Here is a 131,372-nt window from a genome sequence, read left to right on the forward strand (position 1 = left end):
AAAGTTAAACAGAATTACCATATAACCTAGCAATTCCACTCCTAGGTACATGCCCCCTAAGAAATGAAAACAGGTGCTCTAAATTTATCTAAAATTAATGATAATTGCAAACCTCTGTGATTATACTAAATACCACTGAATCATTCATCTAAAATGTGTGAATTGTATTTTATATGACTCATGTCTCAATATAGCTGTTATGTGTATGTACCCACACATGCACATACTGTCACTCACATACATGCATGTGGAGTGAGGTACTAATATATGCTACTACATGAATTAACCTTAAAACATTAAGCTAAGTAAAAGAAGCTAGTCACAAAGGACCACATATATGATTCCATTTATATGAAATGTCCAGAATGGGCAGGGACAAAATATACATTAGTGGTTGCCCAGGACTTGAGGGAATAGGGAATTGGGGTGATTATAGATAAAGGTTATAGGGTTTCTCTTTTGAGGTGACAAAAATATTCTAAAATTGACTGTGGTGATGATTCTAGAACTCTGCAAATATACTCAAAACTACTGAGTTGTACACTGTAAGTGTGAATTATAGCTCAATAAAGCTGTTTTTTTTTTTCTAAAAAAAAAATTAAAACATATCACTGGGAGACAAGGGGTTACAGCTTGAATAGAACTAATAAGGGAATCAGCTATGGAAGCTCACTCACACACAGAACCCTGTGCCCCAGGATTCATCTCCTCTAGTCAATTAGAAGGCATAGAGGACACAGCTGCTGGTTTATATCCTGGACTATGTGATCCACATGGGCAGCATAGGATTTTACTCGCTAAATATGCAAGATGTGTGTCTTCCACATTTTGCTATGCACTTGTTGGTAGAGACTGGCACCATGAGTTTCTACAGGTTTAGCCCACCTTTGCCTCTGTGGTCTGGTGGCTACAACCAGCATTTCCCTCACAGGAACTCCAGTAGCTTTATATTTCTACTTGTCATTGATAATTTGCTGAGGATTCTAACAGTGCTGCTTCTCTTTTATGTCCCTACTTCCAGAAAGCTAGATTCTTCCCCAGGAAAGATTCCACATTTCAGTGGACATGCAAAATACCTCCAGCATTCTGGTGTAACATGTGGCAGGCAATTAACTGGCCAGAGGTATGGGCTAGCCCAAGACCTAACCTGTCAGCAATGGGCAACAGTTTCAGCTACAAGAGATGTAAATAAATGAGCAACAGCAGCAGTATTATAAAATGGGATATAGCCACAGAATAGCAAGAGGGAAAATGACTATGAAGATTTTCCCAATCTTCTTTTCCAGTTGTGTATTTTGAAAAGAAGGAAAAACAAATAAATTCTTTTCCTCTTTATTTTGTAGGAAATAAGGATGACTCATTTTTTATGAGTTTTCACTCCAACTTAACATTTCTCCCCTCACCTTCCTCTCTAGTTTCTTTTAGAGCAGGCACTCCATATCTTTAAGCAGCTTTAAAAATCCTAAGTCTCATAGTTTTACTTCAACCACTTGATTATCTTCCTGTACTAGTTCCAGACCTTGGCTGCTTACCCAATCAATCCCCTCCTCTACCCAATTTTAACTATCTACATGTAACACTCAAATTCTTTGAATAAAATCATTCTATGTAAGAACAGTACTTCGTACAGTGAGATGATAAAAGGTGAACAGTACAGTTGGTCTTATTTTGTTTTTGAACAAAAGGATATTTTCTGAAAGTCATTGCCTGGGAGTATATGTGGAAAGTCATTCTGAGTTGTCAAAAGATGTATTTCCCCTGCACTCACCTTCCCATTATCCTCCAAGTATAGCTGACACCAATCTGCTACTCCATTTATCTCTAGATTTTTCCCTCAGAGCAACTACAGTATGAGGATTCCAATCACAGTCATGGACAAAGGCATCATCAGCATAAACTAAGAATGGTAATGTAAAATAGTCAATCTCTACAGAAAGATTAGACACTGGTTGATATTAATATTATAGGTCCCAAATGGCCAACCATAAATAAAGGTTTCAAGCTCTAAGATTCAGAAATTGCAATCTCCTTGAGGGAACACCCAGTTGTGGACAGAGTTGGGAGTTAATTTCCTATAATCATGGGGCTTCCCTGGCGGCTCAGATGGTAAAGAATCTGCCTGCAATGCAGGAGACTCAGGTTCGATCCCTGGGAAGGGAAGATCCCCTGGAGAAGAGAATGCATGCCCACTTGACTATTCTTGCCTGGAGAATCCTATGGACTGAGGAGCCTAGCAGGCTATGTCCACAGGGTTACAAAGAGTCAGACACCACTGAGTAGCTAACACTTTCACTTTTTATATTCAAGACCTATCTTTATCTTCCTCCTCATTATCTCAATAAGCAGATACTTAGTACTATATTGACTGGGGAACTTACAAACATGCTCCTTAGGGCTAAGATAGTATTATTAACAATACAAATATTTAGAAGATATATAGAAACACCATAAAACTTTGAATACTTTAACATACCAAAGGGCAGTGCATTTTAGGTAATAACCACACAGTAGTGTTCAAAAGATAGTAGATAGGAAGGCATTTGCTATGCTGTGCTCAGCCAAGTCCAACTCTGTGATCCTTTGGACTCTAGCCTTTGGGCTTCTCTGTCCATAGAATTCTCCAGGCAAGAATACTGGAGTGGGTTGCCTTTTCCTCCTCTGGGGGATCTTCCTGACCCAGGGATTGAATCTGCATCTCCTGCAGCTCTTGCATTGTAGGCTAATAGATTCTTTACTGCTGAGCCATCAGGAAGCATTAGCACTCCTTAAATTACTCTGGGCAGAGTTTATTTATTTATTTATTTTTTATTAAAAATTCTATTTTTTTTGCGAGCCCCTGACTCGCGCACGTGTTAGACTCCTTGGTCCGTGTTTCAAGACGGGTCGGGTGGGTGGCCGACATCGCCGCTGACCCTGTGCGCTCGCTTCGCCGACTGGCGTGACAGAGAAACCCCTCCGGGCCCGAAGGCGCGACCCGCCTGGGGCGCACTGGGGACAGTCCGCCCCGCCCCCAAGGGACAGTCCGCCCCGCCCCGACCCACCCGGTTGGAGGCGGGCCGGGGTGGGAGAGCGGTCGCGCCGTGGGAGGGGCGGCCCGGTCCCCCCACACTCCCCGACCCCGGCCGAGGCCGGGGCGGGTGGACACCGGCGCGCCCCCGCGGGGAACGCCCCCTCGCGGGAGTGCCCTCGCGGGGGAGAGCGCCGGGAGGGGGGAGAGCGCGGCGACAGGTCTGGCTCCCTCGGCCCCGGGATTCGGCGAGCGCTGCTGCCGGGGGGGCTGTAACACTCGGGGAGGGTGGACCCGCCGCCGCGGGGACGACGACGGGCCCCCCCCCCCCAGCCACCTTCCCCGCCGGCCGGGGGGGCGGTCCCCCGCCGAGCCCACCCCCGCGACCCCCCCGCCGCCCACCTCCGCCCGGAGACGGAGGGACGAGCGGCGAGGGGCGGAGGGAGGGCGGGTGGAGGGGTCGGGAGGAACGGGGAGCGGGAAAGATCCGCCGGGCCGCCGGCATGGCCGGACCCGCCGCCGGGTTGAATCCTCCGGGCGGACTGCGCGGACCCCACCCGTTTACCTCTTAACGGTTTCACGCTCTGGGCAGAGTTTAAAAAGTTATTTGAATGACAGTCTAGTGAAGGAAGTTATGAGAAAACATGTCAGGCATCAGATTCGTGGGAGAAGGCTCACGGGTATAAAAAAGGTGGCAGTCTATTAGGGGGTGCTGACATTCAGTAGGAGGACTTTAGACTTCATCCACAATGAAACAGGAAGAGTCTTCAGGAACAGAATTGCATGATCAAAAGGAAGACAATTTCTTCCTACATTTTAAAGAGCTCACCTGACAAGGGGACATTAAATTTCCTAGGAAGGTGATAAAGAATTTGTATTCTATTAACAAAAAGAGATTTGGAGTTCATTGCACTTTAATACAAATATATCACATTTGAACAACATAATTTTCTCATGGCCTTGAAGACTAACACAAATAAAGACTCAAGAGTGGACCAAACCTGAGTAGGGGTCTGGGGAAGAGGCTGCTACTTCAAACTCATGGTCCCTAGAATCATCACCTGCATAGAGAACTCCCAACCAGTGCTTCTCCAGTTCAGGGCAGCGACATCACTCATAGCCTCTCTGCGGGGGTTCAGCCTCAGCATGATCCAGGGGGTACCCTCAGGATGAACGGAGTCGGTGAGAGAGAGAGAGAAGACACGTGAAACCAGCCTTGATAGGGCCAAGTCTGCAAGGGAGAGAGAGAGAGAAAAAAAGAGAGAGAGAGAGAGTGACCAGACGGGGGGTGCAACAGAGTCTGGCAGAGTCTGGCAATCCTTTATTTTTTACCATAGCTTTTATACCCTAAGTTAGTACATTTCTAAGGGGAAGATAGTTTAACATTAAGTCAGCTTGTCCTTCACGAAACCAGGGTGTTTTCTGCATACTTCTTTGTTTATGAGGGTCTTGTACATTATCTTCTGGCCTTGGGGCCTATTAACATTTTAGGCAAGTCAGGTGAATGTAAACCTATTTTCTGTTTCTATGGTGACCTTAACTGAAAGGTAGCAGTCTCATAGGGCAACAGTACAGAGTAGAAGCATAACCTTGTTAACATAAAAATTAATCCTTCTGCAGAAGTTGTCAGTTGAGTTTATCTAAGAAGTTTATCCCACATTGACTCTGCGACTTTGGTGAGGCAGCTTTTTACCTAGCACTCCTGGCTGACAATTAACAACCATCTCATTGTTACCACACTAGGGCTAAGCTCTTATTTTTCTAAATCTTTAACTATATTAACAATGGTTTCCATAACACAACCTTAGCACATTAAGAGCAAAAACACAGCAAGCAAATGTTAACCCAATAACCACCTTTAGAATAATTTTTCTTATGTTTTCTAATAGGACTCCTTCACCCCCCAAAAAGGCTCTATGTCTATTAGGGCCTTTATATGATCAGGTTCTTTATGCTGTTTTATGATTAGGGTATTATGAGCAGTCATGCATATTAGTACCAGCGGCATAAATGCATTTGGCTAACAAACTACCAGCAAAGGAGTTTAAATTAAAACACTCCTTTCACCCTGGATAATCTGGTAAAATACCACCACCTGGGAAACTTATTGATTAAAGTTCTAAATTGATTCTTATTTGGGAAGAGATTGGGGAAGGTCTTCTGCCTGTGTCACAGAAATTAGGGAGCAGTCTATTGAGGCAGGCATCAGAAAGACAGATATCATCTTTAAGGTGAGCGCCAGGGGCAGCTTTTCGAAATCCCTGAAAACCTGATCTGCCTTGCCTGTCAGGCTTTCTCCTCGTGACCTTGTCATGGGTGGGATCTCGTGAGCTGGACTTTTCGAAACCCCTGAAAACCTGATCCACCTTGCCTGTCAGGTTTTCTCCCTCATGACCTTGTCATGGGTGGGATCTTGTGTGCCGGCTCCCGGCACCTCTCGGTGAAGATCTCCAAGGAGAAGATGTACTGGATCCCATCAAAATCATTCCTAAGGAAAGAAATATAGTAAGTGGAAAGCTGAATAACAAAGGCATAAAATTTAAAAAGTGAGAGCTCACAGCTGTTCATGACATTATAGTTGCTGGTTCAGACAAGAATTGAAACTAAGAACAATAGCGAAGATGTAAATGCTTACTATGTGTGAGGCACTATGCAAATACAGTGTTCCAAATCTCTTAATCATCATCCCAACAATCTCATAGGTTATTACAACCACATTTACAGATGAGGAAACTGAGATTCACAGACACACAGCTAGAAAGTGATAGAGCTAGCATTCGAACCTAAGGTGTCTCTTAGTTTGCGCTCTTAAATAGCCTCCAAGTTTCCAGTAAACTATCACTCGAGAGAATTGGCTTATGACCCTTCCAGCTTTCCCTTTTTCTTTTGCTCTTGTTAACCACCTCCCATACATACATACCTCTCCAAATGGATTTCCACTGGTTCTACTACAGTCATCTAGAACTTTCATATTCTGGAAGACAATTTAATTTACTAAAAGGAACTGGCTCTCCTTGGTGAAATGGCTGGTTCTCCCATGGCTGTGGCAGGAAACATACAAAACGAGTAAACTATAGCGCCAGAAAGGCAGGAAGTGCTCAAAAAAAAATGGGGACATGCCTAAGGGACATAGGGACCAATGTGAAAGAGTTTCTAATGATCAAAGCTGGAACAAGTTGAGAAATGAAATAAATAATTCTTCCTTATAGAAGAATGCAAAATAATTTATGTAGATTCTCACCCTCCAGGAAGTGAAGTTTAATCTTCCCCAACCTTTCTTGAAGTGAGTTGGATTTAGTGACTAACTTCCAAAGAATAAAGTATAGAAAGGGAGGGAAATAACTTTACAGAGGATAAACCTGGCAAAGGTTGGTCAACTGATAAAGGCTTTGATATGGTATGAGGAAAATGACATTTTACCTTTGTGGTCTTCCTCCCAAATACCCATAACTCCAGTCTAATCATGAGGAAAACATCAGACAAACCCCAATTGAGGTACAGTCTACAAAATACCTGAGTAGTACTCTTAAATACTGTCAAGGTCATCAAAACAAAGAAATTCTGAGAAACTGTCACAGTCAACAGGAACCAAAGGAGATACGGGAACAATGTAATGTGGTGTCCTGGAATGAATCCTAGAACAGAAAAAGGCAATAAGTAAAAACTGAAGAAAACACTAAAGTATGGATTTTAGCTCATCAATAGAGGTTCATTGACTATAGCAAGTGTACCATACTAATGCAACATGTTGATAAAAGGGGTAACTGTGTGCAGTGTAGGGAGTGGGTGGATATGGAAACTCTCTGTACTATTTTTGTAACTCTTTGATAAATATGAAATTATCCTAAAATATAAAGTTTATTTTTAAAAAACTCAAAACTGTAGAAAAGAAATAGAATCAAAGCCCACTTTTGTTCTCATTAATTGTGAATTTTGTATAAGCCACTGTCTAAACATTGGTATCCCTGTTTACAAAACAGAATTTTTTTTTAGTGACATCTACAAGTTGGCAAACTAGGAAGCTCCAGGCTCTCCTTCTCCCACCCTCATTAACATTTTTTTAAAAACCAACTAGAAATTGGATAAAATAACTTTGTTGGAAGTCTGGAAAACAGCCTATAGCAACCAAGCAAAAGATTAATCAAGATAAAGCCACATAGGGAATGTTAAGAAATTCCATAGTATTTTCACTTACTTGTACACCACCTCCCCTTCCCCTGTAGTGCACTGAAGCACAGTCTGGGGGACGCAGTGACCCGGTGTCAATTCCTTCCTTCTAACTGGAAAAAGGAAGGCAGACCTTTTTGGCAATGTTCTAATCTGTCTAGGGGCTGCTTGAGGTACTAGTCTTAAGAGTTTAGAAAGAGAAAAGCAGTATAGCTCAGATATTAGACTAGGAAAAGCCATAGGAAATCCCTCAAGAAAGCTGAAGAGGTACTACAGTCTGGGGTAAGAGACTAGAGGTAGAAGAACACAACAGAACATCAATGGTCCCCAGAAGAAGCAGTAATGAGAGTCTTTGGGAATTAAAACACTTAAAAACAGATGTGTATTTAAGGGAACTGGAAAAAGCACACACAAATAAAAACAAAAGAAAAAGAACACAAAGTTGCCAAAGCAAGAGTATACCTAGAAAAGGTCCAAGAAGACTTTAAGCTTTCACATGAGGCTGATTCCAAGGCTTAGTGCATTCATACATGCTCAGTCGCTAAGTCGTGCCCAACTCTTTGCAACCTTATGGACTACCAGACTCCTCTGCCCATGGGATTTTCTAGGCAAAAATACTGGAGTGGGTTGCCATCTCCTTCTCTACGGAATCTTCTTGAACCAGGGATCAAACCCATGACTCCTGCATTTCCTGCATTGATGGGCAGGTTCTTTATTGCTGAACCACCTGGGAAGCCCTCCAAGGCTCAGAGCCTTGTTAGTTAGCAAATGTCTTCCCCAGCACAAAGCCTATCTGCAAGGCTGCTTTAAAAAAAAAAAAACTAATTTTCCATTTAAAAAATCACAAAGCATACAAAGAAATAGGAAAAAATGCCACATTCAAAGAAAAAAAGTAAAGTGGCAGAAACTGTCCCTGAAAAAACACAGGCACAGAAGTACCAAAGACTAAAACAATTATCCTAAATATGCCCAAAGAATTAAGGGAAATACAAAGAACCAAAGGAATCAGGAAAGGGATATATTTTCAAATGAGAATATCAACAAAGAGATTAAAATTATAAAAAGGAACAAAAAAGAAATTCTAGAGTTGAAAATACAGGAGTTCAACAAAAATATCCACTAAAGGGGCTCAACAGTAGACTGAAACAGGAAGAAAGAATCAGTGACACTGAAGATATCATGTGAAATTATTAAGTCTGAGGGGCAAAAATGAATGAAGAAAAGTCAACAGAGATTAAAAGACTTATGGGACATCATCAAGTAACATAAGCATTATGACAGTCCCAGAGACTGAAAGAAAAAAGGAGTAGAGAGGTTATTTGAAGAAATAATGGCTGAAACCTTCCAAAATTTGAGGAAAAATATGGATTCACAAGTCCAAGAATCTCAGTGAACTCTGAGTAAGATTAACTGAAGAGGCTTACACCAGGATACATTATAATCAAACTGCCAACAGCTAAAGTGAGAATCCTGAAAGGAGCAAGAAAAAGTGATTCATGTGCAAGTGATTCTCAATAAGATGATCAGCAAATTTCTAAGTGAAAACCTCAGAGTCCAGAAGTGGCATAACATATTTATAGGGCTGAAAGAATAAATGTTAACTGAGACTTCTATATTATAGAAGGACTAAACTGTCCTTCAGAAATGAGGGAAGAATTAAAACATTCTCAGATAAACAATGTTCATTATCAAAAAGGAAGTTTTAGCCACAGAAATTAGGCAAGAAAATTAAATAAAAGGCATCCAAATTGGAAAGGAAGAAGTAAAATTATCTGTATGCAGATCACATGATCTTGTATGTAAAACATTCTAAATATTCCTCCCCAAAAAAAAGCTCATTAGAATACACAAATTCAGTAAATTTGCAGAGTACAAAATAACATACAAAAACCAGTTGCATTTCTATATACCAATAATGAACAATCTGTAAAAGGAATTAAGAAAATAGTTCCATTTATAATAGTATCAAAAAGACTAAGTATAGGCAACAAAACAAAAAATAAACAAGTGGGACTACATCTAACCAAAAAGCTTGTACAGCAAAGGAAAGCATCAACAAAAGAAAAAGGCAACCTACCACATGGGAAAAATGTCTGATAATATTTTAATATTTAATTTAATATTTGCAGATAATATGTCTGATAAGGGGTTAGTATCCAAAATATATAAAGAGCTCATAATACTCAAAGGGGAAAAAGCAAACAATCTGATTTAAAAACGGGCAGAGGATCTGAATAGACTTTTTTCTGAAGGCATACACATGGTCAACAGATACACGAAAAGGTGCTCAACACCACTAATCTTCCGGGAAATGCAAATTAAAACCACAATGAAATATCACCTCACATCTGTCAGAATGGCTATTTCCAAAAAGGCAAGAGGTAACATGTATTGGTGAGGGAGTGAAGAAAAGGGAATTGTTGTGCACAGTTGGTGGAAATGTAAATTGGTATGGCCACTATGGGGAACAGTATACAGGGACTTCAAAAAATTAAAAATAGAACTACCACATGATCTAGCAATTCCAATTCTGGGTATTTATCTGAAGGAAACAGAAACACTAAGTTGAAAATAATTATGTGACCCAATGTGGACTGCAGCATTATTTACAATAGCCAAGATACGGAAACAACCTAAGTGCCCATGTATGGATGACTAGAAAGAAAATGTAATATAATACACATATACAATGGAATGTTTCTGTTGTTTAGTCACTAAGTTGTACCCAACTCTTTGTGACCCAATGGACTATAGCCTGCCAGGCTCCTCTGCCCATGGGATTTTCCAGGCAAGAATACTGGAGTGGGTTGCAATTTCCTTCTCCAGGGTATCTTCCAAACCCAGGGATCAAATCCACATCTCCTGCATTGACAGGTGAATTCTTTTACCTTTGAGCCACCATTCAGTCACAAAAAGAAGGAAATATTACCATTTGTGACTACATAGATTGATGTTGAGGGCACTATGTTAAGTGAATTAAGTCAGAGAAATACCATGTGAGGTCTCTTACATGTGAAGTCTTATTAAAAAAAAAATTCCTCACAGTTAGAATAGACTGGTTATTGCCAGAGGCCAGGATTGGGGAGTGGGTGAAAAGGATGAAGGTGGTCAAAAGATACAAACTTTCAGGTATAAAATAAATAAGACCTGGGATGTAATGTACAGCATGGTGAATATAGTTAGCAATACTTCACTGTGTACTTGAAAGGTGCTAAGAGAGTAGATCTTAAAAGTTCCAGAAGACAAAAAGAAAGGCCATGAGAAAATACTTGAGGGGATAATAGTTGAAAATTTCCCTAAAAGGGGGAAGGAAATAGCCACTCAAGTCCAAGAAACCCAGAGTCCTAAACAGATTAAACCCAAGGCAAAACACCCCAAGACACATATTAATCAAATTAACAAAGATCAAACACAAAGAACAAATATTAAAAGCAGCAATGGAAAAACAACAAAAAACACACAAGGGGATTCCCATAAGGATAACAGCTGATCTTTCAGTAGAAACTCTTCAGGCCAAAAGGGAATGGCAGGACATACTTAAAATGATGAAAGAGGAAAACCTACAACCCATATTAGTGTACCCAGCAAGGATTTCATTCAAATATGAAGGAGAAATCAAAAGCTTTACAGACAAGCAAAAGCTGAGAGAATTCAGCACCACTAAACCAGCTCTTCAACAAATGCTAAAGGATCTTCTCTAGACAGGAAACACAGAAAAGGTGTATAAACTCGAAACTAAAACAACAAAGTAAATGGCAACGGGATCATACCTATCAATAACTACCTTAAATGTAAATGGGTTGAATGCCCCAACCAAAAGACAAAGACTTGCTGAATGGATACAAAAACAAGACCCCTAAATATGCTGTCTACAAGAGACCCACCTCAAAACACGGCACACATACCGACTGAAAGTGAAGGGCTGGAAAAAGATATTTCACGCAAACGGGGACCAAAAGAAAGCAGGAGTTGCAATACTCATATCAGATAAAATAGACTTTGAAATAAAGGCTGTGAAAAGGGACAAAGAAGGACACTACATAATGATCAAAGGATCAATCCCAGAAGAAGATATAACAATTATAAATATATATATATGCACCCAACATAGGAGTACCACAATATGTCAAGCAAATGCTAATAAGTATGAAAGGGGAAATTAACAGTAACACAATAATAGTGGGAGACTTTAATACCGCACTCACACCTATGGATAGATCAACTAAACAGAAAATTATCAAGGAAATACAAACGTTAAATGACACAATGGACCAGTTAGATCTAATTGATATCTATAGGACATTTCACCCCAAAACAAGGAATTTCACCTTTTTCTCAAGTGCACATGGAATATTCTGGAGAATGTTCACATTCTCCCAGGATAGATCACATCCTGGGCCATAAATCTGGCCTTGGTAAATTCAAAAACACTGAAATCATTCCAGTCATCTTTTCTGACCACAATGTAGTAAGATTAGATGTCAGTTACAGGAAAAAAAAACTATTAAAAATTCCAACATATGGAGGCTAAACAATGTGCTTCTGAATACCAACAAATCACAGAAGAAATCAAAAAAAGAAGTCAAAATATGCATAGAAATGAATGAAAATGAAAACACAACAACCCAAAACCTATGGGACTCAGTAAGAGCAGTGCTAAGGGGAAGGTTCATAGCAAAACAAGCTTACCTCAAGAAACAAGAAAAAAATCAAATAACCTAACTCTACACCTAAAGCAACTAGAAAAGGAAGAAATGAAGAACCCCAGGGTTAGTAGAAGGAAAGAAATCACAAAAATTAGGGCAGAAATAAATGCAAAAGAAACAAAAGAGTCCATAGCAAAAATCAACAAAGCTAAAAGCTGGTTCTTTGAGAATATAAATGGACAAACCATTAGCCAGACTCATCAAGACTCAAAGGGAGAAGAATCAAATCAATAAAATTAGAAATGAAAATGGAGAAATCACAACAGGCAACACTGAAATACAAAGGATCATAAGAGGCTACTATCAGCAACTGTATGCCAATAAAATGGACAACTTGGAAGAAATGGACAAATTCTTAGAAAAGTATAACTTTCCAAAACTGAACCAGGAAGAAATAGAAAATCTTAACAGACCCATCACAAGCATGGAAATTAAAACTGTAACCAGAAATCTTCCAGCAAACAAAAGCCCAGGACCAGATGGCTTCACAGCTGAATTCTACCAAAAATTTAGAGAAGAGCTAACACCTATCTTACTCAAACTCTTCCAGAAAATTGCAGACGAAGGTAAACTTCCAAATTCATTCTATGAGGCCACCATCACCCTAATACCAAAACCAGACAAAGATGCCACAAAAAAAGAAAACTACAGGCCAATATCACTGATGAACATAGATGCAAAAATCCTTAACAAAATTCTAGCAAACAGAATCCAACAACATATTAAATAGATCATACATCATGACCAAGTGAGCTTTATCCCAGGAATGCAAGGATTCTTTAATATCTGCAAATCAATCAATGTAATACACCACATTAACAAATTGAAAGATAAAAATCATATGATTATCTCAATAGATGCAGAGAAAGCCTTTGACAAAATTCAACATCCATATATGATAAAACCCTCAAGAAAGCTGGAATAGAAGGAACATACCTCAACATAATAAAAGCTATGTATGTTAAACCCACAGCAAACATTATCCTCAATGGTGAAAAATTGAAAGCATTTCCCCTAGAGTCAGGAACAAGACAAGGGCACCCACTCTCACCACTACTATTCAACATAGTTTTGGAAGTGTTGGCCACAGCAATCAGAGCAGAAAAAGAAATAAAAGGAATCCAGATAGGAAAAGAAGAAGTGAAACTCTCACTGTTTGCAGATGACATGATCCTTTTCATAGAAAACCCTAAAGACTCTACCAGAAAATTACTAGAGCTAATCAATGAATATAGTAAAGTTGCAGGATAAATCCACACACCTATGAACACCTTACCTTTGACAAAGGAGACAAGAATATACAATGGAGAAAAGACAATCTCTTTAACAAGTGGTGCTGGGAAAACTGGTCAACCACTTGTAAAAGAATGAAACTAGAACACTTTCTAACAGCATACACAAAAATAAACTCAAAATAGATTAAAGATCCATTAAAGACCAGAAACCATAAAACTCCTAAAGGAGAACATAGGCAAAACACTCTCTGACAGAAACCACAGCAGGATCCTCTATGATCCAACTCCCAGAGTAATGGAAATAAAAGCAAAAATAAAACAAAAGGGACCTAATTAAACTTAAAAGCTTTTGCACAATGAAGGAAACTATAAGCAAGTTAAAAAGGCAGCCTTCAGAATAGGGGAAAATAATAGCAAACGAAGCAACAGACAAAGGATTAATCTCACAAGCAGCTCTTGCAGCTCAATTCCAGAAAAATAAACGACCCAATCAAAAAATGGGCCAAAGAACTGAACAGACATTTCTCCAAAGATGACAGACAAACACATGGAAAGATGCTCAACATCACTCATTACCAGAGAACTGCAAATCAAAACCACAATGACATACCATCTCACGCCAGTCAGAATGGCTGCTATCCAAAAGTCTGCAAACAATAAACGCTGCAGAGGGTGTGGAGAAAAGGGAACCCTCTTACACTGTTGGTGGGAATGCAAACTAGTACAGCCACTATGGAGAACAGTGTGGAGATTCCTTAAAAAACTAGAAAGAGAACTTCCATATGACCCAGCAATCCCATTCCTAGGCATACACACCAAGGAAACCAGAATTGAAAGAGACACGTGTACCCCAATGTTCATCACAGCACTGTTTACAACAGCTAGGACATGGAAGCAACCTAGATGTCCATCGGCAGATGAATAGATAAGAAAGCTGTGGTATATATACACAATGGAATATTACTCAGCCATTAAAAATAATACATTTGAATCAGTTCTAATGAGGTGGATGAAACTGGAGCCTATTATACACAGTAAAGTAGGTCAGAAAAAAAAACACCAATACAGTATACTATCGCATGTATATGGAATTTAGAAAGATGGTAATGATGACCCTATATGCAAGATAGCAAAAGAGACACAGATGTATAGAACAGACTTTTGGACTCTGTGGGAGGCTAGGGTGGGATGATTTGATAGAATAGCATTGAAACATGTATATTATCATATGTGAAATGAATCACCAGTCCAGGTTCGATGCATGAGACATGGTGCTCAGTACTGGTGCACTCGGATGACCCTGAGGGATGGGATGGGGAGGGAGGTGGGAGCGGGGTTCAGGATGGGGAACAGATGTACACCCATGGCTGATTCATATCAATGTATGGCAAAAACCTCTACAATACTGTAAAGTAATTAGCTTCCAATTAAAATAAATACATTTTAAAAAACAGTTCTCATCACAAGTGTAATTATGTGGGGTGATGTATGTTAATTAGACTTATTGTGGTGATCATTTTGCAATATATACAAATAGGGAAACATTGTGATGTACATGCAAAATTAATACAATGCTATATGTCAAATATATATATACACATGCATATGTATCAAAAAATAAAATACTCAGGAATAAACTTGGAGAAGGCAACAGCACCCCACTCCAGTACTCTTGCCTGGAAAATCCCATGGACGGAGGAACCTGGTGGGCTGCAGTCCATGGAGTCGCTAAGAGTCGGACACAACTGAGTGACTTCACTTTCACTTTTAATGAATTGGAGAAGGAAATGGCAACCCACTCCAGTGTTCTTGCCTGGAGAATCCCAGGGACCGGGGAGCCTGGTGGGCTGCCATCTATGGGGTCACACAGAGTCAGACACAACTGAAGCAACTTAGCAGCAGCAGAAGGAATAAACTTAACCAAAAGGTGAAAGACTTTTATGCTGAAAATTATAAAATGTTACTGAAAGAAATTAAGGAATACACAAATAAATAGAAAGCCATCCATGTTTATGAATTGGAAAATTCAATATTGTTATGATGCCACCAAAAGCAATCCCTATTAAAATCCCAATGACATTTTGGCAGAAATTTTTTAAAATATCCATCCTAAAACTTCTATGGTATCTTGAGGGATTTTGAATAGTTACAAAAATCTTGAAAAAAAAAGTTGGTGGCCTCATACTTCCTGATTTTGAAATTACTACAAAGTTACAATAAACAAAACAGTGTGGTACTAGCAAAAACAGACATATAGATCAATGGAATAGAATTGGGAGTCCAGAAATAAACCTTCACATATATGGTCAATAGCCACATGATTTTCAACAAGGGTGTCAGGACCATTCAGTGGGGTAAGGGAAGTCTTGAACAAATGGCACTGGGAATACTGGATACCACATGCTAAAGGATGAAGTTGGATCCTTACCTTAAACCAGATACAAAAATTAATTTGAACTGGACCAAAGACTTAAATGTAAGAGATAAATCTATAAAATTCTTAGAAAAAGCATAGAAGAAAGGGTTCATGACACTTGATTTGGCAAAGTTTTCTTGGAAATGATACCAAATGTACAGGCAACAAATAAAAAAAAAAAAAAGATAAGTTGACCTGCATCAAAATGTAAAACTTATGTGCATCAAAGGACACTATCAAACACAGTAAAAAGGCACCCCACAGTATGGGGGAAATATTTGCAAGCCATATACCTGATAAAGGATTAGGGTCCAAAATATATTTTTTAAAACCCCTACAACTCAACAACAACAAAAAACCAAACAACCAGATAAAAAAATGGGGAAAGGAATTAAATAGATATTTCTCCAAAGATATACAAACAGCCAAAAAGCTCGTTAATTCTTAGGTGTGAGATAACAGAAAACATATGTATTTGGTTACATCCTTGGTTTCTAGCACAGAGCTCCTAAACCCTTTCCTAAGAGCACTAGGAGCACCTCTTATGCTAATATTTGGTCTTTCACCCCAGTGGTAAGAGCACTAGGAGTATCTTTTGTTCTAATGAGGCAACTCCGGGTGAGCTCCTAGATGGGGGCTGGTTATCAGAATGACCAAGCTAGCATCAGAAGCTTGGACTTTTTGGCTCCACTCCCTCCCTATCCTCCAGAGAGGGGAGAGAGACTAATAGGGCAATAATTGATCATACCTATGTGATGAAGCCTCCATAAAAATCCCCAAAGTAGGGGTTCAAAGAGCTTCCCAGTGGGTGAACACATCCAAGTACGAGGAGGGTGATGCACCCCAGCTCTTCAGAGACAGAAGCTCTTGCACTCAGGACCCTCACAGAACTCATCTTATGTATCTCTTCATATGGATGTTCAACTGTATCCTTTGTCATATCCTTTAATAAACCAGTAAATGTAAGTAACTGTTCTCTGGAGTTCTATGAGCCACTCTAGTTAATAAGTTGAACCCAAGGAGGGAGTCATTGGAACCTCTCATTTATATAGCCAGTTAGTCAGAAGCACAGGTGATAACCTGAACTTACAATTGGCATCTTAAGTGGACGTGGAAGGCAGTCTTGTGGGACTGAGCCTTCAACCTATGAATTTGAGGCTATCTCCAGGTAGATAGTGTCAGAATTGAGTTAAATTGTAGGACACCCACCTGGTATCGCAGAGAATTGCTTCATGTGGGGTAAAACATGGAAGTAATAAAAGTGTTCTATGTTAAAGTAAAAGAGACACACAGGAGAGGAGAATGGTAGGTTTTTCCAATATAATAGGGAAATGCAAATCAAAACCACAATGGAATATCACTTCATACTCATTAGGGTTGACTATATTTAAAAAAAAATAGGGGGTCTGCGACCAGGGTTGTGGAATGGGAAGTCTTAAGTGTGATTCCAAACCTCCTTAGAATCTGATCCCTCACTTGGGCAGTTCCGATCTGCCCAGTCCCATCTGGTCCCAGGTCCTAAGTTGCTCCTGGGTGGTGTACCCTAGGTGCCAAGGTTAAATTCCCGCCGCCGCCTGGCATCCACAGAAGGCATGACAGAGATTGCTGGTGGGAGCTGAGAGGGAAAACAGTGTGAACACAGGCTGAGACTTGAGGGTGGGGAAGTGCGCTGAGTAGGCAGCATGTTTGCAGTTAACTCTAGAGGATTAATTGGGCTACCCTGGTGGCTCAGATGGTAAAGAATCTGCAGGCAATGAGAGAGACCTGGGTTCGATCCCTGAGTTGGGAAGATCCCGTGAAGAAGGAAACAGCAACCCACTCCACTCCAGTATTCTTGCCTGGTGAATCCCATGGACAGAGGAGCCTGGAAGGCTACAGTCAATGGAGATAGCAAAGAGGCAGACACAACTGAGCGACTAACACACACATACAATGCTGGGGAGGTGGCTGTCCAGTTTTCCCAGCACCTTTTGTTGAAGAGGCTGTCTTTCCAACATTGTGTAGTCTTACCTCCTTTATCATAGATTAATTGACCATAGGTGCTTGTGCTTATTTCTGGGGTTTCTATACTGTTCCATTGATGTATGTTTCTATTTTTGTGCCAGTACTATACTGTTTTGATGACCGTAGCTTTGTAATATAGTCTGAAATCAGAGAGCCTGATTCCTCCAGCTCTGTTTTTCTTTTTAAAGATTGCTTTGGCTATTTGGAGTCTTGGGTCTCCATACATTTTAAATATTGAGATTTTTAATTCCAATTCTGCAAAAAATGCCATTGGTAATTTGATAGGTGTTGCACTGAATCTGTAGATTGTCTATCTTTCTGAAACTATTCCAAAAAGTTACAGAGGAAGGAAGCTTCTAAACTCATTTTATGAGGCCACCGTCACTCTAATACCAAAACCAGACAAAGATATCACACACACAAAAAAGAAAATTACAGGCTAATATCACTGATGAATATAGATGCAAATATATCTCAGCAAAACACCAGCAATCCATATCCAACAATACATTAAATAAATCACACAAAGTGTCAGCTTTCTGAGTCATAAGACAATGAAATGCCAAGAATAAATCTGTCATTAGTAAACCTCTCTGATGATCAAGAGGGATTCATCCCAGGGATGCAAGGACTTCAACATCTGCAAATCAATGTGATACACCACATCAACATATTGAAGAATATAAACCATATGATCATCTAAATAGATGCAGAAAAACCTTTTGACAAAATTCAAAATTCAGCACCTATTTATGATTAAAAAAAAAAAAGAAACTCTCCAGAATGTGGGCATAGAGGGTACATATCTCAGCATAATAAAGGCCATATATGACAAACCTACAGCTGGCATCATACGGTGAAAAGTTGAAAGCATTCCCTCTCAGATCAAGGATAAGACAAGGATGTCCATTCTCACCACTTTATTCAACATAGTTTTGAAAGTCCTAGCTACAGCAATCAGAGAAAAAGAAATAAAGGGAATCCAAATTGGAAAAGAAGAAATTAAACTGTCACTGTTTGCAGATGACATGATACTACACATAAAAGATCCTAAAGATACTACCAGAAAAATACTAGGACTCAGCAATGAATTTGGCAAAGTCACAGGTTAGAAAATTAATACATGGAAATCTGTTGCATTTCTATACACTTAACAATAAAAGATCAGAAAGAGAAATTCAAGAAGCAACTCCATTTACCATCACATAAAAAAAGAACCTAGGAATGAGCCTACGTAAGGAGACAAAAGACCTGTACTCTGAACACTACAAGCTGCTGAAGAAAGAAATCAAGACATAAACAGATGGAACGGTGTACCATGTTTGTGGATTGAAAGAATCAATATTAAAAAAATGACTATACTATCCCAAAACAAGTAGTTTTTTGAAACTTAATATTTTATTTTATTTATTTTATTTTTTATTAGTTGGAGGCTAATTACTTCACAACATTTCAGTGGGTTTTGTCATAGATTGATATGAATCAGCCATAGAGTTACACGCATTTCCCATCCCGATCCCCCCTCCCACCTCCCTCTCCACCCGATTCCTCTGGGTCTTTCCAGTGCACCAGGCCCGAGCACTTGTCTCATGCATCCCACCTGGGCTGGTGATCTGTGAAACAGTATTTTAATAGGAAAAGTAGGATGTAATCCATTCCAACCTTAGACCCCAAATAATTTCACAAATAGAAAAATATATCAATTGAGCAATGAGAATGGTTATGTAAGCAATAAAATATAATTTGAAAATAAAGTTTGTATGCAAAATGTAATAAAAAATTGATCTTTCAAAAAAAAAATAACAATGTTGCTGAGAATGAAACAGTAACCCTTGTGTACTGCTGGCAGGAATGTAAAATGATGCAGCCACTGTGGAAAATAGTAGGATGGTTCCTCAAAGAGTTAAACATAGGGGCTTCCCTGGTGGCTCAGTGGTAAAGAATTTGCCCTCCAATGCAGGAGATATGGGTTCGATCCCTGACACAGGAAGATCCCACATCCATTGGAGCAGCTAAGCCTGTGTGCCAAAACTGTTGAGCCTCTGCCCTAGAGCCTGTGAGTGTTTGTTTTTCAGTCATATCCAACTCTTTGCGATCCCATCGACTGTAGCCTGCCAAGCTCCTCTGTCCATGGAATTTTCCAGGCAAGGATACTGGAGTGGTTTGCCATTCCCTTCTCCAGGGGATCTTCCTGACCCAGGGATCAAACCCAGTCTCCTGCATTGCAGGCAGATTCTTTACTGTCCAGTCCACATGGACTGTAGCCCACCAAGCTCTTCTATCCATGGGATTCTCCAGGCAAGGATACTGGAGTGGGCTGCCATGCCCTTCTCCAGGGGATCTTCCTGATCCAGGGATCAAACCCATGACTCTTATGCCTGTGCATTGGCAGGCAGGTTCTTTACCACTAGTGCCACATGGAAGGCCCCACCCTAGAGCCCATACTCCACAAGAGAAGCCACTGCAATGAGAAGCCTACACACCACAACTAGAGAGTAGCCCCTGCTCCCCACAACTAGAGAAAAGGCCACACTGCAAAAGACCCAGCACAGCCAAAAATAAATAAATAAAATTATTTTTAAGAATTAAACATAGAACTACCACACAATCCAGCAATTCAACTTCTGCGTATATATCCAAAGAACTGAAAGCAGGGACTCAGACAGATATTTGCACACCCATGTTGACAGCAGCATTATTCACAATAGTCAAAAGGTTAGAAGCAACTCGGGTGTTCAACAACGCAAGAAGGAATAAACAAAATGTGGTATATACACACAATGGACTATTATTTAGCCTTAAAAAGGAAGGAAATGCTGATACATGCTACAACATAAATGAACCTTGAAGACATTATGCTAAGTTAAATAAACCATAACCAAAAAAAAAAAAAAAAAAACAATGTTATGATTTCACTTATGTGAGGTATGTATTCAAATTCATAGAGACAGAATGGTGGTTAACAGAGGCTGGGGAGGGGGGAATTAGTGTTTGCTGAGTACAGAGTTTCAGTTTGTGAAAATATGAAAGTTCTGGAGATGGCAGTGATGATGGTTGCACAAAGTGACTATTCATAATGCCACTGAATTAAATACACCTTAAAATGGTTAAAATTATAAATTTTGTTATGCATGTTTTATCACAATAAGAAAAAAGACAGCACACTAAAACTTTCTCCCAGGTTTTGTGAGAATCAAGTGAGATCTATGTAAAGAAGCTCTGTAACCTATTGGATTGGCCCAAAAGTTTGTTTCGGTTTTTCTAACAGCTCGCGGAAAAACTCAAACTTTCGGGCCAACCCAACATACGGCCCTTCACAAATAGTAACTTTTTAATCATCACCCTGTTTATCCCAACCTGTTACCATTATCCACATGCTCAATCAAGCCCTGCTCACCTAGCAGCATACTGTTGGAGTTTAAGTGCTATCCAGTGATATCCACCTTCATTTCGCTAGGCCCTGGATTCCACGTGCCAAGGCAAGTCTCCCAGATTCTGGTTCTGAAACAGAACAAGACCCCAAATTGACAAAAGTTTTAGACAAGCCTGGTGGTTTCTATAGAAGAAAACTCAAAAGACTTCCTCCTTTTAATCAGTTTTCCCCAATGCTTAGTTTGGAAGCAGGCCTCAATCAGCAACAAGAGGTCAGCATGCCACCGCCAAGAACAAATGAAATCTTCCAATTCAGCTGACCACCCAACTCCCTGGGCTGCTACCAAGCAAAAAATCTCATAAGGTAGCCTTTGGACAGGTGAAGAATCCCAAACCTCCTTTGAAGGAACAGGATTCTGGGAAAGGAATACAGAAAATATATTCATTGAGCATGAATTGAGAAAAGTAGTTAGATAAGAAATAAAAAATGAAAATGTTAAAATCGAAAGACTGAATAGCCAGCTTTGAAGGATCAGACAATTATCTATAGAGTAGCCTCAGAGCTGAACCCTCAAACATTCTCATAAAGCATAAACACTGGTGCAGAACCAGTGTGATAATGCAGTAGCGCAAAACCTAGGAATGATGTTTCTTTCTGGAAAGCAAGTCAATTGGTACCCATGGCCAGATACTGACCAGGATCTGTGTCAACATTCAGGTGCTCTCTGAGGGTCCCGAGTTACCTTATGTCTGCAGGCCCCCTAGAGGATTTTTCTTAACTTAGGTAATGCTACAAGGGCTATTTTGAATCTTTTCCATGAAAAGACGTCTATCCAGAAGTTGCTGCCTTTCACAGGGGGATGTTATTCCATGACTCTCTGAGGTGTTATACTTACAACAGCATCAGACAACACTTTCTGTCTTCATTTTGCTACAAACTGGAGGCAAAACAAATGTGCCTCTCTGGGAGTGAAGCAATGAAGGGAAAAGACGATCATGGATAATAGCAATGAGACGCAGGGTCATAGGTATCTAGCCTGTATCTGAAACCCAAATATATATTTTTAAAAAAGGCTTAGGAAATATCCCTTGTACACATCTCTTCCTTTTTAACCAGTAGGAGTGGTTGATGAAGTGACAGAACCAACAGTCCATTCTCCACAAATGGCTGAAGGCAGAACAAGCCATGGTGCCTCAACCTGTTCTTCATTGGTTCATTATTATGAGCCATTGATCCACCATCACCGGGCCCTATGCTCTAAGTTCTTTCCCAAAAATGATTTTTTTTTAAGTTACGCCATTAAAAATTCTGAGTTATACTTGAAAGCAGTAGATACAGCACATAAACATTCATCCTCTGGAGCCAAAGCAACCCGAGTTAAAATCATACCTTAGCTGCTTGCTGTGTACCAGGGATCAAAGATACTTCCAGTTCCGATGTTTTCTGATACCCTGCCTGCCAACATCCTCCGTCGCCCCGCCCCCTCACCACCAAGCACATGGAGCCCACAGGCTACATGAAAGCAGGCGGATTTGTTCTGCTTTTACTTCCCCATATCCTCAGCTATGTTGACACCTTGACACTGAGCAACCCTCATTCTCTAGGATGCCTCGACTCTCTTTTCTTCTCTCAGTCCGAACATTCACAGCTTTTGCAAAAGAATAAAACTCACGCCGCTGGGGCGGGGCCACGCGTTTCCCTTCCCTAACAGGGCGCAACTAAAGTTAAAGTGCCAGGGTTGTGTATCAAATGACTTCCCTGTTACTATGGTAAAGCCGCCGCCGCCGTCATTTTTGTGGTCGACAATTACTTGCGTTAGCCTAAGGAAAAAATGAATAATAAGAAATTCTATATACTAAAAGCCTTCAAATTAGCCAAGCTCTAGCTCAGAACGGAGTTATTCTCAAGCGGGGTACGGGGAGAGAGGGGCGGGGGCAGGGGCAATGGCAAGTGCTCTAGTGGAAGTAATACGTGCCGACTGTGACGGAATAACGCCGGGGGAGGGACCCTGCGTCCATCCGGCCCAAGCGCCTCCGGCTCAGGCGCTTCCGGCTTCACGGGCCGTATGTTCCTCGCTGGGCTCATGCGCCGTACCGAAGTGTTCTTTGGCGCACCGGAAGCCGCAGGAAAAGAGCGATGGCGGGTTTGACTGTGAGAGACCCTGCGGTGGATCGTTCTCTACGTTCCGTGTTCGGTGAGAGGAATTCGGTGGAACCAAGCATCGGGGAGGGACAGAAAAAGACAGGGAGCGGCGGGGAATCCCCTCCCTGCACCTCGGGAATCGCCATGGGAGCCATAGGTCGGGCTTACAGCTCGACCTGCCTATCCTGTGGGGCCCCCAGCCTGATAGACTCTTGAGCAAAGTGATGCACCCCTTCCCCCAAGGTCTTTCAGTAAAATCTACCGTGTTGCAAAAAACTACTGTTCGGCTTCTAAGCGTTTCTCTTTTCATGAGCTTCAATTATTAGCCAGAAGCGAGGGATCATGGCAACTGTCCTGTGCTACTTCTCACCCTCTAGCCTAGAATACAGGTTGTGTGCTGAGGGTATAGAGCCTTGTGTTCACTTCCCGCCCTCCCATAAGGGCTTTCATCATCTGCTTTTTACCAGCTACATTTTAGTTCATGTTTAGTAGTGGTGGCTACCTGGCATCTTAAGGTGGATTTTAAATGAATGAATGAATGAACAAACGATTAAAACCCCGTTGAAGAAATTTTAAAGAAGGTCGAGTCCATTCTGAGTAATCTGTTCAGCCAAAATAAGTTTGTTTTTTTTTAAGTACGCGTGGTGATTTTAAAGCATCTTTTGGAAGAAACGTGAGGAAACAGTTCCCAATATTTTTTGTTATAGTTGTTTTACAACAGATTAATTTTTAAACATCCTCTAGTACACTCATGGTCATTCTCCTTTGAGTGCATGTGTATGTGAAAATAAAGACATATGCGCCAGCTTTAAAAATTATAATATTGACATTTTTAGTAGTTAACGGTAAAACTTAAACAACTTCAGATAAATACCAATGCCTAAGTATTTATTTTCACCATAGTTAACGGAAATCTACTACTTGTCAGTCTAGTCTGAGAACTGATACTTAAAGAGTGCCTACTCCTTTTGTATCCAGTCTCAGTGGTTTATTTCTCTTGTAATTAAAATTAGCAGCCAGAGTTAAAATCTTGTCTAAGAGACTACCAGGGAACTGGGATTGAAGGAACATTGTATTTGAACCAGTTGTTACATTGCCAGTGATACATACAGATACTTTATCACTAAAGATCTAGGTTACAAAAATCAGAATTTTGATATGTTATCTATTTTCTTCTTTAGTGGGGAACATTCCTTATGAGGCTACTGAAGAGCAGTTAAAGGACATCTTTTCTGAGGTTGGACCTGTTGTTAGTTTCAGGTGAGATCCCCTTTTACTACTTGCTGGAAGTTTCTTAAAAATCACCACAGGTTTGGCCCTTGGTAATAATGGCAAGGTTTTTACTGATGAGTTTTCACATGCGGTTCTTCTTCTTTGTTAGTTTGTAACAGCTTCATTGAGATTCACATACCATAGGATTCACATTCATGTTTACTAAGATACATTTTTTTCACTTAGAAAGATGTGTAAAAAGTATTTCAGTAGGACAGAGCAATGGGGTTATTTGTCTTACCTAGATCAAATTACAAGGCAGTGGTAGTGGGAGGGGCTTCCCAGGTGGCTCAGTGCTAAAGAATCCTGCCAATGCAGGAGACTTGAGTTCAGTCCCCGGGTTGGGAAGATCCACTGAAGAAGGGAATAGCAACTCACTCCAGTATTCTTGTCTGGAAAATCCCATGGACAGAGGAGCCTGGTGAGTTACAGTCCATGGGGTCACAAAAGAGTTGGACACAACTTAGCGACTAAAACAACAGTAATGGTAGTAGGAACCCTGTGTGTATGTAACATTTGCACCTGACGCTTGCTTCTGCTTTCCAGGTTGGTTTATGATAGGGAGACAGGAAAGCCAAAAGGTTATGGCTTCTGTGAATACCAAGACCAGGAGACAGCACTTAGTGCTATGCGAAACCTAAATGGGCGTGAATTTAGTGGGAGAGCACTTCGAGTGGACAATGCTGCCAGTGAAAAGAACAAAGAAGAGCTGAAGAGTGAGTATAAATCCAAGCTATATATAACATGAGTTAGTAAAGATGCAACAATGAAGATTTCTCACTTAATGATATGTTTTAGTGTCTGTTGAAATAGTTATCAGCCTTTTTACTTGACCCACCTAAAGTGCCTGCATTAGGGAAGTATGTGTGTATCTTTGAGAAATAAGGTAAAACTGGCTTAAGCTCTTCCATCTCCAAGGAGTTGATTTCCAGTTGAAGATGAATTTCAGGCTTACCAAGCCATAAGTCATGTTAACTGTCATTAGTGTTTGCCGTTCCTGTAATTATGTTGCCAGATCTGTAACTGGTGGGGATACCAAGGCATTCTCATTGCTTTTTTCACAAGGTAATAGATCCAGAAATTTCATTTTGAAATTAGATTTTTTTTCTGTTTGAACCTTTTGCTTCTGAAACAACTTGTGAAAGGAAATGGATATGCCTAGTCCCTAATTTAGGTTAACAGTGTTCACCTGTATGATCTTGGTCTCAACTTTCATCTGAGAACAGAAAATATACTCTGTGACTTGACTTCACAGAAATAAAATATTTGCAAATCACTTATTTCTAGGCTCCAGAAAATTTAAAGTTACCAACAGGTTCTTACAGCAGCCTTGGAAAGTAGATACATGAAATGATTTAGCTCTTTATTTTACCTCCTTAACGTTTTTGTACCTTCTTCCCAATCAGGCCTTGGAACTGGTGCCCCTGTCATTGAGTCACCTTATGGAGAGACCATCAGTCCTGAGGATGCCCCTGAGTCCATTAGCAAAGCAGTTGCCAGCCTTCCACCAGAGCAGATGTTTGAGCTGATGAAACAGATGAAGGTGGGAGGAGGGATTAGGTTATGATTAAATCATATTTTATCATATCAACTCTTCAAGGAGTCATTGATAAATTAATAGAAATGATATCCTGAGCTCAAATAGTAGATGTGCCTGTTGACCAACATTTCTTACACCTTCAATATTCCACATATACACAGTGTATTATATATTTCATACAAAGAGTTTTCTATTTTTTGTGCACAGACACAACTACACAATCTGGCTGGGTTTTTGTGGCCCATAGATATCATTTGTAGATGTTAAAATGTGGCTTTTTTCCCTAAATGGTGGTATTATGGTATTTGAAATACCTCCTCCTGTTCTGGCCTGCCATGCCCAAGATTTTCAGTGCTATGTAAAAACTGATAATTGCTTCTTTCTTAAAAAGTAATTAATTATTTTTGGCTGTGCTGGGTCTTCGTTGCTGTGTGGGTTTTTTCTAGTTGCGACAAGCGGGGGCTATTCTAGTTGCACTGTGCCAGCTTCTGATGTTGCAGAGCATGGGCTTTAGAGCATGCAGGCTCAGGAGTTGTGGCACATAGGCTTAGTTGCCCTGCGGCATGTAGAATCTTCCCAGACCAGGGGTGGAACCAATGTTTCCTGCATTGGCAGGTGGATTCTTAACCAGGAGACCCCCAGGAAAGTCCCAGTAATAGCTTTAAAAGCCTCTTGCATATTACATTTCTCAGATGGGAATAGTTCTAAATCACTGTCAATTTCTGAGTAATAGTATTGAACCTAATGATGAATCTGTTTATCTTCACAGCTCTGTGTCCAGAATAGTCCTCAAGAAGCACGGAACATGCTGCTTCAGAACCCTCAACTGGCTTACGCTTTGCTACAAGCACAGGTAGTCATGAGAATTGTGGATCCAGAAATTGCCTTGGTAAGTGCTTCTGGTTCTTTTATGGAAATGCTAAGGTAAACCATGAGTAGGAAAGAAACAGACAGCACATAGATTTGTCTTCTCACTTTTTAGAAAATTCTGCATCGCCAGACAAATATCCCTACGCTGATTGCAGGCAACCCTCAGACAGTCCACAGTGCTGGACCTGGCTCAGGATCCAGTGTGTCGATGAACCAGCAGAATCCTCAGGCACCTCAGGCCCAGACTTTGGTAAGACTATCCCTTAACATTTTTTTAAATCTGCCTTGAGAATGTAATTTTCATTTTAGAAGGGTATATTGAAAGAAGAATGTTCAGCAGCCAGAGATGATAATTTCAATTTCCAGACATAAAAACAGTTAACAAGGTTGCATAGTACATGACATCTGAATGAAGACATATTTGGTGCCAAGTTTGTAAAACAAAGATCCTTGCTTTATGCCCTTTTTTATAAGCTAATTTTGTATGTATGCATGCATGGCACTGTGGTTGGCACTTTGTTCTTCCATAGATATTATCTCATTTAATACTTAGAGCATTGTATGATGTTGGCACTCTTATCTCCATTCTTACCGATGAAAAAAGTGGAGCTAATTTTCCAAGTGTGACACAAAACCTTGAAGCCATGAAAATCAATATATTTGAAAACTGAAAAATTCTGTATGGAGAAAAAGAAGTAAATACCAGAGACAAACAACAAATTGGAAAAAAGTATTTGCCACACACATGATTCACTTCAGGCTGACTACTTAAGTTAGTCATCTTCTAGAACGTTTATCACTGCTTTATAATAGTGAAAAATTGAAAACATTCTAAATGTATAACAATGGAAGAACAGAGAAAAGTGTATTTATTTAATGAAATACTTTATGACAGTTCAATAAAATACATGTGTCACCATGAATAACTTTCAGAATGTAGTTTCATGTAACAGTTAAGGTGAACTAGGATACATGCTATCAACACAGATAACTCAAAAATGTAATGCCATACAGAAGTGAAAATAAGTAAATGTGGAAATATTTCCAAAATATGGGATGTATGTGTCTGTACATATCCCAAAAGCATGTTGAGTGAGTTGCAAAGAATATGTTCAGTATGTAATGGTTTACATAAAATTTCAAAACATCCATCAGAATTGTTTAGTGGTTGTCTTAAGAGAGAGATACAGGATGCAACTGGGGAAAACCTATGGGCGATTTCAATTCTATATGTGTATATATGTATCTATATATATGTGTATCTGTATATATATGTGTGTATACACATATATGTATATGTGTATCTGTATATATATGTGTGTATATATATAATATGTTTCCTTGGGCTGGATGAAGCAGAAGCTGAAATTAAGATTTCAGGGAGAAATGTCAATAATCTCAGATATGCAGATGACACCACCCTTAAGGCAGAAAGCAAAGAGGAACTAAAGAACCTCTTGATGAAAGTGAAAGAGGAGAGAGGAAAAAGCTGGCTTAAAATTCATTGTTCAAAAAACTAAGATCATGGCATCCAGTCCCATCACTTCACGGCAAATAGATGGGGGGAAAAATGGAAACAGTGATGGATTTTATTTTCTTGGGCTGTAGAATCACTGCAGATGGTGACTGCAGCCATGAAATTAAAAGATGCTTGCGCCTTGGAAGGAAAGCTGTGACAAACTTAGACAGCATTTTGAAAAGCAGAGATGTTAGTTTCCTTACAAAGGTCCTTCTAGTCAAAGCTATGGTTTTCCCAGTAGTCATGTATGAGTGTGAGAGTGGGACCCTAAAGAAAGCTGAGGGCCAAAGAAATGATGCTTTTGAACTGTGATGTTGGAGAAGACTCTTGAGAGTCCCTTGGACAGCAAGGATATCAAACCAGTCAATCCTAAAGGAAATCATTCCTGAATGTCTGTTGGAAGGACTGATGCTGAAGCTAAGGCTCCAATATTTTGGCCATCTGATGTGAAGAACTGACTCGTTGGAAAAGACCCTGATGCTGGGAAAGATTGAAGGTGGGAGGAAAAGGGGATGACAGAGGATGAGATGGTGGGATGGCATCACTGATTCAATGGTCATGAGTTTGAGCAAGCTCCCAGAGCTGGTAATGGGCAGGGAATCCTGGCTTGCTGCAGTCCATTGGGTCGCAAAGAGTCAGACATGACTGAGCAACTGAACTGAACTGACTGAATATGTTTCCTAAGATGTATGGTTATTTTACTCTCTCTATAACATATATCTGGAATTTTTTACAATAAACAACAACAAAGACCTCGAATAAATTAGTAAGAAACTTGCCTGTAACCCAGTAGAAAACTATGTAGTAGACATGAACTGTTCATAAGGATAGAAATGCAGATATATATTAAATGTGTGAAAACTGTTCAACTTCAAAACAAGACAAATGTGAATGAAGTACAATAAGCTACCATTTTTCACCTGTTAGATTGGCAGAGGTAAACAACTTGGATGACTCATACAAAGGTTTATAGTAAGGGTCAGCAAACATCTTCTAAATGGCCAGATAGTAAATTGGGGGCAGCTTTACAGGCCATGGGATCTGTCTTGATTACCCAACTCTGCCATTGAAGCATAAAATGAGCCACAGGCAATATGTAAACAAATGTGCATGATTGTGTTCTGGTAAAACTTTATTTATGAAACCAAGCAGTGAGCCAAATTTGGCCCCATGGGTCATAATTTGCCAATCCATGCTCTGATTCAGTAAATGCGGAAGTAAATTAAGATCCAGATAGGTTAATTGCTCCAAAAATAACAATCTGAGTGGCAAATTCAGGATCTGAATCTGGTTCTATCTGTCCTCCTAGCCTGTTTTCTCTTAACCACCTCACTATACAGTTTTCTTTTTTCTGTTCTGGAGTTTCATGTGTGTTCTTTGAGACCATGTGATTTTTAAAATACTTATATATCTTAGTTTTATTCTGTTATTTATTGAGCTCTTTCTATTCCAAGGGATTCCTCAGTTCTCTTGGAAATACACAGATGAAAACATAACATTCCCTTTCCCTACAGGAGCTTTAATGTAGCATTAAATTTTTTTGTTTTTTACATTCCCCTCGAACAAGAATTGTATCTAAGGAAAATGATGAGAAAAGAATGGTCAAAAAAAGCTTTTTCACCTTAAAAATATAGACTGCCAACATTTCCATTTTTAAAAGGAAAAAAAGTCCTAAATTCTTTCCTCTTGGCTTCAAGGCACTTTAAAAAAAAAACTCTTACTGCCAGGCCCTGGTCTTGAAGTTGACAATAGGTGCTGTATATGGCCTCGGAAGAAAAGTTATGACAAACCTAGGCAGCATATTAAAAAGCAGAGATATTACTTTGCCAACAAAGTCTAGTCAAAGTTATGGTTTTTCCAGTAGTCACATATGGATGCGAGAGTTGGACCCTAAAGAAAACTGAACACCGAAGAATTGAAGCTTTGGAACTGTGGTGTTGGAAAAGACTTCTTGAGAGTCCCTTGGACTCCAGAAATCAAACTAGTCAATCATAAAGAAAATCAATCCTGAATATTCATTGAAAGGACTGATCCTAAAGCTCCAATACTTTGGCCATCTGATGCAAAGAGCTGACTCATTAGAAAAGACCCTGATGCTGGGAAAGATTGAAGGCGGGAGAAGGGGATGACAGAGAATGAGATGGTTGGATGGCATCACCAACTCAATGGACATGAGTTTGAGCACACTCTGGGAAATGATGAAGGACAGGGAAGCCTGGTGTGCTATAATCCATGGGGTCACAAAGAGTTGAACACAGCTGAGCCACTGAACAACAAAATGACCTCACTGCACAGACAAGACTTGTGTATCTTTACTTTTAGAATATGGTCTCTCTTAGTCGTATTCTATGTAACCAGGCTCATTGTATGTATTGCAACTTCTGTTCAAAGTGTTATAAATCTAACGTTGCATTAGACATGCTGTAAGAAAAGGGTATTTGGTAGAATACTTGGTGGTGTCCATTTGAAGACTTTGCATGTTGAGTCTCCACAGAGGCATATACGTACTCTGGTTTTTCTCTTGGTCAGAGTGGAATGCATGTCAATGGCGCACCTCCTCTGATGCAAGCTTCCCTGCAGGCTGGAGTTGCAGCACCAGGGCAGATACCAGCCACTGTAACAGGACCTGGCCCTGGTTCCTTAGCTCCTGGAGGTATGTTTTCATTTAGAGTCTTTGCCAGTTTGGTGTTTTGCTAGAGTTTTGTTATAGCAAATGGCATAGTATATAGCAAAATTAATGATGTGGCACGGAGATCTTGATACTAATGTATAGCTAGGCAGTATATATCCTAGGTGGAAGAAATAGTTGATTTATTGTATACAAATTTACATGTCTGATTATGAGAGCAAGGCAAAGAATGATAAAATTCCAAGTTAATGAGGGGAAAAATAAAACGAATGGAAACTAGACCAGATCAACAAATACAGAGAAAAGGAAACGACATTGTGAAGTTAGTAATAATAAACATAGAGATAAGGTGGAAGGAATAAAGTCTCATGTAGTCATTCTGCTAAACATGAATGGACTGAATTCTCCCACTAAAAGCCAGAGACTGTTAGGTTAGGTTAAAAAGTACATGGGCTGGGTGGGGGGGCGGGAAAACTAATATGTTCACTAAAATTGTGTATAAATAGGAATTAATATTACACTTACAGCTTTTCATCATTCAGCAACCATAACTAAAAATGTTATGGGTGGAATAGTGATTCCTCATATGAAACACCTCTATGAACATATGACATGTATTTAAAGTTTTTTATGCAACAAACTCACTTGTTATTTTATCTAATCTGGGTTAGATTGACTGCAACACAAATAATAGGTGATAATTTGAATTTAAATTTTTCTGCCTTATAGAGAAACCAGTCTAAAGAGCAAAGTTGACAGGGAATGGGAGAAGGGATTTTTTTTAATTTATTTATTTTAATTGGAGACTAATTACTTTACAATATTGTAGTGGTTTTTGCCATACACTGACATGAATCAGCCACAGGTACACATGTATTTCTCATCCAGAAGCCCCTCCCACCTCCCATCCCATCCCATCCCCCAGGGTCATCCCAGTGCACCAGTCCTGAGCACCCTGTCACATGCATCGAACCTGGACGGGCAATCCACTTCACATATGATAATATGTACGTTTCAACACTACCCTCTCAAATCATCCCACCCTTGCCTTCTCCCACAAAGTCCAAAAGACTGTTCTTTACATCTGTATCTGTTTCGCTGTCTCACATACAGAGTCATCGTTACCATCTTTCTAAATTCCATATATATGTGTCAGTATACTGTATTGGTGTTTTTCTTTCTGACCTACTTCACTCTGTATAATAGACTCCAGATTCATCCACCTCATTAGGACTGATTCAAACGCATTCTTTTTAATGGCCGAGTAATATTCCATTGTGTATATGTACCACAGCTTTCTTATTCATTCATCTGCCGATGGACATCTAGGTTGCTTCCATGTCCTGGCTATTGTAAACAGTGCTGTGATGAACATTGGGGTACATTGGGTTCCCTTTTCTCCACACCCTCTCCAGCGTTTATTGTTTGTAGACTTTTGGATAGCATCTATTCTGACCAGTGTGAGATGGTACCTCTTTGTGGTTTTGATTTGCAGTTCTCTGGTAATGAGTGGTGGTGACCATCTTTTCATGTGTTTGTTAGCCATCTGTATGTCTTCTTTGGAGAAATGTCTGTTTAGTTCTTTAGCCCATTTTTTGATTGGGTCATTTATTTTTCTGGAATTGAGCTGCAGGAGCTGCTTATATAATTTTGAGATTCTTTGTCATTGCTTCATTTGCTATTATTTTCTCCTATTCTGGAGGCTGCCTTTTCACCTTGCTCATAGTTTCCTTCGTTGTGAAAAAGCTTTTAAGTTTAATTAGGTCCCATTTGTTTATTTTTGCTTTTATTTCCATTACTCTGGGAGGTGGGTCATAGAGGATCCTGCTGTGATTTCTGTCAGAGAGTGTTTTGCCTATGTTTTCCTCTAGGAGTTTTATAGTTTCTGGTCTTACATTTAGATCTTTAATCCATTTTGAGTTTATTTTTGTGTATGCTGTTAGAAAGTGTTCTAGTTTTATTCTTTTACAAGTGCTTGACCAGTTTACCCAGCATCACTGGTTAAAGAGATTATCTTTTCTCCATTGTATATTCTTTCCTCCTTTGTCAAAGATAAGGTGTCCATAGGTGCGTGGATTTATCTCTGGGCTCTCTATTTTGTTCCATTGATCTATATTTCTGTCTTTGTGCCAGTACCCTACTGTCTTGATGACTGTAGCTTTGTAGTATAGTCTGAAGTCAGGCCGGTTGAGTCCTCCAGTTTCATTCTCCTTTATTCAAGATTGCTTTGGCTATTCAAAGTTTTTCATATTTCCATACAAATTGTGAAATTATTTGTTCTAGTTCTGTGAAAAATACCGTTGGTAGCTTGATAGCAATTGCATTGAATCTATAGATTGCTTTGGGTAGTATACTCATTTTTGCTATATTGATTCTTCCAAGCCATGAACATGGTGTATTTCTCCATTTATTTGTGTCCTCTTTGATTTCTTTCATCAGTGTTTTATATTTTTCTAAAAATAGATCTTTTGTTTCTTTAGGTAGATATATTCCTAAGTACTTTATTCTTTTAGTTGCAATGGTGAATGGTATTGTTTCCTTAATTTCTCTTTCTGTTTTCTCATTGTTAGTGTATAGGAATGCAAGGGATTTTTGTGTGTTAATTTTATATCCTGCAGCTTTACTGTATTCATTGATTAGCCTAGTAATTTTCTGGTGGAGTCCTTAGGGTTTTCTATGTAGAGGATCATGTCAGACAGTGAGAGTTTTACTTCTTCTTTTCCAATCTGGATTCTTTTTATTTCTTTTTTCTTCTCTGATTACTGTGGCTAAAACTTCCTAAATTATGTTAAATAGTAGTGGTGAGAGTGGGTGCCCTTGTCTTGTTCCTGACTTTAGGGGAAATGCTTTCAATTTCTCATCATTTTTCATCAACAGGATAATGTTTGCTTGGGTTTATCATATATGGCTTTTATTATGTTGAGGTATGTTCCTGGGAGAAGGGATTTTTAAATAAGTTTCTGCAAACTCAACAGTTTTCCCTTATCCTATAGAGTTACCATTGAACTTAAATTACTTTTCACTGAAAGAGATTCCATGTTTTATATATTTTCTTGTGTTATGGGTGCCTAGCTTACCTTACGGAGAAGGAAATGGCAACCCACTCCAGTATTCTTGCCTGGAGAATCCCATGGACAGAGGAGCCTGGTGGGCTACAGTCCATGGAGTCGCAAAGAGTCGGACACGACTGAGCAACTTCACTTTCACTTAGCTTACCTTAAAATATCACAAGTTGTATGTAATGTGGTCCTACTACACATGGCAAGTGTGCAACTTGTGACATGCAACTTATTACATGAATTGAGAAACACCTAATCTGGTCTATGCCCTGTTCAAGGAGCCTAGTGCACATCATGCATTTGTATGTCACAGCAGTGTCAAGTTGCTATTAAAATGTCTCTCCATTTCTGTACTTAACATTGTCACGAACTGTTAACATACAGTGTATAAATCATTGTCATCTGTAGACAAAACATAAGTAAGGATGTTTAGAAATAAAATAATGGAACCAGTAAGCTTGATTTAATATAGAGAGGGAGCCTTACATATTTTGACTAGAAAATATAGTCACCCCATTAAAAAGTGACTACTTAGCCATAAAAAGTATAAAGTTTTAATATGTAGAGATTTTACATGCTGCATTCTTTGCTTATAAGCCAATAAAGATAGGAATAAATAATTAAAAGGCAACTGAAAAAAACCTTTTAAAGTTAAGGAGCATATTCTTGGTAATCCTTGAATTAAAGAGGAAATAAAAAGAAATTTATAAATTATCAAAAATACAACAAAAAGTAATACACTCCATTAAAAAGCGTGTGGGGAAATAGTGAAAGCAGTATTTAAAGGAAAGTGAATATCCTTAGCACCTTATTAAAGAATAAAGGAACTTTGCTAGTTCTAGTATTAGAAACATAAAGTAAGTGTAAAAGGAATTTAAGTAATTGAATTTTCAAGTTTTTTTAATGAGTTTGTAGCATTTATAGTTCTAAAGTTATTAAAACTTCACTACAAGTTTTGGGATACCCTGTATGAAGCTCTTTGGCAGTTGCTGAGAAGGGGAAACAAACTAGTAGAAAAGTAAGCAAAGAAAATGAGTAGGCACTTCATAGAAGAGCAAATCCAGATGGCAATAAAAACATTCATTTCTTTTCAGGGGATTGCAAATTAAATAACCAGATTTCACTACACTTGAGCCTAGCAGACAAGGAAAAGTTTTCAGAGATGACACTTGGTGGAGGGAGTGATGCTATACATTGCTAGTGGAAATGTGAAGTTTTTCATCCTTTTAATAGTCTCACATTAAAAATTCATGCATACTTTGACCCACCAATTCCACTTCTGGGAAGCTAGCCCATACAAATGAAGGTGCCATTATGTGATAGTGTAATATGAGAAATTAGGCCCATGATGCCTTCTGCCACTGCTTACCTCAGATCCTGAATCTTTGTATTGTTTTGGTGAGTAGTCTGAATAAATCATAGCATGTTATGGCTAAAAGAGAACTTTGAGATTATTTAGACCTCAGATGTTAATGTGCATTAGATTCACCTGAAGGGCTTATTAAAACACAGATTACTGGTCTCCACACCCAGACTTTCTAAATCAGCAGGTCTGAGGTAGGGCTCTGAGCTTTGCAGTTCTGACACATTCCTGGTGATGCTGATGCTGCTCATCTGGGGACCACATTCTGAGAAGATACTCGTTCCCTGTACAGATGAGCAAGCCTGGAGGCAGTATTAATTTTATCAAATCAGTTGTCTAAAATGACAATTACTTAGTAACATTTTTAGGGCTAGCACAGATTCAGGTTCTCAATTCATGGCTCTTTGGTGCCTGACATGTTAAATTGGATAAGAGAATGTGACATGTACTTGGGTATTTTAGATAAGTATTAAAGAACTGCAAATAGTTCAGCCTGTCTTTTCTCCCCTTTCGTGGCAAATATTATTGTTTTGGGGAAAAGAAAATTGCTGCTGTGTGGGAAGGACCAGACAAGTGCTTGTGGTACATGTTTAGTCTTTGTATAGCAATCATACCCCTGCTGGTTAGAGTAGAACTGTCATTCTCAACACTATTAGACCCAGTGACTCCTTTTTGTAACAGATATCTTACAGTGATGCTTTACTATCGTAAAATGAAACGTACAGATGACATAGCATACTTAACATGGTTTCCAAGAAAATGCGGTATAGTTACCCTAACTATAATATAAGGGGGAAGTGAAAGGAAATTAACTTATAATAAAAAGTATTATAAATATGCAAGTATTTGAGCACAAGTACACTAGAAAACAAAAAATAACAGATGTTTGCACCTATACTGTAAAAGATAGATCCAGGTATGTTTTGGCAATTCAGATACCACAAGGACCATTGACATTGATGATGTGATTTTCTGAATGGTGAAAATGAAAACTCTTGGTAAAGTTATTAACAAGAGACAGTACCCATAATGCTCAGTAATTGCGTTTTTGGAAAATTCAGTGTGTGTATGTGTTGGTGTAAAAACAGGGCAAAGAAGCTCTTTGCTTACAAATAAAACAGACAAGTTCTAAGTTCAGACGATTGTAAAAAGATTTTCATTTATGTGAATATTCAGCAAGACATTTGAAAGTTTTGCAGGATAGAGTAATTCTCAATTTGATAGAACTGTCTCACACTTTGCAGGACATCTATTAATAGTTTACCTGTTGGCTTCTCATAAAATGCCAGCAGTGCCCCCACAAATCTTTGTCACCACTGAAACAGTATACTCACACATTTATAATACAAAGTATCCTGGGAACAGTACTAACTCTTGTGGGGGGGGGGAAGTATGTGCCATTATGCTGTATTACAGAACCCCCTGCCAAGGTTTTGGTAATGAGTGAGATTAAGAATCTTAATCTTAACTCGCTTAATCTTACTTAATCTCACATAACTCACTTTTCTGTCACTGAAGCTGAAGTAACAAACTTAAACAAACTCTCATCTTCTGTATAAATCCATTGTTTAGTTGTAGTTCATGATCCTCCTTTGTAGGTTTCTGCTTATGGGGTAGAAAAGGGAAATTTGTTAACAGCCATTGTCCAAATTTTTCCACTACTGTCTTTATGTTTTTCTTTCCTGCCCTTTATCTTCTAGGAGGAATGCAGGCCCAGGTTGGAATGCCAGGAAGTGGACCAGTGTCCATGGAGCGGGGACAAGGTAAATAAATACTAATATCCAATTAATGTGGACTAGACTTGGAAATGTTCTATATCTGCACTGGTATGGCAGCCAGAAACCACACTTGGCTATTCAAATATGAAATTAATTAAATTGGATTAAAGGGAAATTAGGTAAAATCTAAAACTCAGTTCCTCATGTATACTAGCTGCATTCTAAGTGCTCAGTAGCTGCATATGGCTAGGATACCATACTGGATATTGCAGATATAGAACATTCCTATCATTGCAGAAAATTCTGTTGGACAGCACTGTCAAGTGATTTAGAGCCCAACTCTACAAGAATTAATGATGAAGCAAATGAATTCTTTGTTTCTGTTTAACTTATATCACATTTTCCTGGTAGTTTAATGCTTCTACTCACATGTTCCCTCTCCCTCTATGGAGATCTGAGTAAGGAATTTTAGTAATGAGCATGTAACATGTGGCTAGATATGTGGAAGACTAAATTTAAACCCCAGAGAAAACTAGGGGGTGGGGAATCAAAGGTCTGTGATGCCTACTTGGTAAGTGTATGTTATACTGTGGTAGTAACACTGGATACCACCACAGCGACAGCTACTCCAAAATCACCACATTATTTCTCTCTGTTACTGAAGTTTGAAGAAAAAGACTACAGTGGTTTGTTTGAAACCAACATCGGGAAGAGAGAGAGGAAAAACAAAAAGAACTAACAATAAAACTGAGTGCATCCTATAGGCCACACACTTTAGTTTTCATAAACAACCTTGCAAGATAGGTGGGGATGGCAGCACTTCAGTTTTCAGGTGAAGAGCCGGAAGCTCAGAGTTCTGAGTTACTTTCTGAAGGGGACAAGGTAAGTAAATACTGGTATCTGAATAATGTAAACTGGGCTTGGTGCACTCATCTTCTCTTCCAGCTAATAAGTTGCAGAACTAAGATTCCAAAATCTCTGACTCTAAAATCTCTCCTCTTTCTGTCAGTCCACATTGCTTCTATTAACTTCCAAAAATGCTTTTTAATGTCTTCTATTCTAATTCATGGGCTTCCCTGGTGGCTCAGATGGTAAAGAATCTGCCTACAATGCGAGAGAGAGAGAGAGAGAGAGAGAGAGAGAGCTGGGTTCAATTCCTGGATCAGAAAGATCCCCTGGAGGAGGAAATGACAACCCACTCCAGTATTCTTGCCTGGGAAACCCCATGGACTGAGGAGGCTGGTGGGCTGCAGTCCATGGGGTCTGCAAAGAGTTGAACACAGTTGAGTGACTAAGCACATATTCTTGCTTGTGATTAGAAAGAACTGCTTTGGATGAGTATAAGGAAGCTTAAATTACTTATTAGCATGTGGTCTATAAGTAAAACCCATTTTTGAATTATTTTTTAATTTTTTTTTAGCTATGCCCAATGGCTCGGGGGATCTTAATTCCCCAACCAGGGATTGAACCCAGGCCACCTCAGTAAAAGCACTGAGTCCTAATCACTGGACTGCCAGGGAATTCCCCCAAACACCCCCTTTTTTTTAAGCAAAATACTAAGATAAAGGTCTATGCACTGTACTCCTTGTCTGTGGTTTATATACTGATATTGGTGGCTGAAGTGACAACGCATAATCTTGTCAGGCTGTTGACAGTGGAACAAGCTTTCGTCCAAACACCTCATCTGAGCAGCCCATGCTCTTGTGCTGTTGTGCCCTACCCAGCTCTGCCACTATCAGTAGTATGTGTCACAAAGTATTTCTGCTTTGAATACTTAGAAAGAAGGAATTAGAGTTCCAGTCATACCTTTGCCTCTCCCCCAGCCATGAATAAACCAAACTTTGTTTAATACACACTTCCATAAGACATCTTCCCTCTTGATGTAGTTATCTTCACCCTTCTGGTCAAAAGTTAACAAAGGGAAATGAGTTGAATTTTGAAGGTATATGAAAGATGTCTTCATGAAGAGATAAAATGAGACTTTCCTTCCTAGTTTTCCTTTAGTACCCAGCAGAAGAAGCAAGAATCTTTCATTTGTACCCAGTTTGTCATTCTTTTCCTGCAGTCCATACTTCTTTTGAACATTTGTAAAGGTGAAAAGAGACAGTGAGATGTTTAAGAAGAGACTTCTTGCCTTCTGCTGCCTTAGTTTAGCATTGGTGCCCTTGTCATCTTATTAGTCTTTACCGGTGTCATGGTGTTTATCAAAAACTTACAGTGGCTGAGTACTTCTTGAGGAGTGATATTCTCTTTCTTTATCTAAAGTTCATTCACTGTATTTCCCCGTTTGATAGCAGGAATTTTTGTGCCTTAAAGTATGACAGAAGTAATACTGTTCCACTTTTGTTATGGGCTTTTCCAGAATAAATCTTGCCCTCCAGATTCACTGCAATTTCTTCCATTTTTTGCTTATGAAAATATGTTTGCCTCCTTTGCCTAACTAGAGATTCAGAAGCATCTGTTTTATATTTTGTTTCTTTTTTTTTCATAGTATCATAAGATTTAAGGGGAATCCTAGTAACAGAGGTGAAAATTACAAATGGCTGGTTATTCCTGCCCAGATAAAATCAGTGGCCCACAGGTTTTACCTTAGGAAGCAGTCTCATCAAAGCAGGACAGTTTCAGGTCATATAGTTTAGGAAGATTTTGTGGCCCTTTTTAACTGGTATTATGTATAAATCTCCAGTGTCTGTATGCTTCTGCATGTATGTGTGCAAGCTATTTTAAGTGTCTGCTCTTTCTCCTTTTGAACTTACTGCTCACTTAGGAACTGTACAGCACTCGCCCGTGGGACCCACCGGGCCTGCATCAATTGAGCGAGTTCAAGGTACCCATTGTATCTGCGGGCTTCCTTTTGCTTGTGATGTTCAGGGTGGGACATTGAGAGGATAAGGACTGCTCGGCAGTCATCTTCACGTTTGGAACCCAAAAGGGTAGTGTTTGGGGTTGGTTTTTTTTTTTTCCCCCTCTTGGGGCCACAGGCCTAAGATTGATGTCTTCACACAGGGCAGAGAACATGGAGGATATGGGCATCTGTCTGAGGCTGTACTCCCTCCCTACTGGTGTCAGGAGGCTTGGATGGAATAGCAGTCTGTAAGGAGACAGCCGGTTCTCACAGAGCCATGGCAGTGTTCACATATGCCAAGACCCTAACTCTTTTGTGGCTCTGATCCTTGAACTAAGATTGATTCTAAGCAAAACCAAGGGCCCAAGTTTCTTCTTCAGATTGCAGTGCTAGGCCTTGGCAGGTTGCTCCCCAGTTTGCTCTTTATATAATTCCATCCATACCTCTGACCTGGCACAGATTCTGCCTATACCCTGCTTCTGTTCTTGAGCTGCAAGAGGACTCTGCTGTGGTGAGATTTCATCCACTCTACGGTGTCTGAACTACGTTGTCAGTGGTAGAGTCATTCCTTGTTGCCATATGTGTCCTTCACAGCAGTTAACTCCCCGTTTGTTTCCCTGTCAGTGCCAATGCAAGACCCCAGAGCAGCTATGCAGCGTGGGCCCTTGCCTGCCAACGTCCCAACGCCTCGAGGTCTGTTGGGAGATGCTCCAAATGACCCACGCGGAGGCACTTTACTTTCTGTAACTGGAGAGGTAGAACCTAGGTAAGCCCTGACACAGAAGAAAAAGATTGGAAGAATTAGAATATTCCCTTGCTTTGAGAACAAAGTCTTCTTATACCATTTGTGCCTGTTTGCCTATTTCAAAAGATAAATAAATATTCATGACCACTGTCCAAAACAAAGCACTTGCTGGGCAGAATTTGTAGTTGAAGTATGTAATTTTGAACTAACCATTGCTACTTCATCCTCAGGAATTAGAAATTCTAGCAGACATATTGGACTGGGGAAAAACTACTAGTAATAGCAATAATAATAACAATGGATATTAATGGGGTTTATGCCTCTGAATCTGCTTTGAATACTTCATTGAGATTATTCCATTAAATCTACACAACAACCCTGTTGTTGATACTAACCCTGAGGTTGATACTAATATCAGTCCCATGTTACAGATGAAGAGACCAAGGCATCAAGAAGTTAAGCAAATGTGCTGAAGATCACACAACTAATACGTGATAAAGCCCAGATTTGAACCCATACAATAACCCATGTTCTTAAGCACCATGCTGTATATTCATTATATATAATGGATATCCATTAATTCCTCCTTAATTTGAGTTCCCTGACCAAATATGAAATTCTGAAATACATGGGTTTACATCTCTATAGTTTGTCTTTGACCTGTTTTGTGTTATTCTCTTAGAATTTGTAGACTGATGTTTGTATCAGTTCTTTATCTAATTTTTACTTACTGATCTTCTGGTTGACACTTTTCATGTTGTTTTGTTCTCTTTTAAAATATAACATTTTTTTCTCCATCTCTAGAGGTTACCTGGGACCACCTCATCAGGGTCCGCCCATGCACCATGTCCCTGGCCATGACAGCCGTGGCCCACCCCCACATGAGATGAGGGGAGGGCCATTAACTGAGCCCAGACCTCTAATGGCAGAGCCAAGAGGACCCATGATAGATCAGAGGGGTCCACCCTTGGATGGCAGAGGTGAGGGGAAACCATGTCACAAAGCTGACTGGTAGTTGTGGACTCATGATGAATGCTCTGTCTTAGGCTCCAATCTGGGATTCAGAATGCTGGGGCAGTAGAGTTGGCAAACATTTTTCAAGTTTATCTGAAAATTTGAGAAATTGAAAAGGAGAAAGCAGTCTCATGTAGCTGGGGGAGATGTGACTGGAGAAAATAGATTTCTGTCTTTCTTTGATTATTGGTTCTTCTTACAGTAAATGTGGGTAGCTACCGAATAGTTTTTCAACTTTTTTTTTTATAGGTGGAAGAGATCCCCGAGGCATAGATGCACGAGGGATGGAGGCACGAGCCATGGAGGCTAGAGGATTAGATGCTAGAGGATTAGAAGCCCGTGCAATGGAGGCCCGTGCAATGGAGGCCCGTGCAATGGAGGCCCGCGCTATGGAGGCTCGTGCAATGGAAGTCAGAGGAATGGAGGCCAGAAGCATGGATACAAGGGGCCCAGTGCCAGGCCCAAGAGGCCCTATACCTAGTGGAATCCAAGGTCCCAGTCCAATTAACATGGGGGCCGTTGGACCCCAGGGATCCAGACAGGTATGTGTAGTACTCTCACTTCCATGTGAGGTCTTGATCTATTTAGGAATTGGTTATTGAGGCTGATTATTACTGCTTTCTGGTTTCTGAGCTTGTTGGGGAAGATTAGGATCTCCCTTCCTTTTGTTTCTCTGTTCCTTAGGTTGTGGTGGTTTTCTGACTGCCAGGAGTATAGTCCATAAGTATAACCTTGTCCCACCATTTCAAATTCCATTCAGAACAGAGCCCCTGATTTTAATTTTTTTTCATTTATTTTTATTAGTTGGAGGCTAATTACAATATTGAAGTGGGTTTTGTCATACATTGACATGAATCAGCCATGGATTTACATGTGTTCCCCATCCCGATCCCCCCTCCCACCTCCCTCCCCATCCCATCCCTCTGGGTCTTCCCAGTGTACCAGCCCTGAGCACTTGTCTCATGCATCCAACCTGGGCTGGAGATCTGTTTCACCCTTGATAGTATACTTGTTTCAGTGCTGTTCTCTCAGAACATCCCACCCTCGCCTTCTCCCACAGAGTCCAGAAGTCTGTTCTGTACATCTGTGTCTCTTTTTCTGTTTTGCATATAGGGTTATTGTTACCATCTTTTTAAATTCCATATATATGCGTTAGTATACTGTATTGGTCTTTATCTTTCTGGCTTACTTCACTCTGTATAATGGGCTCCAGTTTCATCCATCTCACTAGAACTGATTCAAATGTATTATTTTTAATGTCTGAGTAATATTCCATTGTGTATATGTACCATAGCTTCCTTATCCATTCGTCTGCTGATGGGCACCTAGGTTGCTTCCATGTCCTGGCAATTGTAAACAGTGCTGCAATGAACATTGGGGTACACGTGTCTCTTTCAGATCTAGTTTCCTCGGTGTGTATGCCCAGAAGTGGGATTGCTGGGTCATATGGCAGTTCCATTTCCAGTTTTTTAAGGAATCTCCACACTGTTCTCCATAGAAATGAAGAACCCCAGAGTTAGTAGAAGGAAAGAAATCTTAAAAATTAGGGCAGAAATAAATGCAAAAGAAACAAAAGAGACCGTAGCAAAAATCAACAAAGCCAAAAGGTGGTTTTTTGAAAAGGTAAATAAAATTGACAAACCATTAGCCAGACTCATCAAGAAACAAAGGGAGAAGAACCAAATCAACAAAATTAGAAATGAAAATGGAGAGATCACAACAGACAACTCTGAAATACAAAGGATCATAAGAGACTACTACCAGCAGCTCTATGCCAATAAAATGGACGACTTGGAAGAAATGGACAAATTCTTAGAAAAGTATAACTTTCCAAAACTGAACCAGGAAGAAATAGAAGATCTTAACAGACCTATCTTAAAACTTTTAAAAATTGTTCAATGTGTTTTCTTATAAACAAATAATATAAAGTACATTCACTCATGTATAAAAGATAGACAGTAAGAACCTCCCTTCCTCCCCATACCTGTCTTCCTGTGACCCCCATATTCTGTAGATAATCACATTTTGTTACAATGTATCATTCTAGCAAATCAGAATACATACTATTTTTGCAAATATGAATATACATGTATTCTTATTTTTTCCTCCTTGCACTGTTCTGCACCTTGTTTTTTAACCTAATAGTATATCCTTAATTCATAATTTTAAATCAAATTTTGAAATTAACTTCCATCCACCTAGTTGGAAACTTGTTGATAAAGGCTTCTTTTTACTAGGGTAATTATATAACTTATTGTCTATACAGAGACACATTTGAGGGTGCTGTCAGTAATTACTGTGAGGCAAAAGCATTAAACTGGGACTGTCTTAGTAAACCTAGATTCACACTTACCTGTATTATTACTTGTCTGCCTAGAACAGGTTCTTCTAGAAACTTTAAATGGCCATTATTAAATGGTTAGATAACATTACAGTACCTTAAATTAATATTAACTGAAGCCTCAAAAATGTTATTCTCATAGATATTTCAGGTCCATAACAGGTCATTAAGGTTCAGACTGGTCTCTGGATTCAGTATTGATAAAGAACTGAAAGTGATAGTATGTTAACAATCTGTACAAAGCTGTTCTAATGCTTCATGTCTCTAGTGTCTTTGGGAACTGAGTTAATGCATGCAAATGAATGTTCCAGATAATAGAATTATTCAACCAAGGTTTTAAACTATTTTAATGAAAAATCATTTATAAAATATACTATGTTTTCTTCTTTTCTTAAACAGGATGCAAAAAATGATTTTGATCATTTTTGATTACTCAAGGTCATCATCAAATGTACCCATTCATTATTATATATGCTATAATAGAAATCATAGTTATTTCCTGCTTTGCTTTCTGGTGTCCTTCACTGTCAGACTGTCACCTGGTTCTTCACAATGCTATTATGATATGTGCTCCTAATGGTTTATTCACATTTCTTTTATGCTTTGCTGCTTTTCATCTGCTGGGGAAGCAGGTGTCATGTTTATTAACAGTTTGTGTTTAATAAGAGCAGAGATCAAATTGCCAACATCCATTGGATTATAGAAAAAGCAAGGGAATTAAAAAAAAATGTACTTTTGCTACAGTGACTATGCTAAAGCCTTTGACTTTGTGGATCACAACAAACTGGAAAATTCTTAGAGGTGGGAATACCAGGCCACCTTACATGTCCCCTGAGAAACCTGTATGCAGGACAAGAAACAATAGTTGGAACCAGACATGGAACAACAGACTCGTTCCAAATTGGAAAAGGAATACGTCAAGGCTGTTTATTGTCACCCTACTTATTTAACAGGGTACATCATGTGAAATGCCAGGCTTGATGAAGCACAAGCTGGAATCAAGATTGCCAGGAGAAGTATCAGCTATCTCAGATATGCAGCTGATACTACTCTAATGGCAGAAAGTGAAAAGGAACTAAAGAGCCTCTTGATGAGGTTGAAAGAGGAGAGTGAAAAAGCTGGCATAAAACTCAACATTAAAAAAACTAAGGTCATGGCATCCACTGCCATCACTTCATGGCAAATAGATGGGGAAACAGTGGAAACAATGGCAGACTTTATTTTCTTGGGCTCCAAAATCACTGCAGATGGTGACTACAGCCATGGAATTAAAAGACGCTTGCTTCTTGGAAGAAAAGATATGACAAACCTAGACAGCATATCAAAAAGCAGAAACATCACTTTGCCAGCAAAGGTCCATATAGTCAAATCTATGGTTTTTCTGGTAGTCCTGTATGGACGTGAGAGTTGGGCCATAAAAAAGGCTGGGCACTGAAGAATTGATGCTTTCAAGTTGTGCTCAAGAAGACTGTTGAGAGTCGCTTGGAGAACAGAGATCGAACCAGTTAGTCCTCAAGGAAATCAACCCTGAATATTCATTAGAGGGACTTATGCTGAAGCTGAAGTTCCAATTCTTTGGCCACCTGATTGCAAACAGCCAATTCATTGGAAAAAAAACCCTGATGACAGGAAAGATTGAGGACAAGAGGAGAAGGGGTGGCAGAGGATGAGATGGTTAGGTGGAATCACTGACTCAATAGACATGAGTTTGACCAAACTCCAGGAGATAGTGAAGGACAGGGAAGCCTGGCATGCTGCAGGTCGTGGGTTCACAGCGTCACAAAGAGACGACTTAGCAACTGATCAACAACCACCACCTAAGCTCTGGGTGAATGCTTTGAGTGTGGACATAATTCCAGCATAGGGACCTTTTAACAAGTATTCTAGGTGCTCTGAGGCCTTTTCCTTGGGTTCTGGTTGTTTTCCAAAAGATTGAACCCATTGAAGATCTTAAGTACCAGTAAGAATGATATAACTGAACCTGGTTAACTCAGGTCAGTCATGTTTCTTGATCTGTATTTAGCAGAAGCATCTGCTGTGTATTCTCTGAGGGAAGTTATAAAAAACAAATGTTGGGCTGATAGTAGTCTTTTCCCCAGAGACCTTCCTGTCTCCTGTCTGCCTCTCCCATTATGATGGTTTCTCTCTTACTTATGGGATAGGGCCCTTTGGGATGAACCGCGTTTGATTAAATTAGAAGTAGACAGTATCCCTGTGAATGTAGCTCCCCAGTGAGCCAGCATACATTATTCTACAATACGTCAGCTTTCATTTCTGTTTCCACTGAGTGATAGTTTCTCGGATGCTGTCAGTTTTCCCTGTGCTTATGTGGATGAATTTTGCTTGATTTAATAGTATCCAATTGTGCTTTGTGGAGAAGGAAATGGCAACCGACTCCAGTATTCTTGCCTAGAGAATCCTTTGGACCAAGAAACCTGGTGGGCTGCCGTCTGTGGGATCACACAGAGTCAGACACGACTGAAGCGACTTAGCATGCATGCATGCATTGGAGAAGGAAATGGCAGCCCACTCCAGTATTCTTGCCTGGAGAATCCCAGGGACAGAGGAGCCTGGTGGGCTGCTGTCTATGGGGTCGCACAGAGTCGGATACGACTGAAGTGACTTAGCAGCAGCAGTTATGCTTTGTGGTATTTGCTGATGATGCTGGTGCTGTCATAAGCAAATGTGTCAACTTACCAGTTGATCTCTGGCTAAACCCTACCTTCTGCGGTTGCTAACAGTAGGAACTGATCTTCAGAGTCATTTATTTGGCTTTTTTACTCATCTCCACAATCTGATCCTTTTTTTTTTTTTTTTCATTTATTTATATTAGTTGGATGCTAATTACTTTACATATTGTAGTGTTTTTGCCATACATTGATATGAATATACAATGGATTTACATATGTTCCCCATCCTGAACCCCCTCCTCCCACCTCCCTCCCCACCCCATCCCTCTGGGTCATCCTAGTGCACCAGCCCTGACCACTTGTCTCATGCATCAAACCTGGACTGGCAATCTGTTTCACAATTGATAATATACATGTTTCAGTGCTATTCTCTCGGGTCATCCCACCCTGGCCTTCTCCCTCAGAGTCCAAAAGTCTGTTCTATACATCTGTGACTCTTTTTCTGTCTTGCATATAGGGTTATCATTACCATCTTTCTAAATTCCATATATATGCATTAGTATACTGTATTGATGTTTATCTTTCTGGCTTACTTCACTCTGTATAATGGGCTCCAGTTTCATCCATCACATTAGAACTGATTCTAATGTATTATTTTTAATGGCTGAGTAATATTCCATTGTGTATATGTACCACAGCTTTCTTAGATGCTGATGGGCATCTAGGTTGCTTTCATGTCCTGGCAATTGTAAACAGTGCTGCAATGAACATTGGGGTATGCATGCCTCTTTCAGTTCTGGTTTCCTTTGTGTGTATGCCCAGGAGTGGGATTGCTGGGTCATATGGCAGTTCTGTTTCCAGCTTTTAAAGGAATCTGCACAATGTTCTCCGTAGTGGCTGTACTAGTTTGCATTCCCACCAACAGTGTAAGAGGGTTCCCTTTTCTCCACACCCTCTCTAGCATTTATTGCTTGTAGACTTTTGGATAGCAGCCATTCTGACTGGCGTGAAATGGTACCTCACTGTGGTTTTGATTTGCATTTCTCTGATAATGAGTGATGTTGGGCATCTTTTCATGTGTTTGTTAGCCATCTGTATGTCTTCTTTGGAGAAATGTCTGTTTAGTTCTTTGGCTCATTTTTTGACTGGATCGTTTATTTTTCTGGAATTGAGCTGCAGGAGTTGCTTGTATATTTTTGAGATTAATTCTTTGTCAGTTGCTTTGTTTGCTATTATTTTCTCCCATTCTGAAGGCTGTCTTTTCACCTTGCTTATAGTTTCCTTTGTTGTGCAAAAGCTTTTAAGTTTAATTAGGTCCCATTTGTTTATTTTTGCTTTTATTTCCAATATTCTGGGAGGTGGGTCATAGAGGATCTTGCTGTGATTTATGTCAGAGAGTGTTTTGCCTATGTTTTCCTCTAGGAATTTCATAGTTTCTGGTCTTACACTTAGATCTTTAATCCATTTTGAGTTTATTTTTGTGTATGGTGTTAGAAAGTGTTCTACTTTCATTCTTTTACAAGTGGTTGACCAGTTTTCCCAGCACCACTTGTTAAAGAAGTTGTCTATTCTCTATTTTATATTCTTGCCTCCTTTGTCAAAGATAAGGTGTCCAGAGGTATGTGGATTAATCTCTGGGCTCTATTTTGTTCCATTGATCTATATTTGTATCTTTGTGCCAGTACCATACTGTCTTGATGACTGTGGCTTTGTAGTAGAGCCTGAAGTCAGGCAGGTGGATTCCTCCAGTTCCATTCTTCTTTCTCAAGATTGCTTTGGCTATTTGAGGTTTTTTGTATTTCCATACAAATGGTGAAATTATTTGTTCTAGTTCTGTGAAAAATACCATTGGTAGCTTGATAGGGATTGCATTGAATCTATAGGTTGCTTTGGGTAGTATACTCATTTTCACTATATTGATTCTTCCAGTCCATGAACACGGTGTATTTCTCCAAATAGGTCTTTTGTTTCTTTAGGTAGATATATTCATAAGTATTTTATTCTTTTCGTTGCAGTGGTGAATGGTATTGTTTCCTTAATTTCCCTTTCTGTTTTCTCATTGTTAGTGTATAGGAATGCAAGGGATTTCTGTGTGTTAATTTTATATCCTGCAACTTTACTGTATTCATTGATTAGCTCTAGTAATTTTCTGGTAGAGTATTTGGGGTTTTCTGTGAAAAGGATCATGTCATCTGCAAACAGTGAGAGTTTCACTCCTTCTTTTCCTATCTGGATTCCTTTTATTTCTTTTTCTGCTCTGATTGCTGTGGCCAACACTTCCAAAACTATGTTGAATAGTAGTGGTGAGAGTGGGCACCCTTGTCTTGTTCCTGACTTTGGGGGAAATGCTTTCAATTTTTCACCATTGAGGATAATGTTTGCTGTGGGTTTGTCATATATAGTTTCTATTATGTTGAGGTATGTTCCTTCTATTCCTGCTTTCTGGAGAATTTTTATCATAAATGGGTGTTGAATTTTGTCAAAGGCTTTTTCTGCATCTATTGAGATAATCATATGGTTTTTATCTTTCAATTTGTTAATGTGGTGTATTACATTGATTGATTTGCGGATATTAAAGAATCCTTGCATTCCTGGGATAAAGCCCACTTGGTCATGATGTATGACCTTTTTAATATGTTGCTGGATTCTGTTTGCTAGAATTTTGTTAAGGATTTTTGCACCTATGTTCATCAATGATATTGGCCTGTAGTTTTCTTTTTTTGTGGCATCTTTGTCTGGTTTTGGTATTAGGGTGATGGTGGCCTCATAGAATGAATTTGGAAGTTTACCTTCGTCTGCAATTTTCTGGAAGAGTTGGAATAAGGTAGGTGTTAGCTCTTCTCTAAATTTTTGGTAGAATTCAGCTCTGAAGCCATCAGAGAATTCAAAGGCTTTACAGACAAGCAAAAGCTGAGAGAATTCAGCACCACCAAACCAGCTCTTCAACAAATGCTAAAGGATCTTCTCTAGACAGGAAACACAGAAGGTTGTATAAACGCGAACGCAAAACAACAAAGTAAATGGCAACGAGACCATACTTATCAATAATTACCTTAAATGTAAATTGGCTGAATGCCCCAACCAAAAGACAAAGACTGGCTGAATGGATACAAAAGCAAAACCCCTATATATGATGTCTACAAGAGACCCACCTCAAAACGAGAGACACATACAGACTGAAAGTGAAGGGCTGGAAAAAAATATTTCACGCAAACGGAGACCAAAAGAAAGAAGGAGTCGCAATACTCATATCAGATAAAATAGACTTTAAAATAAAGGCTGTGAAAAGAGACAAAGGACACTACATAATGATCAAAGGATCAATCCAAGAAGAAGATATAGCAATTATAAATATATATGCACCCAACATAGGAGCACCACAATATGTAAGGCAAATACTAACAAGTATGAAAGGGGAAATTAACAATAACACAGTAATAGTGGGAGACTTTAATACCCCACTCACACCTATGGATAGATCAACTTAACAGAAAATTAACAAGGAAACACAGACTTTAAATGACACAATGGACCAGCTAGACCTAATTGATATCTATAGGACATTGCACCCCAAAACAATCAATTTCACCTTTTTCTCAAGTGCACACGGAACCTTCTCCAGAATAGATCACATCCTGGGCCATAAATCTAGCCTTGGGTAAATTCAAAACAATTGAAATCATTCCAGTCATCTTTTCTGACCACAGTGCAGTAAGGTTAGATCTCAATTACAGGAAAAAAAACTATTAAAATTTCCAACATATGGAGGCTAAATAACACACTTCTGGATAACCAACAAATCATAGAAGAAATCAAAAAAGAAACCAAAATATGCATAGAAGTGAATGAAAATGAAAACACAACAACCCAAAACCTATGGGACATTGTAAAAGCAGTGCTAAGTTCATAGCAATACAGGCTTACCTCAAGAAACAAGAAAAAAGTCAAATAAATAACCTAACACTATACCTAAAGCAACTAGAGAAGGAAGAAATGAAGAACCCCAGGGTTAGTAGAAGGAAAGAAGTCTTAAAAATTAGGACAGATATAAATGCAAAAGAAACAAAAGAGACCATAGCAAAAATCAGTAAAACCAAAAGCTGGTTCTTTGAGAAATTAAATAAAATTGACAAACCGTTCACTAGACTCATCAAGAACCAAAGGGAGAAAAATCAAATCAACAAAATTAGAAATGAAAATGGAGAGATCACAACAGACAACACAGAAGTACAAAGGATCATAAGAGACTACTACCAGTAGCTCTATGCCAATAAAATGGACAACTTGGAAGAAATGGACAAATTCTTAGAAAAGTATAACTTTCTAAAACTGAACCAGGAAGAAATAGAAGATCTTAACAGACCCATCACAAGCATGGAAATTGAAGCTATAATCAGAAATCTCCCAGCAAACAAAAGCCCAGGACCAGATGGCTTCACAGCTGATCCTATTTTTTCACGTTGCTAATATTACTGGATTCTGGTAACCTAAATGAGAAGTACCAAAAATCTCTCCTTGTCTCTGTGCACATAGGTCCCAGTCATGCAGGGAGCAGGCATGCAAGGAGGAAGCATTCAGGGTGGAGGCCAGCCTGGTGGCTTTAGTCCTGGCCAGAACCAAGTCACTCCACAGGACCATGAGAAGGTAAGTAATGTTGTCCAGCTGCCTCCATTTGCACAAATCTTTTGGAGTCCTCTTTTCATAGTCACCATGTGGAGGCCCTGGGTCTTCAGAGTCCCTTTGGAAGTGATGCTTATATTCTTAGAATGCCTTATGATCTTGTTACCTGAAAATCTGTGGGCCAGGTGATAAAATTCTTCAATGGCTATACATCAGTGGTAGCTTGTCTTAATTTTTCAGACTCATGTGCCAATAGATATTTTGTTTGCAGGCTTGATTGACCTGGAAATCCAAATCTCTTTTTTCCTCCCTTTTATACTTTATCCCTAAAGGTGATAGCAGATTCCCCACAAGCGTATCTTTCTGTTTCTATATTTGACCATTGTAGCGAGCTCAAAGCTTGTGAAAAGGAGCAACTTTCAAAGCTCCTTTCAAAGGATTTAATCCTTTCAAAGGATTAAAAACTGTAGACTTCCCAAGGGTTACCAATACCATCTTCATCTGTAAGAATTTGGGGTTCATGAAGGTGTCTGCTTTGGATCTTCTAATCTTAGGCATTGTACCTGTGCTTTTCATTTTGACTCTTCTCACCAGCTGGTTTTGGTTTTTTCTTTGATTTGACTTTTTAATTTTTTTTTGGCTTTCTGTTTTCCATATGTGAACTGTCCTTCCATCTTGGACAGAAGCTGGTGGTATTTTTTTAGCCACCATTGTTAAAACTCATTATGTTTTTTTTTTCCTCTGCACAGGCTGCTTTGATCATGCAGGTTCTTCAACTAACTGCAGACCAGATCGCCATGCTGCCTCCTGAGCAGAGGCAGAGTATCCTGATCTTAAAGGAACAAATACAGAAATCTACTGGAGCTCCTTAAAGGTGAGCAGATTTACTGTGCCTGAGTCAGACAAGCTCCTTGTGCATTTGGGGTATGTACTTTTCAAGCTTAACCAACAAGAGTCTCTTGATCTAAAGACTACCCGAGTCCTGTACCCCTCTTGACTAGACCCTTCACTCTTCAGTAACTCAGTCCCTGTCATGGTAGGGGAAGGTGATAGGCATTTGTTCAATTGTTGATTGTAACCTCATGTAACCTTTTTTTCCCTAAAATTGGCAACAGTGACATATGATCAATTTAACCAAATTAATCAAATACAGAAATGTAGAAAGTTCAGGGTAAAAGCTCTGGTTTCTCAGTCTCATTCCAAAGACATAACTGCTAAATATAGTTTGGTATGTATTCTTCCAGAATCAATTATTATTTTATTCCCAACTATCCCATCAAAATGAAAATACAAACAATTTCAATAAAATATATAAACATTTTAGTTTCAAGTATTTATTTTGCATTGAATATTTTGAGGTTAAACTGTTATAGCACATAATTTAAGGTAGTGAATGTCCACCATCACCGTCAGTCCCCGTACATTTTAGAGGTTGCTGTACGCTACTGCCCTTGGTTTTCTTGCTCATCAGTCAAATAGAAAGGAACATAATCATGTGACCTAACCTGATGACATGTATAGGGTTTTTAAAAAAAATTTTCCCCAACATCTTGTATTTCATAAACAATTTTGCTTTTTAAAAACAGTTTAAAATTTACATTGTCCCAATATCAATTGGAATTTCACATTTTGAATTTCTTTTTATTCCCTCTTTGTAGTAATTTCTGTCCATATATTATCATTTAATAGTGGTCTCTTTACACTAACTAGCAGTCTTTACTAAAATATATTGTATTTTAATCCATATTTGTAATATTAAAACTTTCTAACTGTAAATATGCATTATATCTGTATCTAGACATTAAATTGACTGAACTTTAATGGGAAGCTGTCATAGATGGATGGCACTAGACTTACAGTGCGACTAGAACTTTTAGTCTAGATACCCAAGGCATTCTATTTTCTTTAGTGAAAGTATAGACTGCCTATTATAGTTAGAGGAATAGATTTTTAAAAACTATTCCTCTCTTTTACTTTTTCTAATCTATTTATGCCAGAAAAGGTATCCCCTAGAATGTGAGAAAATTATGTTTTGGGATAGTAGATGTAAACAATGTTTCTGGAATTTCTCTCCTTGTGTATTCTTGCTTATAAGGTACCTCATTTCAAAGCCTTGCACATAAACCCCAGAGCAGGGTTTTTTGTTTGTTTTATCTTTTATTTTGAAATAATTAGAAATTCACAGGAAGTTGGGAAAATAGTACAGAGAGACTCATGCACCTTTCCCTTAGCTTCCCACAATGATAAAATTTTGGGAATCTATTGTACACAATACCTTTTTGGTTTATAGCGCAAAAGGAAGAAATGTACATTGGTACATTACTCTTAACTAGACTACAGACCTTATTCACCTTTTATTTCTTTTAAACCTCCACTATTATGTACTTGTGGTACATGTAGTTCTTTGCAATTTTCCACTGGGAAGGTTTTAATGTGTATTTGCTGGTATTGGTGCATACTGTAGCCAAGGTTGGCTCTCCCTCCATCCTATACCTTACTGGTTGTGATCCAGCTCTGCTATCACTGACAGGCTTATGTACCATTACCATTAGGTCAGTGGTTCTCAGCCAGAGGTGGTTTTGCCACCTACACGTTACTTAGAAATGTCTGGAGATGTTTTTGGTTATCACAGCTTTAGTGGGTATGGTGTGCTACTGGCTTTCAGTGGGTAGGGACCAGAGATACTGCTAAACCTCCTGTAATGCTCAGGACACCCTCTGATAACAAACAGTTATCTGGCCCCAGATGTCAGTAGTGCTGAGGTTGAGAAACTCCACTATAAGAGATGATTATTTTGGGGAAGCAAGAGGCAGACGCCTTAGGAATCTGTCCCTGGTGATTTGTTCTTATGCATAGCCTCCTTCCCCTACCTTTATTTTTTTTTTTCATTTTTTTTTTCTATTTCTCCTTTATTTTTTTTTTCAGTGGGTTTTGTCATACATTGATATGAATCAGCCATATTTACACGTATTCCCCATCCCAATCCCCCCTCCCACCTCCCTTTCCACCCGATTCCTCTGGGTCTTCCCCTACCTTTAAATTCTTTTCTTCCTGATGTTTGGGGAAGAGAACTTTGTCTCCACTTGTAATGGCTTTCTCCTAACTTTTCCTTACAGGTTTTCAAAAATACCTGGCAACAGATACGGAAATTAATTCTATAACTTTGTTGAAATGTTGCAAAAAGATGATTTCTGCATCCTAACCCTTGAATGATTCAAATTGGTGCCAGGTGGAGGACTCCTATCACCTTCTCTCAGAACAAAATCAGATCATTCTGTTGTCTTAGTTTGTATATTTTCTGTGACTTGAAATAAACTTTGAACACAATTTTAGTATACTGCAAATTGATATGCATAACCTTTTTGCTTTTAAAAGGCTGAACTCCAAGGGTGAAACCTCACATGTGTTTTCTACCCTTACTGCAATATTGTACTTTAATGTTGCATAGCTGTTTTTCCTTTTAAGTTAACCATTTATTCTTCTTAATGATATTTGAGAATTTCTCAGAAGCAGGGTTTTCTGGAACTTAGTTTTTGCTTAGTTTGCTTCCAACAAGAATAATAATATTTGACCTTTGAGAACTTGCTAGAGCTTCTGAGTCTACTCAGAAAATAGCATGTGCTTAGAGCTGTAAAATGGTCAGAAGGCCAGCAAAGCAAAGAGCCTACATAGAAGAGCAGCATATTTAGTTTAGAAAAATCCAAATATCAAAATGCATTTTTTGGTCAGTACCAGGAAGGGGACAACAGAGGATGAGATAGTTGGATGGCATCACCAACTCAGTGGGCATGAAATTGAGTAAACTCCTGGAGTTGGTGATGGACAGGGAGGCCTGGCATGCTGCAGTCCATGGGGTCACAAACTCGGACAAGACTGAGTGACTGAACTGAAATGAACTAAAGTCTATTCACATACATAGTTCAGAGTTAAGACAAGAACGATGTATGATCACTGGTTTTAATGTGTCAGCAACACAAGAGACTGTTGACATTTTCTTGTTCTAAAACTCTTCAGTCTAGGTAGTTAACTTTAAAAGTTTAGAAAGCCACTAATTTTTCCCATGTCCAAGATGAAATAAACACTGAACAGAAATCAAACAATTCATTTCATCTTGCCTTCTAAATAATTACTAATCTGCAGCCCTACCCAGTAACCAAATTTATTCTGGGAAATTAAAGCATAGAAATTCTAAAATTTTTACATTTACATTTTTCTCATTTATTTCAAAAGGACCAAATGTATAAGCAGTCAGATTGCCCATTAGGTCTGACCCTGCCTGCTTCCTTTCAGATGGGTGTGAACACAATCAGTGCCACTGGCTATAACCTACAGCTCTTTCGGCCTAGTATTCTCTCTCCTAGTGGCATTAAGGAGAAACATGATTTATCTCCATTAGGCCAACCTCAAGAGGTTAAGAGGTGCCTTAATAATTAGTAAAGTTCCACTGGAACTACTCCTAAGTCTATTTATATTCTCAAAGTCCTAGCCTCTGCGTTAGGATTATGGTCAAGTGAATTAAAAGCCTGCCATAGGTGTGGAGAATGTAATAGCATATTGCTTACATGTCAAGCAAAAGAATGCAAAGATAATCAAAATTATGAGGGACATTAAAATTGAGAAATTTTCTACTCATATATAAGCATTTACTACAACAAAAGTTTGCTGAGAAAGATACTTGATAATTGCAACCTGGGAAGAAAAACTTGCTCAAAACAGCTGAGAAGCTTTCTAGGTAGCCTGTTCATCCCTAATTTGGGCTTAGCTGTTGATGTATGTAGGATTTATTATTATCATTACCTTTTCTGCCAGCTTCCATGAACATTCTAGGCCTTGATATGTTTATTTTAGCAGCAGTCATGTCTTGAAGTGTCAACATATTGAGACATCAAGACCGAAAGTACAGCCTTTCTCCTTAGGAACTCATTATAATAAGTTTTAAGGAACACTAAGATTCCAAACCAGACTCATTGGAGATCAAATTATAATTTGGTCAGCAGTTGTCTAATAGGAACCAAATCATCAAGGCAGCAGTGTGCATGTTCCTGAACCCTTATTAAATTTAAATTAGCTAAAATCCGGGAAATTGGTAACAGCAGGGGTATCCCAATCTATTCTCTAGGAAACGTCCATTAGTATTTTTTCTTGATGTCCAGTTAATATATGAAACACAGTTAGCTACCATGAGTTCATGACCTTCCTTTATTTTGTTCAGACTAGTGACTGAAAAAAATCGGTTTTTCTAATCCTTCAAGTCTTGTAGGTTTCTGGACAGTTAGAAGCAATCATTCATTTTTGGTCACAGTGGTAGAGAGATAGGTGCGCTAATGTTAATTCAGTAGAAACATTCTTGTAAATCTTATGATTTGAATTGTCTTTGAGCACAACAAAATGTGTGTTATTTTTCCTCTTTTAAGAGCCCCAGTCTTCTTTCCTTCTACTGGTTCACTGTGACTACTGACACCCCAGAGCCAGGTGGATGGACGAAATAAAAGAGCATTTTGATAGGAGAAAGAAAAGGCATTTTGCTTATATTACTGAACGATTCCTTAATAGGTACATAGGAGCCAAAGAAATGTTGTCAAAATTTTAAATTATCTTTTTAAGACATTAATAACTCCCCTTGATTAAAATGGTAATAAAGAGTCCCTGTTGACTAAATAATCATCCTAAGATGGAGTTCAGGTTTTCACAATTATTTCCAACAGAACAAGGCAAGTTAATGACAACATAGCTGGCTTTCAATTATGATACAATTTCAGTTACAATTTGCATACTTTAAAGATTATCTTTCCTAAATGGAGAGCCTAGATAAAGTAACAAAAGATTTATTCATTAAACAGAGGAAAATCTTTCATTTTTTGATAAGCAAAAATAAGGAAAGCATAAGTTGCCGTTCACACTGGATAAGACCATGTTTAACAGAATGTACATACTGTTATATAGGGATTGAGTTCTTGATAATTTTATATTTGTTTTACTATTTATGTTTATTATATTTTGTCATTAATTCTTTAATAAATTTTTATTTGAAAAAAAAAATCACCTTACTTAGAAATTTTCTTGGTGGGTAGGAGGACTAGAATGACCCAGAGTCCAGGATATGGTTAACACTTGGAATCAACAAAATCACCCAAGGTTAAATTATGTAACTGTCAACTGCATCTGCTATCAGGCCTTGCTGCAATTAAGGCATTCCAGAAGGATTTACAGTGATTTTCAAAGAAAGAATCCATGGGCTTTACAATTATGATAACTTCTGAAGTTCTTAGGTCCATGAAGCTCAGTGATGACTAAGTTGAATCCAATCAAAAAAGAGTGCCAGGGACTCGAGGCTTGAAAGAAACATGTTACTGTCTTTAAGTGGTTGCCTCAACCTGACCAAATCAAGTAAATTGTTGAAGATGAAGAGATTTAAATGCAGATTACTATCCTTATTCCTATAACTCAGAAATTTTCTTTGTTGAAGTAGAATTGAACCTTCCTAGGATCCAGGCTGGAGTACTGGTGACAGCATTTGCTCAGGCTCTTTGCCAAAGTCTGAGGACCACATAGGAAGACTCCCACCGCCGACCTGCAAGAATAGAATGGTAGCCAGAACTAGAAGTCAGCAAAGGCTGCTGGTGGTTTGTGGGAATTTTTTCTACCTCTGCTATGCCTCTCCTCCCAACAACCTTACTTAGAAATTAAGTTATTGACGGTCTCACGTTCTTCATGTTCATCTCACCTTTTCTGTTTGCAATCCCCAATATGCTCCCAGCCCTTAACCCTCTCAGTACTCAACCTTGCCTATTCTACTGAGCACACTCATAGGATATGAAGAGCAGTGCACTATGAACTACTGGACTCTAAAGCCAGGCTGTCTAGGTTCTAATCCCTGTTCTGACATTTGTCCCAGCTATATGACTTTAGGCAAGTTTCTTAATCTCTCTTTCACCATTCCCCCCCAACCCTGTAAAATGGGGATAAAAATAGTATCTAGCTCATAGTCTTGTTTGAAGGTTTAAACAAAAACAACATGTGTAAAGCAACTAGAAAAATGCCTGGCACATAGCAACTGCCATTAAAGCCATCCAGTGTTTTTTCACATTGAAGAGGTGGTGATTCTTTTTGCCAAAGATTCTCTTTCTAACTAGGCTCTGGGCCTCACTCTCCTTCCTTCCCTCATATCTTCCTCTCCCCTCTTTTATTTGAAATGTAATTCCCATGATATAACATTCACCCTTTTAGAGTGTGCAGGTGGTGCTTTTTAGTATAACCACCAAGTTGTACAAAATCTGAGAATATTTTCATCTCAAAAAACCCATACACATTAGCAGTCATTTGCCATTTTCTGCCAACCACCCCCACCCCTGCCCTAGATAATCAAATCTACTTCCTGTCTCTAGATTTGCCTAATCTGGAATCATATGGTATGTGGCCTTCTGTGTTGGATTTCTTGCACTTACCATATTATTTTCAAGGTTCATCCATGTTGTAGCATATAACAGTACTTCATTTCTTTTTACAACTAAATAATATTCCCTTGTGTGAATATATCACATTTTGTTTATCCATTCATCTGTTGATGGACACTTTTGTTTCCACACTTTTAGGCTACTTTACATACATTCATACACAAGTTTGTGTGTGGACATATGTTTTCATTTCTTTTGGGTATATACTTAGGAGTCAAAATGCTGGGTCATGTGGTGATGGAATTTAACATTTTGAGGAAATGCGAGTTTTCCCAAAGTGGTGCACTGTTTCACATTCCCATAAACAATGTGGGAGAAACCCGTTTTGCATGTTTATTTTGCATGTTTATTTTATTCCTATCTACTGGCTCCTGATCTGTCTATAAATATGGTTAGATCATCCTTAAACTAAATAAACATTTGCTGGACCCTGCCTTCCTCCAACACTGTTGACAACATTCCTCTAATACATCCTCTCTTGGCTTCTGTGACACTGCTTCTCCACACTCCTACTTCTTCCCTAGCTCATCTTTCTTCTTTCCCACATAATATAAGCATTCCTTAATGCAGCCTCAACTATGGTCAACCTGACACAATAATTAACAGAATCTCTTTCATTTATATGCTGCTTTCCAGGTTACAGGGCATTTTATATATAATGTCTTGCTTATTATTCATGACAATCCTGCAAGTGAGTAGAGCAGGCACTTACTAATATAAACCCCATTTACAGATGAGGAATCTGAAAATTAGAGGGTTTTGTTTCTAGCTCAAGGTTCCAGAACTGGAAGGTGTCAGGAATTTATCTAATACAATCAGCTTAATCTCCTTCCCATCTGAATGACTGATTTTATGACTGATTTTCATGTTCCAGCATGTCTCAAAACCCCTCAGAAAACTGAGTCAGGTCATCAGCTGTTTAGTTTTGTGCCCAGTCATGTCTGACTCTTTGTAACCCCATGGACTGTAGCCTGCCAGACTCCTCTGTCCATGGGATTCTCTAGGTAAGAATACTGGAGTGGGTTGCCATGCCCCGCTCTAGGAGATCTTACTGACCAGGGATTGAACCCACGTCTCCTGCGGCTCCTGCCTTGCAGGTGATTTCTTTGCTACTGAGCCACTGGAGAAGCCCATATATAGTGGTATGTACCTGTTAATCCCATACTCCCAATTTATTCCTCCCCCTCCTCTTTCCCCTTTGATAACCATAAGTTTGTTTTCTGTCTTTGAGTCCTTTTCTGTTTTATAAATAAGTTCATTTGTACCATATTTTTTAGATTCCACATATAAGTGATATATCTTTGTCTGACTTACTTTGCTTAGTATGGTAATCTCTAGGTCCCTCCATGTTGCTGCAAATGGCATTATCTGAGTAGTATTCCATTGTGTGTGAGTATGTGTATCACACCCTCTTTATCCATTCATCTGTCAATAGATATTTAGGTTGCTTTCATGTCTTGACTATTGTGAATAGTGCTGTTAGATGAACATTGGGATGGCATGTATATTTGCAAATTAGACTTTTCTCTGGATATATGCCACAGAGTGGGATTGCTGAATCATATGGCAACTCTAATTTTTTAAAGAGACCTCCATACTGCTTTCCATAGTGGCTTAACTAATTTATATTCCCAGTACTACTGTCAGAGGATTTACTTTTCTTCATACCCTCTTCAGCATTTGCTACTTGTAGACACTTTGATGATGGCCATTCTGACTGGTGTGGAGTGATACTTCATTTTTAGTTTTGATTTGCATTCCTCTAATAATTAGCAATGCTGAGAATCTTTTCATGTGCTTGTTGGTCACCTGTATGCCTTCTCTGCAGAAATGGCTATTGAGATCTTCTGCCCATTTTTTAATAGAGTTTTTTTTTTATATTGAGTTGTATAAGTTGTCTGTATATTTTGAAAAGTAAGCCCTTGACAGTTGCACTGCTTGGAAATATTTTCTCCCAGTCTGTAGGTTGTCTTTTCATTTTGTTTATGATTTCCTTTGCTGTGCAAAAGCTTTGAAGTTTGATATGATCCTATTTTTTAATTTTTGCTTTTATTTCCTTTGCCTTGGGAGCCTGATCTAAGAAAATATTACTATGATTTATGTCCAAGAATGTTTTACCTAGGTTCTCTTCTAGGAGTTTTATGGTATCATGTTTTACATTTAAGTCTTTAAGCCATTTTGAATTTATTTTTGTGTATAGTATGAGGGAGCATTCTAACTTCATTGATTTACCTGAGGCTGTCCAGCTTTCCCAACACCATTTGCTGAAAAGACTGTCTTTTTTTTCCATTGTATATTCTTGCTTCCTTTGTCAAAAATTAACTGGCCCTAAGTGTATGGGTTTATTTCTGGGCTCTCTGTTCTGTTCCATTGATCTATATGTTTGTGCTAATACCAAGATGTTTTGATTACTGTAGCTTTGTAGTATTATCTAAAGTCTGGGAGAGTTATGCCTCCAGCTTTGTTATTTTTCTTCAGAACTGCTTTGGCCCAAAACAGTGCATTTGAGTGGTTCTAGTTCTCTCTTTTATTTGGTAATACAGCCAGAATTGAGTTTCTTTGCCTCACTGTTTGAATGCAGGTGGGGACAACAAATGTCTTCTCATCAATTATGAGATCAAGACCCCTATTTGGCTGAAATCTCAGATGAAATTTCCTCACTTTTAAGCAAGAATCTAAGATTGGTGCAAATAGTTTTGGCCCCAGAGATCTTTTACCAAGAGTGTTCAACATGCTGTAATAATTTTCCTAAACCTAATTCTGCAAAATCAACCAACTAGAGGAGAAACACTTACTTGGGGTGAGCAGTAGCTATTGTAGAGAACTCATTGTCCCACATAGGTCTCCCAAAGAAGGTTTTCTGTTTCAGACCTGTCAGGATGTCATTGGCCTTATCAAAGTTTAGTGCTGCATGACCAGCCTGGAGTTGGAGAAATAGGAAGTTAGAAAAAGCAGGTCCTGATAGCTGCCCTTCCTTCAGCCACTTTTAAACTTCAGTGTGAAGGTGAGACCAGGTAGGAAATCATAAGATATGATTATTTCTGCTCAGCATGCATTATGTTTTATCTGACCTTCATCTTAGGGAATTAGTGTGTTGTTTGAACTCACAAAGCTGCTGTCCCATCCGGTGAGGAAGAGACGGTAGTTTAGAAAACCCACTTTGCCTAATTCCTCCATCTCCTGTTCCAGGGAAGCCAATAGGTCATTGAACCAAGCAAAAGCACCCATCTCCCTGCAGATCCAGTAGAAATAGATCTGGAATCAACAAAAGAGAATATAGCCTTATTAAGTGCCTCTTACAATGTGCACTATGATGACATGATTATGCATATATATACTATATTTGTTGATCAAGTCTAAGAGTGACCTGGAAAAAATCACTTCTACAGAGCTGCTGACCTCAAGTGGCATTAATGTCCAGAGTCCTGACAACTTCCCTTATGGAAAGAGCTCAAACATCAGCTTCAGTTCAGGTGCTCCAGTTGACAATGAAGACCCAGTTCTTATGGCAAGTCTGCAGAAGCAGATGCCTTGTCTAGGAGAAGTGATCACTCACTCTCGTAACTCCAGGGAGAGGTTACTCTCTTAACTAATTGTAAAGAGCTTAGCCCATGAAAACCGTGAACCTGTCAGGCTCAGACCAGATGAAAAATGGTACTCGGGAGTGTACCTTTTGTGTTTTGAGGTTGTGATCTGCGTGCTGAAATTTGTACCAGATGGATTTCAAGATAGAAGCAAAGGGTGTAACCCCAATTCCTGCTCCAACCAACACAGCCACTTCATACTGGAAAACATCCTCACTGACAGTGCCAAAAGGTCCATCCACCTGGATCCTGGCAGAAGGCGAAAGAAAATGGGCAAAAGTGAAGTCTCACCTCTACCTGCAACCTCAAACGTCCTCCCAGAGGCATAACTGTTCTACGGCTCACTGTTGCTTGTTTATTTTAATCATATTCCATTTTACCAGACTTAAGGTTCAGTGAGGAATTACTTCTCTTTTCTGCCTGTCTGTGTTCTGGTCTGGATCTCTACTGCTCTTAACGACCTACCTGGGAACTGACGAATACTGTTGTTCAAAAGTCCTTATGAGATTTTCTGTCCAGTCCCCCACTGCTCGGATATGAATGGAGAAGAAGTCTTCCTCTGGAGCGGAGGTCAGGGTAAAGGGATGCCACTCCAGGTAAGAGATTGAGGGGCAGTTAACAAAAATATACTGTCCCACTTCCATGCTGAAGCCATGCTTGTGCATCTGTAATTCCAAAACTTTGGATGGGTGCATGACAACCTATGAACGAAGCACAGAGGTCAAAAGAGGCAAATTCAAATGGTGACAGGGGCAAGCAAATAAATGAGTAAAGCTGGAGGGCTGCTGATGACAGTAAATTGCAAACAGAAATCCTTTCTGAAGGGGGCAGCAATTACCAAGTCCATACAATGGTTGCACTATGGAGCAGAGATTCAGCATTATCAGGTTGCTTGATTCTTCAAGAGAGTCTAGAAATACTAGTTTTAAATTGAAGCATAGTTGATTTACAATATTGTGTTAGTTTCAGGTGTACAGCAAAGTGATTCAGTTACTATTTTCAGATTAAATTCCATTCTATCTTGTTACAAAATATTGAATACAATTCCCTGTGCTATAACTGGGTAAGCTGGAAAACCAACAAGAAATGACATTTTTTTATGTGAAAGCCTCCATCCAGGTTTCTAAATGTTAGCGACCAATTCGACTTTCTAAACAATCAGTGTATGGGCCAAACAAAATACGTCTGTGGGCTAGATTGTTGTTGTTATTATAGTTCATTTGCTCAGTCATGTCTGACATTTTGCGACCCCATGGACATGCCAGGATTCTCTGTCCTTCACCATCTCCTAGAGTTTGCCCAAACTAATGTCCATTGAGTTGGTGATGCTATCCAACCATCTCATCCTATGTCATCCCCTTCTCCTCCTGCCCTTAATCTTTTCCCAGCATCAGGGTCTTTTCCAGTGAGTCAGCTCTCCGTATCAGGTGGCCAAAGTGTTAGAGAAGGGAATGGCTACCCACTCCAGTATTCTTGCCTGGTGAATCCCATGGACAGAGGAGCCTGACAGGCTACAGAGATATGGTGTATACTGCCTGTTAGCAACTTCTGACATAGACCCATGCTGATGATTTCTGCCAAGCCTCTCCAGTTCTGTCCAGCACCAGAGGAACTCAAATATATTGCCCTCAAGTAGTTTTTTTATTTCTGTGAAGGTGACAGCATGGCAATTTATTTCTATAATCAGGAAGAACAGAACTCTTAGCACAGCAAGAAGAAAGTGCATGTTCTTTACCTTGGTAATCACAACCTTCTGCTGAGAGCGGTAAAATCGGAGGATCCTTTCAAAGATGTAAAGAATGCCTGGTGCAAGGATCCATTTCCAAGACTGCACACAGAGACAATAAAAAGTGAGGTTACACACTAATCTCTTCTCTAGGATTTATTTGTGTAGCAGTTCATTCCTTCATTCAATAAATAAATATTTTTGAGTGATGTGTATCATTATTAAGCCACTAATTTCACCAAAACTTGAAGACGGAAATGGAAAGGAGTAGTCCACAACAGTTTTATTAACCTGTTACTCATAAAGCAGATCATTTTCTGAAATTTTACAGGTCTCACCAGGAAACAAGAGAAAAGCACAAAAATAAACTACATGGTAATAATATATATTTTTAAATTATATTTAAAGTTTAATTTTAAGAATCTAAGGCTGGGACTTCCCTGGCAGTCCAGTGGTTGGGACTTCACCTTCCAATGCAGGAGGCATGGTTTCGATCCCTGGTCAAGGAGCAAAGATCCTGCATGCCTCTCAGTCAAAAAACCAAAACATGAAACAGAAGCAATGTTGTAAAGATTGAAAAAAAAGTTAAGACTCTTTTCCAGGACAACTTGTCCAACCTGAAAAGCCAACAAAGAAGGTTGATGTGAAGTAGAAGCAGATGATTAAAAACAAGGCAAACAAAAAAGTGTGTGGCTCACACTATTGATAACACAATATATAAAACTTGGTATTTATTCATCACCTCTTTTCTCAGGTGCTCAAAACATCTAACATACTAATACACTTTTTATCTTGTCTACTTAAAAAAAAGCCTTTCTATCCCTCAGATCTTCTCAAAGGCAGCAGGTTGCTTCCATACCCACAGGGGCTCCTAAAAATATATTTCCTAGCAATGCTAAGTCATGTTCTTTTTTGCACAATTGCTCAATCACAATACATTGGAACTCTGTGGAAAGAGATTTCTTATGCTGTTTCAGGCAAGATACTTCCTTGAGTATCTCTGGGGGAAAAAAGGGGGCAGAGACAGGGTCAGTAAACCTGAGAAGGGGCATATTACAATTTGATACTACCTCTTATTTGGGGAAAAAAATCCCCAGATGATTCAGAAGACATGAAAAAATATATTTAAGAAGTGGCTAGTCACCAATGGCAGGGGGGAATGTTAGCTTTGAAAGTAATCAGAGAAAATTAATATTAAAACAAAATAGCATATAGCCTCTCAAATTGGAAAACAGCTTTAATCAATGATGCCCACCGTTAACTGAGATGCAGAGAAATAGATGTGCATCATTCACATGTGTACCTGGGAAGTACAAATAAGTAACATCTTCCCAAAGAGAAATTTGGCAACACATGTAACAGCCTTGAAAGCATTCCTTCTCTTTGACACAGGAATTTTACTCCTAGGAAATGGAGCATAAAGGAATAATTAAGGCATGCACAAAGTACATGAGTATAGTCATGACTATTTATTAAGGGAAAAATGATAAAGATGGCATATTATACAGATTTTTTTGGAGACCAAACTGTCTTGTCTTTATTTTATTTATTTTTGTATTGAGATATAATTGGCATATAACATATTAGCTTTATGTGTACAACATAATGATTCAATATTTGTAAATATTGCAAAATGATCACCACAGTACATTTAGTTAACCTTCTGCACCATGCATGGTTACAAAAAAATTTTTTCCTGTGATGAGAAAAGTCTAAGATTCACTTTCTTGGTATCTTTCAAATATCCTGTATAGTATTATTAATTATAGTCACCATGTACATCAAGCCCTCAGAACTTATTTCATAACTGGAAGTTTGTACCTTTTCAGTACTTCCACCCATTTAGCCTACTCCCCAACCCCTGCCTCTGATAACCACCAGTCTGTTCTCTTTTTCTATGAGCTTCTTTTTTCCTTTTTTTTTAAAAAACTAGAGTCCCGAGAAAAACTATTAAAAATTCCAATATATGGAGGATGAACAACACGCTGCTGAATAACCAACAAATCACAGAAGAAATCAAAAAAGAAATAAAAATATGCATAGAAACGAATGAAAATGAAAACACAACAACCCAAAACCTATGGGACTCAGTAAAAACAGTGCTAAGGGGAAGGTTCATAGCAATACAGGCTTACCTCAAGAAACAAGAAAAAAGACAAATAACACTACACCTAAAGCAACTAGAGAAGGAAGAAATGAAGAACCCCAGGGTTAGTAGAAGGAAAGAAATCATAAAAATTAGGGCAGAAATAAATGCAAAAGAAACAAAAGAGACCATAGTAAAAAATCAACAAAGCCAAAAGCTGGTTCTTTGAGAAGATAAATAAAATTGACAAACCATTAGCAGACACATCAAGAAACAAAGGGAGAAAAATCAAATCAACAAAATTAGAAATGAAAATGGAGAGATCACAACAGACAACACAGAAATACAAAGGATCATAAGAGACTACTACCAGTAGCTCTATGCCAATAAAATGGACAACTTGGAAGAAATGGACAAATACTTAGAAAAGTATAACTTTCCAAAACTGAACCAGGAAGAAATAGAAAATCTTAACAGACCCATCACAAGCATGGAAATTGAAACTATAATCAGAAATCTTCCAGCAAACAAAAGCCCAGGACCAGACAGCCTCACAGTTGAATTCTACCAAAAATTTAGAGAACAGCTACCACCTATCCTACTCAAACTCTTCCAGAAAATTGCAGAGGAAGGTAAACTTCCAAATTCATTCTATGAGGCCACCATCACCCTAATACCAAAACCAGACAAAGATGCCACAAAAAAAGAAAACTACAGGCCAATATGACTGATGAACATAGGTGCAAAAATCCTTAACAAAATCCTAGCAAACAGAATCCAGCAACATATTAAAAAGATCATACCAAGTGGGCTTTATCCCACTGATGCAAGGATTCTTCAATATCTGCAAATCAATTAACATAATACACCACATTAACAAATTGAAAAATAAAAACTATATGATTATCTCAATAAATGCAGAGAAAGCCTGTGACAAAATTCAACATCCATTTATGATAAAAAAAAAAAAAACCCTCAAGAAAGCAGGAATAGAAGGAACATACCTCAACATAATAGAAACTATATATGACAAACCCACAGCAAACATTATCTTCAATGTTGAAAAATTGAAAGCATTTCCCCTAAAGTCAGGAACAAAACAAGGGAGCCCACTCTCACCACTACTATTCAACATAGTTTCTGAAGTTTTGACCACAGCAATCAGAGCAGAAAAAGAAATAAAAGGAATCCAGATAGGAAAAGAAGAAGTAAAACTCACTGTTTGCAGATGACATGATCCTCTACATAGAAAACCCTAAAAACTCCACCAGAAAATTACTAAAATGAATCAATGAATATACTAACTAAAGTTGCAGGCTATAAAATCAACACACAGAAATCTCTTGCACTCCTATACACTAACAATGAGAAAACAAAGAAATTAAGGAAACAATTCCATTCACCATTGCAACAGAAAGAATAAAATACCTAGGAATATATCTACCTAAAGAAACAAAAGACCTATTTTTAGAAAACTATAAAACACTGGTGAAAGAAATCAAAGAGGATACAGATAGACGGAGAAATATACCGTGTTCGTGGATTGGAAGAATCAATATTGTGAAAATGACTATACTACCCAAAGCAACCTATAGATTCAATGCAATCCCTATCGAGCTACCAATGGTATTTTTCACAGAACTAGAACAAATAATTTCACAGTTTGTATGGAAATACAAAAAACCTCAAATAGCCAAAGCAATCTTGAGAAAGAAGAATGGAACTGGAGGAATCAACCTGCCTGACTTCAGACTCTACTACAAAGCCACAGTCATCAAAAGAGTATGGTACTGGCACAAAGACAGAAACATAGATCAATGAAACAAAACAGAAAGCCCAGAGATAAATCCACACACCTATGGGCACCTTACCTTTGACAAAGGAGGGAAGAATATACAATAGAGAAAAGACAACCTCTTTAACAAGTGGTGCTGGGAAAACTGGTCAACCACTTGTAAAAGAATGAAAGTAGAACACTTTCTAACACCATACACAAAAATAAACTCAAAATGGATTAAAGATCTAAATGTAAGACCCGAAACTATGAAATTCCTAGAGGAAAACATAGGCAAAACACTCTCTGACATAAATCACAACATGATCCTCTATGACCCACCTCCCAGAATATTGGAAATAAAAGCAAAAATAAACAAATGGGACCTAATTAAAATTAAAAGCTTTTGCACAACAAAGGAAACTATAAGCAAGGTGGGGGGAAAAGCCTTTAGAATAGGAGAAAATAATAGCAAGCAAAGCAACTGACAAAGAATTAACCTCAAAAATATACAAGCAACTCCTGCAGCTCAATTCCAGAAAAATAAACGACCCAATCAAAAAGTGGGCCAAAGAACTAAACAGACATTTCTCCAAAGAAGACATACAGATGGCTAACAAACACATGAAAAGATGCCCAACATCACTCATTATTAGAGAAATGCAAATCAAAACCACAATGAGATACCATTACACGCCAGTCGGGATGGCTGCTATCCAAAAGTCTACAAGCAATAAATGCTGGAGAGGGTGTGGAGAAAAGGGAACCCTCTTACACTGTTGGTGGGAATGCAAACTAGTACAGCCACTATGGAGAACAGTGTGGAGAGTCCTTAAAAAGCTGGAAACAGAACTGCCATATGGCCCAGCAATCCCACTGCTGGACATACACACCAAAGAAACCAGAATTGAAACAGACATGTGTACCCCAGTGTTCATCGCAGCACTGTTTATAATAGCCAGGACATGGAAGCAACCTAGATGTCCATCAGCAGACAAATGGATAAGAAAGCTGTGGTACATATACACAATGGAATATTACTCTGTCATTAAAAAGAGTACATTTCAATCAGTTCTAATGAGGTGGATGAAACTGGAGCCTATTATACAGTGTGAAGTAAGTCAGAAAAAAAAAAACCACCAATACAATATACTAACGCATATATATGGAATTTAGAAAGATGGTAACCATAACCCTGTATGCGAGACAACAAAAGAGATACAGATGTATAGAACAATCTGTTGGACTCTGGGAGAGGGCGAGGGTGGGATGATTTGGGAGAATGGCATTGAAGCATGTATATTATCATATGTGAAATGAATCACCAGTCCAGGTTCAATGCATGAGACAGGGTGCTCAGGATTGGTGCACTGGGATGACCCAGAGGGATGGGATGGGGAGGGAGGTGGGAGGGGGGTTTAGGATGGGGAACACATGTACACCCGTGGTGGATTCATGTCAATGTGTGGCAAAATCAATACAATATTGTAAAGTAATTAGTCTCCAATTAAAAGAAAGAAATTTATATTTTTTAAAAAATGATATTACAGCTAATATATAAAAAAGAAGATGATTACTGGGGTTTCCCTGGTGGCTCAATGGTAAAGCATTTGCCTGCCAACACAGAAGATGGGGGTTCAACCTGATCCGAGAGGATCCCACGAGGTGAAGAGCAACGAAGTCCGTGTCTCAGAACCACTGAGCCTGTGCTCTAGAACCCGTGGTCCAAACCAAGAGAGGCCACCAAAATAAAGCCCATGCACCACAACTAGAGATAGGAGCCCCCACTTGCCACAACTTGAGACAAGCCCAAGCAGCGACAAAGACCCAGCACAGCCAAAAATAAATAAAATTCCAAAAAAAAAAAAAAAAGTTGGAGGAGGGAAGATCTCCCTTTCTCTTTAAAATAAAAGCAGGGAGGGTATCAACCACATCAAGAAAGAGCTCTTGGGACTTCCCTGTGAGCCAGTGGCTACTACTGAGCCTGCGCTCTAGAGCCTGGGGACCACAGCTACTGAAACTCGTGTGCCCTAGAGCCTGTGTTCCACAAGAGAAAGAACCACAATGGGAAGTGTGCACACCACAACTAGAGGGTAGCCCCCGCTCGCTGTGACTAGAGGAAAACCTGAGCCACAGTGAAGATCCAGCATGGTCAAAAATAAATAAATATTTTTTTAAAAAAAAGAAAGAAAATGATAACTGTAAAAGTCAGGCTACGTGTTCATTTCAGGGGAAAGAGAGGGCTTAGATTGGAGATGAAAATCTGGAGAGAGTTTGGGGGAGAGGAGTGCTTGCAAAGTTCTCTTTATTAACTTAGGATGTAGTTACAAAGTTATTTGCCTTAGGATGACTCATTAAGCCATACGTTTATTTTGTGTGGTTTTCTGTACCTGTGTTCACTTCACAATAAAGTTTTTAAAAAAACAATAGAGTCCACATATGAGATCATACAGCATTTGTCTTTTTCTGTCTGACTTATTTTTACTTAGCACAATTACAAATAAGTAATACCCTCAAAGTCATTAAAAATGACTAGGTGGGGGAAAAAATGACAAAATGGTATACCATATGGCATTTTAAAAACAAATGCTATGGGGAATTCCCTGTTGGTCCCTGTGGTAAGGACTCCATGCTTCTGCTGAAACCGGCATAGGTTCAACCCCTGGTTGGAGAACTAAGATTCTACATGCAGTGCAGTGCAACAACAACAACAAAACTTTCAGAAGAATATTTGACAGTATAGGAAAGGATCCATGATATAGATTAAAGAAAAAAAAGTTATTACTTCTAGGTGGTAAAATTCTGTGAAATTTTTATTTTCTCCTAAATATTTTTTCTGTATTTTCCAGATTTTCTACAATAAGCATGTGTTAATATTATTGTTATAATTTTTAAATGGGGAGACTATGAGAGAGTATTTTTGTGTGCGTTCATGAAAGAAGCAAACCAATACATTCAAACAGATGGTAAAACTGATATTCTCTCCCTTGCAGTGTTACATGCCTAATCAAAGCAACCCCCAAGTTCTAAGTATACAACCAAATAGGCCAAATATACCTTTGTCTCAGGTAATGGGAAAAGGGTAGAAGTTGATGCTCAACATAAGACAGGGGATTAACTACCTTAGCTAGTAAGGGACTAGTCAAGCTTTACAGCTTTCTGTCTTTAAGGACCTCTTGTCTATTGGTCAAATAATATAAAAGGTGTCTGGTCATAGCCTACAAGTTCCACTGACTTTAGAAATGAAATGTGCTATTAAGATATGTGAGGTATGTCCTTTTAAAATTATTTTTAAATTAGGTAATACATGGACATGTCATACAACTCAAAAGTACAAAAGAGTATACAATAAAAAGTAAATCTTCCTTCTGGCCCTGTCCTCAGCTCCCCAAGGCAATCAATATTATTATTTTGTGAATCCTTTTGGAGAATATCCATTTAAGTGAAAGTATTTCATTAAGTACAAGTGGTAGCAGACCATACACACTGCACTGCCTTTTTTTCATTTAACATCTCCCAGTAGTCATGTATGGATGTGAGAGTTGGACCATAAAGAAGGCTGAGCACTGAAGAATTGATGCTTTTGAACTGAGGTGTTGGCGAAGACTCTTGAGAGTCCCTTGGACTGCAAGGAGATCAAACCAGTCAATCCTAAAGGAAATCAATCCTGAATATTTATTGGAAGGACTGATGCTGAAGCTGAAACTCCAATACTTTGGCCACCTGATGCAAAGAGCTGACTCATTGGAAAAGACCGTGATGCTGGGAAAGATTAAAGGCAGGAGGGGAAGGGGATGGCAGAGGACAAGATGGTTGGATGGCATCACTGACTCAATAGACATGAGTCTGAGCAAGCTCTGGGAGATGGTGATGGACAGTGAAGCCTGGCGTGCTGCAGTCCATGGGGTCACAAAGAGTTGGACATGACTGAACGACTGAACAATAACATCTTAGAGACTGCTCCATATTCATATCTATAAAGCTACCTTTTTCTTTTCAATGGCTACAGAGTATGCCATTGTAGGAAAGTCCTATAATTTAAATAGTCTACTGATGGGCACTTATCTCCAATCTTTTACTCTATCAAGCAATGCTACAATGAATAATCTAATGCATGTAATTTAACACATATGCAAGCATGTTTTAGAACAAACTCCTGGAAGTAGAATTTTAAAGCTTGGTAAATACTGTCAAATTACACTTAAAAGCAGCTTTATAGATTTACACACTCACCAGCAATGCTTGAGAGCATTACTAACACAGCATGTGAGCAAAATCTTTGATCTTTGCTAATCTGTTAGGTTTATTTCTGTGATCACTTTGTTCATATCTTCTACATCTTTTTTTTTTAAATCAGGTTGGGCTTTCTCTTATTGATTTCTATATTTGCATATTAGGAAATTAATTCATGGTCTGTGAATTGTAAATACATTTCCTACTTGGTAATTTGTTACCTGTCTTTATTTACGATGGGGGTTTTGCCAAAAATTATACATATATATATATATATAAAGAGGGAAACAATAAATAAATTTTAAGAAAATATATAATATCTTTCCTTTTCTGACTTTGACCTTTTAAAAAATATTATTTAGAGTATTTTTACTAACACTCTAGTATTAGAAAAAAATTCCATGAAGACTTAGGGTACTTCTATGATGTCTTTCTTTTTTTCAGCATTTAAATCCTTGATCAATGTATCTTGGACCATATTTTACTGTAAAGTGAAATACAGAGACAGCTTTTTTTTAGATGTCCATCCTATCCTAAAGAAAATTTATTGAATAATGCATCTTTTCTTCCAATTGATTTGAAATGTCAACTTTAGGGAATTCTTAAAAAAAAACATTTTTCCCTTTCTATATGAGGACTGAGCTATTGCTCTTAATTCTGTATGTGATTTAAAGATTTTAATTATCCTCAGAGCACTTTAAGACACCACAAATCAAACTTTCCTTTCTGTTTCATCCTCAATCTAACATTTTATGAACAAGCAACGGTAGGACATAATATCTATGGTAATTAACTTGAGGCACACCTTAAGATTCCTGGAACCCAATTTATTGATCATCTGCTATTTAATAATAATTTCCAAGCATGTTCTTACAACAGCAAAGAAAGCCAACTTCAAGAATGTTTTAAAAATTAAATTGAGGAGGCTTCCACTGCGTCCTCTGCCAGTGACCTATGGCAAAATAGGACACTAAGCTCCCTGAGCTTCAGGTTCCCCATCCAAGGACTGAGGAGAAGATCTTCCTTCAGAGGGTCTTTTTCGGCATTTTATGAAATCATGAGGCAGCAGACTGTGACCAAGATGGTGGACTAGGAAGACCCTTAGCTCACCTCTCCCACAGATACACCAACATTATAAATATTTACAGAGCAACTCTCTATGAGAATGACCTAAAGACCAGCAGAAAAGATTTTCCACAACTAAAAATATAAAGAAATAACCAAAATGAGATGAGTAGGAGGGGTGGAGTCATGTTATAGTCACTTACCCAGGTGAGTAACCCACAAACAGGAGAATGATTATAACCGCAGAGGATCTCCTCAAGGAGAAAGAAGTCTGAGCCCCACATAGGGCTCTCCGGCCTAGGGTCTTGTACCGGGAAGATGAACCACTGGATTTTTTTTAGCTTTAAAGGCCAATGGGGCTTACTTTTGGAAGGCTACTGTTCTTGTAGAGTCTCTCAGAGAGGCAAGAGATCACTGGAGCCCAACGTCTGGGAAATAGACACTGGTGGCAGCTATTTGAGGAAGCTCGTTCTTCCACAAGGACACTGATGCTGGCAAGGGCCATTTTGGAGTTCTGCCACTAGGCTGATAGTTCTGGGAGCTTACCCACCCACCAGTGGGCTGGCATTGATGTCCCCACAGCAGCACAGGTAGTCACACTTGGACATGGACTCACCCAACAGCAGGCTGGCACCAACCCTAGAACCCCCAGACTGTGAAGGCAGCCACATGGGGGACCCAGTCCCCCAGTAGGTTGGCAGCCACCCCAAGAGGCAGGGCCTGGCAGTCAACTGGGCCAGAGGCCAATCATGCTTACCAGTATGCCCACAGGCCCACAGTAGTCAGCCTCATCACAATAGAAGAGACCATGCAACTCAAAAAGGGGGCACCCATACAACATACAGCGTATAGTTCTGATGATCAGAGAGGAGTGTGCTACTGGGCCTCAAAGGATGTCTCCAATGTAAGGCTACTTCTTCAAGATCAGGAAATGTAATTGACCTACCTAATACACAGAAATAAGTAAAGAGAATTAGCCAAAATGAGGAGACAGAGGAATATGTCCCAGACAAATGAACAAGACAAAACCTAAAAAAAATAGAGATAAGTAATCTACCTGATAAAGAGTTAAAGGTAATGATCATAAAGATGCTCAACAAACTCAGGAAAATAAAAAATAGTATAAAAAGGTAAAAAAAAAAAAACTAAAAAATAATAATAAAAATAAAATAAATAAAAATAAAAATAAAATAAAATATTAATATTAATATATAATATATAATATAATTATAATTAAATTATATTAAATATAATTATATTATATATACTATAATATATAATTTATAATATATTATAATTATATAATATATATTATATAATATATAAATGAATATATAAATAAATAATAAAAATAAAATAAAATTTAAAAAATTTTTTTCAAGTAACTAAAATAAAAAATACACCAGAACGAATTAACAGTATATTAGATGATGCAGAAAAACAGATCAGCACACTGGAAGACAGATTAGTAGAAATCACTGGAGCTAAACAGAAAAAAACAATTTTTAAAAATGAGGAAAGCTTGAGAGACTTCTGGGACCTTGTCAAGCAGGCTAGCATTTTTATTATAGGGATCTCAGAGAAGAAGAGAGAGAAAAGGGGGCAGATAGCTTATTTGAAGAAATAATAGCTGAAAACTTTCTTAACCTGGGGAAGGAAGCAGACATCCAGGTCCAGGAGGCACAGAGAGTCCCAAACAAGATGAACTCAAAGATGTCCACACCAGGGCACATTATAATTAACATGGCAAAATTAAAGATAAGGAGAGAATCTGAAAAGGAGCAAGAGAAAAGGAACTAGTTATGTACAAGGGAACTTCCATAAGACTAGCAGCTAACTTTTCAGCAGAAACTTTACAGGCCAGAAGAAGGAAGCACCATATATTCAAAGGGATGAAAGGGAAAAACCTACAACCAAGAATAACTGATAAAGCTATCATTCAGATTTGAAAAAGAGAGTTTTACAGTCATGCAAAAGCTTAAAGAGCTCAGCATCAGTAAAGACCATAGTGAAAACAAATGTAATACAGACTAAAGGAAAAAATCAATGAAACTAAAGCCTGGTTCTTTGAACAGATAAACAAAATAGATAAATTTTTAACCATACTCATCAGGAAAAAGAATGGTCCCAAGTAAATGAAATCAGAAATGGAAGAAGAAAAGTTACAACTGACACCATACAAATATAAAGGATCATAAGAGATTACTATGAAAAAATTATTATAGGTTAATAAAATGGACAAAGTAGAAGAAATAGATAAATTCCTAGAAACATACAATCTCTCAGGAATGAATCAGGAAGAAATAGAAATTATGAGCAGATTGATTATCAGCAATGAAATTAAATCAGTAGTAAAAAAAAAAGAAAAATACTCTAAGCAAACAGAAGTCTAGGACCAGATGGCTTCATAGGTGAATTCTACTAAACACCTGAAGAGGTAACACCTACCCTTCTCAAATTATTCCAAAAAATCACGGAAGAAGGAACAATTCTGAATGCATTCTGTAAGGCCTGCACCACCTTAATACCAAAACCAGACACTACAAAAGAAAATTACAGGTCAATATCACTGATGAACACATGTGAAAATTCTCAATAAAATACTAGCAAACAGAATTCAATAGTACATTAAAAGGATTTTACATCATAATCAAGTGAGACTCATCCCAGGGATGCAAGAATGGTTTAATATCTGCAAATCAATCAATGTGATACATCACATTAACAAATTGAAAAATAAAAATTATAAAATCATATCAATAGATGCCTAAAAACTTTTGGTAAAATTCAACATCCATTTATGATTTTAAAAAAAAACTCTTAAAAAAGTGGGCATACAAGAAACATACCTCAACAAAATAAATGCCATAGATGACAAAGCCACAGTCAACATTATATACACTAGTGAAAACCTGAAAGTATTTTCTCTAAGATCAGGAACAATATGAGGATGCCCACTCTTGCCACTGTTATTCAACATAGTATTGTAAGTATTAACCACAGCAGACAAGAAAAATACATAAAAGGAATCCAAATTAGAAAGAAAGAAGTAAAACTGTCACTGTTTGTAGGTAACAAAGTAATAGATAAAGAAAACTCTAAGGCCACCACCAGGAAACTATCGGAACTAATAAATGAATTGAGTAAAGTTTCAGGATACAAAATTAATATATCAATAATACATATTAACAAGTTAAGAGCTACCTCCTATGCGCCCAGCCTGTGGCTGGCATGTCTGGGACACATGTCCTTGTGCTGCAGTCAGGCTGGCATTTTCAGTTTTGTTCTTACTTTTGAAGTTCTTTTTTCCTTTCCTAGTGACACTCCTTAGGATGCACTGTAATAGCCAAAGAAAGCACTGTGGCTCTTACAAAGGTCACAGGCAATGTAGCTGGGGACCTGGGAAACTTTGAGTCTGGACCACTCAGCAGAATGAGTTAGGGAAAATACACCACAATCTTACTTTCCTGTCTTATTAGGTCAGAGTGGATGAAACTGCTGATGTTGAGCAATTGTCCCACAAAAATGGCTTTTTCATCCAGTTCAACCTAAATAGAACTTATTCTAGAAGTATTAACAAACGTAGGCTTCCCTGGTGGCTCAGTGGTAAAGAATCTGCCTGCCAATGCAAGATACATGAGTTTGATCCCTGGGTTGGGAAAATCCCTTGGAGAAGGAAATGGCAACCCACTCCAGAATTCTTGCCTGGGAAATCCCATGGACAGAGGAGCCTGGTGGGCTACAGTCCATGAGGTTGCAAAGCATCGGATACAATTTAGTGACTAAACAAGAACACATTAATTAATATGTTAATTATGTATTCTGTTAACACAACAGAAATGCTCTGTTTCCATACACTAAAAATGAACTATCAGAGAGAGAAATGAAGAAAGCAATCCCACATACAATGGCATCAAAAAGAACAAAACACCTAGGAATAAACCTAACCAAAAAGGTAAAAAAAATCTATACTTGGAAAACTACAAGACATTGATGAAAGAAATTGAAGAGGATATAATACATGGGAAGATATACTGTGCTCATGGATTGGAAGAATTATTATTGCTAAAATGACCATACTGCCCAAGGCAATCTACAGATTCAGTGCAATCTCTACCAAAGTACTAATGGCATTTTTTGCAGAACTAGAACAAATAATTCTAAAATATGTGTGGAAACACAAAAGATCCTAGATAACCAAAACAGTCTTGAGAAAGAAGAGCAAAGCTAGAGCTCCTGTGTTTCAAGCTATACTACAAAGCTACAGTAATCAAAACAGTATGATACTGGCACAAAAACACATATAGGTCAATGGAGCAGAATAGAGAGCCCAGAAATAAATCTACAGTTAAATGATCAATTAATCTATGACAGAGGAAGCAAGATTATGGGGAAATATTATGGTAAAAAGATACCCTCTCCAATAAATGGTGTTGGGAAAACTGAACAGCTACATGCAAAAGAATCAACTTGGACTACTCTCTTACACTATAAACAAAAACAACCTCAAATGATGATGAATTAAAGATTTTAATGTAAACCTTTAAACCATAAAATTCCTAGAAGAAAATAGGCAGCATGCTCTTTGACATCAGTCTTAGTCATGCAATATTTTTTTAATATGTCTCCTCAGTCAGGAGAAGCAAAGGCAAAAATAAGCAAATAGGACTATATCAAATAAAAAACTCACACAGTGAAAGAAACCATCAACAAAATGAAAAGATAGCCTACAGAATAGAATGTCTGCAAATGATACATCCAACAAAGGGTTACTAGCCAAACTATGCACAGAATTCATATAACTCAACATCAAACAAACAACCCAATTTAAAAATGGGCAGAAGATCTGAATAGACATTTTTTTTATTTTTATTTTTTCATTTATTTTTATTAGTTGGAGGCTAATTACTTTACAATATTGTAGTGGTTTTTGCTATACATTGACATGAATCAGCCATAGATTTACATGTGTTCCCCATCCCTATCCCCCCTCCCACCTCCCTCCCCATCCCATCCCTCTGGATTTTCCCAGTGCACCAGCCCTGAGCACTTGTCTCATACATCCAACCTTGGCTTGTGATCTGTTTCACCCTAGATAGTATACTTGTCTCAATGCTATTCTCTCAGGACATCCCACCCTCGCCTTCTCCCAAAGAGTCCCAAAGTCTGTTCTGTACATCTGTGTCTCTTTTTCTGTTTTGCATATAGGGTTATCATTACCTTCTTTTTAAATTCCATATATATGTGTTAGTATACTGTATTGGTGTTTATCTTTCTGGCTTACTTCACTCTGGGCTCCAGTTTCATTCATCTCATTAGAACTGATTCCAATAAATTCTTTTTAATGGCTGAGTAATAGTCCATTGTGTATATGTACCATAGCTTCCTTATCCATTCGTCTGCTGATGGGCATCTAGGTTGCTTCCATGTCCTGGCAATTATAAACAGTGCTGCGATGAACTTTCGGGTACACATCTCTTTCAGATCTGGTTTGCTCAGTGTGTATGCCCAGGAGTGGGATTGCTGGGTCATATGGCAGTTCTATTTCCAGTTTTTAAAGGAATCTCCACACTGTTCTCCATAGTGGCTGCACTAGTTTGCATTCCCACCAACAGTGTAAGAGGGTTCCCTTTTCTCCACACCCTCTCCAGCATTTATTGCTTGTAGACTTTTGGATAGCAGCCATCCTGACTAGCATGTAATGGTACCTCACTGTGGTTTTTTTTGCATTTCTCTGATAATGAGTGATGAGAAACAAAAGACCTATATATAGAAAACTATAAAACACTGATGAAAGAAATCAAAGAGGACACAAATAGATGGAGAAATATACCGTGTTCATGGATTGGAAGAATCAATATTGTGAAAATGACTATACTACCCAAAGCAATCTATAGATTCAATGCAATCCCTATCAAGCTACCAACGGTATTTTTCACAGAACTAGAACAAATAATTTCACAATTTTGTATGGAAATACAAAACACCTTGAATAGCCAAAGCAATCTTGAGAAAGAAGAATGGAACTGGAGGAATCAACCTGCCTGACTTCAGGCTCTACTACAAAGCCACAGTCATCAAGACAGTATGGTACTGGCACAAAGACAAAAATATAGATCAATGGAACAGAATTGAAAGCCCAGAGATAAACCCACATACCTATGGACACCTTATCTTCAACAAAGGAGGCAAGGATATACAATAGAAAAAAGACAACCTCTTTAAAAAGTGGTGCTGGGAAAACTGGCCAACCACTTGTAAAAGAATGAAACTAGAACACTTTCTAACACCATACACAAAAATAAACTCAAAATGGATTAAAGATCTAAATGTAAGACCAGAAACTATAAAACTCCTAGAGGAAAACATAGGCAAAACACTCTCCGACATAAATCACAGCAGGATCCTCTATGACCCACCTCCCAGAATATTGGAAATAAAAGCAAAAATAAACAAATGGGACCTAATTCAACTTAAAAGCTTTTGCACAACAATGGAAACTATAAGCAAGGTGAAAAGACAGCTTTCAGAATGGGAGAAAATAAGAGCAAATGAAGCAACAGACAAAGAATTAATCTCAAAAATATACAAGCAGCTCCTGCAGCTCAATTCCAGAAAAATAAATGACCCAATAAAAAAAATGGGCCAAAGAACTAAACAGACATTTCTCCAAAGAAGACATACAGATGGCTAACAAACACATGAAAAGATGGTCAACATCACTCATTATCAGTGAATAGACATTTTTTTAAAAAGACATACAGATGGCTAACAGACACTTGAAAGGATACAAAATGTCACTAAATTATCAGGGAAATTCAAATCAAAACCACAATGAGATATTACCTCACACTTGTCACAATGTCCATTATTTAAAAGACAACAAATAACAAGTGTTTGTAAGAATGTGGAAGAAAGAGAATCCTTTCACACTATTGAAAGGAGTATAAATTGGTGCAGCCATTAAGTAAAACAGTATGGCAGTTCCTCAAAAAATTAAAAACAGAACTATCATAGGAGCTAGCAACTCCACTTCTGGGTACAGTTGACCCTTGAACAACATGAGTTTGAACTGCACATGTCCATTTATATGCAGATTTTTCAATAAATACATAAACAGTGGAAACTGTGTCAGATTTTATTTTTGGGGCTCCAAAATCACTACAGATGGTTATTGCAGCCATGAAATTAAAAGACACTTACTCCTTGGAAGGAAAGTTATGACCAACCTAGATAGCATATTAATAGCAGAGACATTACTTTGTCAACAAAGGTCCATCTAGTCAAGGCTATGGTTTTCCCAGTGGTCATGTATGGATGTGAGAGTTGGGCTGTGAAGAAAGCTGAGCACCGAAAAATTGATGCTTTCGAACTATTGTGTTGGAAAAGACTCTTGAGAGTCCCTTGGACTGCAAGGAGATCCAGCCAGTCCATCCTAAAGGAGATCAGTCCTGGGTGTTCATTGGAAGGACTGATGCTGATGCTCCAATACTTTGCCCACCTCATGAGAAGAGTTGACTCATTGGAAAAGACCCTGATGCTGGGAGGGATTGGGGGCAGGAGGAGAAGGGGATGACAGAGGATGAGATGGTTGGATGGCATCACCGACTCTATGGACATGTTTGAATAAACTCTGGGAGCTGGTGATGGACAGGGAGGCCTGGTGTGCTGCGATTCATGGGGTCGCAAAGAGTCGGACACGACTGAGTGACTGAACTGAAGTGAACTGACCGTACTACAAGATCTGTGGTTGGTTGAGTCTACTAAAGTCAAACTGTGGATACAAAGGTCCAAATGTAAAGTTATACACAGATTTTTTATTTCCCGAGGATTGTCACTCCTAACTCCTCTGTTGTTCAAGGGTCAATTGTATCTTTCCAAAGTAACCAAAAAACACTAACTGGAAAAGATCTACTGCATCATTATTTAGAATAACCAAGATATGGAAGCAACTTAAGTGTCCATTGATAGATGAATAGATAAAAAAGATGTGATTTTATATATACATATATAATAGATGTTTTATATATATATTACACATATTATTACTCAACCACAAAAAAAGTGAAATCTTGCCATTTGCAACAACATGGATGGACCCTGAGGGTATTATGCAAAGTTAAATAAGTCAGAGAAAGACAAATACCACATGATTTCACATATGTGGGATCTAAAAAGCAAAACAAATGAACAAACAAAACAGAAACAGATTCACTGAAAAACAGAAACAGATTCACTGATACAGAGGAGAGATTGGTGATGCCAGAAGGGTATGGGGGGGAATGCATAACATAGGTGAGGAGATTAAAAGGTACAGATTTTCACTTATAAAATAAATCACAGAGATGTACAGCATGCAGAATATAGTCAATAATATTTTAATAATTCTCTATGGTGACAGATGGCAACTTATTACACTGATCATTTTGTAATATATAAAAATACAAAATCACTCAGTTGTACACTTGAAATTAATATATACTGTAAGTCAATTATACTTCAATTTGAAAAAAAAAAAAAAGTTGAACTCAAAAACAAAGTAGTAAGGGAAAGCTGGAAGGTGAGGGAAATTGGGAGATGCTGGTCAGAAAGTACAAGCATTCAGCCATAAGATGAATAACCTACTCCATAGGAGTCAGCACCAGGCTGAACTAATAATGATTATAAGAAGAGTGATAATAACAACAATGACAATAACATCTCCTAGCAAAAGTCTACTATCCTTGTTCTGGTCTTACCTCAGCAGGGAGCCCTTCAAATTGGGGAGGCTTGCAGTGGGAGGCAGGATCATTCCACTTCTCAAAAAACTCTGCACACATGTGAGGATGATTCTCAGCCATGCTCTCTTCTGTTTGACCCCGGACAATTCCACTGAGGCAGAAAAAAAGGACAATATGTGGCAAAGAATTACACAAGATCAGGAACGGGGGCATGAAAAATGGGAGTTTGAAGACCTTACCCAAGACCATGAATTCCTAAGCCAATGAAGTAGATGATAAAAATGTGGTGTGTATACCAGAAGACCTCAAAATAACTTCTCCGGATAAATTCCATAGCTGAAGTCACCATTAGAACTAGAGCCACTGTGATGATCACTCCAGTGAGACCAGCAATGCTGGTGAATGTCACGTACACCACTGTCTATGAAAGGAGAAATTTCAACCAGACACAATGTCCATCAAGGACACCATGACCTTCCTGCTCATGTCCAGGTCCCAGATGCTTTTCCCTTGAATCAACTCACTGTGTTTGAGGACTGGATGGGATTTAGCCATGAATCATTCTCCTGATGAGGTAGGTTGGAGAGAATGGAAGCAAGGGATCCATCTGTGGCCTGTCTGCTTCTGCTATATTGTTCAAAGTTAAACAGGTGTGCAATGATGTGAATAGCTAAATGGAAAGATGGAAAAGAATGTGAAAGTTGTCTCAGAAACATCATGGCAGGTATGCCTCACCAGAAAGGGAAAATCCTACATGTGGTACCAAGCAGAATGGTGAGTCCATATAAAGTGCCCAATAATGATTACAGAGAGAATTAAGATCTTTTTTATATTTACTCCCAAAGGAATAGAATGTAAATTCCATGAAAGCAGGTCTAAAATAGTGCCTGGCAAATAGTGCCAGGTGTTCAATAAATATATTTTGAATGTTTATACACATGGATGAATGAATCTATATTCTGAATGTCTGGAAACCTGCAGGTTCATCCGTTGCCCCAGTTACCTGTGTGTAGGCAGATCATATATCCCACCAGTTTGTGGAAGGAGAGGTTGTGATCCAGTTGCTTTCTCAGGGTACTCCTATAAAGCTACAAATGTGAAATGATCATGGTCAGGTGTCTCCAGGGAGCTTTATGAAGTTCACTATATGGGCTTCCCTGGTTGCTCAGATGATAAAGAATCTGCCTGCAATGCAGGAGACACAGGTTCAATCCCTGGGTTGGGAAGATACCCAGGAGAAAGAAATGGCTACCCACTCCAGTATTCTTGCCTGGAGAATTCCATGGACAGCAAAGTCTGGCAGCCTACAATCCGTGGGATCACAAAGAGTTGGACACAACTGAACAACTAACACTTTCAGTTTCAATATATAACCAACATGTCTTACACAAAGCATGCCAATACCCACCCACTCTTGCTCACCCCCTTGCCTCATCCCCCAAAGGAGATCTCTGGCTTCCATTTCTAGGGGCTTGGTGTTGAGCTGGCCTACTGAGATGTACAGAGTCTTTTATCTTTAATGTGAAAAATGACCTACAAGTGGTTAGGACTCACTGAGCAGGTGCCTCTCAGGAAAGACAGCAAATTTCGACACACGGGAAGAAGGATCAGCATGCTGTTAAAATTCAAGCAGTGAGCAGAGGCTCGGGCCCACGCCAGCGCTGACTAGAACAGAGGAGAGAAGAAACCATCAGCTGCTTCATCTCTTATCTATCAGGTGAGCAGGGGCCTGGTCCACTTGTCTGAGACCTGGACAATGAGTCCAAACGCTCTGTTTACAAATGACAGAAAATTTGCTGAAAATACCGAATTGAGAAATCCTTATGACAGTGGTTTGGAAATGTTTGACTACCCATTTACAAATATGAAAGAGAACAGGATTTAATGATTTGAGTTAACAAGTAAATTCTGAGTGTAACACTTTGCAATGAGGATTTTTGCTTAATACGGTCAATTATGATTTTAGTTCATCATTTGTAAAACAATCTTGAAAATATATATATATATATTGTATTTTAAATATAGCTTAGATATTTTGAGTTATAATTATATTGACTATTTTTCTTTTCTCTATACTTTCTAATGTTGCAGTTATAAGTATGTAATAATCATGCAATAAAAACAATAAAAAATTAACTGTTTATATTTAAGATCCCTTTAATAATTGAATAAAACAAAACAAAAAACCCCTCAGAGTAAAACTTTAAACCTAGGTAGAGATTTGAGCAGGGAGAATTTCTAAGAACAGAATTTCAAAATTATTTCCTTGGGTGGTCAGGCAGCATACACCAGTTCAGTTCAGTTCAGTCACTCAGTCATGTCCAACTCTTTGTGACCCCATGGACTGCAACACACCAGGCCTCACTGTCTATCAACAACTCCTGGAGTTTGCACAAACTCATGTCCATTGAATCAGTGATTCCATCCAACCATCTCATCCTCTGTCGTCCCCTTCTCCTCCTGCCCTCAATCTTTCCCAGCATCAAGGTATTTTCAAATGAGTCAACTCTTCACATGAGGTGGCCAGAGTATTGGAGTTTCTGCTTCGGCATCAGTCCTTCCAATGAACACCCAGGACTGATCTCCTTTAGGATGGACTGGTTGGATCCTCTTGCAGTCCAAGGGACTCTCAAGAGTCTTCTACAACACCACAATTCAAAAGCATCAATTCTTCTGTGCTCAGCTTTCTTTACAGTGCAACTCTCACATCCATACATGACTACTGGAAAAACCATAGCCTTGAATAGATGGACCTTTGTTGACAAAGTAATGTCTCTGCTATTTAATATGCTATCTAGGTTGGTCATAGTTTTCCTTCCAAGGAGTAAGCATATTTTAATTTCATGGCTGTCGTCACCATCTGCAGTGATTTTGGAGCCCAAAAAAATAAAGTCAGCCACTGTTTCCACTGTTTCCCCATCTATTTGCCATGAAGTGATGGGACCGGATGCCATGATCTTAGTTTTCTGAATGTTGAGCCAACATTTTCACTCTCCTCTTTCATTTTCATCAAGAGGCTCTTTAGTTCTTCTTCACATTTTGCCATAAGGGTGGTGGCATCTGCATATCTGAGGTTATTGATATTTCTCCTGGCAATCTTGATTCCAGCTTGTGCTTCCTCTAGCCCAGCGTTTATCATGATGTACTCTGCATATAATTTAAATAAGCAGGGTGACAATATACAGCCTTGATGTACTCATTTTCCTATTTGGAACCAGTCTGTTGTTCCATGTCCAGTTCTAGCTGTTGCTTCCTGACCTGCATACAGGTTTCTCAAGAGACAGGTCAGGTGGTCTGGTACTCCCATCTCTTTCAGAATTTTCCACAGTTTATTGTGATCTACATAGTCAAAGGCTTTGGCATAGTCAATAAAGCAGAAATAGATATTTTTCTGGAACTCTCTTGCTTTTTTAATGATCCCAAGTTGCTGATGTTGGCAACTTGATCTCTGGTTCATCTGCCTTTCCTATAACCAGCTTGGACATTTGGAAGTTCATGGTTCACATATTGCTGAAGCCTGGCTTGGAGAATTTTGAACATTACTTTGCTAACATGTGAGATGAGTGTAATTGTGCAGTACTTTGAGCATTCTTTGGCATTGGCTTTCTTTGGGATTGGACTGAAAACTGACCTTTTCCAGTCCGGTGGCCACTGCTGACTTTTCCAAATTTGCTGGCCTATTGAGTGCAGCACTTTCACAACATCATCTTTTAGGATTTGAAATAGCTCAACTGGAATTCCATCACCTCCACTAGCTTTATTTGTAGTGATGCTTCCTAAGGCCCACTTGACTTCACATTCCAGAATGTCTGGCTCTAGGTGAGTGATCACACCATCGTGATTATCTGGGTCATGAAGATCTTTTTTGTACAGTTTTTCTGTGTATTCTTGCCACCTCTTCTCAATATCTTCTGCTTCTGTTAGGTTCATACCATTTCTGTCCTTTATTGAGCCCATCTTTGTATGAAATGTTCCCTTGGTATCTCTAATTTTCTTGAAGAGATCTCTAGTCTTCCCCATTCTATTGTTTTCCTCTATTTCTTTGCAACTGATCACTGAGAAAGGCTTTCTTATCTCTCCTTGCTATTCTTTGGAACTCTGCATTCAAATGGGAATATCTTTCCTTTTCTCCTTTGCTTTTTGCTTCTCTTCTTTTCACAGCTATTTGTAAGGCCTCCTCAGACAGCCATTTTGCTTTTTTGCATTTCTTTTTCTTGGGGATGCTGTTTCTCCCTGTTTCCTGTACAATGTCACAAACCTCCATCCATAGTTCATCAGACACTCATCTATAAGATCTAGTCCCTTAAATCTATTTCTCACTCCCACTGTATAGTCATAAGGGATTTGATTTAGGTCATACCTGAATGGTCTAGTGGTTTTCCCCACTTTCTTCAATTTAAGTCTGAATTTAGCAATAAGGAGTTCTTGATCTGAGCCACAGTCGGCTCCTGGTCTTGTCTTTGCTGACTGTATAGAACTTCTCCATCTTTGGCTGCAAAGAATATAATCACTGATTTCAGTGTTGGCCATCTGGTGATGTCCATGTGTAGCATCTTCTCTTGTGTTGTTGGAAGAGGGTGTTTGCTATGACCAGTGCGTTCTCTTGGCAAAACTCTATTAGCCTTTGTCCTGCTTCATTCTTTACTCCAAGCCCAAATTTGCCTGTTACTCCAGGTGTTTCTTGACTTCCTATTTTTGCATTCCAGTTCCCTATAATGAAAAGGACATCTTTTTGAGTGTTATTTCTAAAAGGTCTTGTAGGTCTTCATAGAACCATTCAACTTCAGCTTTTTCAGCATTACTGGTCAGGGCATAGACTTGCATTACTGTGATATTGAATTGTTTGCCTTGGAAACGAACAGAGACCATTCTGTTGTTTTTGAGATTGCATCCAAGTACTGCATTTCAGACTCTTTTGTTGACCGTGATGGCTACTCCATTTCTTCCAAGGGATTCCTGCCCACAGTAGTAGATATAATGGTCATCTGACATAAATTCACCCATTCCAGTCCATTTTAGTTCGCTGATTCCTAGAATGTCAGCACTCACTCTTGCCATCTCCTGTTTGACCACTTCCAATTTGCCTTGATTCATGGACCTAACATTCCAGGTTCCTATGCAATATTGCTCTTTACAGCATCAGACCTTGCTTCCATCACCAGTCATATCCACAACTGGGTGTTGTTTTTGCTTTGGCTCCGTCCCTTCATTCTTTCTGGAGTTATTTCTCTACTGATCTCCAGTAGCATATTGGGCGCCTACTGACCTGGGGATTTCATCTTTCAGTGTCCTATCTTTTTGCCTTTTCATACTGTTCATAGGGTTCTCAAAGCCAAAATACTGAAGTGGTTTGCCATTCCTTTCTCCAGTGGACCACATCTGGTCTAATAGTAGAAGATGCTAGAAAAGGAGACAAGGAATCAGTGCTTCAAAGTATTGAGCCCAGAAACAGGCTTAATTAGGTATAGGCTGGACAGAATATGTTCAACTCCATGGTAGCTAATTTCGATTTCTCTCCTCAACTGTACAGCTGGTCTCTGAGTCAGCTCCATGTACTTGTGACTGCATACAATATAGTATGACAATTTCACAGCAGCAACAAAGGTGGTGGCAGCAGCCAGACAATTTTTGTTGCACCTCATCTGACTGGCCAGCCTTACATTTGTGCCTGTCAATGACTTGCTAAAAGGAAGAAGATGAGGCAGAGTTAACAATTTCTTTGCCTTTTTTTGGAGAAGGAAATGGCAACCCAGTCCAGTATTCTTGCTTGGAGAATCCCATGGACAGAGAAGCCTGGCAGGCTACAGTCCATGGAGTCTCAAAGAGTTAGACATGACTTAGAGACCAAACAACAACAACTAAAGAAACAAATAGATATATTACTCTATCACAAATTTGTTTTATTGTATATTTTGATTATATTTCAATATAATTGGTTTCTATTGTAATCCCATATATTTTATTGACTATGTTTAAAAATATTATTCTGAAAGGGAGTTGGTAGGTAGCCTTCACTAGACAGAGTAATCCACGGTATTGAAAAAGAACACCTCTAGTTATGCAATTGGTTTTTACAATAAAAAATTTGTCACTGACTCTGGATCAGGAAGATCCCCTGGAGTAGGAAATGGCAGCACACTCCAGTATTTTTGCCTGGAAAATTCCATGGACAGAGGAGCCTGGTGGGCTACAGTGCATGGGGTCGCAAGAGTCAGACATGACTGAGCAACCTAATCACCACCACCACCCACCTTTTTCTAATAATCTTTTCGGCACAAAGACTATTTTTCCATATACCCTAAACCCAGACAATGTGACATTGGTTTAATAAGCCAGGTCAAGATCTGCCTACATCCATAATGGCTTACAATGTCTGGCAGTACAGTGAACATGAGCTGCCCTACTGTTTTCCATTTCTGACTCTTCCACATGACCTGTGTTTTCTCCCTCTGCTGAGTCACACCCCAACTGTTTTTGGTAGGGATACCCTGTTCTGTTTCTGAGTAAATTTCCTCTGTTCATCTCAAAGATCCTGCATTTCCACATTAGTTCCCACCGCTTGCTTATTTGAGTCACAGAGGTTCCTTAAAGCTAAAATTGACAAGTGAATTGAAAAATATAGGACTACAATTTCACAGCTTCATATTCTTTTGAGGATATCTGTATGTGATGAATTCTTTTCAGAGTAAATCTTTTTTTCCCCCCGTAGCAGCACATTGAAGTACACCAATTTATGTTCACTTTTCAACACTAACACTAACTGATGTTTTAAATCAATCGCAGCTGTCATTAATGCCTCATTGACTATGAATTTAAACTCATTCCTCTGAATAAAATAACTCTGTATTTTCCTAAAGGAAGCATAAATTTCAGACATACCCTTGGGAATTATTAAATAAATTATGGTACCTCAATGCTATGAACTGTTATTCTCTTCAAAGAATGAGTGTTATCTATATGTAGTGGTGTAAGGCTGGTAAATGCTTCACAACCAGCTTTCAGGGGAAGGGAGATTCTTGATTTCCAGTGTTTGTCAATTTACCTGTTGTAAATACTCCCACCATGGCAGATTTCAAGATATCAACCTATGTCGTTAAACAATACTGAATGTAGGGTTGGGAAGAGATGCACAACTGGCAACTGCATACTGGCATGAGCTGGTTCCAGCACATTACTGGTTATGTATGTACATGGCGAGATATCTGAGATACACTAAGTGTAAGAAGAAATTTCCAGCCAATATCTACAATGTGATCCTTTTTTTTCCTTTGGTTAATTTTTTTAAAGTGTCCTATTGAATGTGTTTATCAAAACTCATAGAAGCATACACCAAAAAGAGCAAGTTTTACTGTTTATAAGGAATAAGTGAATAAAAATATTACCTATCTCAAAAACAAAACCTATATGTCTAATTCATTTGTGAGTATACGTCAGTGTGTCTTTAGAGACAGACAAGTTGAACCATTAACAAAGGTTATCTCCACGGAAAGCGGTGGGAGAGTGATTTTCACATTTTATTCTAACACTTCTCTATCATTTGATCTCCTTGAAAGCAGTATAATTTATAGTTAATTTTTTATAGAAAGGATTTTACAAAATGAAATGTCCACAGGATATCAGCATGATTAATTTTTCTGCTGCTGACTTTTTGATCATAAAGCAATTCTGTTCTTCATAGTTAGTCACATTTATTACATCATTCTCTTAATAAAAAAACTATTTTTAAAACAATTTAACACTTCCTTTGGAGTTATAGCTTCCAAAGAAGGATCAAGGAGCAACATTTAAAATGGAAAACTGCAGGGTGAAATAAGTCTGAACAGAACATTCAAATGAGTTGTGATCTCAACATGAATTGTTTGATTATGAAGCGACAAGAAGGATTTTTAAAAAGGACAACCTGTCTTTAAACATGTACACTGGGTGAGTCTTCCTGGAAAGCTAATGAAAAAAGGCACCATCAAGATGAGAGTGACTTCTTCAAATCCCTACATGTTACTGAATAAATGACAAGAGTTAGCTGTCAAATTTGTTTCTTTAACCAGACAGTGGCCAGATCGACGAGCCTGTGAGTGAACCATTCTCATTTCCAAGCTTCTTCTTGTTCACTTCCATGTCAATGTGCCATACCCACCTCACCCTTCCTCTCCTGTCCTTATAATCTGCTCCTTCCCCAGGCTTCTCCATCCTGTTACTCTGACTCGACCCCATCTTTCTACGGGCCCTGAATTTGGCAACACCACCCACTCCACAAAACTTGCCACACCAAGTATCCCTCTTGTTTGATAGGTATTTTTCTGTGAGATCAGTCCACAGCAATGGTTTTCAAGTTGTTCATTCATTTGTTTTTAGCCAAAGTCTTTCTTAAAATCATAAGCAGGAATCCACAAGACAGATAAATGCTACTTTGGTTGATTTAGGGACACTGTCCAGTTAGCTTTCCCCTCACACTCTGCAGGGACACCTGAATTTCTATGGAAACCAGTTTGAAAATTACTCAATATTTCTTTATTGTGTGTTTTCATTATTGGAGCTGGGGAGTGTGCCCTGGATAAGGCTGTCAGATTAGCAAACAAAAATACATGATGATGAGCTAAATTTGAACTTTAAAAAATGAATCATTTTCTGATATGCCCCTGTCTCATGCAATATTTGGAATAAGTGATACCCCCAAAAAAAATACTTGTTGGGACTTGCCTGGTGGTCCAATGGTTGAGAGTCCACTTTGCAATGGGGGAGGGGGGACGCCAGTTCAATCCCTGATGAGGGAACTGGGATCCCACCTGCCATGCAACAACTAAATCCACATGCCACAGCTATTGAGCCCAGGTGCTACAACTAGAGAGTCCGTGCATCACAGCACCACGAGGAGAGATCTCTCATGCCACAACTAACACCTGACACAGCCAAATAAATAAATACTAAATTAAAAAAAAAAAAAAGATTTGGGGCTTCCCTGGTGGTCCAGTGGTTAAGAATTCGCCTTGCAACCCAAGGGACACCTGTTCGATCCCTGGTCCAGGAAGATCCCATGTGTGGCAGAGCAACTAAGAGGCCACAACTATTTAGCATGTGCTCTAGAGCCTGGGAGCTACAACTACTGAAGCCCAGATGCCCTAGAGCCCGTGCTCCACAACAAGAGAAGCCACCATAGTGAGAAGCCTGGGCACTGCAAAGAAGAGTAACCCTGGCTCGACACAACTAGAGAAAAGGCCCACATAGCAGTGAAAGCCCAGCACAGCCAAAAATAAATAATTAAAATAAATAAAAAAGATTTGTTATTTTTCTGGAATTCAAATTTACCTGGGTAGCCTGAAGTTTTTTCTGGCGACCCTAACTCTAGGGGAAATGAGGGCATTGGGTCACAAAGGAGCCAGGGTCAGAGACAAGAAAAAACAGAGAGATTCCCGACATCACAACTGTGATACTCACCCCCAATATTTGTCTTGTGTAGTAGTACTTGGTGTCCTTCTCAAATAACAGGAAGGCACGCACGAACAGGAAAACATTCAGCACCAACCAAGCAGCCTAGAGGAAGAAAAATGAAGCAAGGAACAAAGTGAAATTTGGGTATGGGAAGGAGTAGATAAGGGGTAAAGAATAGCTTCACCATTTGGCTATTTTGTGTTTATATGTTTTCTTTTTTTGGCAGAGGGCTTGCACTGTGAGCCATGTGGAATCTTAGTTCCCTGACCAGGGATCTAACCTGTGCCCCCTGCAGTGAAAGTGCAGATTCCTAACCACTGGGTCATCAGGGAAATCCTATATCTGTTTTCATTTTAAATGAGTAAACTTAATCTCAGAGTGAGTCAGGACTTCAAGACATGCACTAATGATGCTAATCACCAAGGTCAGCCAATCAAGGCTCACAGGCCAAATATAGCTCACCACCTGTTTTGTACAGCCTACAGGCTAAAGAATGGTTTTTATACTTTTCCCCATTTTTAAATGGTTGGAAAAATCAAAAGAAGAATATATTTCATGACACACAAAAATTATATGAAATTCAAATTCCAGTATCTATAAATACAATGGTATTGGAACTTAGCCACACCTACTTATTTCTGTATTGTTTATAACTGCTTTTGTGATTCAGTGGAAGTGTCGAGAAATTGTGACAGAGAACATATGGCTCGCAAAGCCTAAAATATGTACAATCTAGCCTTTTACAGAAAACATTTGCCAACTTCTGGACCAGAGCATTCAAACTATTGCTCCTAAAAGATGACAATGAGTGAATAAATGGATTTCTAAAGAAACAAAAAATAAATTCAACATCTATAACAATACCCATCTGAAGAGAATAAACCATTCCAGATGGGCCTGCCTCTTTAATTATACCCTGACATACACTTCCCTGTTTTTAGGTTGTTATCCTTTTCTTCAAATTAACCTATCATTGCTGTGGACTCATTTAAGCGCTTAAGACTTTGTTTGTTCCAAGATCTGTCTCCATTGGCAAAGAGAGAAATTTGGAACCTACTCTCCATTGCTTTGGAGAACAAAGTGTAATTGATCAGGACTTTGGGGGCACTGGGATACATACCTCTAATATATATCTGTGGCCCTAGGATGGTCCAGAACCATCTCAGCCCTATGGGTAGAGGGCCTTTAGTCTAGAATATGGCCCATTCAGATTCCCTAGATCTGGACCACTCACACCTGTAGCGTCATAACATAGTGATTTGAAGCATGATATTGGAGTCAAACTCCCTGGGCTCAAATTCTAGCTCCACCACTTTCTAGCTCTGTAATCTTACGTCTGTGATTTAACTTTTCTGAACCTCAATTTCTTCACTTATAAAATGAGGATAATAACAATATCTACACCACAGCAATGCTGTGAATGTTACATAAGATAATACATGTGAAGTGATTAATACAATGCTTGGTGCATTGTACAAGCTCAATAAATTCTGGCTGTGTCATCACCAGACTGGCTTTTCCACTCAATGTCTTTCTGCATTCTTTGCCCACACACCCTTTCCAGAGTTGTGTGTCTTCCAGAGATCTTTGACCCTAATGGAAAAAGAGAGTTGAAAGCCACAGATAATTCAAGAGTTTAGAAGACAAGGTAGAGAACCTTATTTAGAGAGAGCAAAAATATTTCAGAATCTGACAGGGACACAGAGGCAAAGAACACTGTGTCAGCCAAATAATCAACTGCAGGTAAGATGAATGATGAAATACAGTGACATCTGTAAGGAATTCCACTCTCTTCCCCACCTTGACTATAATTTCCTCCACTATGAATGGAAAAGAAAGTCAAGTAGAAGACCTGACAGGAAGGAGGAGTAAAAGTATTTTAGGGGTAATTTATTTTTCATTAAAAAAAATAACAAAGGAGTACATGTCAGAGATAACAAGAAGTCTGAGCCCTCTGGAGAGATTGGTACAAGGTGGAAAGATATTTAAATCATCATCACCTAAGAGAGGGATTTAAAAAAGAGGATTTTAGAGCTAGAAACACTCATATTTATATGTAATCTAGTTTTCATTAATCCTCCCCCACCTACAACACAGGTGACCTGAAGTCTAGAGAAGATAAATAATTTTATCTTGGTCACTCAGTTAATAGCAGAAATGAAGCTAGAGTTCAGTTAGAGAGTGTGTTAGGAGAAGGGGATTGTGTACATATAGTGTGGTAAAGGAGTTCTGGCTTGAACACTGGGGAGCTGGATTTGAGTGATGGCTCTGCAATCAATTCACTGTGTGACATCTGGATCTTATTTTCCCTTGTAAAATCAAAGAGTTGGTTTCTTTCTACACTACCTAAAGCCATAGCCACTAACCACATGCGGCAACTAAGTACACGAAATATGTCTAGTTTTAATTGAGATGTGCTGTAAGTATAAAATACACATTGGATTTCAAAAACAGTAAAAATAAAATAATACAAATTATCTCATTAATATTTTTATATTGATTACATGTTTAAAGGATAACATTTTAAATATACTGGGTTAAACAAGATATATTACTGGACATTCATTTCACCATTTTCTTCTTACCTTTTTCAACATAGGTATTCAGTTCAGTTCAGTCACTCAGTCGTGTCCGACTCTTTGTGACCCCATGAACCTCAGCATGCCAGGCCTCCCTGTCCATCACCAACTCCCAGAGTTTACCCAAACCCATGTCCATTGAGTCGGTGATGCCATCCAACCACCTCATCCTCTGTCATCCCCTTCTCCTCCTGCCTTCAATCTTTCCCAACATCAGGGTCTTTTCAAATGAGTCAGCTCGTCATATCAGGTGGCCAAAATACTGGAGTTTCAGCTTCAACATCAGTCCTTCCAATGAACGCCCAGGATCAATTTCCCCTAGGATGAACTGGTTGGATCTCCTTGTAGTCCAAGGGACTCTCAAGAATCTTCTCCAATACCACAGTTCAAAAGCATCAATTCTTCTAAGCTCAGCCCTCTTTACAGTTCAACTCTCACATCCAAACATAGGTATTAGACAATTTTAAAATTACATATGTGACTTCACATTATATTTCTAGTGGACAGTACTAGGCCATGATCTCCAAGATCACTTCTACCTCAAACATTCAATGATTTTATGATTTCTTGGTGTGAGCAGGATAGAAAGAACGGAGAGAAATGAGTGCTCCATAGCAGTAGTTAGAAGTGAAATGGAAAAGAAAAATAGGATAAAAAAAAAAAAGAAAACAGATTGAAATTCCAAATACTTGTGGTTTATAGCCTTGTCTCTTTATCAATCAATTTCTGGAGTTGGACTGGTTTCTAAAATACTGAAATACATCATACACAGAAAAGTATATTAAACATATATTTGCAATCCTAGGATTGGACCTTTCAGTGATAACTGACCTTGAAGAGCTCAATATAGTCATGGAATCTTTCCCTTTCCAGTAACTGTACACATATTAACAAACGTAACATCTCCTTACTCTAAGAGTAATTTATAGAAAGTGAAAAATCACTTACCAGAAACAAACCTGAAAACCAATGATTAACCACCCAGTTTCCCATTGTCAAAAGGTGGTTTGGAGCCTCTGCAGCAGCAAGGAAGATTCAGCCACTTGGATTCGGGAGAGATTCTTCAGGGTTAGCACCTCTGTACAGCTCAGAGTCTGTGAAACTTTAAGATTGCAGATTACAGAAAGATGCACATCTACCCACAAAGCTTTCAGGAATGAATAAATGCACTCTATCTTCCTCTTCTGGTCAGAACTATGTTATCAGCCTTGGTAGACTGGCCCTACCTATAAGTACCACAGGGGTTTTCCCTGGTGGAGTTTTATCCCTTCAGGAAATAACAATCTTCTTAGGTGAGAATATTCTCTCCTATCAACTTACCAACATGACTTAATGTGAGGCAATATCTTCCTTGATAAGACATTCGCTAAGGTTTCTCAGAAGGAAGAGTTTAGGCTGAAGCTATAAACAGATGACCTCTGGAAAAGTAGGGCAGAACACAAGCATGTTAAGGAAGCTGCTTTGAGGTGGGTTTTCAGAAGAGTTGTTGCCTCTGCTGGCTGTAATTTGGACCTCAGGTTGGCTAGCTCAGAAACTTAGTTTACCAGTTCTCTTAGAAGATGACCTGGTTCTGGAGAGCTCTCAACTGGTTGGAAGGACAAATGAAAAGAATGGCCACATAGAATAAAAGAAAATTTATCAGGTATAAATGTACACCTCAGCTCAGAAGAAAATAGAAGCAAAATATTTGTCTCAAAATATTTGGGAATTTTTATGTTATATAGATAGATAAAGCTGAAAGACACTGTTGAGTCAAGACTGTATAATAAAATCAGTACAATACTTTTCAGTTGAATGATTTGTCAAATCAGATTTTAGGTTACTTACAAAAATATTCTAAGAAGATAGTACACCTGTATGTACAATTGTGTCTGATAATTTGTTATGTAAGGGGGTATTGTGAAAATGAGACCTTTTTGGTTTAATCAGTTTTTCTCAAATAAGAAGTAACTAGTAACATTTAACATCTAGTTTATAAAGTTTGAATTTTTCTCCGTGAACGCAACTAATTTTCATAAGTAAATACTGGGTTTTATGAGCTTCTCTGGTGGCTGAGGGGTAAAGAATGCACATCCAATGCAGGAGATGTGGAGACTCAGGTTTGACACTTGGGTTGGGAAGATCCCTTGGAGAAGGAAATGGCAACCCACTTCAATATTCTTGCCTGGAAAATCCCATGGACAGAGGAGGCTGTTGGGCTACAGTCCATGGTGTCAGAAAGAGTTGGACACAATTGAGTTACTAAACAAAAACAGCATTTTTTACAAAATTTTTACAATTTTTACAGCATTTAAACAAAAAAAAAAGTATTTAAAACAAGGGAGGTGATTGTCTTCTAGTATGATGGATTAGTTAGAGTTGTGTGTTCAGTTCTGGGCACTGCTATTTATCCTTTTCTAAACTGATGAAATATATGCAGAAGGACATGCAAAACATATGTATGCAATTTAAAAATAATTTTAAGGAGTGAATATCTAAGTATTCAGTACCCAGGTTTAAAAAATTGAATATTCATTTCCAGTATCTTAAAGTCCTCTGTGTGTCCCTCCGTGATCACAGTCTCCCTTCTTCCCCAGTTTCTCCCTCAAATCAGATGTAACTACTATCCTGAAATTTGGAGTAATCATTGCCCTGTTTTTCTTTATAGTTTTACTAACTAAATGCATTTCTAAACAACATATTGTTTAGATTTTCTCTGTTTTTGAACTTTTAAATAAATGGAATCTAGCTGTTTGTATGTATGTATGTATGTATGCTCCTGTGATTTGCTTCTTTCACTCAACATTGTTTCTGAGATTCATACATGTTGGCACACGTAGTTCCCATGGTATGTGGTATCTCAGTTTCCCGAACAGGGGTTGAACCAAGGCCACATCATTGTGTGGAATCCTAACCACTAGGTCACCAGGGAACTCCCAGTTGAGCATCTTTTAATTCAAGTTGGCCATTTGAGTTTTCTTCTTTGAGAAATTGCCTATTCTACTTTTTGACCTTTCTTTTATTTTCTTTTCTTTCCTTCCTTCCTTCCTTTTTTCTCTGTGTAAATTCCCAAGTCTTTATTGTGTGGTTACAGAGGATGTGGTCACTGATTTCAGGAGTTTTGATGTGGTGGGAAAGATACTGTATTCCCTGAGCTCTTCAGTGTCTCTGTAGGATTCACAGTGCTTGGCTCTGCATCCTTGTTTGGCCGCCTTACACCACATGACTGTTGTGGAAATCAGAAGATTCAACCTGTCTTCAGCCCCTCTTGGAAAGGTGATACATGAACTCTTGTTTCTTCCTTTTTTCTTCTCTTTCTTTTTTCTTGATGTTTCATATTTTGTTCCATCTCATTAAGATTCTATCTTTATATCTTTATTTGTATTAATAGAAGATCTTTTCTGCTAGTCTTTTGTTTTTCTCATCAATAATTTCCCTATAAATAATTGTAATTTTCTTGTGCCCATGGGAGGAGGTGAGCTCAGAGTATTCCTACTCTGCCATCTTGGCCACTTTGCCCTCTGGCCTGTATTTCCGTTGGTTTGTTTTTCTATGGCTTAAAGATTCTTAGAGTTCTGTTTATAACTGGATATCAATCCTTAATTGGTTATGCTTATAGCATGTGTTTTCACTCTCCTAATAGCATTTTCTGATAAGTAGATGTTCTTAATTTTGATATAGTCTGATTTACCATCTTTTCCTGTATGATATATACATTTTATGTATCCTTTTAGAAATCCTTCACTTACTCAGAGATCGTTAAGGTATTCTTTTATATTTTCTTCTAAAAGTTTTATATTTTTGCTTTTCACATTTATGCTTTGAATCCATCTGGAGTTGTGTGTGTGTGTGTGTGTGTGTGTGTGTGTGTGTGTGTGTGGTGTGAAGTAGGGGTCCAATTAATTATTTTTCCATATGAAAAACTAACTGTTCCAGCACCATTTTTGAAAAGTACACTTTCTTCACTGATCTAAAATATCAGTTCTATCATACATTAAATATCTATATACAGATGGATTTGTTCTTGAACTCTCTATTTAGTTTTCCCCACACCACAGCCTGAATTTTTATAACTTTATAATATGTCTTGACGTTTGATAGGGCAAAATTCTCCACCTTGTTTTTCAAGAGTGATTTGGCTATTCTTGGTCTTTTGCACTTTATTTTTTTTGCTTTTTTGTTTTTTTTTGGTCTTTTGTACTTTAATGTCAATTTTAGATTCAACTTCTTTCTTGCACCTTTTTGCTACATTTATTGCTAAATACTTTACATTTTTCTAGGAATGTAAATTATATCTTTTAATTGAAATTGTGGTTATTATATAAAACTGTGACATATTGATTTTTGTGTCCAACAATGTTGTTAAATGCACTTGTTAATTGTAATAATATCCCTGTATTTAGTCTTTCACATTTTCTATAAACAGTCATATTTTTTGGTATAATAACAATTTTACTTCTTCCTTTCTGATTTTTAAATCTTTTACAGTTGACCCTTGAACAACATGGGTTTGAACTGTATGAGTCCACCTAAACATGGCTTTTTTTAATAGTAAATATTACAGTACTACTTGATCCCAGTTGGTTGAATCTGAAGATGCAGAACCACAGATATGGAAGTACCACAGACCCTAAACAGAGGGCTGACTATATGCAGATTTTCAACTGGGTGGAGGGTCGGTATCCCTAACTCCCATGTTGTTCAAAAGTCTACTGTATTTTTTTTCCTAGCTTATCTTACTCACTAGAACTTCTAAGAAAATGTTGAACAAAAGTAGTAACATCAATTCCTTTGTCTAGTCCCCAGTCTCAAAGGGGATTCTTTCAACATTTCACCCTTAGGTATGATGTTTGGTGTAGCTTTTTATAGATACCTGGCTATATATTTTTATTTTACTTCACTTTAGGCACAAAAGTGAATATTTATTTAAAATAAAAAAAGAAGTTACAGCACATTTTAACAACTGTTTTGAGATATAATTTACATACCATAAAATTTCCCCATTGTAAGGGTACAGCTCAATGCATAGCACATTTTATATTTTAAAAAGCTGTAAAATTTCTTCAATACCACAAAGCTCATAAAATAATATAACACTTTCTTTAGCTGTCTAACACACCTGCAACCTAGTGTCGCAATGCTGTGTGAAATTAGCATAGTTAGTGGTAGGAGTATTCCTGGAAGCCATTCCTACACTAAGACAATCAGTTAACTTACACGAAAGATCAGTGAATGACATAAAGTAAATTATCTTAAATCCAAACTAAATACATTACCAATGCAACTTCCCCTTTGCTCTATTCCAGAATTCACATGGCCACTCCAGTATTGCCTGACAGGAGGGGAATTGTGACAGAGGAGAAGGAGTGGAAAGAGACACTCATCTTAGCCATTTGTGATAAAGATATTTTAACTTTCACAAATTTTACAAATACACTTGACCCTGTCTAAGACCACAGCTTAAAAGAATAATTAAAGCCTGTCCAGGGGAGGGTGACCAGGATGCTGTAATGATTTGAAACTGCCCTATATTAGGAACTTTTAAAAATTTGGAGAGTTTGGCCTAGAAGAGAGGTTTGTCAGGGACATGAGCTTATCTATGGTTTCTTGTTTTTGGAGGCTTAGTTTGTTTTGTATCTGGATACAAGGAGTCAACCTAGGACTGGAGCCTCTAAAATGATACACTTTTGTTCAATATAAAACAGAATTTCCTATCACAGGTGTTCAAAGAAGTAAAGAGATAGTAAATTTCCTGTTGCTTGAGATGCTCAAGGAAAAATTAATGACCCTCTTGCCATTATAGGAGGAATTTCAGCACCAGATGGATAGTTAATTAAATGTCTTTGAAGTATCCTCCAATCCTGAGATCTTGTGATTCACTGGAAAATGACATAATTTAGATGATAATTTATGTACTACCCAAGGGATTATATAGGCCATGCTGGAGGACCCCCATTCCCAATGTGCTAGGAAGTCAATTGATAAGTTGGTGAGCACAGAATCTGAACAAATCTTAATGGAATATTATTAAGCTACAGCAGCAGAATCAGTTGGGCCCTTTGAAAATAAGATTATATCAGCTAATCCAACTAAAACATTCATGACCCAAAACTGAAGTCCCTCTTCCTTAGGCAATGCTGAACATACTAAAAACTTTTTTAGCATCAAATTCCCTTTCTTGTAAATTCTCTAAGAATATTTTTCCTTCTTTTGGTTCTACATATTATAATGCTTTCCCTCCCTCTTTGTTTCACGAGATTATTTTAATGTTTGCATTTCCCAGGTTTACAGACTGACATTACTTAAGTGTGACAGTTGGCTGCTTCCTGGAGACCTCTAGGGAGTATTCAAATGTCATCAGTAACTTATCCATAGTTATGCTATTGATGTAAATAGGTTTCAGTCTTTTTGAAGGATTTCCTGTAGACAGTTGATTCCACCCATTGTAGGTGGATTTTGTAAACTGCAAACACAGAGCCCTTCTCTGACTTGCTTGCTCTCTTTTTTTATCACTTGTCTCTGTCATTGTTTGTCCTAAACTTACTTTTACAGTTCTAACTATTGTATACAATTTCCAGGAATTAATATGTAACGGTCAGTGCTGAATTACTTAACAGTTTAAACATGTACTTGGGACATCCAGAAAAATGTTTTCAAGAATTCTTCTAACAATTTGATTGTTGGTGTTTCAAAAAGAAAAAAAAATAAGTAGTCATAATGGGAAAAATTGGTACTTTGTTATATTTATTTTACTGTTTATAAAGGTTTTTAATTTGAATCCATAGAGAATGGTGTTGGAATCCTTCTCTTTTAGAGCTTAGAGTCTAATGGTATTAATCTGGCCTTGACTGAAGTGTGCAAAAATGAAACATCCCATAGTGATAAAAGGGGTTGATGCACATAGAATCATTTGAAATCAATTATTTTCACTATGTTGGATGAGAACAAGACTTCACAAAATGAACATAAATATAGCATGGTATAGGACTTCCCTGCTGTGGTTAAGAATCTGCCTTCCAATGCAAGGGACACAGGTTCAATTCCTGGCCCAGGAAGATCCCATATGCCTTGGGGCAACTAAGCCCTAGAGCCACAACTATTGAGTCCACACAACCTAGAGCCTGTGCTCTGCAACAAGAGAAACCACTGAAATGAGAAGCCCATATACCACAACTAGAAAAAGCCCACATGCAGCCACAAAGACCCAGCACAACCAAAAACAAATAAATACATAAATATTATTTTTAAAAAGATAGCATGTTGTGATGGAACTGGATTTAACTCCCCAGTCCCCAGTCAATACCAATGCTGCCTTGGAAAGTCTAACTTTTCTAGGATTCAGTTTGTTCATCTATAACTTAAGTGCTCTGGTTCCTCATGAAGCAACCGTCCAAGCAGTAACCTACATTGACAGGCAGAAGGTGGGTGGTGGTAGAAACAGACAGTGAAGCAGTATGGTAAAATGGTTGGAAACACAGACTCCAGAGCCAGTCTACCTGGGCTTGAAGTCTGCCTCATTTTACTTTTCCATAAAATGGCTTGTTGTAAGATTATGAGTTAAAATATATAAAGCATTTAGAACAATGCACTCCATAGTTGCTTACTACTCTGATGATGATGATCCGTAAGAAAATATAAGCAGATGCCCTGAACCCAATGGTACTTCCTTTTACTTTTGAAAAGGGGAACAGAAATTATAGTTTAAAGGCCATAATTATATGAACTTTGTAAGATTATAGAACCTTTGCCACTCCCTTATGTCTGTTAACTTTATTCCCTGTTTCTCCAGGGTAGTTAGCAGATAAACCTTAAAATTAAAGGAGCCCTATGCTTGACTTCAATGTCAGCAAACAAGTAGGGGAGGTAAAGAAACCTTGTATCATTCTGCAGCTAGGTTTAGGAAGACAATAGTAGAAAACAGGTGTGTTCCTGTGGCTACAAGGAAGAAGGAACACGGGGAGCTGACCTAGGCCTGGGAACGGGTCTGAGGACTTAATTATGGCAAGGCTCTTGTGTTTTCTTGTCCTCTCTACTTCCCTCAGAGGTCTGTGGTAAGCACCAAGTGACCTTGTAACATTGTTTTTAAGCTGGTAAGTGCTACAGAGACATCTCTTTAATAGCAGTGAGTACTTTCACTTTTACAACTGTTGCATTGGAAAGCTGAACTCAGAAGTATTATTTACAGACAAACAGGCATATTAAAAATATTAAGAGTTTATTTGAGCAAAAAATGATTTAGGTAGAGCAGCACCAAACCAGAAGTGGTTAGGAGCACACCACCAACAGGAACTAAGGGAATGATGTATATAGAAAAGGTAAGGAAGCAAAGAAAGGATATTATTTGGCCACAGCTTAAAGCCTCATTGTCTATTTGTGATTGGTTATCCTTAAGTTTCTATTTCTTAACATTGAAGTATGTACAGATATAGGTTTTGATTTGCTCACCTAAGTCACGAAAGTATTAGAGCCACCTCAGTTTAATGGCCTGCTTGTTTAATTAATTTAACAGTATATAACACGTTCAACTCACTGAACTCAGTTCAATGGTTAAATGTCATTTCAACAATATTTCAGTCTTGCCTTTTCTTTAAAACTGATTACGCAAGTTCTGCTTCTTCCAGGAAGTCTTCTCTGAATACCTCAACAATCACATTACACTGTGTTCTAATTTTCATAGCAGAAGTTCCTCTTATCTTCTTACCTCTCCTGTAGCCTGTGAAACCTTCCTTATTTAATCTTTTCTAAATAAATCCTGCCACACCCAAATGACTCCCTAAGGCAGAGTATGAAACTCTCTATGCACAGTAAGTGTTCAATAAACATTGTCAAGTGATGGTGTGGTAGGTGGTATCATGTTCCCCCCAAGACATTCACATTCTAATCACTGGAACCTGTTAATATTTTACATGGAAAATGTAAAAGAGGAGTTAAGTTTGCAGGTGGAATTACGGTTGCTAATCAGTTGATCTTAAAATAGGAAGATTAGTCTCGATTAGCTTCAGTTCAGTTCAGTTCTGTTCAGTTACTCAGTTGTGTCCAACTCTTTGCGACCCCATGAACTGCAGCACGCCAGACCTCCCTGTCCATCACAAACTCCCAGAGTTTACCCAAACCCATGTCCATTGAGTCAGTGATGCCATCCAACAATCTCATCCTCTGTTGTCCCCTTCTCCTCCTGCCTTCAATCTTTCCCAACATCAGGGTCTTTTCAAATGAGTCAGCTCTTCACATCAGGTGCCGAAAAATTGGAGTTTCAGCTTCAACATCAATCCTTCCAATGAATATTCAGGACTGATCTCCTTTAGGATGGACTGGTTGGATCTCCTTGCAGTCCAAAGGACTCTCAAGAGTCATCTCCAACACCACAGTTCAAAAGCATCAATTCTTCGGCACTCAGTCCTCTTTATAGTCCAACTCTCACATCCATACATGACCACTGGAAAAACCATAGCCTTGACTAGATGGACCTTTGTTGACAAAGTAATGTCTCTGCTTTTTAACATGCTGTCTAGGTTGCTCATAACTTTCCTTCCAAGGAGTAAGTGTCTTTTAATTTCATGGCTGCAATCACCATCTGCAGTGATTTTGGAGCCCCCCAAAATAAAGTCAGCCACTGTTTCCCCATTTTTTGCCATGAAGTGATGGGACTGGATGCCATGATCTTAGTTTTCTGAATGTTGAGCTTTAAGCCAACTTTTTCACTCTCCTCTTTCACTTTCATCAAGAGGCTCTTTAGTTCTCCTTCACTTTCTGCATAAAGGTGGTGTCATCTGCATATCTGAGGTTATTGATATTTCTCCCAGCAATCTTGATTCCAGCCTGTGCTTCCTCCAGCCCAGTGTTTCTCATGATGTACTCTGCATATAAGTTAAATAAGCAGGGTGACAGTATACAGCCTTGATGTACTCCTTTTCCTATTTGGAACCAGTCTGTTGTTCTATGTACAGTTCTAGCTGTTGCTTCCTGACCTGCATATAGGTTTCTCAAGAGGCAGGTCAGGTGGTCTGGTATTCCCATCTCTTTCAGAATTTTCCACAGTTTATTGTGATCCACACAGTCGCAGGCTTTGGCATAGTCAATAAAGCAGAAATAGATATTTTTCTGGAACTCTCTTGCTTTTGTGATGATCCAGCAGATGTTGGCAATTTGCTCTCTGGTTCCTCTGCCTTTCCTAAAACCAGCTTAAACATCTGGAAGTTCACACGGTTGCTGAAGTCTGGCTTGGAGAATTTTGAGCATTACTTTGCTAGCATGTTAGATAAGTACAATTGTGTGGTAGTTTGAGCATTCTTTGGCATTGGCTTTCTTTGGAATTGGAATGAAAACGGACCTTTTCCAGTCCTGTGGCCACTGCTGACTTTTCCAAATTTGCTGACATATTGAGTGCAGCACTTTCACAGCATCATCTTTTAGGATTTGAAATAGCTCAACTGGAATTCCATCACCTCCACTAGCTTTGTTCGTAGTGATGTTTCCTAAGGCCTACTTGACTTCACATTCCAGGATGTCTGGCTCTAGATGAGGGATCACACCATCATGATTATCTGGGTTGTGAAGATCTTTTTTGTGTAGTTCTTCTGTGAATTCTTGCCTCCTCTTCTCAATATCTTCTGCTTCTGTTAGTCCATACCATTTCTGTTCTTTACTGAGCCCATCTTTGCATGAAATGTTCCCTTGGTATCTCTAATTTTCTTGAAGAGATCTCTAGTCTTTCCTTTTCTATTGTTTTCATCTATTTCTTTGCACTGATCACTGAGAAAGGCTTTCTTATCTCTTCTTGCTATTCTTTGGAACTCTGCATTCAAATGGGTATATCTTTCCTTTTCTCCTTTGGTTTTCGCTTCTCCTCTTTTCACAGCTATTGGTAAGGCCTCCTCAGACAGCCATTTTGCTTTTTTGTATTTCTTTTTCTTGGGGATGGTCTTGATCCCTGTCTCCTGTACGATGTCACGAACCTCCGTCCATAGATCATCAGGCACTCTATCAGATCTAGTCTGATTAGTTTAAAGGCCTTATTTGAAAAGATTCTGATGCTGGGAAAGATTGAAGGTGGGAGGAGAAGGGGAGGATAGAGGATGAGATGGTTGGATGGCATCACCGACTCAATGGACATGAGTTTGAGTAAGCTCCAGGAGTTGGTGATGGACAGGGAGTCCTGGGGTGCTGCAGTGCATGGGATTGCAAAGAATCAGACACAACTGAGTGACTGAACTGAACTTAGTCTGGATTATGCAGATGGTCATGATGTAATCACAAGGATCCTTAAAAGCGGAAGAGGGAGGTAAAAGAGGTCAGAGTGATGTGATACGAGAACACAGCTCTCTACTGCTGGCTTTGTAGGTGAAGGAAAAAGGCCAGGAGCCAAGAAATATCAGCAGCCTCTAGAAGCTGGTAAAAGGCAAGGAAATGGGTTCTCTCCTAGTGTTACAGCAGGCAGGTAGCTAAGTATGAGCAGAGAAATGGGGGCAGGGGCAGGTGGCAGGAAATCACACATCTTGTAAACAGCGAGGATCCACAGGCAGACAGAGGAAAGCTGGAATCTTCAGACTGACAGGAAACCACACGTTTTGGGTGATAAGAGTTCCAGTAGCAGACAGTGAAAAGTGGAGAAAGGCAGGAGTCTCCTGAGTCTGAATGGAACAGTTTTGCTCCTTATGCTCTTATTACAATAAGATTAGCCTTGCAGATAAGATGTATTTCTGATCTAAGCTAAACAAGGAAAAAAATCCCTCCTCCCCTCAGGGAAATGGAGCTGGGATGAAAAGCCAGGACAAAGACCCCCAAACTCCTCCTTCCCCAGTGAATATTCCACCCCTTCAGTTGTAATCCCCTCATTTCCCGCTTGTCAAAGAAACCCAAGGCAGCAGGTCCTCACTTGTCTGACCTCTCTCCCTCCTGAGAGCCTATCCTTCCTTAAATAAACTTTCACTTTATTCTCTTAACCTCTCTGCTTGTCTCTGAATTCTTTCACGATGAAGAAAGAACCTTAAATTCACCAGGCACACTAGAACCTACAGAAAGGAATGCAGTCCTGCCAAAACCTTGATTTTAGCCTATTGGGACCCATTACAGATTTCTAACATCTAAAAATGTAAGATAATAAATTTGTGTTGTTTTTAGCCACCAAGTTTGTAGTACTATGTTACAGTAACAACAAGAAGCTAATACAGATGGCAAGAAATGACATTCCTGTGACTGTATTCACTGGTTCTGAACTTCCTACTCTGCCTGAGGAAGAAAATAAAGCCTAAGTTTTCAGAGCTAAAAGTTAATAGTCTATAGTCTCAAGAATTAACATGTGCTGTGGGGTAGATGAGCTAGAACTGTTTTGTTTGCAAGTAAAGCAAGATGTTAATTGATCTTTTTAATATACATCAACTAAAAATAGATGCACAGCTTGAGAGTTGTGAATTGTTTTATTTGGGCCAAAATGAGAGCTGCAGCCCAGTAGTCAACATATATATGATTTTATTTATTTTTGGCTGTGCTGGGTTTTTGCTTCTGTGTGGGCTTTTCTCTAGTTTCAGCGATCAGGGGCTACTCTCTAGTTGTGGTGTTCAGGCTTCTTTTTGTGGTGGCTTCTATTGTGGAACACAGGCTCTAGGGCTCTCAGACTTCAGTAGTTGTGGCACATAGGCTCAGTAGTTGCAGTTGCCTAGCTGTAGAGCACAGCTCAATTGTGGTTGTAGTGCACAGGTTTAGTTGCTCCAAGGCATGTGGGATCTTCCTGGATCAGGGAACAAACCCTCATCTCTTGCATTGGCAAGTGGATTCTTAACCACTAAGCCACTATGGAAGCCCAGTGATTGGTCTTTTTAACAAGGAAATGCAACTGCTTTTTAAAAAACCTTTCCCTTTGGTGTACTAGAAATAGTTCATTCTAGGTGTAAGGGAACGCTCTCAGAACAGGATGCAAATTTTGGCTCTCCCTTCCAAAGAGTACAAGATGAGATTATCTAAAATTTGAAGACTGAGACTTTCTTGCTGTCAAGAAAATGGTTTTTCATTGTTAAGGACATAGACTCTGGTTTGAGGCTCTTTACCATGGGTCATCAAAGTCTCTTGGTAAAGAAAACAGAACTGGGCTTTGGATGGAAAGGAAGTATCCTGAAACCTAGGGAAGATCTGGAGTGGGAAAGACAAGGAAAAGAATTGCTGGATGGGTTAGGGAAGGGTGGCACAGGTGCTCTGAGGTTCAATCCTAGAGTGGTGTCCCCAAGTCTATAACTGCCCGAGTAAACTGAGAGACATGCCTTGCTAAAGGTCAATACCTGCACCTAGGGCCTCTGCCTATTGGTCCTCCAGTCTGTGCATGGGCAAGAACATGACTCTATTCTGCCAAGTGCTTTACTGTCATCCGATAAACCTATTGGAGGGAGCAATATTTTAACTTCAATAAGATTTGTGTCTGTGTCCCTAGGGGCTCAGATGGTAAAGAATCTGCCTACAATACAGGAGATAGAGGTTCAACCCTTGGATCAGGAAGATCCCCTGGAGAAGGGAATGACTACCCACTCCAGTATGCCTGCCTGGGAAATCCCATGAAGAGAGGAGCCTGGCGGGCTACGTTCCAGGAGGTTGCAAAGAGTTGGACACGACTGAGCCCCTAACACTTTCACTTCATTGGTTAAATACACATGACACTAAAATTCACCATCTTAACCAGTTTAAAGTGCACAGCTCAGTGGCATTTAGTACATTCACAATGTTGTGCAAATCAACACCAGTATCTAGTTCTGGAAAATTTTTGTCACCATGAAAGGAAACCTTGTGCCAAGTAAGCAGTCAATCTCCATTCTTGCCTTCTCTTAGTCCTTAGTGATTGCTTTCTGCTCTTGGGTATCTTCTCTCTGACTCTATGGAGTTGTCTGTTCTGGACATTTCATATAAATGAAACATTACAGTATGTGTTTCAGGGAAAAGCCAATTCTGACTCTATATTGGAACTGTTCCTTTGACTTGATTTTCATTGCTTTTGTTATTATGTGCATGCATGCTAAGTTGCTTCAGTCATGTCTGACTCTTTGCAACCCTATGGACTGTCCTCCAGGCTCCTCTGTCCATGGGATTCTCCAGGCAAGCGTACTGGAATGGGTTGCCATGCCCTCCTCCAGGAGATCTTCCAGATCCAGGGGTTGAACCTGCATCTCTTATGTCTCCTGCATTGGCAGGCAGGTTCTTTACCACTAGCACAACCTGAAAAGCTTGCCTCAGAGAATCCTGCCCCTCTGTCTGTTAAAGTGCCTTTGTTCAGTGCACATAGAGATAATCTGACCCCGCCCACCTGTGAATGACTGCAAGAAGAGATTAACACATCTTTTCCCCAAGGCTTGCCATTCTAGAAGTTATTTGCAGGATTAATGACCTTTTTACTTTATTTCCTCACCTCCTCTCATCTCTCTTCTATAAAAGAACCTGGCATCCAGACCCTGGTGAGATGGTTATTTTGAGACTTTAGTCTGCCATCTTCTTCATCAGCTAGCTTTCCAAATAAAGTTATTCCTTACCTCAACAGGCTTCCTGAGTAGCACAGTGGTAAAGAATCTGCCTGCCAATGCAGGAGATGCAAGAGACATGGGTTCAATCCCTGGGTGGGGAAGATCCCCTGGAAAAGAAAACAGCAAGCCACTCCAGTATTCTTGCTTGGAAAATCCCACAGACAGAAGACCCCAGGTGGGCATGGGGTTGGAAAGAGTCAGACACAACTGTTGCAGGAAGAGGGGCCCCTTCCAGGGTCCAAAAGTGGGCTCTTGTCTAACACTCGGAAATTAATTGTCTGAGGAGACACATGTGCTGACAAAGCAAGAGATTTTATTGGGAAGGGGTGCCCAGGCAGAGAGCAGTAGGGTAAGGGAACCCAGCAGAACTGCCCTGCCATGTGCAGTCTTGGATTTTATGGTGATGGGATTAGTTTCCAGATTTTCTCTAATCAACCATTCTGACTCAGAGTCCTTCCTGGTGGTACATGCATTGCTTAGCCAAAATGGACACCAGCGAGAAAGATTCTGGGAGGTGGTTGGACACGTGGTGTCTCCTTTTGACCTTTCCCGAACTCTTCTGGTTGGTGGTGGCTTATTAGTTCCTTACCAGGACCTCCTGTCATAAAACAACTCATGCAAATGGTTACTATGGTGCCTGCCTAAGGTTGGTGGTTTCAGTCAGTGTACTTCCCCTAACACAACTGAGCATGCATGTCTTTCCTAAACACCTCATCTCCTTGTTTAGTTGGTCTGTCGTGTGGTGAGAAGAGCTGGCTTGAACATATGTAATGTATGTGACATTTGTGACTGGCTTCTTTCACTTAGCAAAAGGTTCCAAAGATCATCCTTATTGTAGCATATATCAGGACTGCATTCTCTTCCCTTAATGAATAATATTCTGTTGCATGAATATACCACGTTTTGTTCATCCATTCATCCATTGATGGACATTTGGGTTACTTCCACCTTTTAGCTATTGTGAATAGGGCTGCTATGAACATTTATGTACAAATTTTTGTCTGAACACCTGTTTTCAATTCTTTTGGGTATGTACCTAGCAGTAAAATTGCTGGGTCATGTGGTAATTCTATGTTGAACGTACTGAGGAACTGCTAAACAACTTTCCACAGTGGCTGCACCATCTCACTTACAATAAAATTTTGCTAGGGAATGTAATGTACAGCATGGTAATTATAATTAATAATACTGTATTACATATTTGAAAGTTGTTAAAAGAGTATATCTGAAAAGTCCTCACCACAAGAAAAAAATTCTAACCATATATGGTAACCAATGTTAACAAGACTTATTGCAGTGATCATTTGACAATATACACAAATATTAAATCATTGTGTTATGCATCTGAAAATAATGTTATATGTCAATTTTACCTCAATTTTAAAAAAAGATTTTGCTCTGTCATTAACCACCTATCTCATGCAGATATCTCCTCACAATACCCACAAACACCCCTTGTTGAGGAACTATTCTTCCACAAGTCTCTCATGCTCCTACAAATATTGCTATGCCAAGAATGCAAGGTCCTGACCTGCTCTTTACCCAGGCCATTTCTGAGTCTTATGGCAGTGAGCAGCCTTGAGAGATGAGTTAATATCTCCCCATAGACAAAGAATGGCCTTGATTCTGCCTGCTGTAAATCAATAAATCCCCCAAGCTAAGTTTTCCTTGGCCACAAAGCAAACCCATGTCATGTACAGCATCAGCCTGGCCCTCCCTTACCCTGCTTATGTCTTCCCTAGGGGTCCTGAGAGGCGTGGGGAACTCACAAAAATGAACATGAAGTTCATGCTGCTTGCTGTGTCATGAATAACAAAATCCTCCATCTCTGACCAGGAGTCTCTTGTCTTCACCAGCATCCACAACACAGTCTCACTTATTAGCTTGTAAGGTAAAATCCCTGCCCTTTCAGTTCTTAAAACCTATAAGCCTTGGACATCTATTTAGGTAGTGGAGGTAAGTTTCTGCATCTGTTCTGGGAGAAAATATAAGCTGATCAAGCTTAAGCCCCAGGGCTGGGATAGAGCACTTTGGTATTTTATTTTATTTTATTTTTTTTCACTTTGGTATTTTAAAATGTCTTTCATGAACTATTATTATTTAACCATAGAAGTCTTGCATATTTTTCTGTATATTGATTCCTAATTGTTCATATTTATTATTGCTTGATATTTTGAATATTTTAAATTTCATCTTTGTTTGTCATCTATATAGGATTCAATTGGTATATTTATTTTTACCCAAGAGCCTAGCTCAATTCTTTTTAATTCTCATAACTAAACTGACTTTTTTTTAGACTTTACAATTTGAAAATTAACGAAGTTCAGGCATCTTGTAAGAAAAATCATTATTACTTAATGCAAGTTGAACAATATTTTTCAAAATATGAGGTTTACTGAGGGAAATGTAAAGAAAGAAGTCCTAGGTGATGAAAAGGTTGTGATCAACCAAACTATGCTATCAGATCTTGATGACCTGCATGCATCAAAAAAAATGGAATTTGATATTTATTAGATATCTGTTCTACACAAGGTGTAAGGAAATCAAAGATGAATAAGACATAGTCCCTTTCTTCAAGGAGCTCACAGTGTAGCAAGAAGGATGGAAGGAATGTCTTTAATGTTTTATTTATGCAGAAGCCACCAACTTCACAATCTACCATCATTTATCCCTCCAGGCTACAGTGTTTTTTTTCCTTTGTTATTGCTTCTTTTCTCACTCCTCTGAAGCAAAGAACAGAAACCAATTTAATGCATTGCAAGAAAAAAAGAGGCCCTATTTTCAGGTGTATCTTCTCTGTTCTTTTTATGGATTACTTTCTCTCTCATCTCTATATCTATTCTGTTCCCTCAGCAATATTTCTGAGAACAGAATTTGATTGGCCCAGCCTTTCTTATGCTACAGGCCAGATGTGATAGCTGGTCGTTCTATCAAATGAGATTACTTATTCTTGGGTTATGTGATCATCTGATCAATTAATGTGATTATTAGTGCAGGATAATGGTCACTAAGGCAGGAGGAGGACAAGTGGCACAGTGGTGAAGAATCTGCCTGCAAATGCAGGAGACAGGAAATGAGGGTTCAAGCCCTGGGTTGGGAAGATCCCCTGGAGGAGGGTATGGCAATCTGCTCCAGTATTCTTGCCTGGGGAATCCCATGGATAGAAGAGCCTGGTGGGCTACAGTCCATGGGTTCACAAAGAGTCAGACATGACTGAGCGAATAAAATGCAACAACATGGTGTAGGCAGAACAGGCAACAATTTACATCTCTAGTAGGGCAAATTTGTCTCTTGAGGGGCCCATTTTTGTTTTTATAAATGAGCATGAGAATAAGCTACCCTATAAAATATTTTGTGCTCTGGTTTGAAGGTTTAAATAATTTTAGATAACTAGTTTCAATTCTACCAAAATAAATAAATTATAGAAAAATTATTGGCAGAAATATTGGTCAAATATCAGGATCATTTAAGCTTCAGTAAACACCAAATAATGTATTGTCATCCACTGGGAAACTTCATTCAGATTTCTATTTCTTCTCTTGCTATGGAATTGCAACTCCTTTGTACATAAATGTGAAATAGACACTAATATGACAGTTTCATGGTTCTACTTCTAAAATAAGAAAATGCTGCCTTTAATGAGACCAAATCAGATGACAGGTAGAGGAGAAAGTAAATCAGGTTGACAGTCTCCTATGTTGAATATTTTTTTTTTCAGAAATTCAAAATGACATTCCTCTTCCCTATCCCACTAAAATAGTCTTTTTATTAGTCTGTCTTAGAACAAGAATTCTTACCATTGAAATTATTCCTTTGGGGAAAACTATGTTCTCGGAGGCTATGACTAAATTCCACTGTTATCTTGTGTTAAACAAAGGGTGGGGGATGGGTCCTCTGCCCTAGGGAGAGAGGGGAAAGTTACTAATCAGCCCACTATCACCTGTAACTTGTATTTTCACAGAAGGCAGCGTCCAAATAGAAGGGAACATATTACAGGTCCCTGGGGCATCTGGCAGTAAGGAATAGTTAGAATGGAGCACTGCAGCAGAGGACTCTGGAAAACAAGGGTGCGTTTGCTGTTTGGAGGTGGGCTGAAGCCAAAGTGAATGCATGAAGGCCCACTTAACCCACCTATAATATCCTCTCCACACCTACTGAATCAGAATTTTCATTTTGACAGGATCACCAGGTGATGCATATGCACATTAAATTTGAGAAGCATTGCTCTACAGAGTCTGCAACCCACAAGGGCTCAAACATTTAAGCAGGTTTGGGAAAAGATTAAATGGAAAAAAAATTGGGGCACTGATGTCGCAAGATAGTTTAATTAGATTCCTTTCTTGTCCTTTAAGAAATGGTATAGAAACTGAACCTCCCTCTGCCCTTGCTTGACTCTTCCCAGATCATAAACCACACACACTCCTCCCTTTTTTTTTATGACAGGAAAAGCCTGAGTTTAGGTGAATAAACATCAAAGATTCTGGCTTGGAGTCATCTTTTGATCATTAAGGAAATAGGAAAACAAACAATAAAAAAAAGAGACTTTGTTTAGATACCATTTTATCTCAGTGCCTGTCAGAAGTCATACAGCTGAGAGCTGGGAGATACCTGACAGGTCAGGTCAAAGTGGACTGTTCTTTTTAAAAAACAAACAAATAAAATAAAGAACAAAATATAGCCATTTCTCTGACTTAAGGCTGTTAAATCTAGAAATCTCAGTTGGAAGGTAACTTAGTTCCTTGGCCTTTTCTGAGCAAGCTGATTCAATGAAAAGGGATCCCCTACTTTTCCTAAGGTGGCACTAGTGGTGAAGAACCAACCTGTCAATGCAGGAGACTTAAGAGACACTGGTTTGATCCCTGGGTTGGGAAGATTCCCTGGAGGAGGGCATGGCAACCCACTCCAGTATTCTTGCCTGGAGAATCCCACGGAAAGAGGAGCCTGGTGGGCTACAGTCCATGAGATCACAAAGAGTCGGATAGGACTGAGCAACTTAGCACACAGAGTCCAGTCCAGCTAGGCCTGTTAATGTGCGCCTACTAGAAGTGAAGGCTTCCCAGGTGGTGCTAGTGGTAAAGAATCTGCCTGCCAATGCAGGAGATGTGAGAGATGCAGATTTGATCCCTGGGCTGGGAAGATCCCGTGGAGAAGGACATGGCAACCCGTTCCAGTATTCTTGCCTGGAGAATCCCATGGACAGAGGAGCCTGGAGGGCTACAGTCCATGGGGTCACAAATTATAGGACACGACTGAAGTGACTTAGTATGCATGCATGCCACGTGCTATACAGCAGCATTCACTAGAAGTGAAAAGAACTAGCCAGGCTGGAGACAGAGCACGTGGTAGACAATCTTTGAGGAAAGACTGAAAGTGTGCTTCTGCCTTGGAACTGACCTCTCTCCACTCTGATATTTTGCTACCCTCAGGTGGCTTCCTGGTAGTACAAATGGAGGGAAAAAAGGGTAACTTTGGGGGAGAGGAGGAATATTATTTTGCTGTTTTATAATTGGATAATAAGTTAGTTCATTTCAAGGAGGAAAATTAATATCTTGGTGTAAGTTCCATTTTCTCAGGGAAAACTTGATTCTACTGGCTTTCCAGAGACTAAATCAGAGAATCAACAAAGTGAGTATATTTGCTCATTCAAATGTTCACTCAACAAACATTTATTAAATATTTACTTTCTAACAGCCATTGTGTTAAGAGCTGATGATACAGCAGTAAATAAGATGGACAAGCTCCCTGTCCTTATGGAACTTATATTCTGGTGGGAAAGACAAATTAAAAATAAAAAGAGGACTTCCCTGGTGGTCCATTGGTTAAGAATCTGCCTGCCAATGCAGGGGACATGGGTTTGATCCCTGGTCCAGGAAGATTTCACATGCCATGGGGTAACTAAGCCTGTGTACCACAACTACAGAAGCCCTCATTTCTAGAGTCCATGCTCTGCAATAAGAGAAGCCACTGCAGTGAGAAGTCTGCACACCGAATCTAGAGAGTAGCCCCCGCTCACCGCAACTAGAGAAAGCCCATGTGCAGCAAGGAAGACCTCAGTTCAGTCATTCAGTCAGGTCCAACTCTTTGCGACCCCTTGGATTGCAACATGCCAGGCTTCCCTGTCCATCACCAACTCCCAGAGCTTGCTCAAACTTGGTGATGCCATCGAGTCGGTGATGCCATTCAACCATCTCATCCTCTGTTGTCCCCTTCTCCTCCTGCCTTCAATCTTTCCCAGCATCAGGGTCTTTTCCAATGAGTCAGTTCTTCACATCAGGTGACCAAACTAGTGCAGTCAAAATATTTTTAAAAAGTAAAGAGAAATATACCAGGTAAAGATGAGTGCTATGAAGAAAGCTGAAGTAGGGAAAGGAGTAGACAATGATGTATGTGGTGGAGGGGCTATTTTAGCTAGGATGATCAAGGAAGACCTCTTTGAGGAGGTGACATATGAGATGACACTTGTGTGCTAAGAAGGGAACAGTCATGCTTCATGGGTTGAATTGTGTCTCCTCAAAAATTCATGTGCAGGGGAATTCCCTGGTTGTCCAGTGGTTAGAGCACTTTCACTGCTAAATGCCCAGGTTCAATCCCTGGTCAGGGAACCAAGATCCCAGAAGCCTCAAGGAGTGGCATATATATATATGCAGACGCCCCAGTACCTCAGAAAGCAATTTATTTGGATGTAATTTTTTAAGAGGACATCATATTGGAGTAGGGTGAGCTTCCAATCCAATATGACTAATGTCATTATAAAAGGGAATTTGAATGCAGACATGCACGCAGGGAGAACACATGTGAAAATGAAAGCAGAGATCAGAGTGATGGTTCTATAAGCCAAGGAACACCCAAGATTGCCAGCGAACCACCAGAAGCTAGGGGACAGGCAGGGAACAGATTCTTCTTCACAGATCTGAGAAGGAAAAAACCCTGCCAACATCTTGAACTAGAACTTCTATCCTCCAGAAGTGTGAGACAAACTTCTGTTGAAGCCACTCAGTGTGTGGTATTTTGTTATGGCAGTCCTAGCAAATGAATATAGCCATGAAGAGGAGTGAGAGAATAGGGTAAGAAATGAGTTCAGTTTTTATGCTCAGTAATGTCCATCTCTTTGTGATCCCATGGACTATAGCTTGCCAGGCTCCTCTGGCCATGGGATTTCCCAGGCAAGAATACTGGAATGGGTTGCCATTTCCTCCTCCAGGGAATCTTCCTGACCCAAAGATTGAACCCATGTCTCTTGCATCTCCTTCATTGCCAAGCAAATTCTTTACCACTAGTGCCACCTGGGAAACCCCTTGTGTTAGTAGATCAGTCATGTCCAACTCTTTGTGACCCTATGGACTGTAGTTCACCAGGCTCTCCTCTGTCCATGAAATTCTCCAGGCAAGAATACTGGAGTGGGTAGCCATTCCCTTCTCTGGGGGATCTTCCCCACCCAGGGATCAAACCTGGGTCTGCCACATTGCAGGCAGATTCTTTACCATCTGAGCCACCAGGTAAGCCCCTGGAAAGGTAGGTAAAGGTCAGATTATCTAGGGACATGCAGGCCTTTGCAAATGTGATGGCAATAGACTTAAACCCATTGTTGTTGGTAGAATTAGGGAGCCTCTGAAGATTAGAGGTAAGTAAGGGCTATAGGTCATACCCCTTCCACAACTTCCCTTACTAGGTAGAACGTTACAATGAAGGTAAGCATCAGACTAAATTCTATAACACATACAGTTAGTAGCAATCAGGGGTCAAACAGTCACACAGGCTCTTCTTGTCTTTAGAAACTCCAGCAAGTTGCTTGCATGAAACATTTACCTGAAACAGGTGGCCTAGTTATATGGTGACAGGATCAGCCTATCTTCTGGATGGAACAGGAACATCTTCCATTCAGTGGTATATATCAGTTAATCTACTGCTGTGCTACAAATTACCACAAATTTTAGTATTTATTTCAAACATTTATTATCTCCCATAGTTTCTGTGTGTCAGGAATCTGGAAACAGCTTCATTGGCTGGTCCTGGCTGAGAGACTCTCAGGAGGTTGCAGTCAAGATGTTGGCTAGGGCTGCAGTCATTTAAAGGCATGAATGGGCCTGGCGATCTGCTTTCAAGGTGGTTCACTTGTATGCCTAGCAAGTTCATGTTAGTGGTTGACATATCTCTGTTCCTCATCACATGGCCCTCTCCGTTTTTCATAATGTGTAAGTTCAGAGCAATGATTCATGATAAGGTAAGACAGAAGCTGCAATGTCTTTTCTAACCTAGCCTGGGAAGTCACACTTGGACATTTCCATAATATTCTGCTGGTTACATTAGAGTAGTTATATTATTCCCTATTCAGTGTGGGAAGGCAGTAACCATACAAGGAAAGAATCACTGGGGACTGTCTGCAGACTGGTGATCATGTAGTGGGATATAAGACCACACAGAGTCTGAGGTGTAGAACGCTACTCCAAAGAGTGCTGAGCTGTCAGAATGACTTGCAAGATTTTTATATTGTATTTATGCAAGGATGGAAGCACCTGAACAATATTTCTAGCAACTCCACATATTTTGAACACAATTCATTTCACCAATGAAATGTATTTCTAACAACTCTTATGCTGATAAGCAGCATCTGTGGTGCAAGGTTTCCTAACCTTTGATCCTGTGGATAGAATCCAGGGGGATCTTGGACTTTGATGGGGAAAAATGTCTTTATTTTATCAATTTCTAATTGAATGTAGTCAACAAACTACAGTCTTATTAGCAGTAACTGTGATTTTGTCACCAACACGTACCAAACATTCTCATATCACATTATGGCTATTGCCAATATCTCAAAAGGTTAAATGCATCACTATTTCAAAATTATGGTGATTATTAACCATGCCATTAAATCTTGTTATTTGCTAGGTTAATAAAGAAGTATACATAATAATATGTCAAATTTTTTATAATTGCATTTCAACCAGTTGGTTTTAATTGTAATTGTATGTGTTTCATCTTGTTGTGCATTAAAAACATGACTCTGAAATGGCTTCACCAGTTGGCCAAAATGGCCCATGGCACAAAGAAAGTGTAAGAACTGCTTTAGCACAGGTTCAGATAGGAAACTGTGTACATGGAGTGGGGGTATGTATGACTGTTTTTAGGGTAAGGACACCTGAGTAGGATCTTTAGGATCTTTAAAATGCAAACTACCTACTCCTAAGTGTATATTCCTTTTAAATCTTTTTTTTTTTTTTTTTTTTTTACTGCGTTTGGTCTTCACTGTGGTGCATGGGCTTCTCTAGTTGTGGCCCTCAGGCTTCTCTTGTTACAGAGCCTGGGCTCAGTAACTGCCACACAAAGGCTTAGGCATTCCCTCCCCTCACCGCCCTGCATGTGAAGTCCCCCTGAGTATATATCCCTGATTAGGATAACTCAAATGTTAACTAACCACCCCCAGAGTGTGGATTAAAACTAATTTACAATGACTTGAATAAATTATTTATCAATATGAATAAACATTGCCTGTTCTTTCTCTACTTCAAAATATATGCTAAAACCACTGCTTCTTCCTACTTCCACTGCCTCCACCATAGCCCAATATTTCAGAAGATTACTTTTTAGACCAATACACTATTTCATTAAATCACTGATTCTGTGAATTCAAGATGTCCATACATTGTAAGACCCTTATTTCTCTTATGCACCAGGGAGAAAACTTGCTTACAATCAAATTTGATGTGCCATTAACAGTAAAATTAATCCCAACTTCAGAGGTGATAAAAAGTGGGAAAAGTATGCATCTTAGATTAAAGAAGATATATTACACAGCTGATACTTAAGTGTTAAGTCAATTAGAGGCAATATAGAACATTGAACACATATAACATGTCAAAGAGACTGGATTTTATTTTAAATGTGATTTTATTTAAATAAAATCTGGATTTTACTTTAAATGTTGCTCAGTCATGTCCACCTCTTTGTGACCCTGTGGACTATACAGTCCATGGAATTCTCCAGGCCAGAATACTGGAGTGAGGAGCCATTCCCTTCCCCAGGGGATCTTTCCAACCCAGGGATCGAACCCAGGTCTCCCATATTGCAGGTGGATTCTTTACCAGCTGAGCCACAAGGGAAGCTTAAATGTGATAGGAAGCAGTTTTGAGGAGGTAAGAGAAGTGATCTGGTTTTCTTTTTTCTACATGTACCCTGGTAGTGGTGCAAAGAACAGCTTGTGGGAGAGATGGACATGACCAGAGAGGCTTGGTCTAGGTTTGGATCAGTGCAGGTGGGAAGAAAGGGTGGATTTAGGAGATACTGGTGGCTGAAAATATGGCTGCAATGCAGGAGACCCAGGTTTGATACCTGGGTCAGGAATATCCCCTGAAGAAGAGATGGCAACCCACTCCACTATTCTTGCCAGGATAATTCCGTGAACAGAGAAGACTGGTGGGCTACAGCCCATGGGGTTGCAAAGAGTCAGACATGACTGAGCGACTAACAGACTTTTCACTTGAGGAAGAGGACTGGTAATTTCATTCATATTGATAAACAATTTATACAACTCATTGAGAAAAACAAAATATTGCTACAAATCTAAATAATTCCCAGAATTCTGAACTCTTGTTTTGGCATTTATTAAGTCAGTACTACAGAATCTCTGACTTTCAGAACCTCTACCAATCTTTTGCTGTGCTGTGCTTAGTCACTCAGTCATATCCGACTTTTTGTGACCCCAAAGACTGTAGCCCACCAGGCTCCTCTGTCCATGGGATTCTCCAGGCCAGAATACAGGAGTGGGTTGCCATGCCCTCCTCCAGGGGATACTCCCAACTCAGGGATGAACCCAGGTCTCCTGCATTGCAGGCAGTTTCTTTGCCATCTGAGCCACCAGGGAAGCCCAATCTTGCACTATCTGCAGCTAATTTCCACCTCCAGGTGCCAGTATTTCACTTCATTGTAAAGGAGAAAGCAGCCTGAATGACTAGCACAAGGGCAGGAATGACTGACAACAGCCCCTTGTGTAACTCTTCCCCGGGGGCATTGATATTTTCATATGGGTGCTTTAAAATATGAAGTAGATATGTGTATCAGTTTGTTCACACAACCTTAACAAAATAGCACAGACCAGATTGCTTCTCTGGTGGCTCAGTAGGTAAAGAATCTGCCTGTAATGTGGAAGACCTGGGTTTGATCCCTGAGTCAGGAAGAACCCCTTGAGAAGGGCTTGGCAACCCACTCCGGTATTCTTGCCTGGAGAATCTCATGGACAGAGGAGCCTAGAAGGCTATAGTCCATAGGGTCACAAAGAGTCAGACACTACTGAAGCAACTAAGCACAGCACAGATTGTTTAAACACAGAAATTTATTTTCTCACAGTCCCAGACACTGGAAGTCCAAGACCAAGGCAACCATCAAGTTGGTTTCTGGTGGAACCTCTCTCCCTGGCTTGTAGACAGCTACCTTGTCAGTGTGTCCTCACATGGCCTGTCCTTTGTGTTAATCGAGAGAGGGAAAGAAGAGGAGAGAGGGAAAGAGAGAGGGAGACAGGGACACCAACCCTATCAGATTAAGGCCCCATCCTTATCTTAAACTTTATTACCTATTTATGTGCCTTATCTCCAATGCAGTCACATTAGGGATTAGGGCTTCAACATATGGATTTTGGGACACAAAATTCAGTCCATAAGATTGACTTTTCAGAAAATATTAGAGACATAATTTGAAGAACAGAAAAAAATTATGAATATAGATGTTCAGAGAACAAGATGGCGGGGGAGTAGGTGGACGTGGAGTACATCTCTCTCCATGGATACATCAGGAATACACCTGCAGACACAGAAGTGCATGCAGAACACCAGCTGAGAGCAGACAGGAGTACCTGACCAGCAGAAAAGAATATATAGACCCATGCAAAACTCGGTAGGATGAAGGAGCTAGGGGGAAAAACAGGAGTGTTAGTAGGACTGGATCTGCCCTTGGTGGGTGGGGGAACAGAAGCAGGGGTCTGATCCCCACATTGGGGCAATTGTCTGAGTCAGAGGAAAAACATTTAAGGCTGAGAGTGAAACAGCTGATCTGTGCAGCCTAAATGGAATGAGAATCAGACACGCCTTGCAGCAGCCATACATACCCCAGACAGGGACGTAGATTCCCCTGGAAGGTGGAATGGCTGAGAGCTGGAGTTTAGGGATTGTGCAGCAATCCCAGGGTGAGGGCTGCTGTTGACTGCGGAGAGACTGATTGAGGAGATGTGAGGGAGGAGACTGTGGTGGGAAACACCTGTGGAGGAAAGCCAGGCAGCCATGGAAGGTGATACTGCTGAATCACACGTAGGGGGTGGAGCCATCACCAGAGCCTCTCTCCCCACACACACGCCAGCATTGGCATCTGAACAATAGAGAGGCTAGCCCATCAAACACCTGATGCACTGAACTACAGAGTAGGACCCCAGGCAAGGGGCCCCTCTATGTGCCTGACATTCCAAACAACAGAGACAGACCCCACTTAGAGGTAAGGGAGCCCTCTAAGTGCCTGAAGGGGCAGAGCTATGAAGAAAGACTGGCCAAAAAGGCCTTCTGATCACCAGCTACAAGAAGCTCAAAAAAAGACACTTATAGGACAATAACTCCTGTGGCAGAGGCAGTCCGTGCCCCTGCACACTTGGCACCACCAGGGTCCCTGCAAGCCAAGCAGCTGTGCCACCTTCATGCTCAACTCTCACTGGGGCAGAGCTGCCACAGGCAAAAAAAGTCGTGTGTCTATGCACGCAGGGTCCCTTCAGTAGTGTCTGACTCTTTGTGGCCCTGTGGACTGTGGCCTGCCAGGCTTCTATGTCAGGGAGGGGAGCTCTCCAGGCAGGAATACTGGAGCATATTGGCCAACACTGGTTGCCATACCTTTCTAGAGCACTATATTTCTTGCTGCCCTAGCCACCAACTCCCCTGACTATGTCATGCTGCCAGAACCCCTGCAACCCAAGCAGCTGCACCACCTTGACACCTGGCCCTCACAGGGTCAAACCCAAGTCCTCCAGGGCAGCCTCAGGAGCAAATCCCAGTTGACGACCCACATGTAGAGGTGGAAATAAAACCACAAGTGAAACACAGGGCCAGTGTGACTAAGGAAGAAGACCCAAAACCTTCCCAACAGCTGTACAAGCTGCAGATTAAATCCACACAATCAACTAGGCAGACTCTGTCTATGGAATATATAAAAGGTCATTGAGAGCTTCCACAAAAGAAAATGCACTAGTCTTGATAGCTGTCGACAATGGAGGCAAGAACACAGAGGAGTAGGACCAGATTAGAGCCTGAGCTGCCCCCACAACAGGTCCAGAGATCAGCACAGTGTTGGAGGGCATCCTAGGGAGGTGAGGTGGACTGTGACTCCCAGTGAGGGAAAGGACCCTGACAGTAGTGACTGAAGAAAATCATTTATTATTCTTATGTTTTGACTTGTTCTGTAGATTCTTTAGGATTTCCCCCCCCCTCACCCCCGTTTTCCCCCCTCTGTTGTAGTTGTCGATTTTATTGGCACTATGAAATCTAATTAAGTATTTGAGCTTTCTTTTTCTTTTTTTTTCTCAGTCACACTTTTTATTGTTGTTACAATAAAAAGCCTCTATGTTGGGCTTTTGCAGTTTTGGGGAATTTCCCTTTTTTCTTTCTTTTCTCTTTTTTTAAATTTAATTTAAAATTTTTTAACCTATTATTATTTTTTCTACATTTATTCCTTTGTTTGCTTTTCCTACTGTTCTTTCCCCCTTGCAGTTAATCTTTAATGTATATAAATCTTCTTTATCTGCCTCTTTTTAACTTTGCATATCTATTCTTTCTTTCTTTCCTTTCCTCTCAAATATTTGTTAGTTTTATTTTCATTGCTTTATTCCCCACTTGGCACCTTGCTTTAGTTTTGTTTACCAGTTTGTACTTTAGTTAGTTTTTTTCTGGTAGATATAATTTTTGGTTTCCTTTGTTTGCCAGGTCAATCTATTGTACTTTACTTTTGTTGGACTGTTTTGATTTTGCTTATGGGTATGTATGTATACGTGTATATTCAGTTACGCTTTTTATTGTTGCTATAAACCTCTGCATCTACATTTGGGCTTTTGCAGTTCTGTGGAGTTTTCTTTTTCTTTTTTCCTTTTTTCTTTCTTTTTCCGTTTTTTCCTTTTGTAATTTTAATTTTTAAATTTTTTAAAGCTATTATATTTTTTCTACATTTATTCTTTTGTTTGCCTTTCCTACTGTTCTTTTCTGCTTGCAGTTAATCTATAATGTATATAAATCTTCTTCATCTACCTCTATTTAACTTTGCATATCTATTTGTTCTTTCTTTTCTTTCCTTTCCTCTCAACATATTTGTTAGTTTTGTTTTCATTGCTTTATTCCCCAATTGGACCTTACTTTAGTTTTGTTTTCCAGTTTATGCTTTAGTTAGTTTTGTTCTTAACTGGTAATTATAATTTTTGATTTCCGTTGTTCCCTGGGTCAATCTATTGTACTTTATTCTTATTGGACTGTTTTGACTTTGTTCATGGGTGTATATGTATATGTGTATATTCCATTATTTTAATTATTATTTGCCTGACTTTGTAACTGCCATTTGGGGTTCATCTTTGGTTTCCCATTTTTGGATATTTGTTTTACTCTCACTTAGTGCCGTAACAAACAACTTGTGGAATCTTCATACCTGACCAAAGATCAAGCCCTGAGCCTTTGGAGTGGGAGCACTGACTCTAAGACGCTAGACTACCAGAGAACTAATCCTGAAAAGTGAAAGTGAAGTCACTCAGTCGTGTCTGACTCTTTGTGACCCCATGGACTACAGTCCACCAGGCTCTCCATCCATGGGATTTTCCAGGCAAGAGTACTGGAGTGGGTTGCCATTTCCTTCTCCAAAGGGAGTGTCAAATAGTGAGAACTCACACAAAGGAAACCACCTGAATACAAGAACTGGAATCATCCAACCACCAGTAGCACCCTGTGCAGGACGCCTCATCTAAATGACAAACAAAACAAAAATACAAACCCAATTATCAGTAGATAGGATTACCAACTCACTCAGCCTTGCCCATCAGAGGAAAAACAAACAAATAAACAAAAACTCAATACAAACCTCACCCTATACAAAGCTTACACAAACCTCTGGACCAAATTTAGGGGGGCAGAAACCAAAAGGAAGACAGAATTCAACCTTGAAGCCTGGGGAAAGGAGATCTCAAACACAATAAGATTTAAAAAAAATAATGAAAAGCCAGAGAAATACTACACAAATGAAGGAACAAACTAGAAACCCAGAAGCCCAAATAAATGAAGAGGAAATAGGCACACTCCCTAAAAAATAATTCAGAATAATGATGGTAAAGATGATCAAAAACCTTGAAAACAAAATGGAGAAAATGCGAGAATCAATTAACAAAGACCTAGACGAATTAAAGAATAAACATATGGAGAAAAACAACACAATTACTGAAATTAAAAATACTCAAGAAAGAGTCAATAGCAGAATATCTGAAGCAGAACAAATCAGTGAGCTGGAAGATAAAATGGTGGAAATAACTTCTGAAGAGCAGAATATAGTAAAAAGAATGAAAAGAACTGATGATTTTCTCAGAGACCTCTGGGACAATATCAAATGCACCAGCATTTGAATTATAGGGGTCCTAAAAGAAGAAGAGAAAAAGAAAGGGTATGAGAAAATTTTTGAAGAGATTATAGTTGAAAATTTCCCCAACATGGAAAAGGAAATAGTCAATCAAGTCCAAGAGGCACAAAGAATCCCATACAGGATAAGCCCAAAGAGAAACATGCCAAGACACATACTAACCAAACTAACAAACACTAAACACAAAGAATATTAAAAGCAGCAAGGGGAAAGCAACAGGTAACATACAAGGGAAACCATATATGCTTAACAGCTGATCTTTCAGCAGAAAATCTGCAGGCCAGAAGGGAATGGCAGGATACATTTAAAGTACTGAAAGGGGGAAATCTACAACCAAGATTACTGTACCCAGCAAAGATCTCATTCAAAATTGATGGAGAAATAAAAAGCTTTTCAGACAAGCAAAAGTTAAGAGAATTCAGTACCACCAAATCAACTTTACAACAAATGTTAAAGGGACTTATACACTCAAGAAATACAAGAGGAGAAAAAGGATCTACAAAATCAACCCAAAACAATTAAGAACATGGCAATAGGAACATATGTATCAATAATTACTTTAAGTCTAAATGGATTAAATGCTCCAACCAAAAGACACAGACTGGCTGAATGGATACAAAATCAAGACCCATATATATGTTGTCTAAAAGAAACCCACTTCAGACATCAAGACACATATAGACTGAAAGTGAGGATGGAAAAATATATTCCATGCAAATGGGAAGCAAAAGACAGCTGGGGAAGCAATCCTCTATCAGACAAAACAGACCTTAAAAAAAAGATTACAAGAGATCAGGAAGGACACTACATAATGATCAAGGGATCAATCCAAGAAGAAGACATACCAATTGTAAGTATCTATGCACCCAACATAGGAGCACCTCAAAACGTAAGACAAACACTAACAGACATAAAAGGAGAAATTGACAGTAATAATAGTAGGAGACTTTAACACCCCACTCACACCAATGGACATATCATCAAAACAGAAAAATAATAAGGAAATACAAGTGTTAAATGATACATTAGATGAGATGGACCTCATTGATATCTTCAGGACATTCCATCCAAATGCAGAAGAATACACGTTCTCAAGTGCACATGGAACATTCTCCAGGATAGACCACATCTTGGGTCTCAAATCAAACCTCAGCAAATTTAAGAAAATTGAAATCATGTCAAGGATCTACTCTGACCACAACACTATGAGACTAGATACCAATTACAAGAAAAAAACTGTAAAAAACACAAACACATGGAGATTAAACAACACTTTTCTAAATAACCAACAGGTTACTGAAGAAATCAAAAGGGAAATCAACAAACTTCTAGAAACAAATGACAATGAAAACACAACAACTCAAAACCTATGGGATGCAGCAAAAGCAGTTCTAAGAGGGAAGTTAATAGCAATATGATCCTCCCTCAAGAAACAAGAAAAACATTGAATAGACAACCTAACTTTATACATAAAACAACTGGAAAAAGAAGAACAACAAAACCCCAAAATTAGTAGAAGGGAAAAAAATCATAAAGATCTGAGCAGAAATAAATTAAAAAGAAATGAAAGAAACAATAATAAAAATTAATAAAACTAAAAGTTGTTTCTTTGAGAAGATAAACAAAATTGACAAATCTTTAGCCAGACTCATCAAGGGAAAAAGAGAGAAGAATCAAATCAACAAAATTAGAAATGAAAAAGGAGAGGTTACAACAGACAATGCAGAAATACAAAGGATTATAAGAGACTATTATGAACAACTATATGACAATAAAATAGATAACCTGGAAGAAATGGACAGATTCTTAGAAAAGTTCAATCTTCCAAGGCTGAACCTGGAAGAAATAGAAATTATGAACAACCCAATTACAAGCATTCAAATTGAAGCTGTGGTGAAACATCTCCCAAGAAACAAAAGCCCAGGACCAGATGGCTTCACAGGAGAATTCTATCAAACATTGAGAGAAGAGCTAATCCCTATCCTTCTAAAACTCTTTCAAAAAATTGCAGAGGAAGGAACACTTCCAAACTCATTCTACAAGGCCACCATCACCCTGATCCAAAACCAGACAAAGACAACACAAAAAAGAAAACTACAGGTCAGTATCACCGATGAAGATAGATGCAAAAATCCTCAACAGTATTTTGGCAAATGGAATTCAGCAACACATAAAAAAGCTCATACACCATTATCAAGTTGGGTTTATTCCAGGATGCAAGGATTCTTCAATATACCCAAGTCAATCTATGTGATACACCATATTAACAAACTGAAATATAAAAACCATATGATCATTTCAATAGAAGCAGAAAAATCCTTTAGCAAAATTCAGCACCCATTTATGATTAAAACTCTTCAAAAAATGGGCATAGAAGGAAGCTACCTCAACATAGTAAAGACCATACATGATAAGCCTAGAGCACACATTATTCTCAATAGTGAAAAACTGGAAGCATTCCCCCAAGATCAGGAACAAGACAAGGGCGTTCGCTTTTACCACTATTATTCAACATAGTTCTGGAAGTCCTATCTATAGCAATCAGAGAAGAAAAAGAAATAAAGTGAATCCAGATCAGAAAAGTAGGAGTAAAGATCTCACTGTTTGCAGATGACATGATATTGTACATAGAAAACCCTGAAGATAGTATCAGAAAATTACTAGAGCTAATCAGAGAGTTTAGCAAAGTTGCAGGATACAAAATCAATACACAGAAATCACTTGCATTTCTATATACTAACAATGAAAAAATCAGAAAGAGAAATTAAGGAATCAATCCCATTCACCATTGCAACAAAAGGAATTAAATATATAGGAATAAACTTACCCAAAGTGATGAAATGTACACAGAAAATTATAAGACACTGATGAAAGAAATCACAGATGACATAAACAGATGGAAAGCTAGTCCATGTTCCTGGGTAGGAAGAATCGATACTGTTAAAATGACTATACTACCAAATGCAATCTACAGATTCAATGTGATCCCTATCAAATCACCAATGACATTTTTCACAGTTCAGTTCATTTCAGTTGCTCAGTCGTGTCCAAATCTTTGTGACCCCATGAACTGCAGCACTTCAGGCCTCCCTGTCCATCACCAACTCCCGGAGTTTACACAGACTCATGTCCATTGAGTCGGTGATGCCATCTAACCATCTCATCCTCTGTTGTCCCCTTCTCCTCCTGCTTTCAATCTTTCCCAACATCAGGGTCTTTTCAAATGAGTCAGCTCTTCACATCAGGTGGCCAAAATATTGGAGTTTCAGCTTCAACATCAGTCCTTCTAATGAACACCCAGGACTGATTTCCTTTAGGATGGACTGTTTGGACCTCTTTGCAGTCCAAGTGACTCTCAAGAGTCTTCTCCAACACCACAGTTCAAAAGCACCAATTCGGATGAATGGATAAGGAAGCTGTGGTACATATACACCATAGAATATTACTCAGCCATTAAAAAGAATTCATTTGAATCAGTTCTAATGAAATGGATGAAACTGGAGCCCATTATACAGAGTGAAGTAAGCCAGAAAGATAAAGACCATTACAGTATACTAACACATATATATGGAATTTAGAAAGATGGTAATGATAACCCTATAGGCAAAACAGAAAGAGACACAGATGTACAGAACAGACTTTTGGACTCTGTGGGAGAAGGCGGGGGTGGGATGTTTTGAGAGAACAGCATCGAAACATGTATATTATCAATGGTGAAACAGATCACCAGCCCGGGTTGGGTGCATGAGACAAGTGCTCAGGCCTGGTGCACTGGGAAGACCCAGAAGGATCGGGTAGAGAGGGAGGTGGGAGGGGGGATCGGGATGGGGAATACATGTAAATCCATGGCTGATTCATGTCAATGTATGACAAAAACCACTACAATATTGTAAAGTAATTAGCCTCCAACTAATAAAAATAAATGAAAAAAAAAAAAAGCATCAATTCTTCTGTGCTCAGCTTTCTTTATAGTCCAACTCTCACATCCATACATGACTACTGGAAAAACCATAGCCTTGACTAGATGGCTTTGTTGGCAAAGTAACATCTCTGCTTTTTAATATGCTGTCTAGGTTGGTCATAACTTTCCTTCCAAGGAGTAAGCGTCTTTTAATTTCATGGCTCCAATCACCATCTGCAGTGATTTTGGAGCCCCCAAAAATAAAGTCTGACACTGTTTCCACTGTTTCCCCATCTATTTGCCATGAAGTGATGGGACCAGATGCTATTTTCCACAGAACTAGAGCAAAAAATTTCACAATTCATATGGAAACACAAAAGAACCTGAATAGCCAAAGCAGTGTTGAGAAAGAAGAATGGAGCTGGAGAAATCAACCTTCCTGACTTCAGATTATACAAAAAAGCTACAGTCATCAAGACAGCATGGTACTGGCACAAAGACAGAAATATAGACCAATGGAACAAAATAGAAAGCCAAGAATTAAACCCATGAACCTATGAGTACCTTATTCTTGACAAAGGAGGCAAGAATATACAATGGGGCAAAGACAGCCTCTTCAATAAATGGTGCTGGGAAAACTGAACAGCTACATGTAAAAGAATGAAATTAGAACACTTCCTAACACCATACACAAAGATAAACTCAAAATGGATTAAAGACCTAAATGTAAGACCAGAAACTATAAAACTCTTGGAGGAAAACATAGGCAGAACACTCAATGACATAAATCAAAACAAGATCCTCTATGATCCACCTCCTAGAGTAATGGAAATAAAAACAAAAGTAAACAACGGGGACCTGATTAATCTTAATAGCTTTTGCACAGCAAAAGAAACTATAAAGCAAGGTGAAAAGACAACCCTCAGAATGGGAGAAAATAACAGCAAATGAAACAACTGAGAAAGGGTTAATTTCCAAAATATACAAGCAGCTCGTACAACTCAATGCCAGAAAAACAAACAACCCAATCAAAAAGTGTGGAAAAGACCTAAACAGACATTTCTCTAAAGAAGACATATAGATGGCTAACAAACACATGAAAAGATGCTCAACATTGCTCATTATTAGAGAAATGCAAATCAAAACTACAATGAGATATCACCTCACACTGGTCAGAATGGTCATCATCAAAAAGTCTTGTGGAGAAAAGGGAATGCTCTTGCACTGTTTGTGGGAACGTAAATTGATACAGCCACTATGGAAGATGACATGGAGATTCCTTAAAAAACTAGGAATAAAACCACCATATGACACAGTAATCCCACTCCTAGGCATATACCCTGAAGAAACCAAAATTGAAAAATACACACGTATCCCATTGTTCATTTCAGCACTGTTTACAATAGCTAGAACATGGAAGCAACCTAGATGTCCACCGACAGATGAATCGATAAGGAAGTAGTGGTACATATACACAATGGAATATTACTCAGCCATAAAAAGGAACACATTTGAGTCTGTTCTGATGAGGTGGATGAACCTAGAACCTATTATACAGAGTAAAGTAGATCAGAAAGAGAAAGATAAACATTGTATTCTAACACACATATACAGAATCTAGAAAAGTGGTACTGAAGAATTTATTTACAGGGCAACAGTGAAGAAACAGACATAGTGAATAGACCTATGGACATGGGGAGAGGGTGAGATGTATAGAAAGAGTAACATGGAAACTTACATTACCATATGTAAAATAGATAACCAACGGGAATTTGCTGTATGTCTCAGGAAACTCAAACAGGGGCTCTGTATCAACCTAGAGAGGTGGGATGGGGAGGAAGATGGGAGTGAGTTTCAAAAGGGAGGGGATATATGTATCCCTGTGGCTGATTCATGTTGAGGTTTGACAGAAAACAACAAAATTCTGTAAAGCAATTATCCTTCAATTAAAAAAAAAAAAAGATGTTCATTGCAGCAATAGCTATGGTGGTCTAAAAAAAGAGAGAGAAAGAAACAATCTAAATGCTCAATAATAGAGAATAATCAAATCAATTGTAGTATATCTACACAGTTATTTAAAATAATGTAACAGGAAAATGTGTATGCTTAGAAGTTAACAGAGGGAAAAAGTGCAAGGTATTAGAATAATCAAAACAATGTATAATTTGGCAGGTGAAAAGCCTGAAAAGAAATATATCAAAATATTAAATGTGGCAATTGGTAAGTGGTGAGCTTCTTTGTGATTTTTTTTAAAGTTTTCTACGTTTTTATAATGGGCAAGTGTTGGTCCTTTAATGGAACGGAACCTGGTGGTCCGAAGTCGACGATAAGAAAGTAAGAGAGAGAAAGAGGCTGATATCCCCTGGTTTACGTGGAGAGCCAATAAAGCTCTGTTCTTAGAGCTTGCACCGCTGCACGTAGGCACCAGGCACCCTCTCAAGTGGGTGAAGGTACAGTGCACCTTCTCGAGAAGGTTTTAGAAGCCCCAGCAAGAAAGTGAGCTCAGCGGACCTCTGCGCTCCAAGGAATTAGCCTGAAAGAGAGAGAGAAGGAAAGAAAGAAAGACACGGGGACCAAAGCTCTGATGGAGCAAAGGTGTTTTAATCAACATGGCGTGTACATATATACTGTCTTACAAGGTAGTTATTCTCAGCAAAGATAAAGATTAAAATTCCAGACTTACAAAACACAAGATGATCCCTATTAAAGAGAGAAAAGGGTACTTATCACCATAATGAGAAACTAACAAAGGAAATGCCTGGATTCCTCAGCCCCGGGAAAGGTGTGCCTTTAGGAATTAATAAGGGCCAAAGGTTTCCTGACAGATCCAAAACAGCACACAGGAAGCCTCCTGTTAAATGCATCCTGACAGGCAAGCATCACTTTTATTTATTTTTATTTTTTATCAAAGCTATACATTATCATAGTTTACTAAGTTTAAAAGTTCTACAAATTTTATTATGAAAAACAGTATTCTTTGCCCTTCCCTGTAATTTCCCACTCACCAGAGGCAAGAACTTTAAACACTTTTTGGTGATTCTTTTTTTATTTACCTTGGTTCTCTAAATAACATTATTTTATTCCCATTTCTTGTATTTTAAATTTTTGACATTGTTTATTGGCATTGCCTATACTCACCCTACTACCTCAAATCACTCAAGGGCCCTTCTTATCCCTATATTCTTCTAATATAGGCATATGATAATTCTGGTTAGACCACTATTCAATATTTACAGTATGGTGACCAAGAAAATATTATTCACAGCCTTGAAGTGTTGCAAATACTTTTCCTTACTTGCATAACTTCTTGTTTTTACTGGAACTCATAATTATTTTGCTTTTTCTTCAAATAATTTTCTATGTGCTTAGCAGGAAATTCAACTTTACATTTTTGATCAGTTAACTGCAGCTCTTCTCCATGTGGTTAGTTGTATCAAGTATCTTGAAGATATCGCTCCTGAAGTCTTCTGACCTGTATGAGCTAGTTGACCTCTATTCCTTG

At 39.0% G+C, this 131,372-nt stretch overlaps 2 protein-coding genes and 1 long non-coding RNA gene across 5 annotated transcripts; 1 reads left to right on the top strand and 2 right to left on the bottom strand.

Moving 5' to 3' along the window:
• Window positions 1-4,256: 4,256 nt before the first annotated feature.
• LOC133051847 (uncharacterized) lies at window positions 4,257-22,829 on the bottom strand. The gene is made up of 5 exons (XR_009691930.1): window positions 22,298-22,829; window positions 20,933-21,036; window positions 6,521-6,642; window positions 5,928-6,048; window positions 4,257-5,495 (listed from the first exon to the last, which is right to left on the bottom strand). It is a non-coding gene; the product is annotated as an uncharacterized LOC133051847 (long non-coding RNA).
• Window positions 22,830-22,944: 115 nt separating this feature from the next.
• On the top strand, window positions 22,945-54,542 carry CSTF2 (cleavage stimulation factor subunit 2). Of its 2 annotated transcripts, XM_061137490.1 has the most exons (14): window positions 22,945-23,102; window positions 24,232-24,310; window positions 24,869-25,038; window positions 25,729-25,865; window positions 26,632-26,751; window positions 26,845-26,982; window positions 30,781-30,904; window positions 37,003-37,065; window positions 40,490-40,631; window positions 41,415-41,590; window positions 41,874-42,166; window positions 51,129-51,239; window positions 51,965-52,089; window positions 54,332-54,542. In XM_061137490.1, the coding sequence occupies exons 1-13, from the start codon at window positions 23,045-23,047 to the stop codon at window positions 52,085-52,087; spliced, it is 1,734 nt and encodes a 577-aa protein (XP_060993473.1). In that variant the 5' UTR covers window positions 22,945-23,044; the 3' UTR covers window positions 52,088-52,089; window positions 54,332-54,542. The 2 variants fall into 2 exon arrangements, with proteins under 2 accessions (XP_060993473.1, XP_060993474.1); XM_061137491.1 differs by lacking the exons at window positions 40,490-40,631; window positions 41,415-41,590.
• A 2,549-nt stretch (window positions 54,543-57,091) lies between these two features.
• On the bottom strand, window positions 57,092-95,038 carry NOX1 (NADPH oxidase 1). Of its 2 annotated transcripts, XM_061137492.1 has the most exons (13): window positions 94,811-95,038; window positions 91,290-91,385; window positions 83,412-83,522; window positions 82,861-82,945; window positions 82,382-82,527; window positions 82,097-82,278; window positions 81,876-82,008; window positions 63,989-64,081; window positions 62,719-62,954; window positions 62,340-62,502; window positions 61,778-61,924; window positions 61,465-61,589; window positions 57,092-57,786 (listed from the first exon to the last, which is right to left on the bottom strand). In XM_061137492.1, exons 1-13 carry the CDS (start codon window positions 94,853-94,855, stop codon window positions 57,660-57,662), a joined length of 1,689 nt encoding a protein of 562 aa, XP_060993475.1. In that variant the 5' UTR covers window positions 94,856-95,038; the 3' UTR covers window positions 57,092-57,659. The 2 variants fall into 2 exon arrangements, with proteins under 2 accessions (XP_060993475.1, XP_060993476.1); XM_061137493.1 differs by lacking the exon at window positions 61,778-61,924.
• Between the last annotated feature and the right edge of the window lie 36,334 nt (window positions 95,039-131,372).

This window comes from Dama dama, chromosome X (genome assembly GCF_033118175.1).
Source record: "Dama dama isolate Ldn47 chromosome X, ASM3311817v1, whole genome shotgun sequence".
NCBI classification, from domain to species: Eukaryota; Metazoa; Chordata; class Mammalia; order Artiodactyla; family Cervidae; genus Dama; species Dama dama.

Excerpts from the sequence above, each read along its gene's own strand:
- CSTF2 (XM_061137490.1), top strand. The coding sequence starts at position 23,045 with ATGGCGGGTTTGACTGTGAGAGACCCTGCGGTGGATCGTTCTCTACGT. Across the intron at positions 24,311-24,868 it reads GGACCTGTTGTTAGTTTCAG|GTTGGTTTATGATAGGGAGA; the intron begins GTGAGATCCCCT and ends TCTGCTTTCCAG. Across the intron at positions 26,983-30,780 it reads CACCTCAGGCCCAGACTTTG|AGTGGAATGCATGTCAATGG; the intron begins GTAAGACTATCC and ends TCTCTTGGTCAG.
- NOX1 (XM_061137492.1), bottom strand. The coding sequence starts at position 94,855 with ATGGGAAACTGGGTGGTTAATCATTGGTTTTCAGGTTTGTTTCTG. Across the intron at positions 82,009-82,096 it reads TTAGGAATTCATGGTCTTGG|TGGAATTGTCCGGGGTCAAA; the intron begins GTAAGGTCTTCA and ends TTTCTGCCTCAG. Across the intron at positions 62,503-62,718 it reads CAGTATTCGTCAGTTCCCAG|GATCCAGGTGGATGGACCTT; the intron begins GTAGGTCGTTAA and ends GCCTTCTGCCAG.